At 35.9% G+C, this 144179-nt stretch overlaps 1 protein-coding gene across 1 annotated transcript; it reads right to left on the bottom strand.

Moving 5' to 3' along the window:
• Positions 1–11699: 11699 nt before the first annotated feature.
• Positions 11700–121020, bottom strand: DKK2 (dickkopf WNT signaling pathway inhibitor 2). The gene is made up of 4 exons (XM_004040244.5): positions 118972–121020; positions 15727–15877; positions 14441–14596; positions 11700–14101 (listed from the first exon to the last, which is right to left on the bottom strand). The coding sequence occupies exons 1-4, from the start codon at positions 119191–119193 to the stop codon at positions 13851–13853; spliced, it is 780 nt and encodes a 259-aa protein (XP_004040292.3). The 5' UTR covers positions 119194–121020; the 3' UTR covers positions 11700–13850.
• Positions 121021–144179: the final 23159 nt, after the last annotated feature.

Raw genomic sequence — 144179 nt, forward strand, 5'->3', positions numbered from 1 at the left:
GGCACAGAGGGAAATCTACCATATGCACATAAAAGATATGGTATTTTATTGTCAGTTATGAACAGTGCATAGAAACAGATACTAGCTGCTTCTGTTGTGCTGACTCCCATTCAAGATCACCAACTCAAGGATAAATTCAACAGCAGTTAAATTTTATTTTTATTTTTATTTTATTTATATATTAACAATATATAGCCATTATATATTGAAGTCACATAAGGTAAATGGCATCATGGCTCATTCATGTAAAAAAAATATCAAAATGCTCACCACCATTAACAACAAAATTATGAGAAAATATGTGGTATTTCTACCAATGTAACTTCTATATCAAGAATTTTAAAAAACTTATTGTACAGCCCATATTTAGTAGTTGAGGAAACTGGAGAAAAACATTGTTACTTTATTTTCTTTCTCTGTAGAAAGACATGATTTGACTAAAGCACCAGAATTTCTTCTAGCTTTAAATTTATCATATTATATAAGTTTTTCACTTGCTAAAAGTTACAAATTTTCTAATAGTTTCTTGACATTGCACTTAGTAATTTCAGAATAAATTACTTTAAGAAATTGTTTCCATCTCAGCATTTTGTGATGTAGTGCTTTTCTTTCTCTTCAAATACTAAATACTGTCTTATCCCAAAAAGGATTTAAGGAGATTTATAAATATGCACACAATATAGTAATTTAAATAAATATCTAACAAAAGTAAGGCAAAGGAAAAATAATGAAATCAGAGAGTAATGTGGTTGATTAACACTTTCATAACACTAACTCCGTTTTCTAGAGATAGTCTCACATTTAGATTTTATCATTCCAAAAACAAACAAGAAATGGGAAAATAGTATCAATGAAAAGACTAGTTTCTCTAAGACAGTGGTTTCTCAAAATGTGGTCTGAGAATGCCTGGGGATCTCTTACACTCTTTGGGGGGTTATAAAGTGGAAACTATTTTTAATAGGACAAAACCATTATTGCCGTTTCTTTCTCATTCTCGCAGGACGGCAACATGGAGTCTTCCAGGGGCTACATGGTACGTGATGCTGCTGTCACTTTGAGGACTAATGGAATGTGGGCTTATGTATGCTGATATTTTAAAATTTTCTGTTCCAATCCCTAATACAAATATTAATAGATCCAGCTCACAAATATCAAAGCACTTTAGGGGTCCTGAATCATTTTTGAGAGTATAAAATGATCCTCAGAAGTGCTTTTCTAAAGTACAAACAATTTTGTTTGTTTTCACTTTCCTGACATTAAAACCTGAAAAATTTCATGTAAGTTTAATATTAGTTATTCTACTTGATCATGCAAAGTAAATAATTTTTCAGTTATTTATGATGAATTATAATCATAAGTATACTGATGGATCTTTTTGGTCTCTAACTTTGAGACTATTGATCAAAGCCCTTTGAGGAAATGATGGAAGCTATGAAAACTCTCACTTCAATATAACAACGGACAAAAAATCTTACAAAGAATTTCATAATGTTTTTGAACACCCCGGAGTCTGTTTGTTGACACCATTAAGTTCTAAGAACTCCTACACAAGGACAAAGAAAGGAACACAGATATCTTAGTTTCTTGTGATTGATTTGTTTAAATTGCTGTAAGACACAGCTTTAATAGTTTAAAACACCAGTTAAATCTGTGCAATAAGATAGAGAGAAGCTTAATAAATGGTGCCTCTTTTTTTTCTTCTCTCTCTGTTTATCCACACATCATAAATTAAGGTGAAGTATTTCTAGTTGCATGGTAACTCACTCTACACCAGAAAGGAATTACTTTTTCTAATCATGTTGTTGTGTGGAAGGTTTTGCTGGCTCAGTTTTTCTTTCTTAGATCCTGAAAATGACAATCTCAATTGCATAACATAACTCATTTTTTGGAGCACTCTAATGGATTTCAAAATGGAAATACAAAAGTCTCACAGATTTTAAAAACTTGGCCTCATTCAGCTAGGTGAGCTAGTGTGGGACTGCAGAGATGCTGATGAGAACCGTTGAGTTCCAACTATAGCTTCTGAATTCACTAAGGTATAATTATTGAGTGCCTCCCATAGAATAGACCTGAGCACTGTAGGTGATATTTGAGTAAAGTGCATTTGGCTGAAACTGAAGATAGACATTATTTATATGGGAGATTGTGTAACATGATCAAGTAGAATGGTGAAAAAGAAAGTCTCTAAGTTCAGAAGCCTGGGTAGGTGCTAGCATTTACTGGCTGTATGGCTTGAGCGAGTATTTTAATCTGGTTTATTGAACTGGCATAACGATAGTACCTGATGCATAGAGTTATTGTGAGAGTTGAATTAAGTAATGTATATAAAGTACAGAAAAAAGTGTGTATCATATAACAAGTGCTCAGTAAAGGTTATTACAGCACAGTGCTGCAGAGTGTGATGCAGTGAAAAAATGCAGTATGAATTTGGAGAAGAAAAGGATCACCAGGGGTCAGAAGGATCTATAGGAGAGTTCGTGGAGAAGGTAAGGCTTCAGCTGTGGGGCTAGTAAGTAGTGTGGGGAGTTACAAAGTTCTGGGTGCACCATAAATTTAAAACCTAATGGAAGAGAGAGGATCAGCCCCAATACGTATAAGCACAAGTGTCAGAAACATGGAAAGAATGTTGAGGTCTCTGGAGATATACATAGAAGTGCTAAAACACAGGCAAGTGAAAAGGATAAAGAGTGGGTGTGAGTTATTAAAATGATTGGAGTGGAGCAAAGTATATTGCACTACTTATGGGACCAGATTGTTCCATTCATCCCTCCCAAATTAAATTTCACTTTTCTCATAGGGATCTTTTGTGGGTAAAGGTTCCAAAGGGAGGATTTGTGTTTTATTTTATTTATTTCTGAGGAAAACACACCTTACACACATAGAAAATACACATTCCCCCTTCAAAAAATGAAGCACCAAAATTCAAAGTTTATGTGCTTTTAAGACATTTATGTTTTTGTCTTTTCATTGAAAGAACTCAAAAAATAAAAGATTATGGAAGAAATTTTGAAAAAACGATTACAAGTACACAGGTTAATGGAAATGGCTATTTCTAGAAAATTTCAAGGATATTTTAATGTAATGGCTTTGCAATTCTTTGCTGATTTTTTTTGGGGTCATGATGAGATGATATATCCTGGCTTTGTTAATGTACCTTTCCTGATTAAGAGCCCCCATTACTCTAATTAAAACAACACCATCTGGTTTTAATACTGCATAATAACTCTTTTACCCATTAATCCCAGGGCTGAAGCAACATTCACAACCTGGACCTTATAGAGGTCATGCAGTATTTGTTCACTTGTTGCCACAATTTATGGACTCACTGGTGGATGAGGCTGAAAGGTGGTGGGGCTGGAATTAAAGTAAATAAATAAATAAAAGGTAGAGAAGCCAGAAGAAAAAAAAAGAACACCACTGGAGTTGTGTGCATACATGCTAGATTCTCTTCTCTAAAAGGAGCCCTTCAGATTCTAGAGGGAAGAGCTTTTGAAAAGGTAGCACTTGACAGACCTCAAGAAAGTAAGGAAGGAAGCCCAGCAAAGTTCAAGTGAAGGTGTATTTGTGGAAGCTATACTAGGCAAAAGGACTCAAGGACGGATGAGTTCAGTGGAAACAAGCTTGATCTGTTCATGGGACAGAAAGAAAATCAGTTTGGCTGGAATGCCACAAGAGAAAGGGAGAGAGATAGGAGATGAGGCCTAGAAGATAGGCCGTATCACAAGGGATTTAGAGGCTATCATGAGGGAATGGGAGACTTCAGAGTATTTGTAGCCAAGGAATGGTGTGAGAATTATTTTTTCCTTAATGTTTAATAAGGGGGGGAAAAGCCCACACTGATTTTTTTTTAAAAGGCAACTGATATTCAGAAAAATCAGGAAGTGGTGGGAACTGAAGAGACCCAGAAAACTCCAGCTGTCTCTTAGCACTAGTTAATGACTGATAGGCAGAGGTTCAGGCCCAGAATTTCCCTATAGGGAGAGTGTTTCTTTTTCAGGAGAATCTAGAAATCCATATTTGTATGTGATAAACTTTCCTTTTTCAAAATATTGGTAAATAATACAAATTTTTCTAGAATCAGTAGACCGTTGACCCTTGAATAACACGGGTTTGACTGCACTGTTCCATGTATATGCAGATTTTTTCCAATAAATACAGTTGGCTTTCCTTATCAGTGAGTTCCACATCCAGAACCAAATGTGGATGGAAAATGCAGTTTTCACAGGATGCGAAACCCGACCATACTGAGGGCTGACTCTTATTGGCTGATTTCCCAGGGCCATTGTGGGGCTCAAGTGTTTTGAGATTTTGGTATCCGCTAGCAGTCCTGGAACAGTTCCCACACAGATGCCAAAGGGCAACTGTACAAGCCAGCTGTCTGTGTACAAAACTAAACATGCTTGGAAGCCAGATTAAGGCCTGGTCTTGATAATTTACCATCATTATGACATTACATCTTGACTCTTGTAGACTGTGAAAGAGGACAATGAGAAAGGAAAGGAATCCTGAGGTGGGAGAGTTGCTTAAGCCCAGGAAGTCAAGGCTGCAGTGAGCCATGATAGCACCATTGCACTCCAGCCCAGGCAAAAGAGTAAGACCACCCCTCTAAAAAAATAAATAAATAAACCTCAGGGTTTCAAGAAAAACATGTATGAACTGAGAATCAATTTTATCTTTAAGGAGTCAAGCATAATGAATGGATGAATGGATGATATCAGCAAAGCACTGTTTAGTATAAGAAATCACAGTCCCTCCAGAAGCTGATACATTCTCTAGGCCACACTATGGAAAGAAACAAGAAATAGTAATATTTTTAAAGAACATATAAGAGAACTTGGCCCACAAATAAAGCACAGGTGTGAAATCAAAGCATATTGATCATAGTTCAGACAAATCTCCACCTCTACTTCGTCTGGCCTCCAACCCAGTGATCTTGGCAAGTCATTTGGTTCTGTCTGCATTTCAGTTTCCCTGACAGGATGATTAACGTTTAAAAAGTGTATGCAGTCAAAGAATGGTGTATATATTTTCATTATGTTTAGTAACTAGGTGTATTATCACATAGAGATAGTGCTCTAGTAAGAGACAAAACAGAGCATAAGTTCAGTGGAAACTTAAATTGACTTCTAAAATATAACAATATTTTCAAAGAAATGGTGATTTTCTACTCTGAACCATGTTCTCACAGCAGAATGCAAGGTGGGGATAGGATGGAGAGCCAATTGTCATGTTAGTGTGTTAGTCATACTAAGTCTAATAATTCCAGCCACATTCTCCTTAAATTCTGTTTATAAAAATCACATTCCTATTCTTCACTCTGTTTGTGAAATTTTGCACTTTCAAAATTACCTTTCAATTCTCTACATATCAAATGATATAGGTTTTAGTTATATGCCTTATAGCCTGAAGAATGTGATAAACCCTTAAGTTGTTCTCGTTAATGTCCAAATACTGACTGATGGTTGAGTTTGTCCTCTGAAAAGAAATGAACAGGGAGCAATATTGGCTGGAGGAGAGAGTGACATGTTGATTGTTAGCCCTAATACCAGCACTAACTTCTACGGTTTTGGAGGAAGTTAGGAAACTGTTTTAGGATGTAATCAAAAAAGCTTACAGTAAAGAGATGATTGCCAAAGATAGCCTTTAACCTCAGCTCTGATACTCATGAACTCTTTGACAGCAGGCAAGCCACAGAATCTTCCCAAATCGTAAACAGGCTGATTTCTAATGAAAGCAGTATAAATTCATGATTAAAAGTGAAAGTTCTGGCTTCAGACAGTCAAGGTCTCAAATCCTGGCTCAACCCCTCTTAACTGTGCAGAGGTTACTGTGACGGATGACATGAGGTGATGTAGAGACAGCACTAAGCCAGCGCCTAGTCTATAGCAAACATTCAATAGAAAGAATTACAGCTTATTGTAAAGAATAAAGTGTAGTAACACCCTTGATGGTATTCTAAGACAAAGTAAAAAGTGCTGAAAAGATGTAAGATTATTATCACTACTATTATTTTTTAATCCTATGGGAGAGACCTTATGAACTATGCTTTTTGCCAAGTGATAATGAGATAAGATGACCTAATGAGTAAGAGGAGAATGTTGGACTAACACAATACTGTTTGGATAGTCCTTAAGTCACTGGTTTTTCTGTAAAGCCCCCATTCCTAACAGCAAATTTTCACCCAGTCTTTCTAAATGTTCCCTTTATTTGTTCTATTTCAAGGTTACCAAAACGTGTTTTTCTAAAAGGGAAGTCCACCTAGTTCCTGCTCCCTGAACATTTTCTTGAATCACCTCTTCCTACCCCTTTCTCCCAGATGATCAAACTCTTCTGCCTATCTTACTCTTAACACTGAGTAGATCTCTCTTAGGGTTGTCTTTTCTATTAAACAACAGATACCCATTTTCTTCTGTAACCTTAAAACAGTGTTTTGAGCAACTTTATATTCATTGAAGAAGTGAATCCTTAATGCTTTCAAGTTGCCTTGACCTCTCTTATATTAGGAAAAGTTTTGTACAGCATCCCCACGTTTCTCCAGAGCTAATACTGATTTTTAACAGTCTCAAACTGAAGCCCATAGTGTCTTGGGGTGTTTACTCCCTGTACAGAATGCAAGGTCCCTTGAAACATGTAAAACAGTCATGTCGTGTATTCCTTTCAGGCATTATAAAAGGAAGCATCACTATATTTGAATCTTGAAAAGTTCTAAGACATGGACCTGTGTTAAACAGCTTGAAAGTTACTCTGAAATTCCCACAGACATTGCTGCATCTAACGGTCATCTAAATCAGCTTTATGTATGGCATACACTTGGGCACAGAATTGTTGACTGTTAGGAAGAACAAGATCCCATTGGAAGGAAAGATAGGAAGGGAGGAAAATAAATGGAGGCTAAAACAGTCTTAATTTCAATGTCTGCCTGAAAAGCTTAAGTAGGACTTAGAATATTTTACAGGTGCTAGCTGATCTGACATTCTCCATCTGTTACTAGGCCCTGGAGACTGACTGGCCATTAAACACAAAATGATGACTGGTGCAGCAGGTGCAGTGAAGTGGGAAGGTGTGGAGCAAATAAAAAAGTCCATGGCATCCATAAGAAATGCTGACCCCCAGGAAATTTTAAAAGGTTATGTGCACTGTGGTATTCATGACGTATGTGTGAGAGGTATGATGGCAAGTGTATTTCTCATGAAAGTACTTCAATTACTTGCATACTGTTATTTCTTTAGAATTCCCAGGTCCTGAACTATACAATTACTTAATACTCAAAGAGAACTATTACTTACTTTGAGAAATTTCCCTTTAATGCAATTCATTGGCCCAATGTCAATGGGAGGGTTGCCTGAGCTGCACCCTTTGCTAAAATCATTTTCTAAGCCTACTGCTGTGAGTTAACTATTCTGTTCCCGTAGGTTTTTCTTGACACTTTTTGGTATCTATGTCAAATTGAAGCTTCTTATTAGCACGTTTTGGGATTCCCAGCATTCCACTTGATGATGCATCTCTTTTTTTATACTCTCACTGGAAATTCTGCTCAGTCTTTGTTCTCTGATCCCCGTTTGTTCTCTTTTCTATATTGTCCTGCCACTCCCTCAGCCTTTCATTTGTTTGCAACCACTTCCCTCAGCACATCCAATAAGCTCTATTTTGTGGATGTAATTCTTCTTTCATAGAATTTTTCTTAAGATCTCAAGATGGCTGATGAGAGATTTACAAAGATCCACTTCCTAAGGAATTTCTGATATTCTACTGAGAGGCAATTCTTTACATATTAAATACAAGGGCAGTGGACAGGAAATTTTTTTTAACTTTTCTTATCAACAGTTTATTTTTCTGTGTTCCTCAGGCTAGTCTAGAGAGACTCCCTTCTTTCCTTCACCACCTTCATTCTTTCACTACAGCTGGAAGGAAAGATAAGCAATCCAACAGCAAATCCACCTCCAGCATACCCTAAATCCAACAACTCTCATGGCTTTCACTTTACCTCACTTATCCGAGCCAGCATTTCTTGCCTGGTTGCCCTACTGCCCTATGGTCTATTCTCCACACAGCAGACTGGGTGATCCTGGGGAAACATGTCAGCTCAAGCTACTCGCTTGCTCAAAAGCTTCTACCAGTTCCATATCTCTTTCATAATAAAACTAATGATGGTTAATAAGGTTCTACATGACCTGACCAAGCTACTTGTCTAGTCTCATCTCTTATCTCGTCCCTTTTTTCATCCTAGTCTCCATTTTCAACCTCTCCCCATTGTCAAATGTTTACCTTGCTCTTCCACTGCCCATGTCAGTTTCTCCAGACATTTTCATTGTCACTCTGTCACTTCAATCAGGTTTCTGCTCATAATCTGCCTTCTTTAAGAGATCTTCCCTCACTGGAAAATCTAAAATAACACTAATCATCTCCCTCTGTTCCTTTTCTCTCCTTCAATTTTCTTCACAGTGCTCATCTTTGTCTCCTATAGTATTGATATTTTTGTTATTTAGTTTTCTGCCTCCTAGCCATTGCCCTAAAAATTAACTGGAATGTAAAAATGGACTTTATTAGTTTGGTACTCTGCTTCTACTCATTGTGCTTACAAAGTGGCCTAGCACATAATAGACGCTTGGTGAATATGTTGAATGATGGAATGTAAATTAGGAGTGTCTTCTTAGCTCCTAGGAGTGTATCCTTTGCTAAAATAACTTTCAGATGTATCAATAGCAATTTTAATTCAGGAATCTATTGATGTTATAAGTAGAACAAATGCAGAGATGAGGAAGTAAATAATTCTACAGCATGAAGCAGTGGAACCTGCCACTGTGCACAGCCCTGAAAAAGTTCTGCTTGTAAGACAATTGGAGCACACATCACCAGACAGAGCCTATTCTCAATTAAGCACTGGTGAGGCTTTGAATAGGCTAACTACAAAAGAAAGAAGCCCTAATGAGGCTAATGTCGTGGCAAAATTTTTAAAGTTGACCACGTTTACTGAAGGCAGCAATACCTCAATTACCACTCACTCCCTATAAGGAGATAGAATACAAGTGGATTCTCCTCCCACCCTACTATAAGGAAAAATACAGTGCCATATCTAACTTCTTGATGGGACATTTTTCCCGTATAAGTTTAAGTTTCACAGACCATGGGGTACAGACACCTGGTTTGGATTTACTGACATTTTTAGCAAACCAAAACCAGATTTTTCTCCATCTTTCTACATTCAGAGTCCATGCATCTCTGCTATGATTTTTGGCATTGTAAGCCCTGCATATGTTAACAGCACTTTGCCTAAGGTGTCTGCTCTAAGAACTAGATTAGCTTGTTTTCTAAATGTGGTGGCACCTTTGGCTTAATTGAGTGTGATATAATAATTCACTGGACTTTAGTAAAAGTGAGCTGCATCAGAGATTGTTGTCAAACTAATAAATCTTCTGAGGTTCTATCGAACCAGCAGTCATTCTAGTGGGAAACTGCTCAGGCCATAGCTGCTGAAGAAGTTCTAGCTCACCCAGGCATCTGGAAACCCTATGGCTGAGACAGAGCAAGATATGGAATAAGGAAGAAAAATTTTAGCTATTAACCTGAAGATTTTAAACTTTGATGTCTTTGGGCTCTTTATCATAAACAGGAAGATAATGATTGCAGACTTTAATTCTTTTGAACTTCAAGTTATTTTGACTTTAACATGCAAGAGGATTTAATTTTTGTCCTTTACTTTCTCCCTAAGAAATTTTCAATGGAAGAAGATTTATATTCAAAGGTGGGGCATCTCTGCATTGTTAGAATTTTATTAATGAAATGCTTTTACATATTTTATTATCATATACTCAATGCATCATTTAGTCTCACTGCAAAATCTCTAATAGACTGTGTTAGATGACATGATGGATATAATTTGGGACAGTTAAAAGAATAGAGAATTATTTTCTAGTCCTGGATATAGAGTGGTCTTGAAGTTTATTTAATTAATATATTATTTTCATACATTTTGCTAGCTCCTGGGGACAACAGCTAAATTTCCCACCACACTACATCCTGAGAGGATCCATAAAGAAATGGTTGTCATTAGGAAAAAGACTTCAGGGACTTCCCCTACAAGGTAGCAGGTCAGATTTTGGCTAAAACTCATATCTTCACCATAGACAAATGGTATGCACAATGGGTTAAAAATATCTGGGGAAGGATATGAGGAGGGCTTCTTCTTTCTCAATCTTTAAAGTGAGTTCGATGTGGCATGGAACGATCATCTTTGTCTCACTCTACCCCTCACTCACTCCTTTCATGTAGTACAAATTGTCCAGTTTTGGAAAATTTTGGATGAGATTTTTGAATGAGAAATGCATAGTTCAGCCCACTTTCCACCCACTTCATCTTCGGTGTTAACTGCCAGAAGGAGGCATGTCATTCTGTTCTGCCCATCCGTACTATAAATTTTACAGGGCAGCTCCCATAAGATGGAACTGATATAGTCTGGTATTGAATGTGAATGGGCACAGAATCTATTTCTGGTGTTTAGTGTTAGAATGTCTTCTTGCTCACAGGTATATGCTACATTTTTCAATATCAACTTCACCAGCAATAGAGTAATCTTTCATCTGCCTGTTTTTAAAAAAAATCTGTTTTTCAACTGGCCTGATTTTGAGTGAAGACAATTATAATTGAACGTTTTTCCCTAAAATCCTAAGGCTACAATTACATTTACAAAAGTGTAGCTGAATGTTTTCCCCTAAAATACTAAGGCTACTTAAGGGTATTTTATTTCTTAACTAAAAAAAAAAAAAAATGTCAGGACAATTTGTCACTTCTCAGAGCATCTCACTGAGCACAATAGAAAAGAAAAAGATCACCTATATGATTGTTATAGTCAAAAGCACACTTTAACTAGAAAATATAAATATTCTCAATTTGAGGAAATGGCCAATGATTTAAGAATATCCTTAAATGACTAATTAACATATTGTGGAAAGTATTTCAGCAATGCTTAAGGTATTTTTAACTCTAACTTCTAGCTGTGGGACTGTTTTAGCTTCATGAAGCAGCCATAGCTACATTTAATTCATTCACTATGTCACAGAATGTTTATTATCCACATATGCAGCCCATTCTGATGTCTAATACAACATGGGCTCTTGTAGCATCCCTGCTCATACTTGGTGAACACTATTCCTCAAAACACTCCTGACATCTCTGGTTCAGGAAGCAGAGGAAAGACTTGCTTCCCAGGAAGTGGATTTGATTTCACTCAGTTTCTCTCCAAACACAGAAAAAGGTATCGTGTAGCTCACGTTCATTGGTTCATGTAGAAATGAACCAATACTCTAAGCTTAATAGTATTTCCATTTTGGAAAACTTTAGCCTAGAGAGAAGATTATGGGGTATATGTTACCTGTCTTAAAGTATTTTGAAGAATTTGTGAAGAGCATATTCTCGTTCCAAGTTGTTCTGGAAGGCAAAATATGACTAAATGGGTGTAAATCACAAGCTGGAATATTTTGGTTTGGAAAAAAAAAAACAGAAACAACTTTCTAACAATTACAGCTAAACTGCCAAGAAATAAACTACCTTTTGTAATAGTAAACTGCTCTGAGTTATCTCATGCTGATGTCCTCCAAATGATTCACACCCAGTCCTCAAAATCAGACCAAGTCCAGTTGAACTCTCAGAAAGTATGATTGTATGAAAATTCTTCCCATAGACAAAAGACAAGGAGCTTTGAATTCAGTTTTTAGAGGAGAAAAATTTAATAGATTTTATCTTATTATACATTTTTCCTAAATTACAAAGTCAATAGCTGCAAATATATTCTGCTACAAAGCTTTCTGTAAGAAATATCTCTATAAGAAAATACATCTCATTAACATTTCCTGTAAATAAATTACTTCAAATAATAATTTTTTAAAGGGTGGACATAAGAAAAATATTGCAGAAACCAAATTGTAAATATAATAATTGTTATATAGGAAATGTTTGATTGAAATGTTCCATTTTCATTTCACCAAGCTTATAGCAACCTGTTTATACAAACTTTGGTTCTTGGATGGACTAGTTTATAATTTTTGTTTTTGCAGACCTGTGCAGAAAATGTAAGTCTTAATCATCTTAGTAAATGTATGTGGGAAGTTGAAATTTTTAATAGATATACAGGCTCAAACTCAATCTCTACTGGGAGAACTTAAATTTGAGACTGCAGATGGGATTTAAGTAAAAGAAAACTAAAAAGTGAATTGTGGTCTACAAAAGTTTAAAGTCACGACTATAAGATAACCTTTTATTGTTTTGTGCTCCAGACAAAGTATTTAGAACTGAGTTAAGTTTTAAAAAAGTAGTAAAGTGGTTTCAAAGAATTTAGAAACTGTGGTGTCTATAGATTAGCAATATGCAGGTTTTACAAGTTATCCTACTTATATTTTTTAACCGCAATGGCTGCAGAAAACAGAAACTAGCCCTTTGGCAATAAAGCAGATGCTGCAGAGGTTTGGGAAGAAAATTGGATGATGCCATTGGCTAGTCAGAAGCTTATAGAGGGCAATGAAACCTCACTACTCTGTCTACTTCAGGAGTCCATTTTGTGAAACCTCCTGAAATTGAGATTATTTGAGGATCTCAGCACTACAAAATAAATAATTTGAGGATAGTACAGACACAGGACCTCACACTGAATTCATTTGCATAGTAAATATTATGATAGCAAATCCCATGCAGATCTTCATTTAGACTGTGCATCCCCTGGTTTCAAACACGAACAGCCAACTTGTGCCTCAGACATATGATCTATGTGTTGCCAAAACCTGAACAAACGAAAAAGTTTTCCCAATTTTCTTGCTTACTCCAGTGCAGTACAGATCCAGCTCAAGTCTCTATTACCACAGAGTATGTATGAATACATGTATTTACCAATCTAATTCTATCAAAACATAGGTTATGGCCAATCTTTAAGAAATAATGATCTCTCTGTTAGCTCTTTTCCCACATATATTGGACATCTTTAAATTTTTTTGCCATCTGTGAAAATTCTGCTCTGTGCAAGTATTTTACTAGTCACAACTTATGGGTATGGTTTGGAAAATATAATGCATTCAGAGCAGGAATCACATAGGATAAAGAGAGATACACTGTCATTCCGTAGAATCTGAAGGAACTGTTTTTGTCTTGTATCAGTTCTTATTAATTACAGGTAAAACTAAAATTTTGAAAAAAAGTTTTTGTGGCTGTTTGTTTGTTATTTATTTGTCTTCCTAAAGGCCTTGCTAAACAACTGGCCATTATTTTGCAATTATTTGGAAATATTGACTGATTTTTTTCTTATCTACCAAGACTCTTGATTGAACAGCAGAAGTAGTGTTACAAATTAAAAGGTAATTTTCTGTTGTAAATTAACTATGCTCCATGTTTTCATTTCTTGTTTAGCAATTTTATTTTTAGAACCTATTGTATAACAAGTTATTCTAGGAGTATTTTGTTAAACTCTAACGTTGAATAGAAATCTGGCATGTAGGTTATTTGTATAAGCAATCAGCAATCTGAAGGAAACCTCTCCTCCAGCACAACCTAAACTCTTGGAAAGTCACATGCTACTCATCAGTAATTTCCACTGTGTGCTTTTTCTCTTAATAATAGCATTTTCCACAAATGTGTACATTATTTACATAGACAAGTTGCATAATGGAAACACTGGCTGCACTGCATTTGTCACCCATTCTAATCTATTCAGTTCATGTTTTCTTTCTCCCTTTTTGTGATCATCTATATTCTTATCACGTTTCTTATTTTAGCCATTCTTCTGCATCTGAACCTTATTTTCCACCATGCTATAATGCATTAAATACACAAATTCACAGTCTGCAATTGATGATGTTCCTCAATGGTGATCAAATTTTCTGACACACATGGAGTCTGGCTTTGGAGGAGTAGGTGGCATCTTTCCATACTTTGCAAGACAGGCCCTTCGCACAGTCGCAACGCTGGAAAATTTCCAGCCCATGAGAACCCTTCTTGCGTTGTTTGGTACAGACTTCCCCCTGATGGAGCACTGGTTTGCAGATTTTGGTCCAGAAATGACGAGCACAGCAAAACCCTTCAATGCAGTCTGATGATCGTAGGCAGGGGTCTCCTTCATGCCCTGCAGAGATGATGACCAATAGATGTTACCCTGACACTTCAGAAAAAAAAATTCTATTTTGCAATCAGAAGCACATAAAATATTTTTACTTATACTATCTTCTATGTTGTTACCATTTATAATGAAAAGTCTTGGTTGATACCAATTGGCTCTGCCTCTTATCACATAAATCTATTATGGTCTGTTTCCATTATTTGCCACCTAAATAACAAGTTTAATGACTAGCTAGGATTAAAGAAACTTCCTTGTAATTTTTTCTAAAACCAATGGAATTAATTATCTATATTTTTCTTCTATTTCTTTATTTAAAAAAAAACCCAGAACTACAGATATCCCTACCTTTTATATGTGACATCTTAGTGTGTGGTCTTCCTAGATTCTGCCATCCCAAGTCATGGTTTGAGTAATGACCGTGGTTTCGATCTCTGTGCCGAGTACCATCCAGAGCCGGGATGTGAGGGGTTAAGATGCTTTCAGTAACTGGGATACAGATGCCTGGAGATGATCATATAATCAGTTAGACTAATTCAATTCTATGAAATGTGATACTTATCCACATACTCTCTTGATGTGAAACATGAAGCCATTTATCTGTCTATCTATCTATCTATCTATCTATCTATCTATCTATCTATCTATCTATCTATCTACCCATCCATTCATTTACTTATTTATTGAGACTGAGCATACTTTGGCCCTAAAGTGAAACTTCTTTGATATGAATTTTGTCTCTCTCAAGACCAAGTGACCTTGGACAAAACTGGGAACAAAAGCATAATTTTATATAGTCACAAAGTTATGGTGAATATATGTGAAGAATCAATGTTAGCTATTACTATTTTTAAAGAATCTGATCAGACATACATCCTCTGGATCCAGATTCCTTTATTAATTAACAACATAATCTTAGTTTACACTGTAAACTTCTCTAATGGTGTGAGGTCTTCTTCCCTTCACCTCCTGTGCAAGAGACTCACAGTAGGTCTACACCCAGAGGTCAGGAATAGGCATGAGAAAATGAGCCTGATTATGTTGTTTTATATGATTAAGTATATATTTCTAATTACCTTCTGCAAATATTTAATGTTTTTGCCACATCTTGTCTGTGATTCATTTCATCATTATTACTGAATTGTCTGCCTATAAATTCATTGATATTGGATGAAGCCAGGTTGGGGAATAAAATGCTGCATCTCCCTTTGGAGGAACCAATCACTCTACTACCATAAGACTGAGCCACAGAACATCTTGACTAAACCCAAAGCACAAAACTGGAATAGATATTTGCAACTGCATTACTAAATCATATCAAGTTTCTTTCTTTGGTTCTTTTACATGCATTCACTTATGTGTTTACTGGAATAGAACATCTTGCTATTTATGCACAACACTTCAACATGGCAATATTCTAGATCAGCATAGGTCATAAAATATAGAAAGTAGCCAGAGTCTAGGAAAACTAAGATTTGGGGAGGTAATCCAGGTAATCTTACACTACCTAAACCAGTTCTACCAGGCTTCTTATATTTCAGGAGTCTGAGTAAGGAGACGATAGCCTGACTTGAGAGACAGGCTTACGATGATGAAAAGAAAGAGGCCCATTAACACTTAGTGAGATCTTTTACCATTATTGCACCGGGTACCGGGGCAGCACATGCCATCTCGGTGGCAGCGCTTCTTTTTTCTCCGACACACCATGCAGGCCGATGATCCTTGGTGGGGACTGTGGCAATACCTCCCAACTTCACACTCCTTATCACTGCTACAAGGGTAGGCCTGTCATCAAGTGGAACAACACCAGAAGTAAAGGATTAGATCGTGTTTCACTTATGAAACATTACTATAGCAAATCATGATAGAAAATGAATCACAATATATCTCACCTGGAAGGAACTATACCATCATCATAATGTTCTGAACCTAGAGCCTAAGTAGTGACACTTAATTGAGGACCTTATAAATATCTATTGCTTGAGGACAAAGATAAAGCTGACGCTGTTTGTATATTTTCATTGACACAACGCTAGAGTTAGAATTTAGACTTTTATTGATTCATAGAACCCTTATGTGTGACTTTGGGGGTCTCAAGAGCGGTTGTAATTATTGCATTGATGCTATTGTAAGGTAAAAATGACACAGCCATCTTAGCCACTCGATTTTTTCACCTGTTAAAGAACGATGAGAGAAATGTTAAATAAAACAACAAAGGGCTATGCTAGAAGCCAAAATGTATCTCCTGCCCAATTATGAAACAAACATTTTAAAAGTGAACCCTTTCAGTTCCTGCCCATAAAAGCAAGGAGGAGAAACATTTCCAGAACAGTTTGAGGCAGTGAATTATTTGGCACAAAGACACTAAGGAACAGGATCCTCATTCCAAACACGGTGATAACCAGCAGTTGAGCTCCCAGCAGCCAGAGAGATGCTAAGCTCCAATTATATCGTTATATTCCCAGGAAGCACAAAAGCAGACTCCTTACAGACCTGAAATAGCCCCACAGGCTACTACGCCTTCTATTGTAAAGAAAGAACCTCTGGTTCATACATTTCTCTACCTAGTGGTATGTCCAGAAGGCTACTTCAGCAGTGTCATATATTATCTTAAAAAAAAAATACATGTGAAATAATACAGAAGGTGGTCAGAGTTTAGGAAAATGAAGATTTCGGGGGTTATACATACATATATACCCATTTGTGCACCCCTTGCCTCTTGGAAGTATTTGGAACATTAAAAATGTCCCTGTGTTCAAAGACTGGAAGTTGAGAAACTAAAATGTCATAACCCACATCAAACTTACTCAGATTTTGAGGCAGGGAGACTCATTTGTAAACCTTTTTTCTTTTTTGAAGTTGATATTTTTCTCATTTTCAGAGTAATAGATGATTTTTTAATTGAAAATACAAAATATAAAATAAGCTATGTATTTGTTTTTAAGCAACCATAAATAATTTGAACATAAACTATGGGATAAAATGGTTATGGCTCTCAAATACTTAGTGAGATTTCAGTGCTTTACTTATGAATTAGGTTTGATGGTGTAGCTCGGCCTGCATTGCTCATGTCTTTTTTTCCTTTTATTTCTTTTACTCTTTCCCTTTCTTCCAGTGTCTTCTCCTCCTGCCCATCTCCTGCATATATGTCTACACATTGAGCCCTCACATGTTTTCCGTTTAGATGATCAAATCATCTTCAGTTAGAAAAAGGAAATGTGAAGTTTATGTACGAGTCTGAGAGATAAAAAATGTATTTTAGCATCATTACAATTTCTTGTTTACCCTGAAAAGAATTATATAGAAAAACCACCAACTTCGAATTGAAAGTTATTTTGAAGGACTGCGTAGTGGCAATGTTTGATGCATACTTTATAACTGGAGCCACATAAAGCTATAAAATAAATTTGCATTTTATTGTTCCACTCTGTAACTCCACCATTAGGCTTAAGAGAATCTTAATGAGATGAAATTCAGACTATTAAGCCATTTTTCAAGAATCCAAGACTGATGAAAACAAAACAAATATCCCTTCCCGCCTTACCACACTCTTTCCCCCAAGCATTTTACCCCTTTCACATTTAAACCCATTAATTTTAATGAAATACAATTCACATGTTTCTGATTCATTTACATTTATTTCATCAAATTGTTTTGCAACAAACATTTGATGTTACAAGTTTCTTTCCTTCCTCAAAAATAGGACATGCTCTTTCAACGGAAATAAACATGTGCCACATAAAACATCATGTGCTATTTACAACTCAAATAACAAATCCTCAAGCCATTCTGAGTATAGGATAATCCTGGATTCCATCCCCCCAAAATAGTCCACAGGATACACTATTTTATTTATTAGCTGTTATTGATAGTTGTTTATTTTCTGGTTGTTTGGTAAAAGTAGCAGTGTCTGCCAAAAAACTGTGAATGGCGCATCACCATCTTTCCATTCTCAGTTGACAGGAACTGGAAAATATTAAAATGACAAATATCTGATGCAGATGACATTAAAAAAATGGGATGCACAGTAGCCTTATATTTGAATGGGATTACAATAAAATTATAATAATTTAATTTTGAAAGAGGGAACCTCATTTGATCAAAAATAGAAAGTATATTAGAAAATACATAGTTTTATTATGCTCCAATATATCTTTTAATTAGCTTGAAGTAAAAATGACACAGGCAGAGAAAGTATGCCAAAAAATGCCTAACTATACAAGGTTATGTATATTGGGAACTTGTACTTGGAATGGAATTTCAGAACATAAATACTAGGAGACATTCTTTGGAAATTTTAAAAATAAATTTTTTAATAATTAAAAAGTAAAGTTGTATTACACAGCCTCTAATATGCTTATGTAACTCCTGGATCCAATAAACAGTCTTTATATATGAATACAATCAAGAAGGGATGAAATAAATTGATTAAAGAAGAGTATAGGGAAAGCAAGTGATATTTGGGGGCATGCCTTGCCCTCTGAAATCCATGTCCCTTAGCCCAGATTTTTTCAACTGTAAAGCTTCCCTTGTAATAACTTCTAGCAAGAAAACATAAAACATGAAATAATATGGTTCTAACCCATTAATAACAATTCTCATGTCTTACTAAGCATAATGCATTTTATTTTAGTAAAGAGTTTTAAAGAAGGCATTTTCTACTGAACTATGAGGGTTCTGCAGTTGCCAGTTGCCATTGGCTTTTTTCCTACATTAGCCCCTCTAAGGTTTCTGGAAATGATATCATTGGTGAAAGGGAGAGAGAGAGGGATAGAGGGTTAACAGTAGTTGTGGATGACCCTGAAGAAGCGATGACTGTGGCAATGAAAGGACTGCTGGAGGGAATTATATACATTAATTAAAGTGCCATTCAGAAACTCTCACATGGATAATCTTTATTTTCCATTTACTTTGACCTCCCAAGGCCATTGTCTAGTCTCATTTGATGATGGCTTTGTGACAAGCAACAAATAAGCTTGAATACCTTAGTCTAAGTTTCCATTTAACGAAATCAATAATATGCTTACCTGGTACTTATTTTAAAGGTGAATTAAAGGTCTGATTTTTATTTTACTTGCTATGGCAATTGTTAGTAGTGCATTCTCATGGCTCTTCATTTACCTGGAACAGACTAGATAACTTTTCCTTTTTGTCTGAGGAACAATGATTGTGTGGAAGACTGGAAATCAAGTGAAAGAATTAGGGAAGGACTCTAGTACACCTATCACATGCTAAACTGCCCCACAATTGAATCATACATTCAGCTTATGAGCATCCAGGAATACTTAGCTTCATGCAGAATCATTCATTATTGCATCAGTTATAATTAGGAGATGAGTTAATTCAGGACACCTAATAATAGCAAACGATTGGCCATAAATTCAGAATACATGAGAACTGTCAGTGATCAGGCCAAAAAAACAAAGACATTTTCTGCAACCCCCTTTCTAGGCTAAAAATAGAGTGCATTTCCACAAATAGCAGTGTTACTTATTATTACAACTATGACATGAACTAAAAGAAGAATAAACACATTGGACACATTTTGAAAATAAAATCTGTCAGAAATTGGTATTTCGTTTTAGCATAAAATATTTTTTAAAGTCTGTTTCCTCTGTGCTAATTTAGAATCGTTACCTAAAATTTTAGCAGTAAAGTAAAGACAGTTTAAGTAACTGCTAGAAATAAGTAATGTGTGCTCAGTGGCAGGGAACTTACGGACCTTGAGTTCTTCCTGGCGTTCAGGCCTCAGATATCATTACTAAGAGCAATTAATAGTGAGAGTTTAAAGGACACATCGACAAGGTGACTGGTGACCTATGTGCTGAAGTTAGAGATTAGAAAAATATACTTGGCCACATCTCTTTCTAGAAGCCTCCGAATACCAACAGCATGTCCTACTGCAGCTGTTGGAAAAAGAGAATACTGGCAGAAAACACTGACAAAGCTGTAAACAGTATTTTCTCATTCTATTTCTTGAGCACAGTTTTCTGTTCATTTAAACTCAATGTAAATCAGAGTTATAATCAAAAGTCCATCATGAAAATAATGATAATTAAATAATATTCTAATGAACAAAAGTAAAATAAAATGTAGTCACTCAATCTTATTTGAAATAATTGAGTCTGTCTTCCCCCAAAGTCTTCTCAAAACTGCAGGAAGAAAAGGCCCATTAACTTGAGACTTACATTTAGGGTTGAATTAATTTTCACTTGCCTATCCCTTTGAACATGAAAATACAACAATGAAGTAATCAGATCCCTAAGAACAATGAAAGGAGAAAAAGTGTTTTGGGTATCTCAGTAGCAAAATCATTGAATAAACCTTTGACTACAACTAAAACCTTAGTTTAACTCCTAAGTTTTCAAAATAATAATATTGTCCTTATTTAATGATGAGAGGAAGAAAAGAAGAGAGAAACATCACAGTGTTCATGTGGGATGGCCACCCATCTGGATTCTTGCAAGACCGTCCTAGTTTTTTTGTTGTTTTAATCGGGACAATCCTTTGTCCCCACAAGCACTGTTTGTAACAATCTCGGAAGTTTTCTGGAGCCAGAAAAACATCATCAGCTAGGCAGGCAGAAGAAAGCCTGCAGGGGACGATCCAGCTGTGGGAATGAAAAACATTTGAGGCTAGTGGATAGATGGAGGTAGCAGCAAAGAACTGGGGATGAGAATATATCTGGGGTCTCTGAGAGCACAGCAGAAGATTGGCAAATACATTTGGGAAACCTGATCGGACTGGCTTGCCCTGAGTCCTTAGAGAAAAGATTAATTTTCCTCATCATGATATTCCACATGATAGATCTAAATTTCCACAAACAGTCAAGGTACACTACCCTTCAGGTGGTTATTTCAAAATCAAACACTAAAATGCAACTGCAGGAGGTGCAGGGACTTATAAGTCAATCTGCCTGTGTGCTGTTGTATACTATCTGCCAAAGGCTGCGCAATCTCATCTTTCACTTTGTCTCCTATTACCTCTAGGGGATAAGGGTGTACTGGATGCATCTTTGAGGATTCATGAACATCAGGCCAGGGGGATTGAGCTATATTAAATTTAAGGGGAAAAGTTCAGATATTACATGATGTCCTGCATGTGTAGTTACAGCTTCGTTAAGGCAGCTGCTTGGGTATTTATTCAGTATTCAATCAATATTTATTTAGTATTTATTTATTGAACACCAACTATGATCCAGAAACTACTAGGTCAGTGATGTGCAAATGTATTGTCTGTTACCCCCAAAATAATTTTGAAAAAAACATATATCCTTCAATACATTTGACACTTAAAATTTTTTGGTGTGTGTGTTTTTGTATTAGTATGAAATATAATGTTAAACATTTTCTAAGATAAAATTTGCAGTAATTTGATATGAATAAAATAACTTTTGACTATTAGTTATTAAACATTTTCTAAGATAAAATTTGCAGTAATTTGACATGATTAATAAAATGACTTCTGACTATTATATTAATCAAAGCATACTGATCCTGAAATTAATCACAACATATTTACTCATGGGCATTTTCTCTTGAAAAATTACATAATCTGAAAAACCTTCAGTTAGATTATAAAATATACAAGTCATCGCAACTATTTTGAATGTTCTGCCTACAGAATTTCCAACTGGGGCCAAGTTTCACTTTTAAAAAATTAAGTATAAGACAAAGAAAGAAAGTACCTTTGTGAGTTTAAGATGCCCTGATCAATCATTAAACATATCTTTGTTCCAATCAAAATTCCAAATTTTACTTATTTGTCACCTAAAAAAGTTTTTGTACCTTTGGCTAATGCAGTCTATTGAGATTTGGAATGCATGAAGGTTTTGCCTTTTTTTGCCACATAAAATGGCAAAAAATTAATGTAAACCCAGGCATATTCCTTGAGAATTTTAAGAAAAAAATTGGAAGTTGAGGATCTGGACATTGATTTTATTAGAACAACTCATGCTCTGCACCCCATGGAAAATATTTCAGTACCTTTTACACATGTTCATTTTAAGGCTAGGGTAGTTAGAAAATTGGTTTTTGATACGAAAGATCAGAGTTGAAAGAGTATCTCCTAAAACTATCTGAATTACAAATTAGGAATGATGGATTTTCTCTAGTGGTCCATTAGCCTCTCCAATGTATTCAGAAAGCATCATTTAAATCCAAAGAAACAGTAACTCTATCAAATGAAGGCAAGGTCCTCTTTGACTTTGGTTGCTCCTCCCTGTTCTCTGTATGTCATTAATCCAAAAGGAAATTCTAGGGAATGCTCTACTTTGAACATAGACCACGTTCTCAACTGTAGCATGTACAATGCTGATATTGATCATGGGATGAATGGAGAGAGCTAAACTTTTCCATATGGTCTCAGTGCCTAGAGATATCTAGACTATGAGGTTTACCTGGCTCTTGATTGTTTTTGTTTGTTTTTGACCCATCCCCACTCATTTAAAATGTATAGGACAGAACACTTCCACTCCATGCTCAAAAAGCAGCGTCTCAGGTTTTACAGCAGTGGTTGGGAGTAATATATAATTATAAAGTACTCTATAATTTGTAATTGGATAAGTATAATTGTCCTAACCAAAAGAGAGGAAGAAACTGCACAATCTTAAGGTCTCTTCCAAATCTGGGATTTATAGTAAAACATTTTCATTGTTGCCTTATAAATTTTCCTGATATCATGACCTAATTTTACTTCAGAGAAGTAACATGGTAGGGCAAAATGTAGAGTTATACTGCAATTCAATTTATGCTTCCTTAAATCAAACAAAATTGATTGGTTGAGTGACCGTTAGCTAAATTACTGAATCTTAGTTTCTTCTATGATAAAATGGATAAAATTTCTGAATTCAGCAGTGTTTCCCTACTTACTTAATCATAAAAATTCCATGGGGTTTCTTTACAAATTACTGCTTCACAGACTCTTCTACTAGAGATTCTATTCTGGAAGACTGGATGGGGTCCAGGAATCTGTACTTTTAACAAATACTGTCCTGGTGATGATACAATAAGGTAAGGTAGGGAAACACGGCTATATAGAACTGTTGCAAGATTACTGATGCCTCCTGCATATATATCATACTGACAATGCCTGGTCTGTATAAAATGCAACTCAGTATTACCTCCAGATAGACATGGGTCTAAGTGAAGGATTAGTTCCCTGAAAACAACGTGAGTCTAAATGAGAGGCTCACTGACAATAACAACAATTTCCAGGAAGGTTCATCTTCACTCCTAAGCCACTGTGCTTGGTGGTGGGCTTGAGAATTTCTACAACTGTATGAAAAAGTAAAATAACACATAACAAACACACCAGTGCACTTTGGGAGGAACGCTGTGTGGACTCAGAGCTGTCAACACACCCGTTATGGCTGGATTGTTTCATATCCTCACGTGGTATACACCTATGTCTTGCTGGCAATGTGCAAACTTTGCATTTTCTTTATATTTTGTATCCAGTGGGCCTTTACAAAATACTCTTCTTCCCCATATCAAGCTTGATAAATAGATGATGTCTGCTTTTATTATCTGCTCTTCTTTGTATAGCATCACCTTTCTCTTTTCCAATGAAAATGACATTTAAAATTCAAAAGTTTATATTCAGGTAGATATGAAAACATACTTTCAAATTGTTGTTTAGAAAATACTTTTTTATGATTATAGAACAGGTTATGGTTGGTGAATATTTCTGCACCCAAAATGTAAACACTTGTGAATTTTAAATGTTATACAAGTTTAAGTAATTTTTAACTTATGGGTTCAGAAATGAGGACATAAGTTTCCTGTAAATATGTGTGTGTGTGTGTGTGTGTGTGTATGTGTATATACGTATGTATATATACATATATACACACACACATATATATATACATATGCATACACACAGATACACACACACACACAAACACACACACATACATATGTATGTATAAAGTTAGCTCAAGTTATCTCAGGAAATATGCCCAGAAATTGTGTAACAGGGTTTACCCACGGGAAGGTAGACAGGATTATTGAGACCAGACAGGATCGAGAACAGAGGAAAGGAGAAAACTTAGTTTACATTTAAACTCTTTTAAACATTTTGTAGTCTGCACTAGATGCAAGTATTACCTATTAAAATTAATGGAACTTAAAGAGGAGCTAATACTACAATATTAAAGTGAAATGTCTTCTTGCTAGTTTATGCTTTATGGTTTCATACTAAGAGAGCTGGAAAAATTTTATTTTCCTAGAGGCAGAGCTTTTTAGAAGAGGTATCAAGCACCCCGACTGAAGTTTCTTTATTAAAAATTGTGTTTTGTTTCAGAAATATCACCTTAATAGCAGAATTAGACTACCAATGTAACATTCAAATACATACACAAACACACACACATATAATATACATACACACACACAATGCATTGTTTCAACAATTATTTAATTGAGCTAATGTTTATTGCCTTGGTTAATTTCATTTAATATAGAAATTTCCAAATGTAACACTTCTCTAATCTTGTTGAATTCTCTTTCATTTCCTCTAGGAATTAGGCCAGATCAATAGTCAAATTCTACTCTTCTTTTGAAGAAACAGCTGAAGGAAGCAGATAAAATTTGAAAGACTGTTCTTTCATGGTTGGGAAGATAGAAAAAAGCAAAGCAAAATATAATCCTCGATATTCATTCTACGGTGAAATGACTTCTAATTTCCGTTCAAAAAGAGATACTTTAAGGGCTACAAAATTTTTGCTTCAAAATTATAAAATGTTCCCATTTTAATGTAGAACCTATACACAAGAAGGCAGGAAGCATTTTATCCCTCAGGTGTGCTGGTGCAGAGAGACAATGACTTGAGAAAAAGCTGGCCCCAAATGATTACCTACAGAGTTTGAGCAAGAGGATTGCTCAACAGTGATCACCACAAAGTTTAAATAGACTAAAAAACCTTTTGGTTAAAAAAGCATGACAAGGAGGTGATCCACAGCTCCACCACAGAACTCTACCTAACTGATCCTTTTCTCCCTTTGCCATTTGAAGAAAATAAACAGTAAGTCTGTTTATTTTTCTGGAATAAGTTCTGGATTAAGATCATCATGTCTCCCCGAGATATAGAAGGACTTAGATGCAAGTTATATTTGCAACAGGATAAGGGACTTTAACTCCTGAGCTTTGAACAAGATAGCTTGTCCGTTAGTAAGAGAAAGAAATGGAAGTTATCTCATATAATCAGTTCCTTTACTATCTGTATGCCTTCCCATTTTCCAGCCTGATTCCTTCTCTAGGTATCTCAGGCCTATATTTACATAACCTGTAAAATAGGTAAGGATATGTGTTCCATGCCTGAGCTACATTCTCATTTCTTTGGACTGTTCAGTTGTCAAGGCAGATCTCACACAGCAGTTTATGCAGTGAAGCACCCCAAGTACACTATATTGTCCATCTAATCGTTACTGGGTTCCAAAACTCAGGACAAACTATGTTTGAGAGAGTTTGGGCAGTGTCAGAGTTTCAGCATAATGATAGGGTTAAGCATCGTGCTAGAAGTGTTGCTTATTTTTCTGACAGATAGAATTTTACAACAGCCAAAGCTACTCATTTATTTCAGACATTTTCCAGATGATTTAGTTAAAAAGCCCCAGCATGGAGGGAATTTTTCTTTTAAGTTTCTGATAATAGCAATAATATGACCACATGTTATTTATTAAAATACTTTTCTAAAAAATAATCAATATCTCAATACATACATGGACTTGCCTCTCAGCCTCCTACCAGCATAAATTAAATTTTTATTATCTGGAAGAAGGAAAGGTCAGCTCACAAGGGCAAAAGAGATTTATGTCTAGTGAACAACATGGTACAGAGAAAGACTCTATCAAAATGTTCTGTTTGAATGCTTTGCTAGAGGATTTGAAAGGGAGGAAATTATAAGCCAGATGATAGATGCTTTGGTTTGTGTGACCCTAGTGTTCAAATCTCAGCCTCAGAAATGTGGTACATCTTGTGATGACATATACAACATGTTAGTAATCCCCAAAAGAACATACTGAAGATGTTGGTCCCCCACACCACCCACATCCCAGTACATCTGCTTTGGTGTGGTGACCAGTACATTCTCAATAGTGCAAGAAAGGAAAGATTTGTTACCAGATAAAAAAATGAAATCCTGTCTCCAGGTTTAAGTCACTTTCCCTCCATCCCACTGGTTCTTCTAGTCTATTTAAAGAGTATACTCCTCTGTATTGCTGCTACTTCTTTTGTTGGCCCTTGTTCATTACTCAGGATCCCCAGATATACTAGACTCTTTTTAAGAGTCTCTATGTCTGGCCTCCCATTCCAGTAGCCTTTGCAGCAGATATGGGGCTTCAAAAAGTGAGCTGGGGAGGGAGAGTGAAAAAGAAAGGAAAACTCACTCAGATAAGAAATTCCCCTCAGGGATTGAGATACATAACACATAATTTGAGTGCTGTTTTGGGTAATAAGAAGTCTAGGCAAACAAAACAAATAAAATTTATTAACCAACTGGCTAATAGAGCTTTTATACAACTTTGCTAGGGTCAATCTGTAATCTTATTCTTGTTTCAAATTTTTTTTCCCTCACATTGAACAGTGAAGTGTATCTGGAACTATGTTTAGTACGCTATATAAAATCTTGCCTGGTGTTTGTTTTAACCAAAGAAGGAATCTACATTACAAATAAGACTACCCAGAAACATGTCTGTTCTTAATATGCTATATAAACCCTGTGTTCCCTGCCTACTTCTCCAGGTCTTGTATTATACACTCCAGCTGTATGGTACTACTTGCACATCCCCTAGTCAGCCACACTCCTTCAGGACTCATTGCATTTGCAAAGTTTCCCTCTGCCAAGAACACCCTTCCTCCATTTACTTCATCATGAGAACAACTCCAACTCATCATTTGGAGATTATATCAACTGACTTCACTTTTAAGCAACCTTCCAAGCTGGCTGACCACCCGAGATAAGCTTGATGTTCCATTTAACCTGCATGTTGCTGACACCACATGCTTATTTGCACCATGATGTAGATTATGCTCTGTTGAATTCTTCGTCTGCTCTACCTATACTCTTTGAGTAAGGAAATCGTCTTTCATTTCTGTATCTTCAGTGGCCACATTATACCTGGAATAATTTACCATTCCACAATTTATCCACTAATGAATTAATGCATGAAATTTGTTGCAACAGTGGTTGGAAGTTTGTAGCATTAAATTGACAAAAATACTCACATAAGAACCCATCAGGAAATGGTAAAAAGGAAAATATTGAAAATTAAAGAGTTGACTTTGTGGATATTTTTAAATTGATTTTTAAAATTGAAGTCCTACAAAAGCTATTTATAACCTATACAGTATAGAGGGAAGAGTATTATATGTATTTGAGAAGAAAGAACATTGGCTAGTGAGTACTTTTGCAGTCAGCAACTTGGCTGCAAGTATTTTATGTTGAACCATCAGTCCACATTTTCAAGTACTATCATCAGTTCTGCATTACATTTCTGCAGATGATCATGTTTTTCATCTGTAAATTGTATGTGATGAAAATTAGGCTCTTTCATTTCTAAGTGGCATACATTGTTTCTGCCCCAGCAATAATGATTCCCCAATAGCCATTCAGAGCAGTAACTATTTTACCCCTTTTCTAATCATCTGGAAATTCTTCAAGCTTATTGGCATGTGGGAGCTATGACAATGGGTATTTCTGAGGATCAGATGGCACTGGTGACACTTCCATCCTAAACAATTATTTCTAAGTTGTCTTTGCCCTTGTCGCTAAATATATTTCTTGTTGGTGGATCATATCTGATAGTATTCCTAGTTAAGCACCATCACTATGAGGTGTTATTGCAAAGGATCAAGAATATATTTCATGACAGCTTCCTTTAAACATCTTGGGGGTGCATAGACTTCAACATCTTGTTGGTACTAAGGAGATCAATTTCTTGATACACTTTAGTCACAGCAATATAGCAACCAGTACCTAACAAGTAAAGTACATTTTTCCAAATGCTTGCCTCATAGAATGTCACCACCCAAACATTTATATGATGTCTAACTTGTTTATGATCCTAAACAAATTGAGTTAAACAAGGTTCTCACCAGCTATGTTAAATTAGTGAAACCTCATGGCATGTTCGTTTTCATCAGAAAGGTAGACAATGCTTCTAGGTATTGAACCAAATTCATTTCAAATAATGTCTGCAATCTTTGTACACATCTATGCAACTCCTCTCATTATGCCCATGCTTATTAAAGTTTTAGAAACACCCATATATTTTTTCATACCCTGATCCCAGGTTTAAAACCCTACAGAAATTTACATAATTTAAAGAAATTTACATACTTTCTTTAGCATAAGCTTGGTTCACATGTGATATTTGTAGAAAGATGATATAATCCTGTAACCTGGACAAAGAGGCAAGAAATAAGAACTCTACTTTCTAGGTTAAATTTCGTAAGTTACATGTTTGCTACATGTTTTGAGTCCAGACAGGGATGTCACTGTGCATTTGAAAATGTTAAGTCTTATAAATCTAGCTGTACACTGTACATTTATAAGTCTATAAGACTTATAGATCTAGCTGTACACTCTAGAGACCAGAGTAATTGGATTCCCTTGTTCTATAAGAGGAAAGACACTGAAACACCTGGGCACAGCAGGTATCAAACAGGATGGATTACCGTCTGGCTATAACATTTCCTAGGTTTAAATTAGATCACCAGAACTTTATTCACACAAACAACTCAGGTTGTTTCCACATTAAAATTGGATGAAGTGATGTTTATTATAAAACCTAGCACTAGCCAGGCTCCTGTCTGAGGACAGACAGATCAAAAGCATAAGGTTATGGTCATGCACCACTCTTCATCTTCCCTTCTAGAGCACAGCACTGTCTGATACACACTGATCAAATTTTGCCCAGGATTTTAAGTAGGATGTTTTGAAAAAGCAAAGAATGGGCCCTTGAAATAAAACAGTTCATCCTACTGTAAAGAGAATTGGAACTGTACTTTTATTAATGGCACATTGAAAGCCATTTACAACTTGCAAGTGATGCTTCCAAGAAACATTAGAATGATTTTCTTATATAGAAATGTTAATAAGTGTCATAAAATTTGCTAAAAAGTTCAGTCCTACTTTCTGGGAACTTCCCAATAAGAAATTACAGATTTTCAAACACAGTGTAACAAAATGAACCAGTTAGAGGAGTAATCAGCCAGTTACTGGTTATATAATAATAATTAATAGTAATATTAAACAGCATCTGTACATAGAGCTTTTTGTCTTCAAAGTAATGAATTTCCTAAGTATTAACAAACCACTTCTCTTTTGCAAACTTCCAACACATGTTTGGAGAGCTCTAGGAAGAACTTTATTTAACATTCATGTGTTTTGTTCACGTCTGCAGTGGAATCCTTCCATGGTTAGAAAAACATGTTTGGATGTACAGAGATGGAGTAGTAATATATACCCATATCCTGATGTCTGGCTTGTTCACTGCTGAGTCCTCAACCATATCCAATCAAAGTCAAAAATGTGTTTCCAGTGATAGAGCAATATGTTTTCTATTGAGGACAAGATTTGCCGAAAATAACACAAAAATTGTCTGGGAATTTGGGTGCATAACCTGGGTGTGGTGAAGATGAGCATTTCACATTTCTTACTAGAGTTCAGTAACTCTACACATAACCACAGCCAGCCATGGATCCTTAAATTCACTATCTCACCAGCCAAAAGTCTCCTCCTGCTAACAGATGCCATGATTGCTAGAGCTTCTTTACAAACTGCACATATCTTCAGGAGACCCTGAAAATAACAGGCTCCTGGAAACCAGATATTTTGCAGATGTACTTTTTACAAAATGATTTCACAATTTGCTTAGGCACTTTATCTATGTGTCATTTTACAAATGAATAAAGACCAACTGCTGGTCTTTATTACAAATTTTAATTGTAGTCACTTGTCTTTGGTAATTTCTAGATTTGTAAGAATTCAAGAATTCCATCTATTGGATATTTAATAATATTAATATTAAGGAATTATGATTAATTTTTAGTTTTGATAATAGTATTGCAGCTATTTTTTAAAATCTCCTTTCTCTTAAAGAAACAACAAGCATTTATGGGTGAAATAATATGATGTCCAGAATTCCTTAAAAATGATCCCTGGGAAGTAAGATGAGTTGAAAGTGTAGATGAAACAAGATTAGCCATGAGTTAAAAATTGTTGAAGTTATAGAACTGGGACATAGGGATTCACTCATACTATTCTCTATATTTTTGTGTATCTCTGACATTTCCACTTAAAAAACAAACAAACAAACAAAACTAAAGAATCTCTGCAACATAGACAGAACTCCCAAACTAATCTTCAAGAAGCAGCCAGCTGAAGACGTAATCTCAAATCTCTTGGTTCCTACACATAGAGCATAGGCAGCACCCTGACATTGTGAATCAAAATGCTCTCCTCATTCCATCCTCTCCCTGGAGAGGTTGAAAAATCAACCTCTGATGCGGTTGTTACAAGGCTGAACAGACCTCTGGTAGCGTAAATAAACCTCTGAGCTTCCACAAGCTGGATGGTTCAAAATCCACCGTGCAAAGGTAGTCATGAGTTAACTGGGCTTATAAATAGGTGCTCTACCTTCTGCTCCTCAAATTCCTAGAGCACAGATTATCCCAAGAGCCAACAGGAAAACACATGCATTCCAAACCATTGTGATCCATTGATGATTTACCAAAGGCCTACTAATGTAGGCATTTTAGCAAAGGTAAAGATGTTTAAAACATCGTCACTGCCCTCAAGAAACCCATATTATAGAAGGCAGAACCAAACCATTGCTTTTCTGGGTAGTCACAACTCATTCAAGTGCTGACAAAGTGTCTACTTTCAATCCATCTTTTCAGGGACCACACAGGAACTCCATTACATTGGAGTGGGCATGGGCAAACGGGGAAATGAATCGATATGATCAGAGTAAAAATTTTCCAGGTATATGGAGTGCCTTGACTTATTTATTTATTGGTCTTGGAATGAATGGGATCTACATACATCCTGGAGGTGTGGCATCTGAAGGTAGTATCTGTCTGTGCTACTAACCACACCAGCAGCCTATGCTCCTCTCTGCTCAGCCCAATATTGGTACCCTGTGACAGCTGCTTGAAAGGTACCATACCCTGTGACAACAGCTTGAAAGATACTATAATGATAGCACTTTCATTAAAATGTCACATTGTTTGGCAACACTTCCTAAATTTCTGTGTAATAGGAATGACAGAGCTGTCAGTTTTTCAGGAAAAATGAAAAGAGGTAAGAATAGTTACTCTTGGAGCAGCCTTCCCATAAACTCATATCTGTACAGTACCTTCTCTTTGGCAAAGAACCTTTGTACATATTTTCCCATCTGATAAGGAAAGTGAGTTGGGTAGACTTTAAAAAAATTGATTAATTATCTTTTTTCTTTCTTTTTTTTTTTTTTTCAGAGATGGGTTCATGCTCTGTCACCCAGGCTGGAGTGCAGTGGCATGATCATAGCTCACTGTGACCTCGAACTACTAGGCTCAAGCAATCCTCCCCTGTCAGTCTCACAAGTAGCTGGGGCTGCAGGTGTGTACCACCATGCCTATCTGTGGTCTTGAAATGTTGCCCAGGCTGGCCTCAAACTCCTGGCTTCAAGCTATCCTTCTGTCTCAGCGTCTCGAGTTGCTAGGATTACAGGCCTGAGCCAACATACTCAGCAAATTAACCATTTTAAAGTAAACTGCTCGGTGGCATTTTGTACATTCACAATGTCATGCAACCACTAGCTCTAGTTCCAAAACATTTCCATCACTCCTAAATAAAACTCTGTATCCATTCAGCAGTTTGAGTGGGCATTATTAGCTTCAGTTTTACAGGTGAGGGAGCCTACTCCGAGACTGTCAAATGTTATGCAGGTAGTAAATGTTAGAGCTAGAAACAGAACCCAGTTTTTCTAATTGTAAATTCTCTACCAGACCAGAGGTTCTGAAAATTTAGTGTGCATCAGAATCACCTGGAGGGCATGTTAAAACACAGGTTGCAGGGTTCCAACTTCAAAGCCTCTGATTCAGTAGGTCTGTGTGGGGCCTGAAAATCTGTTTCCAAGTGATGCCAATGTTTCTGATCCAGAGACCACACTCTGGGAACCACGGCACCACACTGAATTTCCCATTCCCCTATTCTTTAATTATAGGTTTTATTAACTCATTCAGGGATGGTTATATATTGAAACAAAGTCAGCTTGTAGTGGGTACTTGCTTTCTATACCTCACCAGTTATTTGGTTAACTCACCATCGGAATGAAAACATGTAGGTGAAAAGAGTTTGCCAGCTTAAAAGTTGCCATGTAGATTAGAATTAAATGTCTTTCTAAAGACCCTTTTACTTAGCTAGCTGAATTTAGTATCTCTTATAGTACATCTAAGGAAACTGATTAACTGTGTAAGTTTGTAGGCCAGAACCAGAAGTATCTCCTATCGTGGGTCTGGCACGGTGCCTGGCATATAGTAGTCATTAAATATTTATCTAATACATTAGTTTACTGAACATCAAAGGTAAGAGGGCTTCTTTTGGTATTATTTGAAGCACTTCCAAATGTTCAGAACTTATATGATCTACTTCATGGATAGGGCTTTATACATGTTAATCACTAGCCAAGTCAGGTTTCATGCCAGTGTCCTAGTCTAAATGCATTAAAAAGCCACCTTAATGTATTGAAGTACCTGGGACTTTTGCTTCTCTTTCAGATCTCTGTTTAAGTTGAGGCCAATGTTTTAGCATCAACCAAAAACCATTTTCTTTGCCCTTTCCCTTTGTGTATATGGGTATATAAATGATGATCTGTAAAATAGCCAGCACATATTTCAACATCTGCCTACCAGATCTGTGTGCACCCTCCTGGTCATTTAGTTTGAGGTTGGGTAAGGTGGAGCATTGCAGGAGAGTCAACAGTAGAGCTGACAATGTCTTGTTTCTAAAGTGCTGGGATACTTTAATCTTCTTTCTTCCTTTGATGTCTGAGATTTCCTTCTTTATGCAATGACACTGGGACTAAATGCAACACCAGGAAACTATTTTCCAGTGAAGGGTGTGTGTTACAAACACCTGCAGAGCCCATAGTACCAGGTGACTTGAATTACTCACACATTTCTAGATCTCTTCTCTGTGGGTGGGTGACTATTTTGATTCTGTTTTACCTTGGGTAAAAATATAACAGTTCTGGTCACACTGGTATGATTTTTATTTATCTTCTGCCCATACATCAAATAAAAGCATAAAGAATGATGTCTGGCTTTAAGCAAGAGAGAATATTTTGTAGTCAAAGTCACTGACTGAGAGGCAGAATTTTAAGTTCAAGTCCTGACTCTACCATCAATTCAGATGTAGCTTTACACATATCACTTAACATTTGTGGGCTTATGTTTTCTTATATATGGAATGAAGGAAATCAGCTTTAAATAGTCAGTTTTGGGTTTTTATTTAACAAGTTATCTCTTGCAATTAGTGAAAAACTTACCATAGCCCTGGAGCTATTCTATTTTTCATTAATCTATTTTTCTTTTGCATCACAGAAATAGTATGGCATGACCTCTTTTTGTTGTATCTGTCTATTAGGACCAAACCAAACACCTAGACAGAACATTTGTTAAATATGAAATAGCATCAACACTGTTAACACAGCCCAGCATTATTAAAAAAATTATAATAATAATGAATATTGACTGTTTCCTCTGTGCCCTGCTCTATGTTAAGAGCTTTACAGGCAATGACTGCTGTGTGAAGCCTTCTGGAGAGTGTAAAACATGTCTTGCATTGTACAACTTTCACAATTCAGTTACAAACTGGAATGTCAAGAAGGTCTCAGTAGATACATATGTTTTGCAAAAATGTTTTAGGTAAGGAAGGATTTCTTTAGAGGTCTTCAAGAAATATTCTAAATGCTACTTTATTTCTTTTTAACAACAGTCTTTCCCATCCCAGTAAATGGAAAGTCTACAAAAGCACTTGCTCAGACCAAAAACCTTGGAGCAATTCTAATTTCTCACTCCCAACTTTAAGTCCATTAGCAAATTTGGTCAGCTCTATCTTCAAAGTGTTTTTAGAATCCAGCCTCTTCTGAATGTGTGCATTGCTGCCACTCTATTCCAAGATATCCACCCTGCCCCTCTATCCCAGCATTCTCCACACCATATTCTCAACACAGCAGCCCTACTGCACCTGTGGAAAAGGAAATCTCATCATGTCAGTTCACTTGCTGAAAACCATCTACTGGTTTTGCATCTCACTCAGCGTGAACACCCAAGCCCCTTCCGTCTGCTAGTGCTTCTAGGTTCTTTCTTACTACTTGTCCTTGGCTTACCCTGCTCCAGCCATGTTCATCTTCCCGCCGCCATTATTCCCACATGCCAGCATCCTTGGGCTGAGGGCTGAACACAAGTTCTCTGTCTTTTAGTCCCCAAAGATTCTTACTCCAATTATTATTTCTTGTAAAAGTTTACCTCACTACCTGAATTATTACTTTAAATTATTTAGCACTTTATTTAAATTATAATATGCATATAAAAGTACATAATCCATAAGTGTACACATTGCTAAATTTTCCATGAAGTTAACACATCCATGAAACCATAACTTGAGTACAGAAATAAAACACTGATAGTCCCTCCAGAAACCTCCTTTGTGCTTCCTCCCATATATTACCAGCCCCGCAAGTCTACCATATTCTGACTTTTATTATCATTCTATTAGTTGGGTTGTTTTGAAATGTATATGGATTTTTTTTTACCCAGTATCATGTTTTTGATTCACCCATGTTGTTGCCTGTAAATATAATTATTTTTGACACACTTTTTTCAGTGTACAAACATATCAAATTTACCTGTCTCTTGTGACACCAAAAATAAATGCACACCCATGTTTAATCAAAAGATATAGATATAGATATACATATAAAATATATGTATATCTCTATATATATGTAAAAGAGAGAAAGAGAGAGTGGGAAGGCAAATTCATACAACCTCTATGGAAAATAGTATGAAGATTTCTCAAAAAAAACAACAAAAAAAGAACTACCATGCAATCCAGCAATCCCACTATTGGGTATTTATTTAAAGGAAAAGAAATCAATATATCAAAAGGATACCTACATTCACATGTTTACTGCAGTCCTAGTCACAATTGCAAAGATATACAATCAACCTAAGCATCCATCAGCGGGTGAATGGATAAAGAATATGTGGCATATAGACACAATGCAATACTATTCAGCCATAAAAAAGAACAAAACCGTGTCATTTGCAGTGGAACTGGAAGCCTTTATGTTAAGTGAAATAAGCAAGACACAGAAAGACAAAATTCGCATATTTCCACTCATACATGAGAGCTAAAAAAGTTGACCTCATGAGGTAGAGAGAAGAATGACAGACACCACAGGCTTGGAACTATATGTGGGTGGCAGAGCACTCTTGACAATAAAGGTAAACATGTTAAACTCTAACATTTTATTTTTTTAAAGCAAGTATGCAAAAATGTTAATAGCTCTTAGTTCTAACTGGTGGGAATCAGGGGCTTAATTATTCTTTTTAAATATTTAGTGTTTTAAAATTTTCTGCAAAATATGGCTCCTAAGAAAGAAAATAATAGATATGTCTACCATTTGGGAAAACATTTGTATTAAATGGAAAGTAATGTAGTCAATTTGCTTATTTTGTTAAATGCCATAAAACAGAAACACATATTTGGAAACAACTGCCTGTTTGGTGTGGTATTGACTAAACAACAACAAAACTAAAGAATCTTAGATTTGGATGTGAGCTTAGCAGTTATTTAACTCAATAAGAATTTTTACTCTGCATTTTGACATGTGGCCATCAAACTTGGCTCCAGTGAGTGGGGAAATCATTACCTCAAGGGGCTGTCCATTCCATTTTGAAAATGAATTGCTAAGCTGTTCTTTCCTATAAAAAGTAAAAATCTATTTACCTTTGTATCCTATTCAGTTTTTATAGTTCTTCCTAGTAGATCAACTCAGAGTATGTCGTAGGCTGTTTTAAGTCCAGAAGTTTTATTTAATGCTGTGATTATATCTTAAACTCCAAAAAAGTACCCTCTTGGCTTTAGTTAATTTCCTTATAGAAAAGAACCTATTTTTATTTCAGCTATACTGATATCACCTAGCATGATAGTAGGTATAGCAGAACTTTCTTAAACCATAGAAACTGGCATCTTGAATTTTCCAACTTAAACGAGATGAAGGTTAAGAACCTTCACTGTGCCTTTCTATTTACAACATTTCATAATTAATCAAATCCTATCTCCTTCAAAATGATAAGTTATATTGATGCCAAAATTCTTTATTTATATTAAGGTCATGATTTAAAATGAGGGCTACTTCAATGTCAATACATATTCAGTGAGTCCATAAAGTAAGCAGCCTTCTCAAAAATAAAAATAGCCTCCAAGTCTTAAAATATAATGATAATATGTTTAATTTACTGTATAGAAATAAAAAACTAGAAGTCATTGGTCAACTACTTCTAGGGAAAGATCTGGGCATTTTCTGATCATCAAACACCTTATCATGAATGGTCAAGAGGCTGAACTGGGAATCATGTTTGGTTCACATGGTTAGCTGGTTAGCATGTCAACAGTCTGTTTTTGTTAGTATAAATTCTTCAAAATTTAATCTTTCATCTTCCCCTCGTATGTTGGTCAATTTGCTTATCAAAAATAATGCAAAACTTAAACAAAGTACTTTCAATGTACTTTTTAGGGACAACATTCTCTTTTATCCATATTTTTGAATATCTGATATAGTTGTCTCTGTCTTTTGCAAGTTGCATCTAATTTCCTTCCTTATCTTAGGTTATTTCTTGGTGTTCCTCCTAGGTAACCACGTTTATTTTGTGGTATTCCCATTTGTGTTTCAACTCCTTGTTCAAATTTTTCTGTAGACACCAGCTGTTAAACTTAAGAACACCAGATGTTAGTTTAAGATTTGAGATGTTGTTACCGGGGCAACCAGCATTGAGTGCTGGCCCTCCCCATCACTATGTGTTCACTACTCCAGAGTGGGTAATTGGATTTCGCCTTTCTCTATAGAAATAAAACAGACAAAAATTCACTTAGAGCACCAACTTAAAAAGGCGGCTTGCACACCCTTCTGATGTAAACTCTGTTCATACCTTCCCAGCAGTTCTGCTCTACATAAAAAGAACAAAGTGTTTTTAAAAAATCACAAAGATATGGGGTGGGGAGGGGAGCAAAGAAGGCTTTAACCATTACCACTTGCAGGATCAATTCCATTTTGACAATTTTCAAGGTTACAGATCAGACGTTTCACTCTGTAGATGAAAAGGGAAAGCTTTGAGATTTCCTACTCTTTCCACCCATCACTCAGAAGCTCAGAGGCTACTGAGAGAATACTTTTTTTCTGTGTCAATTTGAGACAATCTGTGGGATTCAGGATGTTCTCCTTCAGAAGTGGAGCACTTTAAACTCCTTCTGACATTTCAGAATCACAGAATCATAGGACATAGAGCTTATAGATCTTGCAGCACAATCCAATAACTTTCTGGAAACAAACCGTAATACTTAAGCATTCAAATTTCTATTCATTTGCTTTATAATTCTCGTTAACTTATCTTAAGCTCTTGACTTCTAGTTTTCTTATGGTAAAAAATCCTGCTGTGCAATGTGGTGAGGAAAATCCAGGTCTTAGACCAAGTATGAGGACTATCTCTTGCAAATTACTGGACAACCCTCAGTTTCCCACAAATACACGGTGAGTATAATAATAACTACTATTTACTATGTCATTGAGTAGTCAAATGAGATAATATGTTATTTAAAGTATGAAATATTTTTAAAAGTTATTATTCTCATTGATTTATATATAAGCTCTAGAGTAGAAAATAACCTGCAGGATGGAAAGTTGTCTCCTCTCCCAGATGTAGCCAGTGTCACCACTGTGCCCATTACACTTTTGGAAAATGTATTTAAAAGGCAAGCTATTATCTAAAAGTTCTAGTACTGTGCATATGAACTTCAAAGTTTTGAGTTCTTTTTTTGTTTTGTTTCTTGCTTCAGGTTCATTTTACCTGATACAATAGTATTATCACTTCTTTATTTTTTTCATTTATACCATCAAAAATTTTATTTTAGCCTAGGAAATAAGAGAGGAAAAAGAGATGACTATTATGTTGCACTTTAATCAAGATAACAATATATTCTTTAATGTACAATTCCATTATTTTAAATGACATCCTAAAGCAGATTTTAGAAATGTTCTTTTCTTTTTTTTTGTTTTGAGACGGAGTCTCACTCTGTCACCCAGGCTGGAGTGCAATGGCATGATCTCGGCTCACTGCAACTTCTGCCACCCAGGTTCAAGAGATTCTCTTGCCTCAGCCTCCAGAGTAGCTGGGACTACAGGTGTGTGCCACCACGCCCGGCTATTTTTTTGTATTTTTAGTAGAGAAGGGGTTTCACCATGTTAGCCAGGATGATCTCGAACTCCTGACCTCGTGATCTGCCCGCCTTGCCCTCGCAAAGTGCTGGGATTACAGGCATGAGCCACTGCACCCGGCTAGAAATGTTCATTTTTATGTGACAGAGAAAAGCAGGTCTTTGGCAGTTCGTGCTGTACAGAAAATACCATCAATGTTAAACAGAAGGCTTTATCTGTAGGGACTGGAATGGAAACATTTCTGAATAATGTACAGGGGTTGCCCCATTGTGGACAATGACCTCACACATTCATAATTAATAATATTGCTTTGCTTCAATTCAAGAGACTTGAGAATTGTGTAACAGGGAAACTTCACGTCTTCTCAATGGAAATTTGATTTATTCATAAATCAAGTAATAATGAACAAGACATAATGTACTATATTTTAATGTTAATTATCTTAAAAATAATAAGTTACTGGAAACTGAATGGGCTTTTATTTTTTCTTTTAATGTTATAATGTTATTTCTTATAATGTTTAATGCCCTCCCAAAAGCTAAAGGCTAAATGGCCCTTTTGCCTCTCTTCCTTATCCATATTTTTCTACCTCTTCTTTAGAAGTTGGAAAGGTAAAGCATCTTTACACCTAACAATTTCTGAAAATAATGTAATGTAAAGACATTTTGTAAACAGACTCCTTTGCTGGCTCCAATTGCTAGGCCAGGCATTTGGGGCATTGTAGGATTGGCAGAGGAACAGCCACACCATAGTGTGTCTGTTGGCTAATTGCTTTCCCCCTATGGAATTACACCCAACACACATCAACATTTCACCCATGAATTCACCACAGTCTCCCTTTTCACACCTAACAATACAAAAGAAGAATCAAATTGTTTTCTAGTAAGGATCAACAAATACATGATAGGTCATGGAAACCTTTGGCAAAATTGCAGCTAAATCTAGGTATACCAACTGGTTTTATTTAACACAATCAGAAACATAAAGAGAACAAATAAAAAACCATATCTTGGTACTAAGCTATTTTACCAGAATACTGATAAAAAAAAGAAATCCAACATTTAAGTTATGACATAGTCCAGTAAAGATTTTAAGTATATATTACCCTTCTGTCAAGTCCTCTCATGCCCTCCTCCTGCACTCCAGCTTAGAAACAAATCCCTCAGCCCTGCTCCCTGAACTCTTTTACTGTTACTGATACATTGATCTCATTTTACCATAGCTACATTGATCTCATTTTACTATGGCTGTTTAGAATTTCCCTAAGGGTAACTAGGTGTTAATTCATCCCTATTTGTAAATCCACCCAAAACAGTTTCTGGTACACAGAAGATCAGTGGATAATTATTGAATACATACAGTAATTCCAATTGCTAATAATAATACAATCTAAGAACTAATATAGTCCATATTTGTTAAGATGATTCTCTAAAATACTTAGGAATCCAACTTACAAGGGACATGAAGGACCTCTTCAAGGAGAACTACAAACCACTGCTCAATGAAATAAAAGGATACAAACAAATGGAAGAACATTCCATGCTCATGGGTAGGAAGAATCAATATCGTGAAAATGGCCATACTGCCCAAGGTAATTTATAGATTCAATGCCATCCCCATCAAGCTAACAATGACTTTCTTCACAGAATTGGAAAAAACTACTTTCAAGTTAATATGGAACTAAAAAAGAGCCTGCATCGCCAAGTCAATCCTAAGCCAAAAGAACAAAGCTGGAGGCATCACGCTACCTGACTTCAAACTATACTACAAGGCTACAGTAACCAAAACAGCATGGTATTGGTACCAAAATAGAGATATAGATCAATGGAACAGAACAGAGCCCTCAGAAATAACATCACATATCTATAACTATCTGATCTTTGACAAACCTGAGAAAAACAAGCAATGAGGACAGGATTGCCTATTTAATAAATGGTGCTGGGAAAACTGGCTAGCCATATGTAGAAAGCTGAAACTGGATCCCTTCCTTACACCTTATACAGAAATCAATTCAAGATGGATTAAAGACTTAAACGTTAGACCTAAAACCATAAAAACCCTAGAAGAAAACCTAGGCATTACCATTCAGGACATAGACATGGGCAAGGACTTCATGTCTAAAACACCAAAAGCAATGGCAACAAAAGACAAAATTGACAAATGGGATCTAATTAAACTAAAGAGCTTCTGCACAGGAAAAGAAACTACCATCAGAGTGAACAGGCAACCTACAAAATGGGAGAAAATTTTCGCAACCTACTCATCTGACAAAGGGCTAATATCCAGAATCTACAATGAACTCAAACAAATTTACAAGAAAAAAACAAAAACCCCATCAAAAAGTGGGCAAAGGACGTGAACAGACACTTCTCAAAAGAAGACATTCATGCAGCCAAAAGACACATGAGAAAATGCTCATCATCACTGGCCATCAGAGAAATGCGAATCAAAACTGCAATGAGATACCATCTCACACGAGTTAGAATGGCAATCATTAAAAAGTCAGGAAATAACAGGTGCTGGACAGGATGTGGAGAAATAGGAACACTTTTACACTGTTGGTGGGACTGTAAACTAGTTCAACCCTTGTGGAAGTCAGTGTGGCAATTCCTCAGGGATCTAGAACTAGAAATACCATTTGACCCAGCCATCCCATTACGGGGTATATACCCAAGCGATTATAAATCATGCTGCTGTAAAGACACAGACACATGTATGTTTATTGTAGCACTATTCACAATAGCAAAGACTTGGAACCAACCCAAATGTCCAACAATGATAGACTGGATTAAGAAAATGTGGCACATATACACCATGGAATACTATGCAGCCATAAAAAATGATGAGTTCATGTCCTTTGTAGGGACATGGATGAAATTGGAAATCATCATTCTCAGTAAACTATCGCAAGGACAAAAAACCAAACACCACATGTTCTCATTCATAGGTGGGAATTGAACAATGAGAACACATGGACACAGGAAGGGGAACATCACACTCTGGGGACTGTTGTGGGGTGGGGGGAGGCGGGAGGGAAAGCATTAGGAGACATACCTAATGCTAAATGACGAGCTAATGGGTGCAGCACACCAGCATGGCACATGTATACATATGTAACTAACCTGCACATTGTGCACATGTACCCTAAAACTTAAAGTATAATAATAATAAAAATTAATTAATTAATTAATTTTAAAAAAGATGATTCTCTACTAGCATTTTTTTCCAAGAGTAATAATTCTTTAGAAAATTTAGCTGACCCTGTCTATTAAAGTAAAATAATTGAGAATTTATTTAGAATTGTCTGCATTTCAAAACTTTTTTTGCAGTTTCTATGACCTACAAAAGAAATGATTGATGGAATGATAATATATTTTAAAAGTATATTATATATATAGATTATATTACAGGGTCTTGGAATGGACTGCTTTACTCTCTTTATCTTTGTTGGGAGCATTATTAATAATAAAAAAAAGCTATCCCAAATTCAAGTATAAATATTAGTCAATCTTTTCTAAAAGGATTAGTCAAAACTAGATGCAAACCCGAGATCTATGAGAATATGCCTGGATTATACATTACCCATAATTTACAAGATTCGCACCTGTATTCAAGAAACAAGCATGATATTGTCATAATTACTATCCGTTCATGTTATATCTCCTCCACCCCTTTATATATAAATTAAGTTATAGTCCTACTGTACTGAATATATGGTAGGCACTGTGAAGTAAGTCTAAATTTATGGGGGCATGCCAAGCAATATTTTTGAAGGACATAGTTAGTAAAATCTATATCCAAAGTGCTGGGATTACGATGGTTCATGCCTGTAATCCCAGCAGTTTGAGAGGCCGCGATGGGTGGATCACCTAAGGTCAGGAGTTCAAGATCAGTCTGGCCAACATGGTGAAACCCCATCTCTACTAAAAATGCAAAAAATTAGCCGGATGTGGTGGCAGGCGCCTGTAATCTTAGCTACTCAGGAGGCTGAGGCAGGAGAATCGCCTGAACCCCGAAGACAGAGGTTGCAGTGAGCCAAGATCGCGCCACTGCACTCTAGCCTGGGCAACAAGAGTGAAACTCAATCTCAAAAAAAAAAAAAAAAAAGAAAAAAAAAGAAAGAAAACATAAAAGAAAAAGAAAATCTTAACTAAGCACAGCTGCTTCTAATTTTTGATGTCCAGTTCAACCAATTGCCCTCATTCCTAATAGATTCAGTTTTCCTAGTGTTACCTCCATTCCTTAAATAAAACAAAATGATAAGAAAGGTTAATATATGAATATAAAAGATGAAAGATATTAAATACTCACATATGTGTAAATTTATTTTCTTAAAAATTGATTATATCAAGCAGACAATATTTTGGAAAACCAAAAATACATGCTCAATTACTATATTTTACTTTCTGAAATCATAAGATGTCTAAAAAAAGATTTTATTTGCCTGTATGAGAAAATATTCCAAACATATAAAAGGGTTTTTTCTGGTAGATTAGGAATGAAATATCCCAAATATCCACATCACCAAAAGATCATTTTATTAAGCTGTTTTTATGAGCGCCTGATTGCCTTATATAAGTTTATGTTTTTGATTGATCTCATTCTTAAGAAATTGGTCTTCCATGCCATTAAGAAATAGTTGGCTTGCTGTACTCAACCCAAGGAAATTACTATTTTCCCTTTCATGTAAATATTTTCATTTATCTGGGAAGTGCATTTGAGGCATGCCAAAAATAGGCATGATTCTTCATGAATATTCTTCAAATATTGCCTAAGAGGATATACAGATTAAGTGTGATCTAGACTCAAAATTTGTAAACTTCCCATAAGTAACTTCATTTCTGGAACAGAATGGTGTGATTTTAATGGAAATTTCAAAGCTTTAACTTTTTAAAATATGGAATATAAACAAATCCATAACAATATGTTTGGAAAAATAAAAGATATTGAAAAAAATTATAATTAGCAAAAGTTCTTTCCTCGTTCATTTACTCATTCATTCATGCATTCATTCACCAAATACTTTTTGCCCCTTGTGAAACCTAGTTGCCTTTCCTCCCTCGGGGTGTATAAATACTCAATTAAGCTTATACACAATGAAGTTCAAGTAATTTTTAAATGCCCTTTCACAGTTTGTTCAAGATATCGATTTTTAAAACAATTTGCTTAGTGTCATAAAAGCTGAAATGAGAGTTGCTAACTGTATAAAACTAGTTATGCAAAGAAAGAAAAACTTTGATGTTTAATATCCATTTTATACTAGATATCTAGATATCCTTTTTATTATATTTTTTATTGAAGTGTGATTCACAATTGCAAAGATAAGGAATCAACCTAAGTATCCATCAGCTGATGAGCAGAGAAAAAATGTTATATATATACATATATATACACACACACACACATATATACATATATACACACATATATATAGTAATACTACTATAATAGAATATATATGAGATATGTGATATATATATAAAATATGGAATACTACTCAGCCATAAAAAAGAACCAAATAATGTCTTTTGCAGCAACTTAATGGAACTGGAGGCTACAATTCCAAGTGAGGTAACTCAGGAATCTAAAACCAAATACCACACGTTCTCACTTCTAAGTGGAAGCTAAGCCATGAGTAGACAAAGGCATACAGAGTGGTAGAATGGATACTGGAGACTCAGAAGAGGGGAGCTGGAAAGTGACTAAAAGATGAAAAACTACCTTTTGGGAACAATGTACACTACCCAGGTGACAGGTGCACTAAAATCCCAGACTTTACCACTGTACAATTTATCCATATAACCAAAAACCACTGTACTCCAAAAGCTATTGAAATTAAAAGTTAAAATAAAAAAGATATCCATTTTGTCAACAATAATTTATGTCTCACTAAATATATGGTCAACTAGCTCTAAGACACACTGCCTGAAATTTCAGGATATTTAATATTGTATTTATATTGTTATAAAATATATAAATTTTCCCTTGCATTCATTATAATTTAAAACTAGAGAGAATGTTTATAATTGATTAACTAAATTCTCTTTTTCTACCAAGCCAGTCTTAACAACAATGAGAAATTAAACTATAAAATCAATGAAGTGGACTGGTTTATATTTTTCCAAATTTCTTCCTTTCTACTGATTATTTTATTCTAATATCATAGGCCTGCTCTACTTGAGGGAAATAGTAAAATTATATTGTCACTGTATATTTATTATTCATTACAATTATACATATTTAGAAGGGTCCAAGCATTCGATCTTTCTCTTCTCTCTTTTTATCTGAAGTTTTCTCTTTCTGCAAGTTAATACATGAAGAGGCTAATTGCTTTTAAATAGGCATCTATTTGTTAGAAGTTTAATATTTTGATAGAAGAGAATGCTTATATTAATATTAAATACTAATTTTGGCTTGACAATATTTGTGAAGACTCTTGCCATCTCACCTCCCGTTTCTTTGGAAAATCAAAAGTTAACAAAATGTCCATGTGTTCTAAAATTGTAATCCGAAATTCACTAAATCTTTTAGAAAAAAGGATTTTGACCCTGCTAAAAAGTTGGTACATGTTGTGAGTTGTCTCTTTTACAAAATTATTAAAGTTGGAAAACTTTAATATTTAATTATAGTAGCCATGTTTTAACACCATATTAATTTTCCTAAATTTTTAATCTTGTTACAACTTTTAAAACCTTGACATTTTCATAAGTGGTTACAGAATTTCAACAAACAACCATATAGCAATAAATTTTAAAATGTTTGACCTTAGAAAACATTTCAAACTCTTAAATTTGCAGCCGCCAACAGCCTGCACACACACACACACACACACACACACACAGTCTGGTAAAAGTTAAACGTCACAGACTTTCTTCATAAACATGGTTTTATGGTCTTTCTCTTTCTTGTGCTGCTGACATTAACAATTTAGTTACAATCATTTGTAATTCAGACAGGCCAGCAGTCAATTATACAGTTAAAAGATCTTGTACTATTTGATTCCTTCCTCCACCACTTCAAAACTGTTGACTTTGGGCAAGTTACCGCACCTCTCTGTGCGTCTGTAAAATCTTACCACTCTGAGTTTTTCTGAGAATGATGTATTATGACATACGCAAAGCACTTAAAACAATGTCTGACATTAATAAGTGCTGTAAGTGTTAGCCACTACTATTATTATGCTTGTCATCAGGGCAAAGCTTGAGAACATAAATTCACCGATAATCCTCAAGTCTTAGCTTGTCAAACTATCATTAGTTTTCTCACCAAGCAGTGGACTGGTTTTAACCAGAGGGTTCTGAACTGGACTGGGAAAACAGGACATCTTTATTTTCACTAACTTCTAAGTGTATGTCCTTCAATTGTGAATGTACAAAATCCATTACAGTGCTATTAGCAGTATCTGTAATGTTGTCAACAGTAGAAATTACAGATGCATCCATATTTCATTATAGTTATTTACGGATTTCAAAATATTGTTTTCACTCATCACCATTTAAAAAGTTTGGTAGTTATTAATGACATTCTTCCAGAAATAGAAAAAATAAATCCAAAATTTATATGGACCACAAAAGACTCAGCCAAAGCAATCCTGAGCACACAGAAAAATGCAACAGAATAGAGAATACAGAAATAAATCCAGGCATTGACAGCCAACTGATTTTTCAATAAAGGTGCCAAGAACATACATTAAGGAAAGAACAGTCTCTTCAAGAAATGGAGCCAGAAAAACTATGTGTGTGTGTGTGTGTGTGTGTATGCAGAAGAATGAAACTAGATGCCCATCTCTCACCATATACAAAAATCAAATTAAAATGGATTAAAGATTTCAGTCTAAGACCTGAAACTATAAACTACTGGAAGAAAACATTGGGGAAATACTCCAAGACATTTGTCTGGGCACAGATTTCTTGAGTAAGACCTCAAAAGTACAGGTAACCAAAGCAAAACAGATAAATGGGATCACATCAAACTAAAAAGCTTCTGCACAGCAAAGGAAACAATCAACAAAGTGAAGAGACAACACGTAGAATAGGATAAAATATTAGCAAACTGCACCTCAGATAAAGGATTAAAACCAGAATATATAAGGAACTCAAACAACTCAATAGAAAAAAATAAAATAAAATAATTGGATTTAAAAAGAGGCTACTCAGGAGGCTGAGGTAGGGGAATCGCTTGAAACCGGGAGGCAGAGGGTGCAGTGAGCCAAGATCAAGCCACTTCACTCCAGCCTGGGCAATAGGAACGAAACTGCGTCTCAAAACAAAACAAAACAAAACAAAACAAAACCGGGCGCGGTGTTTCACGCTTGTAATCCCAGCACTTTGGGAGGCTGAGGCGGGCGGATCACTAGGTCAGGAGTTCGAGACCAGCCTGGCCAACACAGTGAAAACCCGTCTCTACTAAAAATACAAAAATTAGCTGGGTGTGGTGGCAGGCACCTGTAATCCCAGCTACTCGGGATTCTGAGGCAGGAGAATCGCTTGAACCCTGGAGACGGAAGTTGCAGTGAGCCAAGATCGCGCCATTTCACTCCAGCCTGGGCGACACAGTTAGACTCTGTCTAAAAAAAAAAAAAAAAAGAGGCCAAAAATCTTAATACACATTTCTCAAAAGAAGACAGACAAATGGCCAACAGGTATATGAAAAAAGCTCAACATTACTAATCATCAGAGAAATGCAAATCAAAACTGCAATCAGATATCATCTCACCCCAATTAAAGTGGATTTTATCCAAAAGACAGGCAATAATGTATGCTGGTGAGGATGTGAAGAGAGAGGAACCCTCATACACTGTTAGTGGGAATGTGAATTATTGTAGCCACTATGGAGAACAATTGGGAGGTGCCTCAAAACCTAAAAATAAAACTATATGGTCCAGTAATCCCACTGCTGGGTATACATCCCAGCAGAAAGGAAATCAGTGTATACAAGAGATATTTGAACTCCCATGTTTATTACAGCACTATTCATAATAGCCAAGATAGGGATTCAACATGTTCAACAATGGATGAATTGATAAAGAAAATGGGGTACATTTCTATAGCCACCTTATTGTGCTACCAAACACTAGATTTTATTTCTTCTAACTGTATTTTTCATTCTTCTGAATATGTATATCTGGTTTTCCCAGTACCATTTGTTGAAGAGACTCTCCTTTCCCCAAAGTATGTTCTTGACAACTTTATTGTAAATGCCTGGATTTATTCCTGTATTCTCTATTATGTTGCATTTTTCTATGTGTCTGTTTTTATGCCAGCACCATGCATTTTGGTTACTATAGCTTTGTAGTATAATTTGAAGTCAGGTAATGTGATGCCTCCAGTTTTGTTCTTTTTGTTCACTGGAATATTATTAATGAAATTAATACAATAGAAGATTATTCAGCCATAAAAATAATTAAATCCTGCTATTGAAAACAACATGGATGGACCTGGAGGGCACTCTGTTAAGTGAAATAAGCCAGGCACAGAAAGAAAATATTACATCTTCTTACTCGTATGTGGGAGATTAAAAAATATTGAACTCCTGGAGGTCGAAAGTAGCATGGTGTTTAACAGAGGCTGAGAAAGGCGGTGGGGAGAGCAGGATAAAGAAGACATGGTTAATGGGTACAAAAATGATGTTTAGATAGAAGAAATAAGATCTAATATTTGATAGAGCAATAAAGTGGGTATAGTTAACAATAATTTATTGTATTTTTCAAAATAACTAAGAGTGGAATTAGAATGTTCCTATCATAAAGAAATGTTGATTTCTTGAGGCAGTGGATATCCCAGTAATTCTGAATTGAGCATTATATATTATATGCTTGTATCAAAATATCACATGTGCCCTATAATCAAATACTAATATACATTTTGCTGTGAAAGTAACTTTTTAGATGTGGTTAACATCTATAATCAGTTTTCTTTAAGTGAAGGAGATTACCCTGGATAATGTTGGTGGGCCTCAACTAATTAGTTGAAAGGTCATAAGGACATACAATGGGATTTCCCAGAGAAGTAGAAATTCTGCCTCAAGCCTGGAACACCAATTGTTTCTGAATTTCCAGCCTAAGGATTTTTGGACTTGTCAGTCCCACAATCATGTCAGCCAATTTCTTAAACAACATGATAGATGATAGATAGGAGAGAGAGAGAGAGAGAGAGAGAGAAAGAGAGATGATAGATTAGATATAGATAGATAGATAGATAGATAGATAGATAGATAGATAGATAGATAGATAGATAGATTCTGATTCTCTGGAAACTTTGCCTGATATAGTTCAGTGTCCACTATCACTCAGCCTACATGATTTCAAATAGGATAAAGGTAAAATAAGAAATATATTTATCTTTGTCTTTCCATACTTTTCTTGTACTCCTACATTCTTCTTACTTTAGCTATGTCTTATAAATTTTGTTTCTTGATATTTAAACACCACATAGGATAGAAGTTTCAAAGATACAAAATTGAAATATGTCTTTGCCCTATTTTGTTAATATCCAGATAATTAATATTTTATATTTTGAGGGACAACTAATATTAGCCATCGCGTTTAAACTATGACAACATAACCTTTTGTGAGTTTAGTGAATTATTTCTAAAGGTTTGGCAGGAATAAGTTTCTCAAGAATGTCAAAGCCAAGAGTTATACAGGTCTTCTCACTTAAAAAGCAATAAAAACTGGAACATATCACCAAAAATAAAATTTTATATAACCTCCCTTGTTTTTTATATTTATATAATTATTTCTGTTTAATTCCAAAGAATACTAATTCTTGGTTATACTTGAAACTCAGTGAAAATCCAGTGGTACTTTTAGTAATTTAAGACTTAAAAATAATTTGGGAAAATGTAAAGGATTTTAGGAAAGTGGTTGCAAATTAACTTAGGCTTGGATGCTTGTAATAAGTCAGGGATAATTAATTTGTGCTCATGAGGTGTTTGAAATCATAGAATAACCACCTCGTAATTTGATGCAATAATTGTGACTCTGCTAAAAAGTTGGCTTTTGTGATGTGCCACTCTTTCACTGAAGAATAATAAATGTTTTTTGCTTTGGAATCAGACTTCAAGTTTACAGACAAGTGTGTAATTCATTGATTCTTATATACATTTTACACAATGAAATATATATAAGAATATGCAACCACTCTCCATCTCTTCTAAATTTTCAACCATCCCAATTTTCCTAAGAATGTATTTGTATTTTTTATTTAAATCTCATGTGTTAGGAACCAAACTAAATATCTTGATCATTGCTCACAAATAGTCATATTTGAAACAGCATGTTATAAGCCCCTGGGTTCTCTTTTCTTTAAACAATAGGCATCTTAATGAAGAGCCTAGAGGTCCTAATTCTCTGGAGGCTGCCTCTGAACTAACAGCCATTTCAGCCATAGGTTTCTGGTTAATAATAAAGTAAAAGAAAGGTCACAATGAGGAACTCTCTCCAAAGAATTACATGGATGGCAGCAGGCAAAGAGAGAGAGCTTGTGCAGGGAAACTCCCATATTTGAAACCAACAGATCTCATGAGACTCATTCACTATCATGAGAACAGTGCAGGAAAGACCTACCCCCGTAATTCAATCACCTCCCCCCTGGTTCTTCCCACAACAAGTGGGAATTTTGGGAGTTACAGTTCAAGATGAGACTTGGGTGGGGACACAGCCAAACCATATCAATTTCCTTCATTACTATAGTTCATTTGTATATCACAGGAGTCATGAATTTTATTTTTTAAGTTTAAAGGAGGAACAACTGTATTTAAAGCTTTACAGTTACTAATAGGATATCAACAAAGTTCTTCAATAGATCAATTCATTCATTTAACTAATGAATATTGAGCACTTATCATAGGCCAGGCACCATGTCAGGCACTGGCTACACAAAGTGGTGGAAGAAGACAAACACAACATTTGCTTTTAGGGAGCTTACTATTTTGTGGAGTAGATAGCAATTAATAAAATAAAGCTACCAAACTTAGATAAGTAGTCTGAATAAATGTGGCACACTGCATAGTGGAAGAACCTGGTCTAGACTAAAAGTCAGAAGTACGACAAAAATGTGGTACTCCAGCTAAACCTGAAGGATACCTAGGAGTTACCTAGTTGAAATGAGAGCCAAGCTGAGGAAAAGTACCAGAAAGTGAAAAGGCCTATGTCAAGTCCCTGTGGCTGGAGAAAGCCTGGGGAAAAAGAAGGTGAAGCCCCAGCGGGAAGAGAGCAAGGTAGGGATGGTGTGAGATGAGGCTGCTCATCCATGTTCCAGAGATTGGCCTTTGCCCTGGAAGAAACAGGAAGTTACAGGATTTTTAGGAGGGTGATGACATGCTATGCCACAGATCTGTCTTCACTGCCAGGGCTTTTGTGAAATCTGGTACCAGCAGACAATGCCTGACACTTAATATAGCTGATAAATATTTGTTAGGAAAAAGAAGGAAGAAAGGAGGAAAGAACAGAGGGAGGGAGGGAGGAAAGAAAGGGAATTAGGAAAGGAAGCAAGTAAAAGAGAAAGGGGAGAAGAAGAGAGGAAGAAAGAAAAAAGGAAGGAAGGCAAAGAAAGAAGAGGGCAAGGGAAGAAGGAGGGAAGCAAAAGGAGAAGAAGGAAGGGAGGGAGAGGCAGGTTAAGGGATGGAGAGAGGGGTGGAAGGAAGGAAGAAAGAGAGAAAACAAAGAAAGAAAGGAATGAAGAAAAAAGTAGAAAGGTAGTAAGAGAGGAGATGGAGAGATGAAGGCAGGAAGGAAGGAAAAAAGGAAGGAAGGGGAAAACAGGGAGGAAGGAAGAAAGGGGGAGAGAAAGGAAGGGAAAAGGAGGAAGGAAGAAAGGTGGAGAAAAGAGAGGGAAGGAGGGAGGAAGGAAGGAAGAGACAAAAAAGGATGGAAGGAATGAATGCAGGAAGGAATGTAGGTAGAAAGGGAAAAAGGGGAGAAGGAAGGAAACATCAGAGAGTGAGACACAGCAGAGGCATAGGATTTAGAGACAAGTCAAATCAATTCCCCATCTACTACCGTGGCTCCTTGAAGTTTCTCCAAAACATCCCAGGTAATCTCATTTTGGTCGTTATTGCCATTTTTATAGATGGGGATGATAAGCCCAGGATAATCAACTTGCTTAAGGTGATGTAACCAGTTCTCACACAAGCCTTCTCTCCAGAATATTAACACATTCATGTGAACGTGTGTGTGTAGGCATATATCATGTATGTGCACGCATGTCCTTTTTCTCTGTCTCCACTGGGAATGTCTTAATTTTTATTAGATTCCAAGTAAGAATCAAAATAATGAGAACATGCTTTATATATTCTTAAAATTATTCCAAACATTATATTTACTTTTAAGTAAAGTTGCTGTGAAACAGTGCGCCTAACAGATAGTGGGAATTTTATTTATGCATGAAATGCACTGCATAATGAAGTAATTGAGTCTTCATTTTCCATATGGCTTTCTGGACAGTTTGGCTTTGAATGAGTTGGTAAGATTCCCAAGTGGTTGTCACACATGTGGCTGATAGAAAATTAAAGGGCTGGCTCTCCTCATAGTTCCTTCAGGTCAAGAGGAAAGCAGCTAATATTATTGACTCCTCAACCCAAAAGAAGACAAAAAGACATTCCCTCAAGATATACACAGTCATATTCTTCCTCCCTTTCCTGTGTTGTTAGTTTGGATTTTACAGAAGCATAACTAAGGCATACCTGGTCAATTTATAGGCATGCGGAAAGTAAAACAAAAGTACTGAAAAAGAAATTTTAGCATTTGAGCAAAAGTACATCCCAGTTCTTTCTGGAATTAAGTGCTAAGTTCCTGAAGAATTAAGTTGATTTATGCTTTTTTTTTTTTTTTTCTAATTTAGGAATCAATGGCCTCAAAGAAGCCATTTCTTAATCTTTGCTCAGAATTGATGCTGGGCTTCCTTTGCTCTGCTTTTGCTCAAACTTCTCGCCTCCAGTTTGGGACCCCTCTTTCCTCTGCTTGTCTCCCATCTCCCCCTCCCCTCTCCGCTTTCCTCTCTCATCTCTCATCTCACATACTCAGGGCTCATCTCAGATGCTCCCACCTCTCTGTATTCATGACTATTTTTCTGGGATTCTCTGTGTATACTAATGGTTCTCTCTGTTGATCTATCACTTCCTATGCTTCCCAGCCCCCTATTCAGAAAAGCCTCATGCCGACTCCACAATTAAACAGAAAAAAAAAATTTACTCTGAAAATTAATAAGTAACTTGCACCAAGTGTAGTATTTAAAAGGAGAAGAAGAGGACAGTGTTTAAAAAAAGACAGGAGTGATATTATTTTCCCCTGACATATTTTCACTCCTCTCTAATTTTTTTTTTTTGGTCCCTGGCCTGTAAACTTTGAAAGCTTTTGATATTTGTTTTGAGTGATTTCTTCACGTATGAGAAATATTCTACTGCTTTCTAAACTGAAGAGAGCAGGGACCAAAAAACTCTTTGGAATTAACTGGTGGCAGCAAAAGGAAAAGGCTGATGAAAGGAAGAAATGGAGCTGTGAAGAAAACAGGAATATCTCCAAGAGTTTAAATAGGTCAGATATCTACCTATCACCCTCATAATTCTAACCTTCCTCTCAGGTCAAATCTGTGGGGCCTTCCTACTCCAGGGGCATAAGACCTGGAGAACTACAGACCTGGCTGGGAAGTAAAAGAGGGACTCTTAATATACAGTTTCAGGGATATTATGAGTTAGATAAAACTTTATGAAAACTCAACCAGTGTCATTATTTTTAACAGAACATGTATTTCAAGCTTGGAGCAAACTTCAGTGCACGTAAGCCAGGTAGCTTTTATTCGAATTCTAGTTCTACCACTTATGAGATGCATTACCTTTGACAATTGTTTAGCCTGAGTTTTTACATTTATAAAATAGGGACAATATTGTTATCTACTTCACAAGGGTATTGTAAAGATTAACTAAATTAATTAAGGTAAAGAACTGAGAACATTTTCTGACACTGTGTGGGATTGTTTAATTAAGGAGATAGATAAACACTGCAGAAACTTTTTGAATGCACACATAACATCAAACCTGCAATAGTGGATCTGGAAGAGAGTAATGGTTACCTACTTTTGCCAATATCACTCTAGAGGTATGGTGAGATGAAATGTCACTGCATGTTTAGAGTGATAATGGCACATACAGTATGTGAAATCCCCAGAAATGTGCTTAGCATAGAGTAAGTACTCAACAATAGCTATTATTATTACCATTATCAATGTTATCATGATTATATAACCCTTCCCATGGCACGCTCATCATCAAGAATCTCTTGATTGACAATCCCTGTTGCTATTACAGAACCTCTCAAATGATTGACTCAATAGGTGTTCCCAGTTTTGGTCAAAATTCCATCTCATTACCACTGTGGTCTTGTTTGTGTACTGCTATATTGTACAAGGCCTACTCAGCCCACAGAATGTTAGCGTTGTAGCAAAAGTGGCACTGCTGATCATTGGAAAATCTTTAATCCAGATGGTGCAGGTCAACACTTAAAACCCATATGGTTACCTTGAACCTAAAGAGGAGAAAACTGGTGGTCAGTTTCAATTCACATTTGAAAGTGTTTCTTAAGAAATCTTGCTATTAAATGCAATCAAGCACTTTGAGAAGGACTAGAGAGGTGAAGTTTCCAAAACGTCAACATTTGGAAACAGAAAAAAGGAATACAATAACTGCTATTGTTAAGTTTTAAACTTTTAAAATACCAAATTAGGTTTTGCTTTGCTTTGCTTTACTGAAGTAAACATTTGTTTGGGTGGCCATCTTTGAATCTATTCTAGCACTGAATTTTGTCACAGTGTGCAAATGTTTTCTAGCTTTGTGTTTCCTCTGGGTAAACATATAGACAATGTAATTATCCATATGTACTCTGTCATTTGGGTTACTTTGGAGATATACAGGATCCATGAGTCAAGATAAACCCAGAAATTAACTTTCTAAGTGATATTGAGCCATTCCCTCTTGACATGCAATTTCTTTGTGTTACGGATTTTTCTATCTTAAAAGGAAATCACGTTATATTCCTTTCTATATTGTTAACAATAGTAGCCCCATAATTCACTTCGATGTATTTCAAAACTAATTATTAAACAGCTTATATCTACACTCTGCTTAGTGCTGGAAGAGGAAATAACTGTAAGGTTAATGACACTCTAATGGTACAGAACAGAAAATTCTCTGCCTCTAAGATCATCTAAACCAAAGACATGTACACAACTACCTATAATGTAGGCCAGACCACAGAAATGCTAAGTGATGCTTCAAAGTCTTCTGAAAAATAATGCCTTAACTAAACAAAGTCCCCCTACATCCAGAGTATGAATGATGCTGCTATTACTTATTTCTACTGTCTTCCATCTATTTTATAGTGTTCTTTGATCCATTCTTTGAATTCTTCTTGTTTGAAAGTAATATTCTTGATAGTTTAATAATGAGACCCCTCCTTTGTTCCTAGATGCCTTGGCGGCTAATCAACAAAAGCCATTGAAAGACTTAATCCTCTAAGCTTGGCACCACATCAGTCTGGAAGTAGTTTACATGCAGAGTCCTTTGGAGTAAATACTCATTAGAGGTTCTGTTGGCTCATTTGGTCACCCACATTTTGCAGTGGGTGGCCTAGTTGGCATCCTCATTATTTTCTTTTTCCACTCCTGAAAATAATCCAGATGTAGCAACCTGACACTACTTTCTTTGGTACTCCAAATCCATTGTTATGAAGGGTCCATTAATTTGTGATGCTAGCTAATATGTCCAAATAAATAAAGGCCTCAGGCCAGTAATGCTGTAATAAATCTTCTACTAATATACTTTTTTCAGTGCAACCTATTGAATGCAATTCAATGGCTTCAAGGATAATTTACTGTAATTTCTTGTGCCTGAAACCTAGAGAATTATGTGCCATCTACCCCCGCCTCACCACTTCTCCTCCCCACCCACATTTTTACACTGATGAACAAGTCGATTTACAGAAGCAAATTTATCCAGGTTATTCACTAATTACAATTCTTCATTTATTACCTAGATAGACTTTTACTACATAGCTTCTTGATTATTACTTGAATCAAAGAAGCAGAGAGTCTCTGGAATGTTATTATCTTTCCAGGTTTAACAATGAAAATCTAAAAAAAAAAACTTTGTTTCTTGACTTCCTAAGTACAAAGTACTGTTAAAAGACAAGGAGGGTAAGATATATCTTATTCTTTCAGAGCCTGTTTTATTGTTATAAAGCCAATAAAAGTAAGTTGTCACTTTTGCCCTCATGATTATGACAATAATCTGCAAAATGGGCTTGCAATAAAATTTACCGGATAGGATATTTATTAATGCAAGGATTAAAATCACAACATATATAAAGTTCTTAGAACAGTGTCTAGCTTTAGGCCATGAGTACCAATGTATGAGAAGCTATTATATTCTTGTCATATGACTTTATATTAATCTTTTTGTTTTATACTTTAAGTTCTCAGATACATTTGCAGAATGTGCAGGTTTGTTACATAGGTATGCATGTGCCATGATGGTTTCCTGCACCCACCAATCTGTCATCCACATTAGGTATTTCTCCTAATGCTATTCCTCTCTGACCCTCCCACCCCACTACAGGCCCCAGTGAGTGATGTTCCCTTCTCTGGGTCCATGTGTTCTCATTGTTCCAGTCCTACTTATGAGTGAGAACATATGGTGTTGTGTTTTCTGTTCCTGTGTTACTTTGCTGAGAATGATGGTTTCCAGCTTCATCCATGTCCCTGCAAAGGACATGAACTCATCCTTTTTTATGGCTGCATAGTATTCCATGGTATATATGTGCCACATTGTCTTTATCCACTCTATCATTGATGGGCATTTGGGTTGGTTCCAAGTCTTTGCCATTGTGAATAGTGCTGCAATAAATGTACAAGTACATGTGTCTTTATAGTAGAATGATTTATAATCCTTTGGGTATATACCCAGTAATGGGACTGCTGGGTCAAATGGTATTTCTGGTTCTAGATCCTTGAGGAATCACCACACTGTCTTCCACAATGGTTGAACTAATTAACACTCCCACCAACAGTGTAAAAGTGTTCCTATTTCTCCACATTCTCTCCAGCATCTATTGTTTCCTGACTTTTTAATGATTGCCATTCTAACTGGAGTGAGACAGTATCTAATTTTGGCTTTGATTTGCATTTCTCTAATGACCAGTGATGATGAGCTTTTTTTCCTGTTTGTTGGCCACATAAATGTCTTCTTTTGAGAAGTGTCTCTTCATAACCTTCACCCACTTTTTGATGGGGTTTTTGTTTTTTTCTTGTAAATTTGTTTAAGTTCCCTGTAGCTTCTGGAGATTAGCCCTTTGTCAGACAGAGAGATTGCAAAAATTTTCTCCCATTCTGTAGGTTGCCTGTTCACTCTGATGATAGTTTCTTTTGCTGTGCAGAAGCTCTTTAGCTTAATTAGATCCCATTTGTCTATTTTGGCTTTTGTTGCCTTTGCTTTTGGTATTTTAGTCACGAAGTCTTTGCCCTTGCCTATATCCTGAATGGTACTGCCTAGGTTTTCTTCTAAGGTTTTTATTGTTTTAGCTCTTACATTTAACTCTTTAATCCATCTTGAGTTAATTTTTGTATAAGGTGTAAGGAAGGGTCCAGTTTCAGTTTTCTGCATATGGCTAGCCAGTTTCCCAACACCATTTATTAAATAGGGAATCCTTTTCCCATTGCTTGTTTTTGTCAGGTTTGTCAAAGATCAGATGGTCATAGTCGTAGATGTGTGGTGTTATTTCTGAGGCCTCTGTTCTGTTCCATTGGTCTATATACCTAATTTGGTACCAGTACCATGCTGTTTTGGTTACTGTAGCCTTGAGGTATAGTCTGAAGTCAGGTAGCATGATGCCTCCAGCTTTGTTCTTTTTGCTTAGGATTGTCTTGGCTATATGGGATCTTTTTTGGGTCCATATGAAATTAAGGTAGTTTTTTTCTAATTCTGTGAAGAAAGTCAATGGTAGCTTGATGGGGACAGCATTGAATCTATAAATTACTTTGGGCAGTATGGCCATTTTCACGATATTGATTCTTCCTATCCATGAGCATGGAATGTTTTTCCATTTGTTTATGTCCTCTCTTATTTCCTTCAGCAGTGGTTTGTAGTTCTCCTTGAAGAGTTCCTTCACATCCCTTGTAAGTTGTATTCCTAGGTATTTTATTCTCTTCATGGCAATTGTGAATGGGAGTTCACTCATGATTTGGCTCTCTATTTGTTTGTTATTGGTGTATAGGAATGCTTGTGATTTTCGCACATTGATTTTGTATCCTGAGACTTTGCTGCAGTTGCTTATCAGTTTAAGGAGATTTTGGGCTGAGACAATGGGGTGTTCTAAATATACAATCATGTCATCTGCAAACAGAGACAATTTGACTTCCTCTCTTCCTATTTGAATACGTTTTATTTCTTTCTCTTGCCTGATTGCCCTGGCCTGAACTTTCAATACTATGTTGACTAGGAGTGGTGAGAGAAGGCATCCTTTTCTTGTGCCGGTTTTCAAAGGGAATGCTTCCAGCTCTTGCCCATTCAATATGTTGTTGGCTGTGGATCTGTCATAAATAGCTCTTATTATTTTGAGATATGTTCCATCAATAACTAGTTTATTGAGAGCTTTTAGTATAAAGGGGTGTTGAATTTTATTGAAGGGCTTTCCTGCATTTATTGAGATAATCATGTTGTTTTTGTCATTGGTTCTGTTTATGCGATGGGTTACATTTGTTGATTTGAGTATGTTGAACCAGACTTGCATCCCAGGGATGAAGCCACCTTGATTGTGGTGGATAAGCTTTTTGATGTGCTGCTGGATTTGGTTTGCCAGTATTTTATTTAAGATTTTCGCACTGATGTTCATCAGGGACATTGGTCTGAAATTATCTTTTTTGGTTGTGTCTCTACCAGGTTTTGGTATCAGGATGATGCTGGCCTCATAAAATGAGTTAGTGAGGATTTCCTGTTTTTCTATTATTTGGAGTAGTTTCAGAAGGAATTGTACCAACTCCTCTTTGTACCTCTGGTAGAATTCGGCTGTGAATTCATATGGTCCTGGGATTTTTTAGGTTGGTGGGCTATTAAATACTGCCTCAATTTCAGAACTTGTTATTCATCTATTCAGGGATTCAACTTCTTCCTGGTTTAGTTTGGGAGGGTGTATGTGTCTAGGAATTTATCCATTTCTTTTAAATTTTCTAGTTTATTTGCCTAGAGGTGTTAAAGTATTCTCCGATGGTAGTTTGTATTTGTGTGGGATCAGCGGTGATCTCCCCTTTATCATTTTTTATTATGTCTATTTGATTCTTCTCTCTTTTCTTCTTTATTAGTCTGGCTAGCAGTCTGTCTATTTTGTTAATCTTAAAAAAAAGCAGCTCCTAGATTCATTAATTTTTGGAAGGATTTTTCATGTCTCTATCTCCTTCAGTTCCACTCGAATCTTAGTTATTTCTTGTCTTCTGCTAGCTTTTGACTTTGTTTGCTCTTGCTTCTCTAATTCTTTTAATTGTAATATTAGGGTGCCGATTTTAGATCTTTTCTGCTTTTTCCTGTGGGTATTTAGTGCTATAAATTTCCTTCTAAACACTGCTTTAGCTGTGTCCCAGAGATTCTGGTATGTTGCATCTTTGTTCTCATTGGTTTCAAAGAACTTATTTATTTCTGCCTTAATTTTGTTATTTACCCAGTAGTCACTCAGGAGCAGGTTGTTCAGTTTCCACGTAGTTGTGCGGTTTTGAGTGAGTTTCTTAATCCTGAGTTCTAATTTGATTGCACTGTGGTCTGAGAGCCTGTTCGTTATGATTTCCATTCTTTTCCATTTGCTGAGCAGTGTTTTACTTCCAATTATGTGGTTAAATTTGGAATAAGTGTGATGTGGTGCTGAGAAGAATGTATATTCTGTTGATTTGGGGTGGAGAGTTCTGTAGATGTCTATTACGTCTGCTTGGTCTAAAGCTGAGTTCAAGTCCTGAATATCTTTGTTAATTTTCTGACTCATCCATCTGTCTAATATTGACAGCGGGGTGTTAAATCTCCCACTATTATTGTGTCAGAGCCTAAGTCTCTTTGTAGATCTCTAAGAACTTGCTCTACGAATCTGGGTGCTCCTGTATTTGGTGCATATATATTTAGGATAGTTAGCTCTTCTTGTTGAATTGATCCCTTTACCATTATGTAATGGCCTTCTTTGTCTTTTTTGATCTTTGTTGGTTTGAAGTCTGTTTTATCAGAGACTAGGATTGCAACCCCTGCTTTTTTTTCTTTCCACTTGCTTGGTAGATCTTCCTCCATCCCTTTATTTTAAGCATATATGTGTCTTTGCACATGAGATGGGTCCCCTGAATACAGCACACCAATGGGTTTTGACTCTTTATCCAATTTGCCAGTCTGTGTCTTTTAATTGGGGCATTTAGCCCATTTACATTTAAGGTTAATATTGTTATGTGTAAATTTGATTCTGTCATGATGACGCTAACTGGTTATTTTGCCCATTAGTTGATGCAGTTTCTTCAAAGGGTCGATGGTCTTTACAATTTGGTATGTTTTTGTAGTGGTTTGTACTGGTTTTTCTATTCCATATTGAGTGCTTTTTTCAGGATCTCTTGTAAGGCAGGCCTGATGGTGACAAAAATCTCTCAGCATTTGCTTGTCTGTAAGGATTTTATTTCTCCTTCACTTATGAAGCTTAGTTTGGCTGGATATGAAATTGTGGGTTAAAAATTCTTTTATTTAAGAATGTTGAATATTGGCCCCCACTCTCTTTTGGCTTGTAGGGTTTCTGCAGAGAGATCTGCTGTTAGTCTTTTGGGCTTCCCTTTGTGGGTAACCGAACCTTTCTCTCTAGCTGCCCTTAACATTTTTTCCTTCATTTCAATCCTGGTGAATCTGACAATTATGTGTCTTGGGGTTGCTCTTCTCGAGTAGTATCTTTGTGGTGTTCTCTGTATTTCCTGAATTTGGATGTTGGCCTGTCTTGCTAGGTTGGGATAGTTCTCCTGGATAACAACCTGAAGAGTGTTTTCCAACTTGGTTCCATTCTCCCCGTTACTTTCAGGTACACCAGTCAAATGTAGGTTTGGTCTTTTCACATAGTCTCATATTTCTTAGAGGTTTTGTTCTTTCCTTTTCATTCTTTTTTCTCTTGTCTTCATGCTTTATTTCATCACTTTGATGATCAATCTCTGATATCCTTTCTTCCACTTGATTGATTCAGCTATTGATACTTGTGTATGCTTCACAAAGTTCTCTTGCTGTGTTTTTCAGCTCTATCAGGTCATTTATGTTCTTCTCTAAACTGGTTACTCTAGTTAGCAATTTCTCTAACCTTTTTTTCAAGTTCTTAGCTTCCTTGCATTGGGTTAGAACATGCTCCTTTAGCTCAGAGGAGTTTGTTATTACCCACCTTCCGAAGCCTACTTCTGTCAATTCGTCAAACTCATTCTCCGTCCGGTTTTGTTCTCTTGTTGGAGAGGAATTGTGATCCTTTGGAGGAGAAGAGGCGCTCTGGTTTTTGGAATTTTCTGCCTTTTTGCGCTGGGTTTTCCTCATCATCATGGATTTATCTACCTTTGGTCTTTGATGTTGGTGACCTTCAGATGGGGTTTTTGTGTGGCTGTCCTTTTTGTTGATGTTGATGCCATTCCTTTCTTTTTGTTAGTTTTCCTTCTAACAGTTAGGCCTCTCTGCTGCAGGTCTGCTGGAGTTTGTTGGAGGTCCACTCCAGACCCTGTTTGCCTGGATATCACCAGCAGAGGCTGCAGAACCGCAAAGATTGCTGCCTGTTCCTTCCTTTGGAAGCTTCATTCTAGAGGGGCAATCTCCAAATGCCAGTCAGAGCTCTCCTGTATGAGGTGCCTGTCGACCCCTGCTGGGAGGTATCTCCCCATCAGGAGGCACGGGGGTCAGGGACCCACTTGAGAAGCCAGTCTGTCCCTTAGCAGAGCTTGAGCGCTGTGTTCAGAGATCTGCTGCTCTCTTCAGAGCCAGAAGGCAGGAATGTTTAGGTCTGCTGAAGCTGCGCCCACAGCCACCCCTTCCCCCAGGTGCTCTATCCCAGGGAGATGAGAGTTTGATCTATAAGCCCCTGACAGTGGCTGCTGCCTTTCTTTCATAGATGCCCTGCCCAGAGAGAAGGATTCTAGAGAGGCAGTCTGACTACAGCAGCTTTATGGAGCTGCGGTGGGCTCTGCCGAGTTCAAACTTCCTGGCGGCTTTGTTTACACTGGAAGGGGAAAACCACCTACTCAAGCCTCAGTACTGGTGGATGCCCCTCCCCCCACCAAGCTCAAGCATCCCAGGTCAACTTCAGACTGCTGTCCTAGCAGCGAAAATTTCAAACAATGGATCTTAGCTTGCTGGGCTCTGTGGGGGTGGGATCCGCTGAGCTAGACCATTTGGCTCCCTGGCTTCAGCCCCCTTTGCAGGGGAGAGAATGGTTTTGTCTTGCTGGCATTCCAGGTGCCACTGGGGTATGATAAAAAAGAAAAAAAAAAAAAAAAACTCCTGCAGTTAGCTCAGTGTCTGCCCAAACAGCCTCCCAGTTTTGTGCTTGAAACCCAGGGCCCTGGTGTTGTAGGCACGCGAGGGAATCTCCTAGTCTACGGGTTGCGAAGACTGTGGGAAAAGCATAGTATCTGGGCCGGAATGCACCGCTCCTCACAGCACAGTCCCTCACAGCTTCCCTTGGGTAGGGGAAGGAGTTCCCCGACCTGTATTAATCTTAAATAAGGAAACATTCAAAGGTTTTTTGTTTTTGTTTTCAGAGTTTATAAAACTGTGAAGTTCTATTGCTAACTTCTTCATGGATGACAGGAAATTCAGAGGAGATGTGGTGTTGAAGAATAAAGGAATGTGGCCATCCTTTACAAAGGAATTGTGGCCTCCAGTTGTAGGATATTATATTCATATATTTTCACCCATTACCTCATTAAATACTCACAATGACCACACAAGGTACATACTGCTTTGTCTGTTGGGCAAAAAACTGACTGTAGGCTAACAAAGGTTAAATAAAACTCCAGGATTTGAAGGCAAGCTCATCTAACTCAAAAAATCAGATTCTTTCTTCACATTGTTTCCATTCCCTGAATTCTAGTCAGACTACTTAGTATCCTTCTTTTTTTTTTTTTTCAAATACAGGAAGAGTGTAGGAAGCATCCTGTCATCTTGTGCAAAATCGTACTGTATCTTGGATTTTAACTGCCGCTAAGATTTAATAACTTTGGAGGGAAAAACAGCAAGGTATCCTCCTGTGTACCATAAATAGGCTACTCCATGGTAAATTACATACTCATGAGTTATCCTAGAAGGAGCCTTACATCACTCTGGGACAGTGTTGCTGACCATGGCCAAAACCATGAGGGCTTGCACGTGTTCAGGATCAGCTCTGCTGAGTGTGTAACACACATGCAGATGCTGTGCTATTCCCAGCCTTACTACCGACTTACTCAAACTCACTGCACTCAGGCACAGATGCAGTTTCTGTCTTTTCTCATACATCGCAGTATCCAGGTGTTTGTTTGTTTGCTCGGCCATGACATTGAACCACACAAGACTTTTATAAGTGGTCAAATAGATTCATAAGGGGGCAATTCATAATACTGGTCACTTTAAATAGTTTACTACAATAAGTCTAAATTACTCATTCACAAACATACACATAAAACTTCTAAAACATCATTTTGGTGTCCATATCATGGTTACTGCTATACCAACTTATATTACCGAAAACTTCTCTCAAATGGTATGCTAGAAGAGCTCTGAAATAAAGTTTTAATTTAAACAAGGCAATTGCTGTATAGCTAGACATGTTTATTTTGTTTTATTATGTTTTGTTTCACTATCAATATGCTTTGAAACTCAGTACATCTGAAGCACTAGTATTATTGATTTCAACTTAGACTATATGGTTATATATCTTTACTATCTACACGTCTATATATTTACATATATTAATATATATCTATAGATATCTATGTGTATGTACATATATACACAGGTATATGCATATGTCTATCAATATGTTATCAAAAGTCACATGTAAATGTTTAGGCTCAAATCTTCTAAACTTAATTATGCTTCATAACATTTCTGCATATTATATATTAACTATTATATAATGTGTATTATGTTTGCTTAGACAAAGTAAAGCCAATGGAAGATATGTAATTTAACTCTTATTCCGCATTATGTTAGATAACTCATCCCAAAAGTATAACAAGTAATAGTTCTGTGAGAATTTTCTTTGTTTGTTTTGGACGTAAGTAATACAATTTTTCTATACTGGATGATTTATTATGGTTAAATAAGATAATACATGCTGAATTCGCTGCAAGCTAAAGTTCATAGAGCATTATCTGTTTATTTGCCAACATGCTTATTAAGCAGGTTTCATGTGTAAAGGAAACTAAATGCACTGTCATGTTGTTGCTATTTTCAATAATGTTACCAATAATAACTAAGTGCTACATGCCAGCTATGGAGGCACTTGGAGAATGAACAATCTATAAAGGGTAGTCCAATCCACCAAAAGTGTATTTTATAATAATATTAGATTTGAGTGCTACCAAATTTTTTAAAAACTCACAAACATGGTCTCACTTTGTCCTTACAACAACAATATGAAATAAGCATTATTATTATCCCTCCACCCAAAGAAGGCAAGTGTCATGAGCAAGAATTCGCTACTGCTGCCCAAATGAAAAAGTAACTGGAATTTGCTGATAATTTTGCCCACGTGTCATATAATAAAGTCATTTAAAGCCTGTTTAAAGTGTTGATTGACTTTGCTATTAAATCATTAGAGGTCAACCTATATGGGGGAGAAAAAGGGACTCAGAGTAAAGCAAAATTGTGCCCTAAAGATACTTGAAGGGGTGGTCTAAATTGAAGGAAAAAAAGGAAATTAATGATAAAAATATTATAATTTCATAACTGACACAATATGCAAATAAATATTTCTAGCCTTTAATTGGGAAAATAAAGATTTTTCTTAGAAAGCAATACATTTTCTCCATTCTTCAGTCTAACATATTGAAAATAAACTGCCCAGATGAAAACATTTTCTCCTCTTATTTAAAGCCTGTATCTTTGAATGGCTTTGGAAACTACGGTTGAGTATAGCATCTAAGTACAAATAGGTAGCTTTCCACCAGCATTCAAAATGCATTACCATATGCTTGTTCCCTTCGTATTTGAATTTCCCCCTTTTTAACTATAATGCCAAATTAGTCCTTTTGTCATTCTCTGAACCAGAAGAGCCTCCTTCTGTCTCCATGCTGAGCCTTTCATAGGGCAATCATCTTCTCATTTACTTCCCATTGTCTCCTCTGTGGACTTTGCCTATTTGAAATCCTACGTATCTTTTCAGGTTTACTGCAAAGCCCATCTTTTTTGATGCTACTCAAGGATGCTTTTCATGATCCTTCCAGAGAAAAGGAATTTTTCTTTTTTTACCAACCATTTTTGCTTTACTTTTATCATTCACCCTATTTATATCATACTTATATATTTATGTGTTTATGTATAATCTCACTCCAGCTAAATTATAAATTTTTAGAAATCAGAAAATATGCAATATTTTTTCCTTGAGGTCATAGTAGCAACTAGGATGATGCCTCAAATATTTATGTGCTCAATAAATATTGGGTGAATCAATAAAATATTGTCAGCAAATTCAACACTAACAGCACTTTAATAACGTATTTTATGATTCTAATATTATAGTTCACAGAATAAATATTTTAAGATTTGGAGTATTTCAATGTATGACAAGGATAAAAATTTATGAAGTGATATTTAATTCCACTCTGTGATTATTTCGTTTATTTCGTTGGTTATTTTATTTGTCTATCACTAGACTGGAATCTCCAAAAAAAGCAAATACATACTTTGTTCAACATTTTATTCTCAAGTATGTATTGAGTATGTGTAAGAAGGAAGGAAAGAGATAAGGAGAGAAAAGAGAGAGGGGGAAGAAAGAAGTGCACAGAGTTTGCGTAAGTTAGTGTACTCATCACCCCTTCCACTAACTAGAAAGTCACCTCTGCCTCATTCCCTAGTTTCCATTGCTCCTAACACACCCAAACAGAAAGAAACTCTGGTGAATCCGGGCTGCTAGTGCCGGGTACCTGGTATAACAGAGAGGGCTGATATTATTTTACATATTTCAATCTTTCTTTTGCTCATTAACTGATGTGACAATCATGAAAGTGCATAACTAGACCAGTGAAATTCCAATTTAGGTGTTTGGTAAATATATAAGAAAATATAAATTCATGTCTTCATATACATATTAAGCATCAAATCTCATAGCACAAATGTGCCAAACCTATGTTTATAGAAACAAAAAGCCACAGTGAAAATACTGTAGGTTATGTAAAGCAGAGGAGAGAGAGAGAGAGAAATGTACAAAATTTCAAGACAGGCATAGTGAAATGCACCTGTAATCTCAGCTACTGAGAGGCTAAGGTGGGAGGATTGTTTGAGTCCAGAGTTCACAACTAGCCTGGGCAACATAGCAAGACTCCATCTCTAAAAAAAAAAATCAATGGAGAAAGCATAGTCGCCTTCTATACATTGGGGAGGGAAAGAAAGAAGGAAAGAAAGAGAGAGAAGAAAAAGAAGAAAGAAAGAAAAGAAAGAAAGAAAAGAAAAAGAGAGAGAGGAAGGAAGGAAGGAAGAAGAAAGATGAAAGAAAGAAAGAAAAGAAAGAAAGAAAAAGAAGGAAAGAAACAAAGAAAATTTCTAAATTTTTAGAAATCAGAAATTATGCAATATTTTTCCCTTGAGGTCATAGTAGCAACTAGGATGATGTCTTAAATATTTATGTGCTCAGTAAATACTGGGTGAATCAATAAAATATTGTCAGCAAATTCAACACTAACACCACTCTAATAACATATTTTATGATTCTAATATTACAGAGAGAAAGAGAGAAGAAAGAAAAGAAAGGAAGAAGAAAGAAGAAAGGAAGAAAGAAAAAGAAAGAAAGAAAGAAAGAAAGGAAAGAAAAAGAAAAAACTTCGCCTAAGCCAAGCCTCATATCTTACACAAGAATTAACTCAAAAGTATTGAATAAATCACAGCCTGAAATGTAACATGAAACAATAAAAGTTTTAAGAAAAAAGTATGAAAAGACTTTGGAAATTAAGACTAGGCAGAAATTCTTAGAGATTTGATACCGAAAGCATGGTTACCCCCCAACCCTGCCAAAAAACATCATAAATCATACTTTATCAAAAGTAAAAACTTTTACTATGTGAAAGACTGCATTAAAAAGATTAAAGGACAAGTGGCAGACTAGGAGAAAATGTTTCCAAACCACATATCTGACAAAGGTCTTATATTTCATATATATAAAGAACTCTCAAAATTCAACAGTAAAAAGGCAAATAATCCTATTAGAAAGTAGGCAAAAGACGTGAAGAGACATTTCATCTAAGAAGATATACAGATGACAAAATGCACCTGAAAAGATGATCGACCTTATTAGTTATTAGGGAAATGCAAATTAAAACCACAATAGGCTATCAGTACACACCTATCAGAATGCTATATTAAAAAATAAATGAGAGAGCCCTAGGGCTGGTGAGGATGCAGAACAGCTGGATCCCTCACACACCGCTGAGGGGAATGGAAAATGGCACAGCCACTCTGGCAGTTTGTCAGTGTCTTAAAGAACTAAAGATGCAACTATCCTACAACCCAGTATTTATACTCCTGGGCTTTTATCCCAGAGAAATGAAGACTTTGTTCACACAAAAAACCTATGTACAAATGTTTGTAGCAGGTTTATTAACTTTTTAAATTATTGTGGTATTAATAAATGTACCATCTTAACCATTTTTAAGTGTACAGTTTTGTTACACTAAGTACATTCACACTGTTGTGCAACCATCACCAGTCTCCATTTCTAGAACTTTTTCATCATCTCAAATGGAAACTCTATACCCATTAAATACTAACTTCCCGTTTCCTCTCCCTCAGCCCCTGGTGACTTCTATTTTCTGTCTCTATAAATGTGCCTATTCTAGTTACTGCTTATGAGTGGAATCATGCAACATGTGACCTGTGTCTGGTTTATTTCGCTCAGCATAATGTTGTCAAGGTTAGTCCATGCTGTAGCATGTATCAGAATTTCATTTTTTAAGGCTGAATAATCTTATATTGTATGTATACACCACATTTTATCAGAATTTCATTTTTAAGGCCAAATAATCTCATATTGTATGTATATACCACATTTGGTTTATCCATTCATCTGTCATGGGACACTTTGGTTGTTTCCACCTTGTGGCTAATGTGACTAATGCCACTAAGAACATTGGTGTTCAAGGGTCTGTAGCCGCTTCATTCTTACTAGCCAAAAACTGAAAACAAATACAGATATCCTTCAACGGGTGAATGGTTAAGCAGTCTGGAATAAGCATACTATGGAATCCTACTTAGCAATAAAAAAGAATAAACTATTGATACACACAACAGCCTGTAATCCCCAGAGAAATTATGAGTGATAAAAGCTAAACACAAAAGATTATGGGCTGGGCCGGGCGCGGTGGCTCACGCCTGTAATCCCAGGACTCTGGGAGACCAAAGCAGGCAGATCACGAGGTCAGGAGAGAGAGACCATCCTGGCTAACACGGTGAAACCCCGTCTCTACTAAAAATACAAAAATTTAGCTGGGTGTGGTGGCTGGCGCCTATAGTCCCAGCTACTAGGCAGGCTGAGGCAGGAGAATGGTGTAAACCCGGGAGGCAGAGCCTGCAGTGAGCCAGGATTGTGCCACTGCACTCCAGCCTAGGCGACAGAGCGATACTCCATCTCAAAAAAAAAAAAAAAAAAAGATTATAGGCGGTAGTGTTCCATTTCCATAACATTCTTAAAATGACAGGTGGGAGAGAAGAGAATGTGACTATAAAAAGCAGCATGAGAAATCCTTGTGGTGATGGTGTGATGATGTTTTGTCTCTTGACTGTGTTAGTGTCAGTATCCTGGTTTTGATGTTGTCCTACAGTTTGGCAAGGTGTTACCACTGAAGGAAAATGAGTGAAGGGTACACCGGATGTCTTTACATTATTTATTACGACTGCATGTGAATCTATAATTATCTGAAAAAAAAGTTTAACTAAAATTAAGACGGGGGCCAGGCATGGTGGCTCAGGCCTGTAATCCCAGAACTTTGGGAGGTCAAAGCAGGCAGATCACCTGAGGTCAGGAGTTTGAAACCATCCTGGCCAACATGGTGAGACCTCGTTTCTACTAAAAATATAAAAATTAGCCCGGCATGGTGGCAGGCGCCTGTAATCCCAACTATACAGGAGACTGAGGCAGGAGAATCACTTGAACCTAGGAGGCAGAGGTTGCAGTGAGCTGAGATCACAGATTGCACCATTGTTCTCCAGCTTGGATGACAGAGCGAGACTCCGTCTCAAAAAAAAAAAAGAAAAAAAGAAAAAAGAAAAGAAAAGAAAAAGAAAAAAAGTAAGACAGGAAAGAGGGAGAGAAGAAAGGAGGGAGGAAAGAAGGAGGGACAAAAAGGGAGGGAAGGCAAGAAGAAAGAAGAAAGGAAGGGAGGAAGGCAAGAAATCTCACCAGGAAACCTTTTAGATCTCAGCCAGCCTAATCTCCTTGGCATCACCCCTTAATGGTGACTCAGAAGTGCTACCTCTTGGGAAGGGTGGTTATTCAGATTCAATTTAATGCCCACAGTGTGCTGCACACAGTGTAATAATAAAATGGCACAATTTTAAATTTCCTTCAACTTCTATTTATTTCCAGAATTCCCTGAAGTTTTGACAGCCACTGTATTTTGACGCTAAATGGCCACTGTCAGCGCACTAGGAGTTTCTCTTCCTGGAGACATGTTAAGAAGCAAAGGGCATACTCTAGTTCCCTCCTTCTTCATGTTTTATAAATATTTTGCTTTTTATTAAAGATTTCTGAGAGAATAACTTTGAGTCTTAATTGCTTGAGGACTTGCTTTGACGGGGCTAATTGTTTAGTTGAATGGAAGTCATTGTCTGTTTTGAAGTGAAAGCAGAAGTTAAAAAGATATACAGAGTTCCTCCCTTTTAAGTTTTGGTGTTGTCATGCAGTCTATAAGCAATTTCAGACAAAGTGCTAAATATATAATCTCTTAATGTTCTTAAAAAAGCTACAAATTGTAATGCAGATTGGCAATCATAGTGTGGAATAACAGTTTATTCCTCATAAACTAATAGTTCAGGGAAGTGTTCTAGATTTTCTGTTACATGTAACTAGAGTGACTCATTCACATCACACACACACACCATCATCAATGAACTCATGTCAGAAGAGCCTACAGTCTTCCTAATTCGAAGCAGCTGGTACATTCTAAATATGGAGAGCCTGGGCTTCTAAAACCATCATTAACAATCAGAATCCTTGATTTATTATTCTTTCTTTACTATTCTCTCTGTAGGGGGATTTATATCACAGAGCTGCTAGCTCTCCCCCTATTGTTCCCAGACTGTCATGCATAAGATGTCAACAAGAGTGTATTTCATTCATACTCTAAAATTAAATACTTTATCCCACAATTAGCCATAATCATGACCACATACGACTATGATTTACCATAACTAAAATAGATGGCGTGGGATTTATTGTTGGCTTATGTTTGAAATAGCAAAGGCAGATTTTTTAATTAAATAATTGCACGCTAACTATTTGAGGCATAATTATACTTACTTTGTTTTTCATATATCTCCACCTAGTTAGCACAATATTAAAATGTTCTGTTATAAAATGTTGTGTTTTAAATAATCCATATTCATATACATATATGTGTGTATGCAAGTGGCTGTGTATAAAATATGATCTTTGAGAACATGATTATTCTTAGTAGAGAAGAATAAACCAGATTGTGAGCTCTTTCTAATTATAATTTTCAAGAATTATCTTTATTAATAACATATATACTGTCACTGTGTGTGCCTTGGTCAATTATCCCATTTGAAAAACATAATAATTATATAAGTCAGGAGTCTATTAAACACTTCAATTTCTCTTGCTTGTCTAACACCCACGTCCCTTTCTTGTGTAACACCACCCTGATGTTTTGTTTGAAAACTTGGCCTCAGGCATGGTCTGCAGTTTGATGGGGCTGTCAATCAGGACATCCTGCTTTCTCCTCTCCCCTGCCTGAGGAAAGGGACGCAGGATCCCAACTAGCCACTCAGACTCTTTCTGGGGTATTTGCAACTTCAGTAGACAGGCATAAGAATGCAATTCAATTCATTCTTTGATTCTAGTTTTGGCACCCTAATAATGAGCATAAGTTCTTGTTCTCTCAAACCCTGGGGCTGGATGGCTTCATACCCTTCTGAGGCCCAGTTCAGTTCTTCATTTGTTTCCTTTAGCTACCTCATATCTTCACAATAAATTTCTTTAAAAAAAATAGTTAAAAGTTGATTTCCGTTTCTTGCACCTGAAAAACCCTAACTGACATGATGTTACTCTCTTCTTTTTTTTTTTTTGAGATGGAGTCTCAATCTGTTGCCAGGCTGGAGTGCAAATGGCACAATCTCGGCTCACTGCAACTTCCGCCTCCCGGGTTCAAGCAATTCTCCTGCCTCAGCCTCCTGCGTAGCTGGGACTACAGGCACCCACCATCACGCCTGGCTAATTTTTTGTATTTTTAATAGAGACAGGGTTTCACCATGTTAGCCAGGATGATCTCAATCTCCTGACCTCGTGATCTGTCCACCTTGGCCTCCCAAAGTGCTGGGATTACATGCATGAGCCACCGCACCCGGCCCAATGTTACCCTCTTCTTGCAGATGAGGAAACTGAGGTGTAAAGAGGTGAAGGGGCAGTGGTCCACAGTCACGTGGTTTTTAGTTAAAACAGCTGAACTCAGGCAGCCTGATTCCAAGCTCTGTTTTTAAACTCAAAGTAACATTGACTCATTGTTTTCCGTTTCAAAGTCATTCAGATGTGAGAACATCTAGGTGGTCACACAATAATATTAGATTAGACTAAAAATATAAAATGGATACAAAAGGAATGATTTATTGCTTTGTTACATTTAATCAGACAGTATTTATTATGTACCCAAAAGATTCCTTGCATTAAATAAGGAGTACAAAACCATGACCAATTTTGCAGTGATCCTGGAAGTTCCTGTTACTCTCCTTTTAGTGTTTAATGTCATGCAGCTGTGCACAATTCCAAATTAACGTGAGTTCAAGTACAGGGCCCACCTGTATTTAAAAAAATATTTTTATTTCACACCCATTTAGCAAGAAGGGAGAAGTGAAGTCCAGTGCAATGAGTGCTAACATGTGTGTAAACATCGTTTAAAAACTCCCATGAAGAACTACACTTTAAGTCACAGTCAGATGCAGGAGGATCAAATTATTTCTAGACTGAAAGTAAGAACAGGAGAAAGCACTGTTAAGTCTCCAATCCAAGGGTCAACGGCTTTTGTTCCTTTTGTGACTTGTGTACAGTTTACATGTTTGAGCCTCTGTTTTCATCCTTTTTCAGCATCCTAAAGGCAAAACAACACTGTCTAATGGGCCAAGTAGCACTGGGATTAAGGATCAAAGTCAGGGTGGGATAGACAAGGTTGGGGTTGAAGCTAGGCTCACCTGAATGCAGAATGCTCAAACTGGCCTAATGCCACCAAACCTCTGACTCGCCTCTTCCTGTAAGTGACCTGACAAGCACTTGGAAGCAACTTTTCATAGGAGTATGGTGATTTCTATGTCTATTTCAAAGTGGTTACTCCTGGGGTCAAGAAAGAAATGGAATGTGGTCTGAGGAAGAAGTCATGCTAAAGACCACCTACATTTTGAGGAAAGTTTTAAAATCAGTATCTAGTAAAACCAACAACTTTCTCCCATAAATTGTGTTTAAAATGCCTTGGAGTAAGGAATATTTATTGTATAGTGTGCCAGAAGGATTCTGGACTATAAAGCCAAGCAAACCTGATTATTATTTTAGCCTTTATGTTTTCCAGCTGTGTGACTTGAACAAGTAATTTCTTCATGCCTCAGTTTCCTGCTCTGTAAAATTAGGGTATCTCAAAACATTTCTATCATTTGAGGTTATTGAGAGGGTTGAATTGGGTAATCTATCCAAAAATTCCCTGGAATATGATAGCTACTTCACTATATTAATATTTCCTTCCATTCAGGGAACATTTTTCAGAATTATTCTGGTAGAGCACATTATAAAAATTATATCAATTGCTTAGCAAACATCATTAGAAACCAAGTATCACCTAATTAATATTGCCTACTGACTATATTCCAAAAGAAGCTTGTTTCTTTTCTCTTTAAAAATAGTGTTGTAATTTAGCTCACAAGGAATAAAATGAATTAATCATAGTAGATTGTTCTGTTTTGGTTGTTGGTGATGTTAGTTAGGGTCACAGAAGGAAACTGATGGCATATTCAAGCTATGTGTTTGAGGAGAGTATAATAATGGTGAAGGCTTAGAGTGGGACTATCCAATAGTCAAAGCCACATAGTATTTTAAAATTTTCTAGTAAATACATTTAAAAGTTAAATGAAACAGGTGAAATTAATCTTAAAAATATCTTTAGTTTAACCCAACATAGCAAAAATATTATTTTAACGAAATGAATATAAAATTATTAGTAAGATGTTTTCTTTTTTATATTGTCTTTGAAATTTGTGTGCACTTCACATTTACAGCCCATTTCTGTTCAAATAATAAATCCTCAAGTAAAACGTATTCTGATAAAAGTAATAAAGTTGTGTTTAATAAAAACATATTTTGCACTATATATTTTGTTTTTAAATTTTAACACTAATTGATAAATTAATTTTTCCTAAATAAAATACAAAATTTATTTCCTCAGACACACCACTATGACAGTCCCACTATCAAGAGGTCAATAGCCACATGTAGCTAGTGGCTTCAAATTGGATGATGCAGATTTAGAGAAACAAAAGATGTAGTGTAGTAGTCTGAGGTGACCTGAGCAGGGAAGCTTTAAGCTTGAAAGAGTAAGGGGATACAGTGGTTTCAGAAACCTCAAGTGTTAGCTGTATGGAGAGAGCCCCCTTCGAATTCCTTGGATTGAGATACACAACCAACCTAGAAGACCAAGTACAGAGGGAAACAAAGGAATTAATATCTACAACCGCACTCCTCTAGCTCCATGCTGGTAACTTAACTTATCAAAAATGAAAACCCTGATTTGCAGCATTTGCTCATTTCCATAGTCTAAATTCTTTCACCGTGGCTGATTATAAGCTGACAATATGATGTCATTGAACACAGACTTGTGGAAAGGTGTGCAGAATGTGCTCTCTCCACGCACCTCTTACAGTCCAGTCTCCAGCTAGTGTCTTTTATTGGCCAAACTCAACTGGCAACCAGAGGCAAGAAAGCAGCTGATACATTTCCTCCTATGGCACTGAATGCGTGTCAGCCTCCTATGGCACTGAATAGAATGGAGAAGGGTCAGAAAGGGCAAGTGGAAAGTATACTAGATGCTCAAAATTAAAAGACCTGTCTATCTTTTTATCTTTGACTTCTGTACATGTAGAAGAAAATGACAGTCATAAAGCAGCTGAAATCAATAGCTTGAATATTTTGAAGACAGAATGTTAAGTAGAGCAGGCATCAGATTGTTTATCGTTAGATGAAAAATTTTTGTTCTGTGAGTATAGAGCTTGTGCAAAGGAAAAATGTCCTTCCTCTATAAAACTTTTGAAAAAAGAGTTTTAGCAGATAATTATTGAAATGTTACATTTTATATGAAACAATAAGTTTTTATATCAATAATGTAATTATTCAGTATATTGACAAAATTGAAGTGCTGCATAGATAAAATGTTGCTCCAGTTAATTTTTTTCATCCTCCATTTTTGGAATTGCCCAGGTTTGTACACCTACAATCTACTACAGCTGCCTTTTCTCATAACCAGTAATCCTTCAGATTCTTTCTTTTAGTTCCACCCCACTGCAGTAGAAATCGAGGTTTTCATCATGCTTCACTTCATGCTCTTGCCTGCCATGGCCCTCTGCCTTCTCTCTTTCTTCCCAGATTACCCAACATAGCACCATGAGGTGATTCTTCCTAAGATACTACATTTTTTGTCATCCCATTAGTCAAGAACCTTCAGAGACTCTTTTGACTACCAAAACAAGTCCAAGTTCTTCACCTGGGCTTCTGAGAACTTCATAACTTGAATTTAACCTGCATTTCTAAAGTCCTATATGAGCACATCCATGCAGCCAGATCAAGTTGTTGCTACCTCCAGAACACAGGCCCAATTTGCCACAGTGTTTTTGTTTTATGCTAACTCATTTTTGCCCAGCCCCAACACATACGCATACACACATACATGCACACACACAAAAAAACAGGCATGCATGTATACACACCAAAATACCACTTTTAATTATCTCTATTTTTCCAAACCTCAACCATCATTGAGGTTCAAGTACAAGCTTTTCGAAGGCTTCATATTTGGCCTACACCATCAGCTCCATACTCCGAACTCCAGTGACAGTTGATTCCCTGATCATTTTGCACCTGGATCTTCACTGCAGTTGTTCCTATTCTGTCTTTTGCATCACTCCTTTTTGCTTCCATTTTAACATTAAACTCTAAAAATAATCCCACGAATCCAGAAAGGTGATTAGATTTTAAATGACAGTCACTTGCTGAAACTTTCCTCAGAGTTCTGAGATAAGCAGTAGGCTAGGAAACACCAACAACTTTTACAAGTAAATGTAATAAGTTTATATCTGGTGAACAGATTTATCCTATCATTAGCAGTAACATACGTGATGCTAGACTGCCCTAAGCCCTGGAGTCACCATATTATTAGATGAAAGATGTTCATTAGGATGGAGTAGAAATGCTAAAGGTTTGGGTTTACTAAGTGCTGGACTGTGATTAAGTACCAAATTTTTCTACAACTGATTCTGCACTGGCCAACAACTTTCTGATTAACGTGTGGAATCCAGCTTTTCTCACCCAAGTCCATCTTCTCCAGTGTGGTCTCTGGAATAGGAACACTTCTTCGTGCCTGGCTGCCCCTCTTCCCACCTCTTGGCCATTGAAAGTTTGCTTTTGGATTCAGGCTGTTATTGAAGGTCTGGAGCAGCCATCCTCAATTTGTGCTCTGTGAGATGTTGACAGTTGTGAATGAAGATAGGGATTGTATATGAAAATAAATACGGGTTGTGCTGGCTATAACAAAGACAAATTTCTTTGCTGCAAAACTTCTCAGAGCTTTTACTAAGCCAATATGAAATGTGAATTGTTAAAGCAATAATGCAGTAGGTAGCATTTCAAGCATATATTTAAATAGAGAAATCTCATTCAGTCTTCACAGCAACCGTCTAGGGTAAATTCTAATGTTCTAGGGGCAGAGTATAGCAGAGGGAGATTTCTCTATTTAAATATGTGCTTGAAATCCTACCTACTATTACATGGAAAGCACTTAAAACAGGGCCTGGCTGAAGACAAAAGCACTTTGGGCTTGTTGCTATTGTTATTGTTGCATAGATGTCTAACTGGGACCTCAACAGGTGTCTTTGTGTCTTCTGTGGAAGAAACAGAGTTGCATGTGGATTGAACAGGGATCTTTTTCAAGTGATATGAGAATTCCATACGGATACTGCAAAGAACCAGCATGGACCTCTCTATGAGTTCATTTGAATCAGAAACCAATTCAAGTGTAGACAAGTTTATTCATTTCTACTCTTCTCAAAGCCTGGCTAACCTGGCTTTAGCCAGGGTTCAATTAAACAGCATAAAATAACTGTTCAGAGCATAACCTCTGGAGTCTTGCTTAATTCCCAATTTCCGCTGGTGACTATATTGCCTTGGACAAATATTGAAAGAAGCTATGCCTGTAAATCTGTAAAATTTGAATAATATTTATCTTTCTGCATTGTTGTCAGGAATTCAAGAGATAATATGTGTAAAGCACATAGCCTCATGGCTGGTACATACTAAAATGTTCAATAAATGGAGGTTTCCCAATTAACCCACTACTAAACTTATTTCCCTAGTTTATTTAAACCATAAAATATCAGCTAACTTTATCCATGAAATCATTGCCATAATATCCACGAAGACCAATTTCCATTACAACTAACAGGTATTTAGTAAATACGTTGGCTACTTGGATTGCTGACAGATTGAATTGCTGGATTCCTCCATGCTATTAGGGATTAAAGGGGGAATATATATAAGCTCTTAGTGATCACTGCTCTGAGCTGCCAAAATAGGCAAACTAGATTTCACAAGATCAAAAAGTAATCTCTCAAGCAACTTTGGCACTCCTTTATTGTTTTAAACCTTTATATAATGTCCAATATAATGTATACAGTTTTAATTCTTAGTTAAAAGTCTTCCCAAATTCATTGCTTTGATTATGAATGTTGTGAATAATACTGAAGTTGTTCACCATCCAGTGGTCGGAAGCTGCGGGGAAAATAATTTTAATTTTAAATGTTTCATGCAACATTGCTAATGTTATCTATCCTGTCTGGGCAGGGAGAAAATTGGCAGGAGTCATGAGATGGAGAATTTATATGAGTTAATGGAAATGTTGTGGCTGACCAACAAAGGAACTTCCCCAGCCAAAATCAAAACAAAGATATTAACTTGGAAGAGGGAAAAAGCCTGCGGCATGATAATATCATGCATTGTAACCTTATCTAGTGGTTGAAGTAATTTGGTTTGAAGAACCTAAAGAGCATTTTGTGGTTTTTATAAACTGCCAGCAGACACTGTATTTAGCAGCCTCTCCACTATTAAGTTCACATACCATCCTTTACTTTCACCAAGTAAGGCGATTTAGCTTTATCTCTGGGTTGTTACCAACCTGTCCAAGACCTCTTGAAGACAAAAGCCGAGCCTTCGGAGCTTGCCTGCAATGCTTGTTTATTGCTGGCTATTTCTGAAGGCAAACACATCTAAAGGTTTGCTTACATTCACTTGACATAATTTTCAGAGTCCACTTATACAATTTTGGTCTGGGATCTAGACATAGTCATCCCCCTTTCTTCTAGAAAGAAATCTTTCAGAACAATCTCACTGTCTCTCTCTCTCTCTTTTCCTATCTCTCTCTTTCTCACACACACACATATACACCACACACACACACACACACACACACACACAGGACAAGTTCACAATTAAAGTTTATAACAATTTTTAAATTAAATAATCCAAAAGATGTGTTATGCTGAGTGAATCTGCTATAGAAGAAAAAATAACTGGGGGAGTAGAGACCAATTCTCTTTTTCTGTTTTACAATTCAATAACATAACTGTGTAAGTAACAGAAAAGAAGCCAGGGAAGAATTAGAGCTTGCAAGGAACTCCCAGTTAATGCTTTAATGGCTACCACTGGCCCATCTGGCCCCCTGCTGCTCTCCTTTGAAGTCCTGGTGCTACTCCATGGAATGCCCTCAGCACCTGACACTGGAGGAAGCCCTGCAAGGGCTCCTGTTTGGCCAACACATGGGGCACATGCAGTTAACTCAGCTCAAACAGTTCTAGGGAGATGGGGGTTCTCATTTGATCATTCGTTTTTCTATTAAAATAAGCTGTTATTCTACAACAAAAATTTCTCAAGCCTGGCATATTATTTTATTAAAACCATGGTTTCATGAGTTACAGAAAATATTAACAGAAAAATTTAACTACATATAAAACTTGAACTATTACCTAAAATATTAATTTACTATAATCTGTTTCCTTTTTATGTTTCTGAAATTTAATAATATTAAATATTACATTAAGATTAGTAATATTTCTAACATCATTTTCTAAGGCAACTTCTTTGAGAATTAATGCCTGCAGAATTTGAATCTATAGAATTTTTGTTATTCTTTTTATTTTATTTCTTAGCTATAGACATTATTGGAAATATGTTGATTAGGGCACTGAAATTCTTTGTCCTACACTACTTTCTGTAAAATTTATAAGTTAAAATTAAAACCGTATCTCAGAAATGTCACCAATTTCTCATTTGTTGTCTTAGTTTTGTTTTAATTTTACATGTGATAAAAGTCTCAATGTTCTGTTGTTTCTCATGAAATAAGATACACAGAACAAATTCATTTTGCTCTTGCTTATCAGTTTTTGCTAAAGGAAATTTTAAAAACTAAACTCACTAATATGAATTACATAATCTTACATAATGTAGGAGGAAAAGCAAATAATTTTCATATGCAGAATGAGGTCACTGAAGAACAGGACATTATGTGTATTTATTTATTTATTTATTTAGAGACGGACTCTCGCTCTGTCATCCAGGCTGGAGTGCAGTGGCGCGATCTCAGCTCACTGCAACCTGCGCCTCCTGGGTTCAAGCAATTCTCCTGCCTCAGCCTCCCAAGTAGCTGGGACTACAAGCGTGTCCCACCATGCCAGGCTAATTTTTGTATTTTTAGTAGAGACGGGGTTTCACCGTGTTAGCCAGGATGGTTTCAATCTCCTGACCTCGTGATCCACCCGCCTCTGCCTCCCAAAGTGCTGGGATTACAGGCGTGAGCCACTGCACCCGGCCAGGACTCTATGTATCTTTAACAAACTCTTTCTCCATGGGAAATTTCTTTCTCCAAAAGAAATTTTACTTCCATGTTTTTACTCAACCAGCTATTTGAATATTTGTCTCAGACTCTTAATTCTGTGATACTGAGAGATCATAAAGGAGGAAAAATAGTTCTGAAGAATTAAAAGCAACAACAAAAAGTCTACATTGCAAGTCTTTCATTTGTAATGAAAGTCAAAAAGAATGTGTATTGACAAAGTATATTTGTCATTCTGGATCTTCAGTTACAGAATTGTTTAAAGAATAACATTGTTCAGATACAAAGCTGTCCACACCACCAACGATTTGTAGATTAGATTTTTAAAATAGTATACAATTCAACTTAAGAAAGACACAGAATATGCAACTCAAAGGGAAAATGTACAAACTGAGACATTTCTTGTTTCAAGTGTTTGGACAAGGATTCCATTCTCTTTCTAGGAAAGGTAACTGAACACCTTTCCTAGGCAGCAGATTATAAGGTTAGTATGCTACCAAGAAAGGTTTTTGAATGAAGTTCTTTTTGAGCCTCAAGTTCTGACATAAACTATACGAAATCACATGTGTTTTGAAATTGACAAGTCTTGAAGACCACAACTACCTTCTTTCCCCAAGACATCAAAGAAAGGGTGCTGTCTGGTGATTAACCTCACACACAAAATTACAGGGTCATGGGATGGAGACAGATTTCCATAGTTCCCTCGGTGATCTGTTTTGCTAGTCTACAAACTAGCAGGATGAGGAAAAACAGCTGCACAAAATTGGCTTCCTCTTTCCTAAGGCAGTTGTGACAGGAATACAACCAGTAGATTTATTTCCTGCTTCTCTGAAAAACGTCTGCCTGACACCTACTTTAGCCTTTCTTGATAGGCCAAGGATAACTCTGAAAACCTAATTTTAGTTTGACTGAAAACATTACTTACTATGCTAAAAATAAATCATTGAGATGAGCAGAAACTTAGAAAATTTCATCAACAAGCCTCAGTGACATGTGATTTACCCATGTAACAAACCTGCTCATGTAACCCCCGAACCTAAAAGTAGAAAGGAAAAAAAGCAACTCTCAAATGTTAAGGATTACCTCCAAATTGGCACAGAATTGCCTTTAGAACACTCCTGGAGAGTTCTATAACTTAAAATAGCCATTTTTTAAAAGAAATCTATGATGTTTAGAAATTTTTGCCTCATGCAAAACTCAAGTTTGAATCTCTGTAGTGCCCATCGTTTAGTTCCAGTTATAATACAGAGAATAACTATTCCCACTATACTAGTGAAGCAACATAACAGCTCTTTCTTTCTATACTTTTAACATCTAACACAGAACCTGACACGTAGAAGGCTTTCAAAAAATATTTATGAAATGAGTATTTGAATGAATAAAATATTACTCCATGTCAATATGTTACTAGACATCCTTTCCTGGTTAAAACGCTTCCATTATTTTCTCTGTTTATCCTGTGAAATGGCTTTCAGACTTATCAGCCAAGTTTTATGTGTGTTTGTGCATGCATGTAATGCAATATGCAAATAGATTCAACTCCTCTCAAAATATAGGAGAACACCAAGAGCATCAACAAAACTCTATCCAGTCACTGAAGAGATTTATTTCTCAATTCCCTTACAGTTCAACTCTTATTTTCCCATGTCAACTGAAAAACTTCCTTGCAATTTCATCCAAAAAGTTAATGGGGAGACAGGAACATATTCATTCTACAGACCAAAACATCCATGACAAAGGTCGTGGTGACTTAAATGCTGAATTTTCTTTTCAATAATATCCAGGACTGGCAGGTATGTTGAAATGCATATTCAGGTTTGCAATTATGCATGCATGTGTAATCAGTTACTCAGAAAGTTCTTTAATAGGTTTACACTTGACCTTCTCATTTTAAATAGCTTCTTCTTTTTCCCTTTTATCGCCCACCAAATTACAACTGACTAAATGTACCTATTTTGTGAAAATGGATTCCATTAGAGTGCAGTGTTACCTAACGATTGTTCTCTTCTAGAGGACATAATGGAGAACATGTGCAGATGCTTAACATCAAGCTCTTGTTTCTAGAATTACAGTCTTAAAGCTGTCAGAACTGTTGAAGAACAAGGATGACCTGGAGCTCATTGGGTATATGAAACACCCTTTTTGTGAACATGTAAGTAGGTGAGGTAGGAGAATGCTAAACAACTAGGATGGAGAGCTTGAAATATCCAAGCAAAGGGACTTTTTCTTCTCAGTTGCCAAGATATCTTGTTTTTCCACAAAATTAATGAATCACATTTTTCTAATGCATTTTGAATGTGTTGGGTTTTTCTAGTCCATTCTGTTTCAATCTCAAAATGTGGTAGCTCTCAATCTGGCCCCAAAACAAGTGATTTTGTTTAATTTTCTTCTAGAAGAAGTATACATAAAATGTTTCCACATTTCTCTATCAAATTATTGCAATCACTTTGGTTACTCAAAGTTATAAAGGTATATTTATCTATCTTCCTTTACTCCCATAAGGACAAGCAGTCAATGTTCCTTCCAGAACAATCTCTGAAATGAATGCCAACAAGTAGTTACAATAATCTCATTTAATTCAATAGCTCTAGTCAATAAAGAATAGTGATTTTTAGAAATTACAACAATTGTAAATGAAACTCTTCACTGCTTTCTTATGTAAACGGAATAATTTTGCAAAGTATGAATAATACTTTCCAAAAATATACACCTAATAAATTTGTTGTCAGATTTTCTCACAATAAGTCTTATATGAATAGCTATAGTTATTCAGAAAAATTGCCCTATGTTCTTTTCAGAAAAATAAATCAGTTTATTTGTGTTGATTATAGAAAAAATAAAAGAGTACCTCCTACTGGGGAATATATTAGGAAGATTACATCTAAAGCAGTAAAATTTCAGGTCATTTTTTATCTCGCAAATTGATTATGTTGTAAGTATGTGATTTTACATCTGATAAAAATAGCTCACTGAATACTATGCAATAATTTGTCAGAGGAACAACAGAGGTATTAAAAATGGGGGAGTCACTGGGTTCACCAACATGGACATAATATAACTCTTTAGAATTATCCCTGTTAGGACTTTCTTTAGAAAAATAAAAGGGGGATTGGCTTCAGAGAAAGCATATAAACCTTGCGGGATTAAAAAATCTGAATTAGTATCCTGACCCCACAGCTAAGTTTGTGTGTTCTTAGGCAAGTAACTTTCCTGATGCTAATTCTATGCCTAACTTTTAGGGTTGCTATGAGCCTCACAGCTGAAGTATGGAAATCATCCAGCAGACAGCCTGGGTAATTGTAGGTTGCAGGATTTTAAGAATGCATTACTAGTAACCCTACTTCATAAATAAAATCTGTATAACATGTACATATATGTACATTATGTGCATATACATACACACATGTAAATATCTTTTTTCTTGTTTTGAGACGGAGTCTCTCTCTGTCCCAGGCTGGAGTGCAGTGGCACAATCTTGGCTCACTGAAACCTCCGCCTCCCAGGTTCAAGTGATTCTCCTGCCTCAGCCTCCTACGGAGCTGGGACTACAGGTGCCCACCACCATGCCCGGCTAATTTTTGTATTTTTAGTAGAGACAGGGTTTCACCACATTAGCCAGGATGATCTCAATCTCTTGACTGCATGATCCACCTGCCTCGGCCTCCCAAAATGCTGGGATTACAGGCATGAGCCACCATGCCCGGCCCTGTATCTTTTTGTAAGTAAACTTTTTTCAAATTCAGCCACCATGCCTCCAGCATCAATTTTTATTTTTATTTTTTGGTTAGAAAGGATATGACTACATAACAAAAAAATAGATTTAATTTAAAAATATACGTCAAATTTTTGTATTTTTTCTCTTATTAAATTTTGATATTCTATAGACATATCATGGAAATTTTAAGTATAAATGGAGCATTTTAAATTTGTCAAGGTTTCAATTCTTCAAATAACTATGGTAGAAATAAATGCTTGTGAAAGGAAGGAGATTGTTTTGAAATCTCACTATAAAAATGCATAAATGTGATAATGAAATATGTAATACAAAAAGAAGTATAGAAAGATGTGATAAGAGCAAATTTAATCAGAGAAGAGGAAAGTGTGTAATGGGGTGATAAAATAGAATATAAACATTAAGAGGCCAGAATGTTTAAAAGAATGTATCATTTTATGAATAGTCAAGGATAAAAGCCCACTGAAACTATTCAATGGATTGGCTCTATGTCCAATAAATTCTTAATTTTTAAAAAAGTCTTAGTCCTTGGTCAATGGTAATTTTATTTTTTTTGCTATGGATTTTTCTTTCTTAGTCTTTTACACTAAAATCACAGATCAGTGGTTTTGGAATGATGTTAATGACTAGAGATTAATTCATCAACAATATGGCACTTATTTCCATTAGAATGAAGAATGTTGTTTACAACATTTGGACAAAATGATTATGGGTTTTTTGATCTAAGCAAAATTTATATCATCAGTTTTGTAACTCTAGACACTAAACTACTTTTAGCACATGCAACATTACTCATAGTGGAGGTTTCTACTCAAAAGGCAAAAGGGAATTTAAACCTGCATATCTCAATGTTTATAAGCATTTAGTAACTATTAAGTGTTTTTCTGGTCTGTTATATACTAATCATTTTCCATTTTACTGTTTTCCTATTCTGTATGCTAATTGAAGGGACCCTGTTCCAGATTTCCAAAGTTGTGGCACTTTTGTAATATAGCATGCCCATATAAGCCATAAGACAAAAAAGAACAAATACCTATGGTCCTTTACATGCCAGGCATGATGCCAGAATCTTTATACATCATCTCATAAAGTATTCATACATTGTTTATTATTTCCATTTTATAGAAGGCAAAAACAGAATTTGAATCAAGTATGATGTCCATGGCCATACAACTAGGAAGTTTAGGTCCCTACCCTCAGAACTCATAAGAGTTTAGACAAATATCATCAACTTCAAAATTACTCAAACTGTACTAACCGTAACAGGTTCTAAGTTCATAGACTTGAGGCTTCCTGGGAGGGAAAAACTAAGGATGACTGTTCTATGGATTGATTTCTTTTTATTTCTCACCATAACATGTGGATAGGGCTCTTCTGCCTTCTGACAAAAAAAAAAAAAAAACCAAAAAGGGGAAAAAAACTCTACCCTACTCCCAGCTTAGAAACTTAATTTCCCAATGAGACCAGGTGTTATAACTTTACACTTTCCAGCATCACAAATCTGTACAACATACAAAGCCAAGTAATCTCAAGAATTGCTCACAACCATCAGAAGCTAGGAAGAGGCAAGGAAGGACCCTTCCCCAGAGCCTTCAGAGAGAACATGGTTCTGCCAACATCTTGATTTTAGACTTCTCCCATCCAGAGCTGCGAGAAAATAAATTTCTGTTATTTTAAGCCACCTAATTTGTGTTACTTTGTTACAGCAACTCCAGGAAATTATAATAGAGATTTGGGCAATCCTAAAGGCTTTTCTCTTCTAAGAATTTTCTAAATAAGCTGTTTAACTCTCATATGATGATATTCCTACCTTCAGGATTGCATTAAGGAAATAGCTTTTAGAGGCAACAGAACTAGAATTTAAAAAAAAACGAGTACTCTTTAAGTACATTTAAAGTTCTTAGCCCCAAACCTGGAAGATGCTTGGTGCTCAGTAAAGAACAGTGCATTCTCTTTCTTTTTCTATTCTCTTCTCTCAGGTTATTCACAGGTTTTAAAGTCTAGAGGGCAGAGACCATGGATTACCATGTTTCATACCATTCAGTGTGTTCTCACTCAGAAGACAATATGTTGTATGTATAAAATAATGAACAATTATATTTTAACCTAAAAGAATGAAAGACTACTTATTTTCCATAAGGAAAGGTGTGCATCTATGCGTTAAAGATGATTTCTGGAATAATTAAGAACAGTAAACATGTTGAATTCACAATATGAATAAATTAGTGTCCTTTGGATCATGTAAGTCTTATCATTACATTACTTTGATTACACCACTACAGACCTCAACCCAGATAGACCCGGAAAACTCACTGGTCTTTGCTGACAACAAATACATCCACCCAATCAAAGTTAAGCAGGAAGTCAAATGTTCCATTTTATGAAAGTCTTACTCAAACTTAATTTTTTGCACTTTGGTATATAATGACTTTTCCATCTTCCTTCAAAGAAAAGAAATCTTCAATTTCAAAACCATCTGTTAGGGAAAAAAAATCTGTCCTAAATTACATCGTTCTGAACTAACTGCAAGACTGTTTCTTTACAATGTCTAATTTCATAGTGCATGATAGGCAAACAAATTATTAAAATCATTTAAGTCTACATTTTTGTATTATTGAACTCTAAGTATTGATGATGTGTGGCTATATAGTTAGCAGACCTATTGGTTCTTTCTGCGTTTTACTTGCTTTTTCCATAAGCAGAAGCTGGATCTAATTTCCAAATGAAAGACTTCTTCACCGAAAATTTATTTTTACAAAGATATGGCTTTACAGTGTTTGTCATTTGGGTTCTTTTGTTTAGCTTTTTTGTTTTCTTCAAAACGTGAATGGAAAATGTTTATCTGCTAGAGGGCTTCACATGCTTCTGCTTTGCTGTCTCAATGACTTTTACTGCCAAAAAGACAGTAAAAAAAAGAAAAGGGAAGAGAAAACCACTAGTCACTGAACAAATGTTGAGTCAAAAGTAAATTTGGTATGGCCTAAGAATGAGAAACTGAAAATAAATGTTATTATAATATTCTATCTACTAGACCTGGATTTCTGGGTCTACTCCTTGTTGAAATAGTTAGCATTACAGTAATTAAAAGTTCACATCCTGGAATAATGTGGATGCTTTTGAATTCAACTGTGACACTTACAAACTGTGTGACCTTGGACAAACCACTTGACTTTTCTCATCTCTCTTTCTTTCCTATAAAATGGGGAGAATACCCATATCTTAGCATTGTTGTGGTGATTAAATTAGATAACATAAAAAATCCTTAATATAGCATTAGGTAAGTCAACACTCTTACAGATGAGGAATAATACATAATTCATGACACCTACTAAAGGATTATGAGTAGATTGAAAGTGAGACTCTTCTTAGCTCAAGTCTACTGGAAACTTGTTCCTCAAAAGTGGTGGCAGGAAGGGGTTCTTCTGAACGAGCTCAGGGAGAATCTGTTCCTTGCCTCTCTCTTAGTTTTTCGTGGTTTACTGGCAATTTTCAGTGGCTTTGGCTCAGAGATCTCTGCCTTAATTTCACATAGCATTCTCCCTGTGTGTGCCAACTATACTGAGGAACACTTGCAGGAAACCAACTACTAGAAGATTCCGTCTTTCACTCTTTTACCCAGGTCAGATGACCGATCTGCACATCAGGACCACTACAAACCTCCACCAAGTTTCCTGTGGCTTTCCTCTGCTCAGGCATAGTTCACCATCTTTTAGGCCCTAGGATTGTGCTCACGCTCTACTTCCTGGATTCTCTGGACAAGACTGGTCTCTAATTTGCACCCCAGAAGATTGAAGAGGTCTGGAGAGCCCACCTTGGTGGGCAACCTCACCAGCATATACCTTCATTGCACAGAGCGCTAACCAAAGATCAGTAGCACTGCCCTAACATTTTCCTTTGGAGAGATTCTGACTTAGAGATTTTTGGTCATAATTCCACAGGTGGTAGTTGTGCCCCATTGGCTCCTCAGCCAAGCATATACAGCAGATGTCTGAACTTGCAGATTCTTTTCCTACTGAGCAAGATTACCACGGCAGCAACATATCATCAGTAGTATAAAACTAACCTGTCTCAGGACCGGGTCCAGCGTCATCACATCACATGGGACCTTATTAAAATTTAAAATGTCAGACCTCAGACCTACAAAATCAGAATTTGCATTGTAATAAGATCCCCAGGTAATTTATATGCACTTTTGAGAAGCAGAGCTCTAGAAATTAAGTAAATCTTGCATTTCACACTGGTGGGCAAAAATTCATCCAGATGGAATTTATATTCCGTGTTTGTTTCATTTACTCTTGTTTATGAGAGACGGCCAAAATTAGAAGTGATGAAACAGTGTGGTCTAACATCACTCATATTCATAATACTATGTGGATTGAAAGAGAGAGAGATACAGAACAAGAATCAATAAAATAGAATGCAATAAAGGGAACAATTTAAATTAAGCCCACCATTCCAGACCACATTAGCAGAGTCAGTGAGGAACTGGCTATATGAATATGCTAGCATCACTCAGTCTCATTTTCAAAGTGCTTCTCATGCTGTGGGCATCTCACTTCACCTGTGATTCAAGTGTTTAGAGATATGGATATTTTTCATCTACTAACTACTGTGTCTGGTGCTCAGTCCAGATCACAATTCTAGTGATCTATTCCAGTACAGAAGAAAAACTAATTGTGTTGGTTATTATTGACAGACCTATGTTAGGATTCACAATAATGTCTTCCTAAGAAATGTTCGAGGATGACTTAGACCAAAGCTCCAATTAAGAATCTGTAACATCTATCCTGCCATTATCCATAAGTTACCTGAATTAACTGCAGATGTAATTGCTACAAAATACCACTAATAAAATTTCAAAATTTGCCTCACTATGCAATTCTATAATTCTACATATTATAGAAGACATGGCAAACAAAATAATTGCCTGAAGGTCACACATGTTATGGTAGGCAGAATAATAGTCCCCCGAAGATATCTATCCTTGGAACCTGTGAATATATTACCTTACGTGGCAAAAAGAACTTTCAGATGTAATTAAGACTTTTGTATGGGAAGGTTATTCTGGGATATCTGGGAATTAATATAAAATTACAGAATTTAATCACAAGGGTCTTTAAAACTGGAGAAGCTTTCCAGGCTATAGTGAAAGAGATGTTGCTAAGGGAGAAAGGTTTGAGATATGTAACATGAAATGGACTCAACCTGCTATCATGGACTTTAAACATGAAAGAAGGGAAACCCAGGAGCTGAGGGATGTGGGAAGCTTCTAGAAACTGGAAAACATAAGGAAATGAATTCTTTCTGAGAGCCTGGAGCAAGGAACTCAGCCCTACTGACACCTTGATTTTAGCCCAGTGAGATCAGTTTTGGACTTCTGACATATATAAGAGCACGGTGGCTCTCGTCTGTAATCCCAGCACTTTGGAAGCCCCAGGCGGGCGTATCACGAGTTGAGGAGATCGAGACCATCCTGGCTAACACGGTGAAACCCGTCTCTACTAAAAATACAAAAAATTAGCTGGGCATGGTGGTGGACGCCTGTAGTCCCAGCTACTCCGGAGGCTGAGGGAGGAGCAAGGCGTGAACCCGGGAGGCGGAGCTTGCAGTGAGCCAAGATCGTGGCACTGCACTCCAGCCTGGGTGACAGAGCGAGACTTGGTCTCAAAAAAAAAAAAAAAAAAAGATGATTATTTGTTTTGATTTAAGCCATTAATTTTCTGGTAATTAATTACAGCAGCCATAGAAAACAAAAAAATATAATTTTTTTAAAAAATTGAATCAACAAAAAGTCCTAGAAGATCTGCTTCTGCCTTCTTGATGCCTTTAACACAGTCCTCCCCAAATAAATGAGGATATTCTGATGGTGCTCCGACATCATTATATTCTTTCTTCCTTGGGTGGTATTTGGTGTATGCTATGAATGCAGTCAAGCTCCCCACGAGTCCCATTTACATTATTTTTCTGAACTTGCAATTAAAGAGGTAGGGATAGTCTCAAAGATGTTTTTCAGTAGGGAGTTAAAATGAGGAGATTTTTATTTTATTAGCATTTCATTTTTAGTTTCTGATAGATTCGTATACTCACCATTAGATAAACTATATTATGACCGTACAGTTATCAGTAGAAGTATCTTCTTCCACTGAATAAGCTACCCTACTTACAAGAAGTTGTTCAGCCTCATCTAATAAACTTTTATTTCTAGAGCAGTGGGTTTCTAGATCTGACAGTACATCAGAATCATTGTGGAAGCTTCTCAGGGACTACTATAGTCCCTTGTTTTAAAACAGCTTATCTCTACAAAAATGAGTATTATTAAAGGCAAAGAGACTTAAAATAAATAGCACCATTCTGGATAAAAACTAATCATTACTTCAGAGACCAATTCCAACGTTTAAGATTATACTGAAACTAAAAACCAAAGGTCTAGAAAGCAATCAAAATGCTAGATTGTAGCAAATGAGCTAGAAGGTAAATGTTGGAAACAAAAATTAAAGAGCTAGAAGGTAATGGTTTGGGGGTTCACATTAAAATAACTTTTAAAACAGCAAACCATTTTCCTGTGTTATTAATGACAATCATCTTTTAATATATAATTTTGGTAATGTGGGCAGGGTATTATAGAATGATTCAGAAGGAAGAATTTCAGCATCTCAATGATAATTTCAAAGCAGTTCATTTTTCTATAAACCTAACTAAACCCCAGGGAGGAAGTCCTCCCTGGTCTCAGATCCTCTTTCTGCACTTAGCAGCACCTGGTTGTGGGAAAAAAGAATACCTTCAGAAAACAATCTTTTAGTAACCAAGAAGGTTTGTTTGTCTGGGTTGAATTTCTAGGATCTGCTTGAAATCTTTAATGACTCCAAGATCATGTTAACTGCACATATCTGTCAAGTGTTAAATTCTATATGATTAATTTGATGGCTGAATTGAGTGCAGGTGGTTTCCACTTTTTACTCTGCTCACCCCTTCCCCACACCCACACTGCATACCTCTCAATCTAACTCAAGTGAAAGACAAGTGAAAAGGCAGCTGAGAATCTCTGGTTTGCGTCCTGCATTTATAGAAAGCAAATCAAATGAAAATTAAGGACATGTATAACTGTTAAATAAAAACCTTTTGGCTAAAATATTGTTCTCAATTTTTGAATGGGAAGTACATCACTTTGAGAGCTAAGTAAAAGGAAATCTTAACCTACCTTATTAAACGTATCGGTTTTGGAGGAGGATGGTGAAAGAAAATAAGTATTGTTAACACAACAAACATGTCGAACATCGATAGACTCAGAACACTTTTCAAAAGAACAGTGCTTTTTTTTTTTAGATGTCATAAATAGAAGACATTCTTTCAAATAGGACTGAAAGTCTTCAGAGATAATGAATAAAATAAATGGGTGCATATATCTTGGAAAAGCAACAATTATAGAAAGTTTACTTTTTTAGTTTAGTGATTTTTTTCCTCCAGTGGGAGATCTTGAATTTATAAAGCATAGGTGATTTGTTTGTGATGATTTTTAAACTTGTAAATTGATGCTTCTACATGGAATTTTAATATCCCCCTGAGTCAATAGACCCAGGAAAAATGAAGGCTCTCTTCTCTCTTCATATGGTCCTAAACATTTTAAGTTCTTTATCATTATGGTTTAAGCAAAGTAGCACTAAGGAAACAGATTATTTCTTCATATGTATTGTATTTCCTTGCCAAAATAGAGCATTTATTTTAGCACTCTTGAAAATAATCAGAGTGACTCCGTTTATCCATAGATTTGAAATGTCATGCATATTTTAAAATAAATATATTTTGAATAAAAACACTACAAAATAAGAAATGATTTGAAAAGAAAGCAAATATTTTGGGTGTGATGGTGCTACAGTTCACAACTGAAGGTGATTATTTAACCCGAAAATGCCTGTGCTTGAACATGCTCGTAAATCTGAATGTGATTCCAAATCAGCAGTTCTGTTGTCATCCTGAAGTGCAGTGGATATCAGTGTGGCTTCACACTGAAATCATCTGAAGACCTTTATAAACTAATGATGCCTAGATTTTACATCATGAGATTTAATTGGTCTGAAGTGTGGTCTGGGCATTAGGTGATTCTAGTGTGTAGCTAAGCTTAGGAGCTGGTGTGGATAAAGTCATAAGTGTATATACATAAAAACATACTTGATATTGCTAGAACTTCCAGTGAATAGTAGGAGGTGATTCCAATTGATTGTTATTGTACAGGCTTGGTGATTTCTTTGGAAACATCAATTTCCCAGAGTGAGAAAGCTTCCCAAACTAGTCCCCGATATCACCTCCTGACCGTTTCTTCCTGGCAAAAACTTGTTTGATTCAATGCCATTGCTCTTTACTAGTTATGTCCCAGCTTATGTTTCAGCTGCTGGTAAAACAGAGACAAAAGCAAATAGAGAATTTCTGATCACCATCATTAAAACCCATGAAGGCCACGTAGGTAAAAATCAGCATAGAATCATATTTCATGGTTGAGAGGGACCTTAAAATGTATAATTCAATATTCATTTATTCATTCATTCAAGTAATATTTACTACACATCTATTCTGTGTTTGTTATCATGCTAGACATTGGGTGTATGATGGTGAAAAAGATAAGATCTTTCAGTTTGAGTGGAAATGGGAAATGAGCAGTAATACTGACCAAAAATATTTAGAATAACAATAATTATAATGAGGATAAATATGATGCGCTATTGGAACACATAGAAGGATATCTGGTTTTGAAAAATTAAGAAAGGCTTTTTGGAGAAAGTGATATAGGATTTTAGACTATAAGATGAGTAAGAGATATCCAAGTAGAATTTTTAATAGGAGAAAGAAAAAGCACCCCGTGTTAGGCAAAAATAAGCAATCTTGTAAATCATAGACTTGTAACTTATATTAAGGCAGTTAGGCTTTATCTTAAAGGGCAGAGACAATCAGATTTGCCTTGGAGCCACAATGTAGAAGATCAAAGAGAGAGGGCCAAGGCTCTTTCAATGTTTCCTATACACCGGGATACATAAACAGACATGCACACATGAACTTCAAATTATTTCCTTAGTGTCTAATTAGGCTTACACTTGTTTCCAAGTTTTTACTGTTCAATAGTCTAAAAATTTATAAGTCAAATAAAATTACTTTAGTGCTACTAATAATATAGAAGAGTTTCCTAGACATGTTAAGCAGAAATTTTCAAGGTCAGGCAGAAATATGACATATAAACATAATCAAAACTAGATTATCCAACAGAAATATCAGTTCCTTACTCTATGATCAGGAATATTTGATTATATTTGATATCTTTTCATAAGCTGCCAAATAAAGATTTTCTGTTTGCAAATCTGATAAATGGAAACAAACGTGAACATCAAGGGTTACTGTGATAGAACCAGGTATATCTTCTTTTTTTTTTTTTTTGACATTCAAATTTCAGTGTTTATACTGAAATTAAAGTTTTTTATTTTTTCATATTTATAAGTAAATACAATACAAAGAAAGTCAATTGTAAAAACATTTTTCTCATATAAACATAAAGTTTTATTGGAATACAGAAAAGCCTATTAAGTATTGGCGATAGCTGCTTTCGATTTACAATGGAAGAGTTGAGTGGTTGTGAGAGGAACTATACCGTGTGCAAAGCCTAATGCATTTACTGTCTGATTGTTCACAGATAAAGGTTACCAATCTTTGCTTTTGACTGTTGAGAATAAAGTACTTAAGGAGAAAGGCTTTGTATTTTTTTTTCTTTTTTTTTTATTATACTTTAAGTTTTAGGGTACATGTGCACATTGTGCAGGTTAGTTAACCACCAAAATGATTTTACAGACTTACATCTTTAACATACAGGCATTATAGATTACCTACTAAAGGATCAGTTCAAAGGTAGGTGTCTACTGTCTTCAACCACAGAAAAAAAAATCCCTATTAATTTTAACACCAAACATTTATAACATGATCTTTCTTTCTGAATGCTCATTTTGTAACATTTTGAGATCTGAAGAATTCAAAAATAAAATAAAAATAGTGAAATGTAAAGGTAATGTTGCAACAGAAGAAGGGCCTTAGCTAATCTGGACTGGCAGTAATCAGAACCATTGAAAGTTGGCACAGCCGAATGAGCTTGGAAAGAGGTATGAGAGAATCTGTACTTTTTCTGTATTTATAAAATATTACTACAAACAAAAATCTGAATAAAACCACAAAAGAGCTAGATACCTGCAGCTGGGAGGGTGAGGAGAGAAGATGAGTTTTTAATTTAACACATGTAATAATTATAACACAAAGCCGGGTAGGAGTTTGCAGCTGGGAAGGGTAGAGCAAAGGAAAAATGAAATTTTATTTCAGAATAAATTTATGAAATCATACTTCAACATGGGAACTTGCAGCTGGGGGAGGGCAAAGGGACAGCAATATTTTTCAACTAAGTCACTTTAATAAAATACACAAGCCCTCATTTTGACACAGCATTGGAAGGGACATTCTTGAATAAATATCAAAGTGGAATCAGGCATTTTATTACGCAAAAAGCAATTTTAGGCTCTTTGGCTAACAGAGACTTTTCTTTAAATGAGTACTTGCTAACCAGTTTCTAAGTCTCTGTAATTCTGTGGTAATTCTCCTCGAATTACAGAGAATAAGAATTTGGCCCCAGGTGACTGTGCCTCAATTCCTCAAATTTATACTTCAAAATAACTTATTTTCCTCTAGGGATCCCAAAGCATTTTTCCATCTGTGAAGTTTACCATCACTTCATAGCCTTATATTAGCTGTTTTTTACACTTAAAAAAATTGTGGGTTTTTTCCTTTCACGTAAATGAGTGATTTGATTTACCTACCAGTAGGCTGCCCTCCCCCAAAGTAGGAAACAAGTAATAATACGATATTTATACTCATAGTATGTGATTTTATTTAAATTACAAGCATGATTCTTGGTTGAAGCCTCATCAACTTAAAACTATAAAGTGTCCAGTGATTCCCCTTTAAAGTATGGCTTTAACCCCTTATTAGGACAGCTAAGTATGAAGTCATTATGTAATAAAATAGATAATAATTCTATTCCTATTTTCTAAGTTGAAATAATCTACTAAGTGTACATTGCTGTTTTCATGTAATGTTTCACTGTTATCAGTTTAAGCCAAATCCAATATTTAAATAATCCTTCTAAGAGAGGACAGGGACATATATTCTGTTTTCTGTATTCCTACTTCTAGACAATCCTTGTTGCATAAAAGATTCACAATAAAGATTAGGAGAATAAGTATGTGGTCCAACTTTAGCAAGAAGTGTCAAGTCTCAGAAACTGGAACACCAAACTAAAAAAAAGGGATCGAGTTGCCTTCGTTTTACTTCTGTGATGTCCTGAAACTCCTGAAAATTTTTATTTACTTTGCTACTAACTATTGGAAAAGAAAGAATAATAATTTGCCTAAGGAAATTGTTCTCAAGCTATTGATCTAAGGACACTGCCAGTCTTAAAAATTACTGAGGTCCCCAAAGTGCTTTTGTTTATATTTGTTGTATCTATCAATAGTTACCATATTAGAAAATAAAAATAAAAAATTATTAATTCATTAAAAACCCATAGATATTAATATAAATAATATATTTTAATTAAAAACAATTTTCAAGAATGAAAGTAGAGTGAAGCATGACGGCATTGTTTTACATTTTAAGAAATCTCTTTAATGTCTCACTTAATAGAAGACAGCTGGATACTCTTATCTGCTTCTGCATCCAGTCTCTTGCAATCTGAATTTTTTTGGTGGATGTTTTGATCTGGCTTCACACAGATATGTAGTTTGAAAGGGGAGGTGTATTTTAATAGCTTTTTCATATAATTATGAATAGTCTTCTTTGATAACTACAACAAAACTTGACAGATGGTAGTTTCTTAAAATTTAGTTGCAATATGGAATCTGAAACCATATTGATGAACATCATATAATCTGTGACAATCAAACTCTTTGGGTCTACTTTGCACTGTGATTTTGTAATATCATTCATTGTTCATTTAGAAAATGTGGGTTCATAGAATTCTGCGGACCTAGAAAGCTCAAAGCTTATCATGGCAACAAATATTATGAGTTGATTTTCCTAAAGTGAAAGATTCACTTTGTTCATTTCTGAAAATATACTTGCTAAATAATTCAGTATAATTAACCATACTTTGTCAGTCATTCTTTTTAGGTAAAAAATAGTGAAAAATTGCTGTCAGTCCAGCTTGCAGCTCAAGTATTGCACAATTATATTTTGGTATGCAGCAAAAGCAAAAGTGTTTTACACATACTCTGCATTCATCATACAAAATATCTAAAATACGTGTATTCGAGAGTCAACATGTAATAAAATAACATTTGCTGCTTCATCATGGACATTCCTAAGGGAAATTGGCATATATCTTTGTCTGAGTGTGTGTGTGTGTGTGTGTGTATAATTTTATTTTGAGTGTGTTGATAAAAAACACAACATACAGTTTGTTGTCACTAGTTTGATTTCTGCTAAGGCATCAACAATTTTACCCAACGTGTTTTGCACCATCAATACAAATGTCAATACAGTGAGAAAAAGCAAATAGCACTTTAGTATTATTAATGAAAAGAGTTTTGAACTTTTAGACTTCTCAAAAGAGTCCTGGCCAAATTTGAAGAATCACTGGCATAGGACAATTTTTTATCTTAATATATTAGTAAAAGTAAATTTCTATTTTGCTCCTAAAGAGTAGCAGCACCTCCTCCATTACCTTTATAACAGGAAGTCACTAACTAGATATAGCTTGCCATTTAAATAACAAAAATCATTTTAATCACACCCTCCATGTGTTACAAGCAAATTTATCCAAAGCTTAAGTGCTGAGAGATCTCATATCCCATGTACATAATATTGCTGAAGGAAAAGTTTAAACACAGATTTTAAAGAAATTAAACCTGTTTTATGACAGCTTAAGACCCATCACTTACTTTATAAGTAAGAAGGCTAAGAAGCAAATAGATTAAAGAACATTCACAGTAGAACAATTCAGCAACAGTTTTTTGTAAGTATGATTAAAATAAATTTCATCAGTATTTATTTGTGTTGAGACTTTATGATTCTTTATTCTCCTCATTCATTACAAGCAATTTCATCTCTCTCCAATTTCCTAGGAAGTCACAGCAATAGGATGGAGATGTGTTTTGCAGAAGGGATGGTTTCTGGGAGCCATGAATGCTTTTCTAAAAGAAAAGTGTGTCTAAGTTAGGTAAGAAGTACTCAAAATAGGATATTTTCAAAGACGGTGAGTAACAGAAGAATATACTAGTTCATATATCAAGTTAATATTCCAGAAGGTGGGGAAGTGTGAGAATGGGAAAGGGTTTTGTCTTTGTTCTTGGAGGAAACTTGCAAAAGCTTTAACTGCATTCTCTAAAGTCCAAGTTCTACTTTTATAAAACTTTCTCTAATGCTGTTTATCATGATATTGCAACATATGCTCTGTATAAATTACTTTTAAAATAACACTTTTCAGAGGATGTACTCAGAGGTATCTGCCTCTCCCTTGACTCCCATCTGCAGGTATCTTACCTGAATGGAAGATCCCCAAGTTAGACAAAGATTCTCAGATCTTTCTTTTATATTATCTCTTAATATATTTTATATATTTTTCAATATTTTAAGTATATTTTATAAATGCAAAATATATTTAAACATCTTTAGATTATCATCCACTAGAGTGAACCCACCATCCAACCCAAGAACTATAACAATACCAATAATTTGCCTCTATTTAGTGTAGATCCCCTATCCCAACTCCTTGACTCCCTCCAAAATTACCACTATCCTTCATATTATTTATCTTTTCTTTGCTTGTTTGGGTAATCTATTTAAAAAATAGATGATATACAGAAATAAAGGAAACGATCCTAAAACTTGTATAGAACCACTAAGGATCCTGAATAGACAAAGCACTCTTGAGCAAAAAGAACAAAGTTGTAGGCATCATACTATTAATGCCTGACTTCAAAATACATTACAAAGTCATAGTAAACAAAATAGCATAGTATTGGCATAAAAACAGACACATAAACCAATGGAACAAAATAGAGAACCCAAAAATAAATCTACACATTTACAACCACTTAATTTTCAGTAAATGTACCAAGAACATACATTAGGGAAAGGACAGTCTCTTTAATAAATGGTGCTGGGAAAACTGGATATACACGTGTGAAAGAATGAAATTAGACTATCTCTCACATATATAAAATCAACTTAGAATGGATTAACTACTTAATTCAGTTACACCTGAAATTATAAAACCACCAGGAAAAAATGCGGAAGAAATGCTTTATGACATTGGCCTGGGCAATAAATTTTTAGATAGGGCCTCAAAAGCACAGGCAACAAAAGCAAAAATAGACACATGGGATTGCATCAAACTAAAAAGCTTCAACACAGAAAAGGAAACAATGGGGAGAGCAGAGAGGAAATCTACAAAATGGGATAAAATATGTGCAAACTATGCATCTGACAAGGGGTTGATATTTAGACTATATAAGGAACTCAAACCACTCCCTAGCAAAAAACAAATAATCTCATTTAAAAATGGGCAAAAGACTTTAATAGACATTTTTCAAAAGAAGAGATATTATATGACAAAATGCTAAACATCAGTAATCATCAGAGAAATGCAGAGAATGGCTACTATCAAAAAGACAAAATAACAAATACCGGCAAGGATGTGGAGAAAGTGGAACTCATACACTGTTTGTGGGAATGAAAATTAATGCAGCCATTATAACAAACAGTATGGAGTTCCCTCAGAAAATTAGCAATAGAACTATGACATGATACAGCAATTCCATTTCTGAGTACATATCCAAAAGAATTGAAATCCACATGTCAAAGAGATACCTGCACTCTCATGTTTATTGTAGCATGATTTACAATAGTCAAGAGATGGAATCAACCTAAAAGTCCATCAACAGATGAATGAATAAAGAAAATGTGGCATATATACACAATAGAATACTATTGAGCTATATAAAGGAATGAAATCCTGTCATTTGCAGCAACATAGATAAACCTGAAGGACATTATGTTAAGTATAATAAGCCATGCAAAGAAAGACAAATGCTGTATTATTTCACTCCTGTAGAATCTAAAAAAGTTGATCTCATAGAATTATAGACTACAACAGTGTTTACTAGAGACTAAGAAGGGAGGGGAGCAGGGAGAGGGATGGGGAGGGGCTGGTCATGGGGTACAAAGTTACAGTTAGATAGGAAGAATATGTTATGGTGTTCTATTACAAAGAAAATCAACTATAGCTAATAACAATGCATAGTATATTTCAGGATAGCTAGAAAAGAAGATTTTAAAGTTATCCCCACAAATAAATGATAAAAGTTTGAGGTGATGGGTATGCTAAATGCCCTGATTTGATCATTTTACAATGTTCACATGTATTGAAACATCACACTGTACCTCATAAACATGTACAATTATGTCTCAATTAGTCAATTATAAACAAAATTAAACATAGGTTCTACACACACACACACAAACACACACACACACAGTCTTCTATCAGTAGCCATTGTATTTCAAATCTTCATTCATGTTTATTTCTAACTGTAGATTATTTATTTACTTATTCACCAATGTTAACTCCCTGGTGTTAATCTATCCTAATTTATATATACATTATCTTGATGATGAACTTTTGGGTTGTTTCTTGTCTTTTGACATGACAAGCAGTGGTTCTATGGTCCATTTTACACATATCTTCTTGTGCACGTGCTGAAACATTTCTGTGGGTTATATTCTTAGAAGTAGAATTTCAAGATCATAATGTATATGGATATCCAGAATTATAAGATATTGCCAAGTGATTGCCGTAATTACACCCCCATGAACCATAATGTTAAAGTTTCACATAGGTACCTATACACTTGGTATTGTTAATATTCTAAAGTTTTGATAATCTAATGTCATGAAAGGGAAGATCAGTATCTTAAATTGCATTATCTTTGCTACTAATAAGATCGAGGACCTATACAAATACTTATTAGCCATTATTTTGCTTTTCTGTCAAATGCCTCTTCATGTATTTTACCCATTTTTACTGGATTGTTTATCTCTATTGTAACTCCTTATTGATTTATAGGATTTTGTGTTTATTCTAAACAGGAATCTTTAGACATGCAGGATTTGGGTTGACTACAGGCACTACATACATCTCCCAATTAGTGGCCTGTTTTCTATTTTCTTCATAGTACATTGGATAAACTAGTATTCTTACCTTTGAAACACTAATTCATTGGAAATTAATTTTTGTATGTAGCAACATAGTGTTCAAATACCACTTTTTCCCACATTGTTACCCAATGTTTTCCAGCATGACTTTTTAAATAGTTCCTTTTTCCCTCAATGATCTGTGTCTCAATCTATATCTAGGCTCTCTAATCTGTTTTGTTGGTTAATTTGTGAATACCACAGTGTCAGTTAAATAACTGTCCTTTTCATCTCTCTTAATACATGAATACTAATGGGGTCACAGAATGACCTGAAATTTACGCAAAAGCAGATGCCTTTGTTTGCTAAAACAAAATACAATTTCCCTCAAATGTCTATGTACCACTCTGATAGATAAAGAATATTGGTAACAAGAGTGAAAATTCAAAGAGAAAATTTCAATACTTATGATAAAAATTGGAACATATGGTAAATGGTGTGGTAACATTGTCATAACGCCTCTTGTGTGATATAATTTTTCTTAACCTTAAGCAACAAATAAGGCCTGCTCTTCCAAAGAGTCAAATTAGAGCAAAGTTATTTGAAAGTCTGAGTCTGGGGGGCTAAGTCGCCATCTTACCTGAACAGCATTAGAGAACATCGTGGAAAATCTAAAAAGTCATTCTCCTTGTTTGCTTAGCATGCACTGTTTGCTGTATGTGTACCATAACATAGAAGAAAACTTTTAAAAAATTAGAGACATGAAGAAAACACAGTTAACGTGTGGAAAATAAAAGTTTTCTATTGTTATAGAGCAAGTTTAACAAATGCTACTTGGTAATTTTCCCTGCCCTGGCCGTGACAGACTTGATTATTTAATTTGTTTCTAGAATACCAATTCTTTTTAATGTTCTAAATGTAGACAGAGAAAAGCAAACCCTAGACTACAAAATAAAGATATTTCTCATGTTTGCATAAATCTATTTTCTTATAAAGGTCTGTTCTGTCCTGTATATATCCTATTCAGCCTAATTTAAATTCCTAAATTATTTTTTGGTGAGCAACTTTTATTCTAGTTTTTAATTTGTTTTTACTGTTTTTAGCTATTTTTCTGTAAGGTACTATCATACTTTTACAAAGATGCTTTTTGGATCTAAGGATGTGTTTTGAAGATAGAGCTAAGGGGCTTTCTTAATGGTCTGAATATGAGTATAAGGGAAAGAGAAAAGTTATGGATGAATCCAAGGCTTTTGGTTGAGCAATTGGAAAACTAGATTTACCATCAATTGAGATGGAGAAAACCATGGGTGCAGCAGGCTTGGGAAAGGGAAAAGATGGGATTTGGACATACTGAATATGAAATATTTAGTAGTGGAAATGTTAAGTAGGCACTTGAATATATTAATGTGTAGTTCAAGAGAGGCATTTTGCCTACAGATATAAATATGAGAGTCATTGGCATGTAGTGGTATTTAAAGCTGGAAGACCATTAAGTCACAAAAGGAGTGACTAGAGATAGTGAGGATGAAATGTCATACTCATACCAGTCCCCATGTTAAATAAATGCAATTAGTTTGTCATAATTCATTCTGAGTAAACCTATGTTGTTTCTTAGGTGTCTCTATTTCCCTAAGTATTTGACTTTATCATCCATTTTATAATGTAGTCCAGAATCAATATCAAGCTCACCATTCTGTAGAACAAAGCTTCCTCTTTGAAAATCAGAATATCTCTTCAATATATGATTCATTTTAGATTAATGGCAAAGGTTGAAGTTATCTTAATGCAATGGGATAAAATCCCTTCTGGATAATAATTTTTTAGTTTCCTCTTGAGCTTAGCAATTATAGCTGTTTAAAGGCAGAGCCCATTGATTTTTCAAGGCACACTTGAGTGAAGATGAGTGGGTTTTACTAATTGAGACAATGTTAAAAATTGTGTTTTCGTTAGAGAGAGAGAATCAGAGACCAAGTAACGACACAATATAAAGCTCTAAACTGTGATACAATCTACTTTCCTCATTCATTTCCACTATTATTTTTCCTATTTAGCCATGCTTATTATAAGCGGTTGTTAGAAGCAGCTGTTACTAAGATGGAAAGGAATGGAAAAGTTCTTAAATATTGCTTTCTTGAAAAAAAAAAAACTTCAAAACATCTGGGCTCTGCACTGAGAAATATTTTTGGTGAGACTGAAAGGATTATATAAAAGATTATGCAGAAGGAACAGCAATGACATTTCTTCATTGCCTATATTTTTGAAATCTCCTTTTACTTTTACAGTAGTTTTGTCAAATGCTATGAAAAGTTTTATACACTTGCCAGTTTTTCTCATTTTTAAATGCTTGCAGACTACTTACCTTTGGAATGTGGTTGCTCAATATTTACCAATGATTGAAAAAAACACCCATTTCAGTACAAATTTTTAGCTTTGTTTGTTCGATTACTCTAGCATTTTTCCCACCAAGGGATGTTTCCGCCCTTCTTAGAAGTACCCAAAATTCTGAGAGGTGAAGGGAGGAAACATGAATGACAATACACAATATAAAAGAGGAAATCAAAATCAAAAAGTTGGCCCAGACTCTTAGAACACACCACACACCCTCGATCTGAGCTCAGTCTGAGCCAGAGGATTATGTTATCACCTTAGCTGGAGCTGTTTTTGTTAAGTCAGTATATCTGTTGTCACTAGAAAATAGCATAGCCAAGTCATACTTCCCAATGGAGGAGAGTATGGTGTTAGAATTTCAAGAAGGTCCAAATTAGAACACCTGTGTGCCAGACCGGCCCAGCTGTACATGTGGGCTGGCCAGAGCTGCAGAACATCATCTGCTCAGCACATGAAATGCCAGTTTCTTTGCTGAAGATGGGTTTGAAGGATTAGATTCTTAAAAGAGAAAGCTCAGAACTCGGTTGTAACATCCCTAGCCTTTCTCTTATTTTAAAATAAACAATTTTAGGAAGAGGGGATTAAAGGCTCATATCTGAGAGATGACAAGTAGGGTATATTGCTAGCTCCAGAAGAACTGCCTCAGAAATTCTCCTTTAGTAGGCCGTTGGCTTTTCATTCTGCTGACGGATGAAGTATGACTATAATTCCAGGTGTTAAACATGTGCACATTCCAAAAATGCTCTGTGGGTTGCTGGGTTTGTGACAATCAGACCAACAAGGGAATATCTCTCTTTCCTAGCCCTTCTAAAACATGGTGCAATATTTGACCCATACCTTGTCCTAATCATTGAAAATCTGGTCAAAGGAAACACAGTGGACAATACGAAGTCTATTGATTAATTCGTAGTAACTGCCTATCTTTTTTCCTACTAAAACTGACATCTAAAAAAGTATAAACTAACACTCTTGCAATTTGGGGAACTGAATTTCCTGCCAACTATCTTTAAGTCCTGGTTTTGCAATCTGCTACCTTTCAGTAACTACTAGTAGCTACCAGGTATTTAAAATGTTATTTTTTGTTGGTGGTGGTTTTTAGTTGTTTTTATTGTTTGTTTGTTTTTTGCTTTGAAGAGAGATTTACAACCTGCTCCTCTTGAATATTATGGTCATTTTGGATTTTCTCCTCAGAGACGAGAAGATAAGAACTTCAACAACGTTTCCAGAGTTTACGGGCACAGCTGTATAGAGATGTTAACCTCCTAAAACGAAACAAAATAGAACTCCAACTTGGGAAAAAACCAATCTCATTCACTTTTAGAAAAACAAAAACAAAAACAAAATTCAAGTGGTCTTCTCACTTAACGAGGCAACACTGTCCTATATTAAAATTTTAATCAAATAATTCTGAGTTTGAAACTGAGTCACATGGGATCACAGATACCAAAGACTGAGCTTGCCCAAAACCTATATGGTCACTTTCCTGACATCATCCTTCCTGCTTGATTACCTTCTTCAAAGAGTTACTGAGTACTCTGCACATAACAGAAGCTTACAGGGTTTAGGGAAGGTTAAGTGAGGCAACATAAAATTCCTGGTATAAAGTAAGTGCTCCGCAAATGTTAGCTGTCACTATCTTCCAGAAACAAGAATATATTTCTCAAATATCTAGTCACATTAATGCTGTATGTAGGATATTGCTAGGAATATACTAGAGTAGTATACTGATACCACATTTAATGTCAGACTGCATTATCCACAGATAATGACTATGATTCGGAAGTTGGTCTATTCATCCTAATGATTTTGTTCATCATTGTGTTAAAAGCAGCAGTCAGTTTTGTTCTTCCTTTCCTTTCCGTGCATCTTAACTACAGAATATCACTCCCTCAATACCTTACATTAAATATCACTATAATGTTTGCTATTGAAACTTCACTGAGTATACAATTCTTAATTCCAATAGCATGGATTTGTCATGAATTATGTGTTCAGTGCTTTGGCTTTGTTTTCCTAAGATATTTGAAATAGTCCTTGAATATCCAGAACATCTTGGTCTCACCATTAGAGCATATTCTTTGTCAGTGTCTGACTCTCCCAGAAGTGGACATTTAAAAAAAAATTAGTGGTGAGGTTGAGCTACACTATTCTTTATTGATTTCTACTAAAAAACAGGGTTATATTTTTAGGTCTTAATTTTGTAAGGTTCAGGCCATCAAATATAATTTCTTTTTTTGTGTTGAAAGCTTTTATTTTCTAACAAGAAAATTCACAGTACACACTTCAATTCAATTTGTAGTCAATCACTGTGATGGCTGTGGCAGAAGACCTGAGTATCGGCCACTTATGCTTTTAACAATGAGAATTTTTAAAAAGACCAAAAATGTTACAATGCATTGCAGATGCTGTGTCCAGGACCCATTTGGAAATGTAATTTCAAGAGGATTTTTCTTGTTAAAAAGCCATTTCCTCCTGGAAAGTGTTGGGAAGATAGCAGCAGAGCAGCAGGGCAAATAGGCAAGCAAGAAATTTACAAGGATTTCCAAAGAGTACTGTGGAAGCATTATATTAATTTGAACAACTGCAAGAACATTTTTATGGGGTTAAGAAGTTTAGTCTTTCCTCTTAATTTTAATGACAGGTTTGCGTTTTTTTAAAAATAACTTTTTAAAATTAAGAACAAATTTATCGTAAATTGACAATTTAGAATTGTATAAATCTATGGGTACAAGTAATATTATGATTATTAAATACGTTGTAGAATAATTAAATCAAGCCATGCACAGAAAGACAAATAATGCATGTTTTCACTTACATGTGGAATCTAAAACAATTGAACTCATTTAAAAAATAATTTTTGACAGGCTTTGTGTGTGTGTGTGTCTCTGTGCGCACATTTTAACTAAGTTGCACATGAAGTAACATGTGCCACCAGACTGGACTCTGGAGAATTGCACTGAGTATGATTTGTTCCTGCCTCCTCTTTCAGAAACAGCATGGGTTTGGGGTGGAGAACATACCACTGACCTAGGTTCATTAACTGCTTCTGGAACACCATGATTCTTTTGGAAATAATAAGCATATTACATGAATTTTGACCACGTTCTTCTAATGGAAAAGACCAGATTATAAAATAATATTCCATTATATTTTAAATTTTAAGACTTTCTAAACCCAACTGAGGGTTTTCCACCTTAAAGCAATTGACATGGAAAGGTTTACAATTATAATCACAATGCTGAATCCTTGACTCAGAATGTTTATTAGAGTTTCAAAAACTTATTTGGAGAAACAATACATTAATTTGACATTCTCACCTTCTATGGGGTACTTTGTTCATGGAAACAACAAAAAGCCACTCAGAGCCAAATATTCTGAATGTGGTGTGTTAATCAATATGTATGATGTTTTTATGGCCCTAAAGTCATGGCCTAAAATAAACAAACATGTAAACTACTTCTAAAGTCAATTTCTAAAGAACGTTCTACATAAAAATATCAAAGGAATGAGTTCTCTGTGGTGACTAATATGGAAAATAATGTTTAAGCATGCTTGATTACAAAATCTATGACAATATTTTAAATGTGCGTCTTTATCAAATGTCTTAGTTTGATATATTTCAGCACATTTTCTGTTGCTCTGCCCTACCTGTAGTAAGTTCTTGTCCACTTTATTGACACCTCTCCACCAATCCATGTTGAGGTCACCGCCAATTCCTACACTCCAACTTAGTTATTTCTCCCCATACTTCTACTTCCCTGTGAGCCTGCCTCTTCTCACTAATATTTCTTAAGTGATTTGAAAATTACAAAGTTAGAATCAGACCTTCTCAGGGAACAGTGAGTCATTTACGAAGGCAAAAAAATCAAACTTCAATTTCTCCTACAATATTTGGGGGGGGGGGGGAAACAGACATCAATTCTTTACAATGTCAGCATAATGCCCAGCACAATCAGATCTTTTCCTGACTGTTTGTGGAGGTAGCTTGCTTGTACCTACAAGTCAGCCTGACTGTCTGCCAAAAGAGCCAGTCTGTGAAGAATTACTAAAATCCCTTGATTACATTTTCTGTTAATGAGGAAAGGTTTTTGAGGGGACATTGATATCCAGTTTATTTTATTCATTTGCTTCACTTCTAGCAAAAAGCAGAATGTTTCCATCCTTAACTGAAGTTAACTAGATAACTAAGAGATACAATAAAAATGTTCACCCTTGGAAATCTTTATGAAAAAGAAAAACTCATCAAGTTGTCCAATTCTAAAACCATATTAGAAATAGAATCAAGAACTAGACAATTTCTGGGAACCTCTTTCAACCTTAAAATTTCAACTAGATGCTTCAAGTGCACTACATTTGTTTTTATTGCTACATATACCTTGTCCTCAATGTTTGTTGACTGTGATCATAGCATCTAATACACTTAAGAAGTAAGCAATTAGCAAGTTGACTGACTTATTTGAAGAATTTGAATCACATCTGAATTTTGAAATATACCAATAGAAGAAGGTCTGTAGCTGGTTTCTCTGGCCTCCAGCTTAACATGAGACAGCCTGGCACAGTGATTAAGTAGGTTAAGTATACAGACTTAAGTAAGACTGCTTGGCCTTAAATCCCAGCTCTGCTACTCATGAGCTGTGTCGCTTGAGGGACACAGTAGCGAGAAATAAGATAATTGATGACATTGTGTGCCATGATGAGGAGTTTAGACTTCATGTTCTAGAAATGGACATAGATGGAGAATATACAGATCAGATTTTCACATTAGAAAGCTCACTTTAGAAGTAGTGTAGATAATGTTTCAGAGAGTAGGAAACATTTACAATATTGTAGTAATCTATTGAGAAATGACAATGGACTGGATCAAGGCAATGAAAAATTGGGAGAGCAATAAATCAGTAAAAAAGGATTAATATTAGGGAAGAAGTAGAATCCTATTAATTACAGTATAATTGCTTTGGAGGAGGGATAGAAAGCAGGAAGCCTAGATTGTTTCTAACTTGGTCAAATGGTTGGGTGGCGATGCTAATGGCCTTTATATGGAATACAAGAGGGGAAGCAAGTTTAAGAGAAATAAATACTGTTTTTAGTTTTGGAACATGTTCAATTTGAGTTGCCTGTCAGATGTCCAAGTAGATGTAACCCCTGTGAAGGTGGATATATAGAACTTTTACTGATAATCTAATCATATAATTGATAGCTTATAATCCTTGGCCTTATTTTTGCCACAATAGTCTCCCTCTTTGCAATTTTTCCATAGAGTATAATCTTCAACTTTTCTTCATGTTATTAGAGAGTAATAATCATGTTTATATAATGAATTACTTTTGCTCACATATTGAGTAAACCGGAAGTCAAAGATTACACTCAGAGCTGGATAAAATTAAGAGTTTTCATTTATTTTGGAAAACGATTTTAGCTTATAAAAATAAAAACAATCACCGTGAAAAGACATGGAAGAATCTTAAATATATACTACTAAGTGAAAGAAGCCAATCTGAAATGGCTACATATGGTATGATTACAACTGCATGAGATCCTGGATGAGACAAAACTAGATACAGTACAAAGATAATGAATATCAGGCATTAGAGAGGAGGAATGGGTAAATAGGTGGAACACAGAGGATTTTTAGGACAGTGAAACTATTCTGCGTGATACTATAATTATGGATAAATGTCATTATACATTTATCAAAACCTATAGAATGCACAACACAAAGAGTGAGCCCTTGTGTATGGGTTTTATTAATAATAATGTATGAACATTGACTCATCAGTTGTAACGAATTTACCACACTGATGCAAACTACAAATCATAGTGGAAGCTAAGGAAAGAAGGAGGTAAGGGAGTTTATGGAAACTTACTATACTTTTGGTTCAACTATTTTTTGAAACTAAAACTACTCTAAAAAACCAATAAAACCTATTAACAATAATTTAAAAAGAATCACACTAGTTCTCTGAACACAAATTTTGCCCTTATATTATCATATGTATATGTATTATGTTACCACTCTGAGATTACTGCACATATAATATGAATAAATGGACCTCTTACATTGTTTGATGCTTGTGTAACAATATAATAATGTGTTTTCAACAACTTTGAAAAACACTCACTTTCTTCTTTAAAAAGTTTTTGACAAAATATATGTCCTTTGTCCTAATCTATGTGGTTTTGCACCAATACAACCTGGCTTTACAATTGGTTATTTCTCTGAACTTTGTCTATTCTGAAGCCTGTAACCTATAATGTGTCCAAAATATGACCCTAAAGCTTAGTTTCAGAACCTTAAAAATATACTGATATCTATTATTGAGACTCTTATCAAGCCTTTCAAGGTATTTTGAAAATATGTAAATAGTAGCACATCCCAGGCATGACAGAAAAAAATAAAGACATAGGGCTCTTCTTGAATAGACAGGATATTCTAACAGCAGGCAAGAAAGCTGTTTGTAGCCTGCCTGCAAGAACAAGAAACTAAGTTCTTATCAGAAATATGAAAGTATGACTACGGATACTAATTTTTAAAACAAATCCAAGAAAATCAAAACAAAGACAAAAGGAAAAAAGCAAACAAAAAAACTTCTACTTTCAATCTCTCCACCCATATTTTTAAAAAGTAATCCATCAAAACAGAAACTAAATTCATGATTCCAAAATTATAAATTATTCTCTGGTTGATTCTAACTGCTTAATTCAGATTTGCACTTTATAAATTCAGGGTGGCATGGTCTTAAATTTCTTTTTCGTAAAATAACCTCTAATGATGTTGAGGCAAATAAGTAGTGTTTTATGCTTTGCAAAGAGATGGAGAAAGGATTTACTATTATGACAACCACTTTACTGATGAAAAAACTAAGGCTTAAAGGTGTTATACAATTTATTTGAGGTCGTGCATATTTTTAAAAAATAGGCTAACAAGGTTTTCTTCCAAATTGATATCCAATGCTCTTTCAGGCTCACCCGCTGTCCCATGCAGAAATCGTAACCACCTTCAACAGTATGTTCTTAGAAATGAAAGTGTGATAGTGCACAAGGCATATACCCAGATTGAACATGGGTAACAGACACAGATTAATCATGTATGAAACATCAGAGTATCAAATGTTTCATAGTTATGGCTCACTTACTCCTGAAGTGGAGAGAGGAAGAGGTTAAGCATATCCCCAGGCAAAGAGATCCATCCCTCTAAGTCAGAGGTCCACGTGAGGTTGAAGAAGGGAAACTGAGAGAGGACTGGGAAGATGGATATTTCTCTACATGAAGCTCAGGCTGCTTCCAGCACCCCTCACTGGAGCTGATTCTGAGACAGTGTCTTCCTAAAACACTGCTGATCTCCAAGCACAGTGCCTCAAGTTCTCTGCCAGGGAAGGGCCGTAGTCTAATGGGTCGGTGGTATTCAAATCAATTCAATGAATAATGATTTACATTTAAAAAATTTTTTAAAGATAGAACAGACTGATAGAATAGCACACAGCAGAAGAGAAGAAAAGGACTAAAATTGAGAAGTCATACTGCATTACCTACTCTAAGAGAGTTTATTTTTGAAACTTTTTTAGGAGTGTGAGTGGAGAAGGGAGGAGACAGAATCACAATGTAAAATATATTTCTTTCTCTGTCAGAAAAGTTTAAAAGCCATTGGCCTCTATCCTAGTTGGCACTTGGACAAAGGACAAGCAGCCTGCATTCTTAGCAGCCCCACCACCACTTTTGTCCCTTCTTTTGTGTGCTCCTGCCATTGCTGTGCAGACTTTCCAGCCAGGCTTCTTGTTAACCATGTCTTTAAAGTATCAGGACTGAAAAAGTGAGCAACGACAATACAATCGAAGCCACTTCCTTTCATTAATTTTGTTTAAAACTGATTGACACAGCTGTCATCGCGACATTGTAAACTTTGATAATACATTTTGACCTACACAAATTTAGGGCTGAAAAACTGTCTACGTATAATTTATCTCCCACCAGGTAGTTAATAAACTTAAGGCAACTGAATGTAATTCTTCCACAGAGCTTTCTTATTCAAGATTTAACAGAAAGCATTGCTTCTGATTATTTGAAATGTTTATATTAGAAGTCAGAGGATGCAAGTTCCAGTGAGAATTTATTTGTCACAGGCATTGATTATAGTACATTGGGCAGATCATGAAACACCTCTTAAGCAGATTTCCTCGTGTGTAAAATGAGCAAGTTAAATTAGGCAGTTCCCAATGTGTCATCCAGTTCTGTGTCCTGCTTTAGTCTGTTGCATAAGTTCTTGAAACTTTTAGATAATAAAGTTTCTTTTGGTCCTTTCTATAAAACTCTCTATCTTTAATGATAATATTTAAGCACATTTGAAGAATCCTCTTACTTGGTTATTAAAATATTCAAACATTTTAAGAGTCTTATCAGGTTGAAAGTAAATGTTAAGAAGGTTTTTCACACTGAAAATTAATAAAATATTATTTATGAAAAGTAAATAGCAAAAAACTCTTTAGTACATAATTCAAGGTATAAAGATAAATATATACTGTTTAAAATATTTGTGCATATTATATTAACATTTTATGAGCTTAAGTCATAGTTACTTGCACATTTTAATCAGACATGAGTTTCTTTAACAAGTCCATCACAGAGAAAAAAAATGGAAGTCTATTTAAACTCCAAATATTAAATTAAGTAGGGTTAAAGAAACAAAAAGCACCTGTTTTGGTAAGAACCTACATAGCATTCTTTTGGCACCCGTGAGTGATGAAACAGACCAGAGCACAGAACGAATTTTCAGCAATCAGACTGAATTGTTATAGCTTTAATTAATGTACAGGCTTTTTTGATAACTATGAGAAATCACGAAGATTTTGTTGCCTGACTCCAGCAAATATGAGGTTAACAGTAAAGGTGTAATTTTTGTTATCAAGGATTTTTCTGTTGTGGTTGCTGTTATTTCTGGCAGGATTTCCAAAACAGTTGAGCAAGAAATGGGGCTTAAAATTTTATAAAGCTAAAAGTAGATAGCTGCATATTCCAAAAAGGAAAATACTGTCACTAAAGAAGAGAAAGTGGAACCGAAAGAAAAGAGAACTGTTGAGCGAGCTGGAGGAAATGCTCACATTTATAGGTAGGTAATTGTAGAGAAATAAGTGAAGAAAATAAAGAGGAATGAACCAGAGAAGAAAACAGAAACACCATAATAGTAAACATGCAAAAAATAAATTAGGCATAAGGACTAGACAATAGGCTGCTGAGAGTACAGAGCATGGTTAATGGGGAAAAAAGACTCTGGATTTCAGAAGACTAACACAATACCTGTTGCTCCAAATTTCAAAGGGTTGAGAGGAAATAGAACGTGAAAACCATTATTTGAATGTGATTGTAATTTCAGGTGATATTGAATGATAATTCTTCCCTCTGCCTCTCATTTGGATGAAGATTTTTTAGTCCATTACCAGATAGAAACATTTACTGGCAGTTTGTTTCCAATATGTTAAATGAAATTTATCACATGCTTCCACGAAATGTGTTTCACTCTTGATTTAACATTACTAAAATATTTCAATTTACCTAAATCGCCAAAAATCTCAAAATGAAAAAAAAAAAAAAGAAAGAAAATGATATGGAAACAATGAATTCCCAGTTTCTGAGTCCTCCTGGAAGAGACAGCTGACACTCAACAAAGGTTGTCAGCCTTCCAAAATCCTAGCAAGCTGTCTTGGCCAATACACTATGTAGAAAGTGTCAAGAATCTTGTCTGTGCAGGGGCTATCTCACTTTGGAAAATATCAAATTAATACTTTTAGAAGTATTAATTGACTAATATGCTGTTCAATTATTTTGGTTCTTGTGGTTAAACAACTAATATTGTCTTGCTTATGACCTCCACCTATTATGATTTTTTTTTTTTTTGAGACAGAGTCTCGCTCTGTCGCCCAGGCTAGAGTACAGTGGCGCGATCTCGGCTCACTGCAAGCTTCGCCTCCCGGGTTCACGCCATTCTCCCGCCTCAGCCTCCTGAGTAACAGGGACTACAGGCGCCCGCCAGCATGCCCAGCTAATTTTTTGTATTTTTTAGTAGAGACGGGGTTTCACCGTGTTAGCCAGGATGGTCTCGATCTCCTGACCTCGTGATCTGCCCGCCTCGGCCTCCCAAAGTGTTGGGATTACAGGCGTGAGCCACCGCGCCCTGCCATGATTGTATTGTTAACATCTGAGGTACCATTGTTTCCATGCTCTTTCCACAATTCCACTAATTACTTAATTATTTGCCAGCTTGCTTATTTTCTACAAGACAACATTGACTTATCCTCTCTCTTAATGTAAACATTAAATAGTAGAAATGTGACATCATGTGTATGTGTATGTTTATTTTGTCTTGTTTTGCTTTATAATTCTTAGTCTCAGAGTAATTGAGTTCATTTGTTTCCTTCTTGTACATCATATGCATTTGTTTAGTCACCCCTGCCCAACGTGGAGGGGAGATTAAGAGGCCACTTCCTATTTGGTGCATGAGCATTTGACTTTACTTATTTCCATAATGGCAGTGGTAATGATGACATCAGCAAAATAACTAAGTGCACTTTCTTATTCTTCAGAGTTTTTTTCATATATATTATCTCATGTGATCCTCACCATTGCCCAGTAAGTTAAGCATTATTACTCTTATGGTTGTTGTTGTTATTGTTATCCCTATTTTATGGGTATACTAAAAAAAAGGAAACACTAGAGAGATTAAGTGACTTTTCCAAACCCATTAAACTAATCAGTGGTGAGTGGAATTTAAAACCTGTTTGAAATTGTAGTGCTGTGATATGGATATAGATCATCTAATTATCTGAACGGCAGCTAGAAGGGGTCAAAGGTAAGAAAAAAGCAAAAGCAATACAAGACTCTAAATTTAGAGAATTTCCCCAGTCTGATCAGGATGCAAGACATGTCAGCCAAACAAACAAAGCCATTGCAGAGAAACCACTGGGAAAGCCTGTGCTTCTCTGTCACATAGTGACATTCAGATTCAGAAAGATGAGGACAGGGGAGTTTCTTGCTGTTTGTGAAGAAAGAAGAGAGAATAAGCTTTATGCAACAGAATCTACTTTCTACTTGGGGTGACACTATAATTTATACTTTAATGGGAAAGAGTAGAAGAAAGGTAGGGGTATGTGGGAGGGCAGGGGGGCAAGTAGAGGCAGGGATGAAAATAATGTATTGCTATGGTGCCTGCCTTAGTATCCATGAAGTACTAACATACTTTAGACTTCTCAGAATAGCATCTGGGAGCAACAGGGAGTTTGGATTTTGTTGTGACTTTTAATGAAATTGGAGTTATACCCATGTCACTCAAGTATAGAGAGAGAAGAGTAAGGGTTCATGTTCTTCCTGAATTCAGAATAAACAGCATATTGCAGCAGCATAAGCAGGTGGTTTAATATATGGGTTCTAATATTAGATTGCTTAGGTTTGAACTTTAGCTTTCTCCATTTACAGCGGTGTGACTTGTACACATTGTATAACCTCTTTATGTCTCAGGAATGTCTTTTTTATTAAATGTTTCATCATTTATAAAAATAAGGATGATACTAGGATTTGCTTCAAAAGGCTGCCTAGAGGATCAAAAGAGTTAAGGCAACTGAGGATTTAGTTTCATGCCTGGCACAGAGTGAATAATCAATTAATGGTACCCCTTATTATAAGTTATTGTGTGCCGTAAGTTCTTGCAAGCTAGTTTAAGGAAATAATATACCTGAAGATCGCTCACTTCTTCTATTTCCCTGAAGAAAGAACAATCTTATTCCAGATAATAAAGTATAACATGAAGATCTAATGTCTCTTGGGAAAGGTTTGGACAGAACTACCACTTTGAGAAGTCATTTTCCCTAATTGTGATATTTTTGTTTTGTCATTTAATGTACTTATTTGCTCATTGATTTTTTAAAATTGTAGATTTGTTCTTTTTTTGCTCTAGATTGTTTTGTTTTAAATTAGATACTGCAAAGTATTTAAAAGGATATCTGATGTCCATTTGTCCCTTTTGACTCTGTGGAAAAAGATAAGTAACATTTTTTAAAAATTGACTACTTTTGTATTTTTTGCTGATTTTATTTCTGAATTTATATTTAAAGCACATAGAAAAATCTAAACTATTATTAAGGTTCCCAAAATATAATCTGTTGTGCAGATTCAGGGGTCGTGGAATACATGTTAGAGTAGCAATTCTGTTGTTAGTGATACATAAACTAATTACTTCTGTTAAAAAAAATTAAACAGGATATTGAAATCTTTCTGCTTTAAAGTTTTCTTTGATTCAATTTGCCATTACAAAGAAAAGAACCTACCAAATGCTATATCGACCGACTTCTTTGAAAGAATGCTTTATGTTTGTCCTAACACAACAATTAGAGAAAAATATGTTATTCTGCTCTAGTTCCTGTCAAGAGTGGACAGAGGAGGAACAGAAAATTGACCTTTGCTTACCTTAAATAGTAATACTAAATTTTTCTTATGCATTCTGTATTAAATCTTTCTGTGTAATCTTAAAGAGATGCTACATAATGCAATATGTCTATCAATTATGATTAGCCTTACTTCCTTTTGGTTTATGCTTTTGGATTGTTAAAAAAAAAGGATGTAGTAAGGGGCTCAGGCAGACACAAATATCACATAAACCTTTTGAACAATCAGATAAATAACTAAAAACGGGTTTATCTCCTTGTTATAAGTGAGCACAAGTGACTAGAGGCATAAGGAAGTAAAACAACTCCAACAGGCCGTCAGAAAGTCACAGGTAGAAATAAGATTGTAATTGATTTTGCTGTTAATTCAATACTAAAGAATAAACAGCCATTAGAGACTGAGTCTAAAATGGTAAATATGTTAACTATTATAAATTTCTTCTAAAATGTAACCGATTATTTTAATGTATATTTAAGGCAATTTTGTAAGGAAATGAAGAAGAGCCAATATTTTCCTAGATCAGAATATACTAGCTATAGTTCTATGACATTGCCTTACCTAATCTTAAAATTATAAGTTTCAAAATATCTTGGAAAGGAGAAGAGGGTGCAAAAGTTTGTATTGGAGAAGAATATTTGAGAAGATTATGACAGGGTCAGAGTCACAGCTGGAGTAAGTTTGAGCAACTTTGTCCTCTTGCGCTCTCTAGTCTAACACAAAAATAAAATGATGGATGTTCATATTAGATTATCATTAAAATACTTTTCTTGCTATTCAAGAACTAACTTTCCACTTGTATCAACTATCAATTTTCTATAATTCATGGTGAGAGGAAAGGAACGTTAATGTAGGTTATTTCAAATTCCTTTATATTTTAAAATTTAATCGTAAAAATGATTTGCTTTCCTGATTGTGTTTAGTGTTAGTGAACGTCCAGAGAGGCTATCAGATTATTTACTCCTAAGCAGGAGAAAGTTGGGCTGAGGTTAGAAAAAAAAAGTCATGGATAATTTCAGAAAGTAAAGAGATCACTTACCAAAAATAGAGTATATAGTTTATTTCAGTGAGCACTTTCATGAATGTTTGCGCATACAGATACAGCATACTTTCATTAAAGAAAATGCAATCTACAAATATTAGTGCTCTTTAGTCAACTCGTTCAAGCTTCTCTTTCAATGAATTTCAAGAATTCTTTTCTCACAACATAACTTCATCCAAACCACTATCCTTGAAGTGTCCAAGTCATATTAGAAAATCATAGAATCTGAATTTGTGTTAAACCATAGCTTCTTTTTAGAAACACATGCCAGAATGTTTATCCACATATAAAATATAACTATAAATATCACTATTCTAGTCACTTTTAAAAGAATTGCAAAATGCTACTGCATTGCATTCAAATTAAATTCATCTGCCCGTCTCAAAAAGACAAAACGAGAAGAATAAAATAAGCAATTATAAACACTAATCCAAAGGTTTTTCATTCACACAGAAAAATATGTGAATTGCAAAGCTTGATTTTTTTAGTAGTTTGGGCTTTTAAAATTTGTTTTGAAGGTGGTCCATAAAAGTCAACACCTCAAACTTTAGAGATAGTATCGAGAAATGGCATACTTCATCAAAATATATTTATTCACATGATATTGAAGATTTTGTTTGAAATTATTTTTAATTTAGAACATCTGAAACAGTATCCTTAGAAATTGACATATATATTAAAATGCATAAATATTTCTATATTATGTAAATATATTAGTAACAGTCTGAAACTTAATTTAGCCTGTATACATATACAGTACATACATGCAGTACTTATTAGCAATAGCTGCAAATGAAAAGGCAAATTAAAACATTGATGTGAATAATTCAGCAGTTCATTTTTTGCTAATTCTGTATCAATCATCTGAATACTATCACTCTCAATTTCCTATGTCAGTTTCCATTATAACTCATACTGTGTTTTTGAAAGCAAACCTTAAATTGAGAAATGTAACACCTCTGGAGAACAGTGGATTTTCTCTCTCTAAATCTTTTCTAAAATTCAAAGCCACATTTTCTAGAAGTGATATTACAAATAATCCACCTTGCCTATGGAACAAGTAGAATTCCTATAAATAAGAATGTTTATCTTTATATGAAATCAGGCAACTTTCAATAAAACTATAGAGCTCGTATAGTCTCATTTTCACTTTTGTAGATTAATGAATTACTAAATTTATTCAAGAATTTCTTCTGCAGTGGCAATATTTAATTCTCTATCCTGAAAAATTAAAATAGGCTATTTTCAACATCCATTTAAGAGAAAGAACACCAAGGACTGAGTTTCCAATCTGCCTACTTGAAGCTGCATCCTAGAGCTTCTTCCTCCTGTATCCCTGAAAGGAATATATTTCAACATCATCTGTCAAGTATAAAGGGAATTGGGGGAAATCAAACTTATTAGGTCTTAGGATGATACTATATGATTAGCTAATTTGATTAGTTGACACATTAATTCCAATATTTTCAATCATATTTACTATTGTGATGCATAAAAATTCAGCTCAGCTACATTTCTATTCTAGTGTTTTTCTCTACAAAAGGAAATAACATCTTCCCTGTAATAGCCTTTCTAATTTCCATTTCATTTCTGAAAATAATAACACTAAGAATGTTGGTGACCACATAACTATAGAATAAAAAAGATAAAGAGACTCATAAGTATCCAAAGAATTATTCTTTTCACTTCAAAGAGAAAATATTTTACTATTTGTTTCTTCATAACAGTACATACTTTAGATCATTCATTAAAGAAGAATACACAAAATAAAATTTTCACATTTGCCAGCTAGCCTCCTGCTATTCAACCCAGTATTTTATTTTGTTTTACCTATATCTTGAATATGTTAACAATTTTTTTCACAAGCCTAATGTCAAATTTTAACAATCTAGGATTCCAGTTAAGTAAATATAATAAAATATATTCCATAGAACTGCTATGTTATGAAAGGCATATAAGAAATTCAACTCATTTGTGAAATAAATAAATAAATTCTCAATTTAAGGCGATGTAAGTAGACTTCCAGACTCTTTAAGAAGCATAATTAAGTAGCTATTTGGAGAGGTAGCACCACAAAAACATATTTTATACCGATTTATATACAGATACACTATTAAAACACAAAGAAGAAGCTAGGTTCTGGGATGCATCCCTCAGTCTCCCCTGTGTAACGCTAAGGCTAATGAAACGACGCATGTAACTGATTTTCTGACAGAGGAACATCAGGTGTGTTGGCCCAATAGTGGAACAGAAACAAAAAGCGCTTTACAAAAATTCCCAGAAAATACATAGATTAGAATGGAAAGGAACCTCAGGACTATTGAGGTTTCCTTCCCTGTGTCCTTGGGGGAACTACACATTAAGCTTTCTTCAACTGGGAACATGAAATTTGAAGTCAGTAGCATTAGAGGAGTCATGATTTGGATTGAGAGCACCCATTCTTTCTAATCCCTGTTCCATTTCATGACAGACTTCTAAGAAACTGTTAGGACCATTGCTATTGAAAATCCTGGGGTGACTCCCAGGAGAGAAAAAGCGAAGGAAAGTGGTCACATAAGCGCGTAGGCATGTGCACGTGTGTGAGGATGTGCAACGGTTATGTTTGCCTGAACGTATATGTACTTTCTTATTTTTCCTGAGACCTTAAAAAAAATCTGATTGCTGATTTTGTAATCCCTTGAAAGGATAGCTGAAATGGTTCACACTTCAAAGCTCTGGGAAGAGTTCTGGAACTGCAAAACTAGCAAAACTGCAAAATTGTCCCCGTGAGAGGGCAGTAGGGGGCCAAGCCCGGGTCTTGTCTCTCTGTCCATCCCAGAATGGCTTGGCCCTCTCAACCAACCTTCACCCGGCTGGCTGCGCTGTGGACAGGGGCGGCGGAGGACACCGAGAGCGCGCAAAACAGCAGCGTCAGTCGGTTCCAAGGAAACTCGGATCTTTGGGGCGTGGGCCGCTGCCAGGGGTTGACACTTGTACGAGGTGCGTGTGCCATTGGCAAAATGGCTTTCTCAGTTTTGGCTTCCCACAAAAGGAGCGGAAGGGGGAGCTGTTATGATTTCCAGTGCCCACAGAGCCCCCTCTCCTGGCCACAGCACGCCAGCCACAACTGGTACCGAGTGTGCGCGCTCGTCTCTGTGCGTGTCTATTTGTATAACTGTTTGCAAGTGGCTTTCAATCTATCTGTCTGTATGACAGAGACAGAGGCGCCTGCGGAAAGTTCCCTCTCTCAAAAACGCCTTCAGCGTCCTGCTGTATCGCTGGCGCCTACGACGCTGTCATTGTCATCTCATCATTTTGCTTCCTTCCGGGTGATTTATGCACAATTCTGCGTGAGTGAGAAATGCGCGTCTACTGGAGTTGTTTTGTCTGTGACCTTACTTCTTTGAAGAGAGTAAGTGGTTGGGAGGGAAGGAGACGCTGAAAAGGAGTAATGTCCCCTCCAGATTGTAAAATATAATGGTTAAACGCCCAGTATCTCAATGTCTAGACTGAAATCCCTCTCTGCCACTTATACTAGCTGTGTGCCTTGGGCAAATCGTTAATCAATCCGTGCCTCAATTACTTCGTTAGCAGAATGGGAAAGCAACAGCATCTAGCTCACAGAGTTGTGAAGATTAAATGAGTGAATATGTAAAACGCTTAGAACTGTGCCTGGCACGTTAGTAGGTGCTAGAGGTTAAATGCTATTAACATCTTCATCAGTTGCATCACAGTGTTAAATGGAAGGACCATCCTGACCACTTTCTCCACAGGAAAGCACTAGATCTTGATACGTGCCCACGCCCCAGAGCAAAGGCGAGACAGATTCCTAACCCTTTGACTCCGTGCAGTGCAGGACCAGCAGCCACCCAGACACCCCCCGCCCACGCAGACCCTGTTCGGTGAATCCCTCCCCAGCCGCCTGTTCTCTATATCTGGGGCCACGCTCCGAATGTTGCAGGATGCAATGGCAAACCGCTAGCCCAAGAGAGCTGGCCCCTGCCTCTTCTGTCTGAAGAATGTGTTTGGGGGTTTTCCTACCTGCCCCAGGTTTTTGCCCTTCTTACTGCCGCCGAATGCCAGTCCTTGGTATATGCCCGCAGATCGATTGGCGGCCTGAGCAGGCGTCTCCCCGCCCAGAGAGGACTTGATGGAGTTGAGTTTGGCCCGCGAACTGCCGATCTGTGAGCTCTCCACCATCAGCACCGTGGCCAGTAGGAGCAGGCAGCAGGACGAATCCTTGCACCGCATCAACGCGGCCATCTCCCGGCGAGGGGGTCCCCAGGAAGATGGAAAGCCCGGAGGGGTGGGAATGCAAAGGGAGGGAGGACCCCAACAGGGGCCCCTCACTTGGGGTGCGGGGGCTTGCAGATTGTGTGCCCTCAACCCTTCCTGGTTCGCGGACCCAGGACCCTATGAACTCAGTCTCACGCCTCAGGACAGAAATTAGCGGAACCCAAGCGAGACCCGCTTCTCCACCAGGACAGGAAGTTCTGCAATAACTGGAAGCAATCAAAGGCGAGGCGCTTTCTCGCCAAGGAGGCGTGACCCAAGGTGCAAGAAAACCCAGCCCTGTGGCTCGCACCGCTTCCGTTGCTTCTTGCCCCGCACCTCCTTGGTCCCGCCGGGATCTCGGCGGTTTAACTCTCCTCTTAATTGATCAGGAGGCCCGCACCAGCTCCTTCTCCTTCAACTCAGTTGCTTTTCTCTCCTCTCTTTTCCTATCCTTTATGTGTCAAACTTTGCAGGACACAGTGCTCCTTTTCAAAGTTAGCAGGCGCTTTAGTAGGGGATCAGGAGACGTCCCCGGACCGAATCCTCGAGATCTGAAGAGAACCGAGGTCCCCCACACGCGCACTCACAGTTGCCCCGAAGCGTTGTCCCCTGACTCACAAGAGACAGCACACCGCTGCCAGCGCAGCGATGCCTAGGGAGCGGACTTGCGCTACGCTCGCCGCGGGCTCCCGCTTTCTCTCTCTCTGCTCTCTCCCCTGTCCTCTTTGCTTTTTATAGCTTCCCACAGTGAGGCCTTTTTTTTTTTTTTTTTTTTTTTTTACCTCCGCCCCCAATTCAAGAGTGACAAAGAGTGAAAACTTTTCTCTCACTCTCCACCGCTTCCGCCCCCCTCCTCTCTGCGTGCTGCTTCTCCTTCTGCGGCTTTCACTCCAGCTTTTCCTCCTCCTCATCCTCCCGCTCTGTCTCCACCCACAACTACTGGAAAAGGGGGATCTAGCTTTTCCATGAGGTGAATGGAACATAGGGGATCCTAATTCCTGACAACAACTCCAGCGGTTGGAGGGGTCTTTGGAAACAGGCAGAGGGCAAAGGTGGAAACAGAGTGGGGCAAGCTGCCACCACTTGATCGCTGCCACCCTTTCTTAGATCTTCCCACCCATCTTCAGCCCCTGACTCCGCGAGGAGAGCTGGAAAAGCCCTATGGAAGCTTTAGAGAAGTGAGCATCTGCGCATCTGCTCATTAGTATTGTGTTCTTTGTGCGCTCACGTTTGGTTTTAGACTGTGCCTCCCAGGGAGTCTGTGAAGCTGGAGCCACATAGGTGCGCCAGGGGGTGGCCAATGATCCGGAGAGAGGGTCTGGAAGGAAAAGGGCAGACCAAAGAGGGGAAAAGATGAGCCTGTTCGATTTGGGTCTTTTTAGTCTCCTCCTTCGGAACCCCGGGCCCCGCCGCACTCGTAGAATATGTCTATGTCTCTGAGGGACTGGGAAGAAGGGGATGCTCTGGGTACGCTCCAAGGGTTTGGACCTCACAGCTCGATTGAGCATCTTCACCATGCCAGGCAACTGCTCTTTTTGCGAAAAGAAAATCCCAGATAGGAATGAACCGGGGCAGGGAGCCTTTGAGATCCTGTCTTCCTTGGCTTCCTGCCTTCTAGCCCCTGGGAATTACAAGAGAAGCCATTCCTGTCAGCCCCCGGGTCTCTCCAGGTCCAATTCCCTTCCGCCGAAGGTCGAAGGCTGCTCCGGGAACGACTGGGACGCGCTGGCGCTTGGGGGCGCCAGTGGCAGCCGTTCAGCGAGCCACGGAAGTGCTGCAGGAGACAAGCGCTGAGTTCGGTGATGTCTGGTGGCCAAGTGCGAGACTTTCCAAGCAAAGCAAGGGATTGTTCGAAAGTTATTGCATTTCTGCTTCACAGACACTAATGTCCAGGAGCAGAGAAATCCAAGCATTGAGCCACAACTTGAAGTTAGAAGGCAGCTAGCAGCCAGGGGAGGATACAAGCAGCATCCTCTTCAGAATTTTTGGACCTAGATTTCACAGCTTTCACAACTGATCCTGGCGCATGTCCCTGAGTACGAATTAAACTTGTCGCTAAGTGAGAACGTTGGTGACTCTTATTTTCCCCCAAAACAACGCAGAGTTCTAAAGTGTGGATTTAGAGCTATTTTCTCCCAGACAGCTCCAGTTTTGCAAATTTCTCAGTCCTGACCTATGAGTCTGTCTGCCCTGAAATTCTTCATTTTCAGATTTTTTTTTTAATACACAAGCAAACGGGGATTAAAATTTGCACCCTCTGGCATGTGTTCTTATCTTTTGAATTTCCTTTCTTTAAGGTAGAGATTTTTCACATTTTAGTGTGTGGGTTTTTTTTCCCACTTTTTAAAAATATGCCAGGAATAACAATATGGGTGACCCCTGAAGGACATCATAGTAAGTGAACTCGACCAATCACAGAAAGACAAATCCACTTATAGGAGGTACCTAAAATAGTTAAATGCATAGAATCAAAGGTTGGAATGGTGGTTACCAGGAATTGGAAGGAGACGAGAATGGGGAGTTACTATATCAATGATCATAAAGTTTCAGTTAACCAAGACGAATAAACTCTAGAGATTTGTCATATGGTATTGTACCTATAGCCAACAATAATGCATTGTATTTTTAAAAACTGATTGGGAAGGTAGATCTCATGCTATATAGATATAAACTTTACATGTGTGTGACTTTATATACATGTATAATATATATATTTATACATATAACATTATTGTAGTAAGAACATTTAACATCTATATATGCCCAGTAATAAATTTGTAAGTTTATAAAGTTAAGTGAGGCATTCTAGGCACTAATAAAAGGCAAGGAGATGGGTCCTTACTCTATAAATAAGTACTTAACGATTCCGAGCTTAGACTTTACAGAAGGGTATATCTTTTGCCTTCATTCGGATTTGCCAATCAGAAAGCATGACAGAAATTGAGAAGCTTAAGTTAGGAGTATACTGGTTTAAATATTTTTGAAAAGTAGCTTAGAGCAAAAGGAAAAGATAGAAGCTAAACATGTAGGCAACAGATCACTCTACATTCACTCGGAAGGGTGTAGACTTTGACCATATGTTGAAGAAAAAGCCCAAATGAACCATGAGAAAATGTGAAGATGCTTTGCCTATTTCTGTCACTTCCTTCTTTCTTCACCTCTAAATAAAATAATATCCCACATACACAGGCCTAACTTTACTCACATGTACTGCTAAACAGAAAAGATATATCAAGCACAACACATTTACTCTCAGCTCTGAGTACCATTCTAAACACATTTTCTCAGAGGCTTATTCAAACCCCGCAAGTTCCAAAAGCAATTTTTTACAAATACAGTTAAATTAAAAGTCGACAAAAAATCTACTTACACAAACATTCTTCCATATAGAACAAAATCAGACATATAGACTCAAAAGCTAAAACATACACAATTACGCCTTAGGCTAAAAAGCAGTCAAAAACTAATTTCATTCACGACCCAAATGCTTTCTGTAAATTTTTTTGACAGACAGAAACAGACATACATGACCCATATGTTGACAAGTAGATATGCACACACAAAATCAACTAACTGTAAATAAACATAATCCTGTGGATTACTGTCATGGCCCCATATGTGTTTTTCCCGTGTGTGTTTTCCTAAGTGTAAAGACAAAAGCTTCATATTTTACTTGGGAAAGTAGATTTTTATGCCATTTGCAATAATATAATTAGAGAGTAGATATTTAAAAACAAGACTGTACAAAAGGAGGACGTACAACCTTCCTGTCCAGAAGAAAGTGCCTTAATGGACATTTTTTCCTTTGGCCATACATTCCCTCTTATCTTTGCTCCTCTAGCTGTGGGGCCATTTTGGTTCCATAGAAAAGCCACTACTTTCTCAGCAGTTGTTTCTGGATCCTGGATTCCTTCTGAATCCTTAATCCCAAAGGTAAGTTAAGTATATAACTTGTCACCTTAGTCTTGTTTACTGAAGCTTACTAATTTTCATCCCATTACCTCTCTCCCTGCATTAGTGAATACTTCCTACAATAGCCTTTTTAGCAGTTGTTCATGCATTCCCCATACATGAAGCAAGTATGGGGCCCTGAGGACACAGTGGTGAATGAGTGGGGGTCTTGCCTCTAAAGGGGCTTGGAGCTCTGTAGACACCTTAATACACTAAAATCTGCTCCTAGCCCCTCTCAGAAGTTGCTGCTGTGAGCCTTTCTCTATTCTCATCCGCTGCTGAATTATGCCAGTCTCAGAGTTCAATCTGTCACAGGATAGCTGCAACTTGAATTCAAGCCAAGCTGGTTTGAATTCATGTGACTATGGGAATATAAGTGATCAGATATGTCCCCCAGAGTTCTTTTTTCCCTTCAGAATTAAATGCACATTTTAATGGTGTACATAGAGACAATACTTCTACGTTTGTCATTGAACCCAAAGAAATAACCCTAGTGATGGTCATGTTAGGTCAATAAGAACAGAATAGCAAACCTGGGAAGTAAGATTGTCTTTGGTAGGTCCCATAGTACCGCAAAGCATCTTGCGCACACAGAATAGACATGAAAATCTTTAATGTATGGTTGAACCTTGTTGGATGTTAAGGATCTGAAAAATAAGGTTATGTGGGTTTTCCCTCTCCATAATAAACCAAGCTACCTGGCTCTGTAGCCTAGTAATACTCATACTTTGAGAGTTTTATGTTTCTCCTCTGCCTAAGAACAACAGTCTCATGTGTTGCTGAAAATTAATTTTAAATACCTGGTAACAAATGTAAGTTTGCATTGATATTGTGAAAATTTTTTGTGTTTCTTGATGGGAATAATTTTCATACCAGATATGAAAAAATTGCATCTCCTATTTGATCCCTGCATTTGTTTCAGTTGTTGATGCTATCTTGATAAGGTCTCATCGACACCAGGACCAGCTAATAAAAAAGATCTCATCACCTACATTTGATTCACTAGCTATGCTTACAAAAACATGCACAAGTGAAATGGGTCAGAAGATTTCACAGTAAATCAATCTGAAACAATTGCTCAGCCAACAGCTTCTTTTTTGAACCTTAACGAGTTAGTCATCTTATCCATACTTCACCTGCCACTTACATGAAAGAGGATTACTGAACAGATATTACCCCTTGAGCCTGAACCCAAACAATAAAAAAAATGCAAATAACATAATCTGAAACTCAGGCAGATAAAAACTTCTGCTGAGCCTTGTGCATATATGTGACCATAGACGGAGGTGGAATTAGAAAAAGTCATCAAATGTTTAATAAGAAACATTTTCCTTTATGATATAAAATTTTTGTTAGTTCTATACAATGCATATCCTTTTTAGTAAGTTCTCACTGCTGAGTTCTGGCAGGTTTTTTCAAGATTCATCTTTTGAAACAGTACTAAAGTACCAAGTAATACTTGGCAGTGAAAGAATCATATGTTTAATTCTTGAGTGAGGTTCAATTCCAGGGAATCTCATCTTGATGAGCAACAAAACAAACAACATTTAGATAATCTGGACCGGTGATTTTCAGACTCTGTTCCTTTCGGGTCTCTAGGGTTCTGCAGTGGTCTCAAAGTAAGTTGAGAACTGTGCTATTTTTTATAAGATTTCAGAGAAGAGGTGTCCAGCTCTTGGATCAAAGATAAATTTTAAGTGCCTGTTTTTGTTATTGTTTTATTGGACAAAATACTCTGTGAGCCGTCAACCCACCAAATACATGATGGATTGATTTCTACCCTGTTAGTATTGCAGACAATTTCCAAAATGAACACTACTCAAATGGGGAAACTATTAAAAATATGGCAATTTATTTAGTCAGAAATGATTTGGTCATTTAAAGAAGGGAACATTAAAAATGAAAAGGCAGGGTAGCTAATCCATTCATTGTACAATGTGTTTATTCCTGATCAATTATCTGAACCTATGATTAATGAATATGGCAAAACTTTAACTATACTCTTACCACACATAAAATAAACTGTGGTGCAGACTAAAAATAATGGAAAAACTATTTGCAAATAATAAAGACATAGATTCTCAAGAGGCAACTCAAAAATCTGTCTTTGAAACATAACTGGGCTTGGTAACACAAAATGAAAAATGTGCTTAGTTTATCTTCGGAAGATTCATTTGTAATAGATCCTACTTTTTGATACGTTAGGTATAAATCATAATACCTAGGCTCAAAAATAGTTTGGGATATAAGAAAGTCAAGATACTATGCTGCAGTCAGCTTAAGGAATTTTATAGGTAACTGGCTTAGAATATACAGCAATAATAAAAGTAATAATAATAGTCAGATTTATTGAATGCCTTACATGTGCCAGGTTTGTTGAACACTCTACATATAGTGTCTCTTATTTGTATCCCACAATTCATCCCTTTAAGATAATGAATGTACAGTCCAATATTAAAATAATACTGAGCAAAGAGTAGCTTGCAGCACAGTGTGTCTCCATTTGTAGTAATGGATGCCCAGTTATGGCAATAATGTGGAAGGCACACAGGAAAAGGGGAACCCATCAGAAGAAATTGGAGGTGCCATTTCACCCTTGTAGCAGGCCCCAACACAGATTCCTCTGAAGGAGCTAAAATAAGTCATTTGGTAAACGGTTGCAAAGAACACCAAAAATATAAGTACATGACTACATGTATTGAAGCTTTGCCTAATATAGTAAAACTCTTGGGCCTTAAAAATCATATAGCAGAGAACTTAAAACGGCCCTCTGCTACAGATGGCATATTAGATTTCTAGGGCTTCCATAACAAAATGATACAGATTTAGTGGCTGAAACAACAGAAATGCATTTCCTTACCATTTAGGAGGCTACAAGTCTAAGATCGAGGTGTTGGTAGGTTTGGGCTCCTCTGAGGCTGCTCTCCTTGTCTTACAAATCACCACTTTCTCACCGTGTCCTCCTGTGGTCATCCCTACGTCTGTGTTCAAATTTCCTCTTCTTATAAAGAAACCAGTCATATTGGATTAGGACCTACCCTAATTTCATTTTAATTTAATTGCCTCTTTAAAGAACTCATCTCCAAATGTGGTTACATTTTGAAGTAGTAGGACTTAGGGCTTCAACATACGAACTTGGCAGCAGGGCGTGGGGCAAAATTCAGCTCATAACAGATAGATTTATAGATGTAGTTGCATATTAAAACACTTGGGAAAAGAATAACATTTCTGTACACAAGACATACAGCAGTTTCTCAAAGTTCCTAAACTCAGAGGAGAACTGTGTTATATGTTTATTTTGAAAACATTATTTAAATATTTTTATTACCATTTTATTTCTGGATCTTTGTTAACGATATTCATTTTTTCACCTTCTCTTTTTGTGTGACTTATGGCTAAATTAGAAATCAGCCAACTGAGTCTGACTGTGATTGTCAATATTCCACTGGGGCCCTGAAAAGGAAAAGAGAGAATGCAAGCAATTTGCCAAGAAGATAAAGTCATTTCTACATTTTTTAAAAGTGCCTGGTTAATGAAAGATGGGAACAATAAAACATATCAGTACATGACAGAAAAGTGAAATCATCGTAGATCAAAGGAAAAGGAAGCAGCAAACAAAACTACAGTGATCTAGCAATCAGCAAGTTGTTCTGTTACTAACCTAATTTGTCCATTTATTTAATTTGATTTGTTTAATTTACTCAGAAAGTTAATAGTTCCTTGGAATCACAGTACCTTTAATTAATTCAAGGCAGTGCTAAATATGTGAAAACAGAGGGGATATCTAATTTCACTGAAACTGGTAATGAAATCACTTTTAATATAAGTGCACTTGACCACTTAGTCTTTAAGTTATTAAGAAATCTGATTTGGAATAACCTCAAATTTACTTTAGCTTTTTTGTTGTTTTTTCCTGAAATTTATAAAATGTATTTTGGTTGTTATTGTCAAGAATGTATGTGAACATTTGTATATATCAAAGAACAATCAATATCTCCAAGAACATAACAGCTGTTTATGTGTTACAGTTGAAATTGTTCGGTTAGCCTTGTCCTCCAATGCCAATCAATGTTGTATTTTTAAATTAATAATAAAATGAAACTCTCAAATATTTGATCAATTTGCCTTTTATATATCAAAATGTATTGTACAAATATGCTCAGTATTAATAGAAGTACTGAAAGTTTAAAACCATCTTTTTGTTTTATAATATTCAATGTACTTCACCCCACCACTTAACACTGGAGGTAGCTACCACTGAGGCCAGGAATATATGGACTATAGCTATAAACTGGGACTCTTTTTAACATGAAAAGGTAAGCTAATTTCCAGCCTTCTAAATACAACTTCCAAATTCACTAAATTACTTCGTGTTCCTCCTATATGTTAGCATAATTTTAGAAGGTAATTCATTAAAAAAGCCCCCAGCTGCAAGTTCTAACCAAAAGTTATACATGTTATAGTCCAAACTCTTCATTCTCTTTAGCCAAGTGTAGATACTGCCTAAGATGGCTAATTTTAAATTAATTTGTATGATGATATCTGTCACTCACTTGTGAAACACTTCCTGAATATAGCTGACACAATCATACCCAATTTTCTGTTTCAGGGACTATTTAATGTTAAAAATGTCTCTAAGGAAATCATTCTAAGGAATGCCTCTAAGTAAATCTATATATGTGGGGGATGGAAAAGACAACCCATCATGGTATTATTCTCTGACAACAAAAGAATTCCTGTTAAAGGTTAGTAATGTTATTATTGTTTTTTTTAAGTAGTGATCTTGTAGTGATTATTAGTCGGAAATACTGAGAGGTCCAAGTTCATGCAGCAGAGGGCAGTAATGGACACTTATCATGGTAAGAGAGATGAGCCAGAGATTATTACAAAGTAATTTTTCTGGAGAAAAGTGTTTAATGGCCTTTCCTATACCAGTGTTATTAAATAGAGGAGAACTGATAAATAAATGCATCTATTCCTCTCATGAAAAGTTTGCAACACTCTTCAAATATTAGATTGACTGAACTAAAAAAACATTCAGAAGGTTTTCTCTTATCTAACTTCATAGAAAAGGAACCATTTTCCTATGCCAAGGCATATGCAGATGTTGCCCATGTAGCATTGTAAAAGCTCTTCCAAACTACTCAGAAACAGAGGCAGGTAGGCAATTTTGTAAATGGTCTCATGAGTGTGCAGAATGCATTGGAAATTAACAATGCCTTTTTCATCTTACTGACTACCACTTTATTATCTGTCTTTCTCTCACTACCTGAAAAAAATGCAACAAAATCCAAGGACTTCCATCTTTACCTTCCTTTAGTTGCTGTACTGCCTACTACGCTAATGATGTTAACAACGTTTTGTCTTTGTTCTTTCAAAAATTACTTCAGCAAGCTGTTTCTTTCTTCAATCACCATCATCCCGAATTTACACCTTGTTCCACTGCTTGAAATAAACCATCAAATAAAGCAGACCCAAAACCATGGTAGGAGGTGAGGATGTTATTCAAAATTTTCATAGGTAAAAATTTGAAGGTAGAATCTGGGAATACATGATGGCATAGTTTTTCTAACTCGTGCAGTGCTATGTAAAACCAGAAAAAGAGATGAGGATAACAATTCCCCAAAATGCACATGCGAGCACACACCACACACACACACAACATCTACAGTAAAATTAGGTGACAAGGTGAGTAAGCCTAATCCCCAATAATTACAAGGCCCACATAATATCAGTTACTATAAAAAAGGAAGTTTGGGCTGGGTGCGGTAGCTTAGGCATGTAATCCTAGCACTTTGGGAGGCCAAGGCAGGCAGATCACTTTAGGTCATGAGTTCAAAACCAGCCTGGCCAACAAGGTGAAATCCCGTCTCTACTAAAAATACAAAAAAAAAAAAAAAAAAAAAAATTAGCAGAGTGTGGTGGCGGGTGCCTGTAATCCCAGCTGCTTGGGAGGCTGAGGCAGGAGAATCACTCAAACCCAGGAAGTGGAGGGTTGCAGTGAGCCAAGATCATGCCACTGCACTCTCCAGCCTGGGTGACACAGTGAGACTCCATTTCAAAAAAAAAAGGAAGTTTGAGGGAAAGCAATGGAGCTCTGAGAACAAGAGAATCCTCAAATTTCCAACAGATCCTCATTGGAAAGAGCACAGCCAGTCTGAGAATAGTAGACAAAATCAGAAGAAAATTGATTCTGCAGGCCCTAATTCCAGGATCAAAGCCCCTGGTGAGGAGAAACTGTTTGGAGTAGAATCCAAATTGAGCAGGCTAAGAAATTAGGGACAAAAGAAAAAATTCTAAATGAAAGTCAGGATGGAGAGGAAGCAGATCTCAAAAATGTGACACCATTTTAAACATCACCTCATAAAAACAATAGAAGAGGGGCTGCCAAGAACAGTGAAACTAGAAAAGTTATTCTGGCCCAACCATCTCTCTGATAGCAAAGGAAAACTTATTTGCCTTAAACCTGGGTAACCAAACGAGACTGTGGTCCAATCGTGTGTATATCTAATATGACAAAAAAGAAAATAAGGACAAAATAGCATCAATAGAAGCAAGCTATAAAGCAATGTCAGAGAATACATATAAACAGTAACTTAATATTCAAAATATGCAACAATTTTTAAGAAATATATTTAAACAATGAAAGAACATTATAAATCAGAACTAGAAAATTTCCAATCATATGTTTCAAGAAAAAAGGATTTGAAGAAGTGTTGTAAGAAAAAAATCATTTTGGAATGAAGATTAAACTGGAAAGAACAAAAAAGCAACATATAATGCTTTAGGATAAATATAAGATGGGAAAGAGAAAAATTAGGAGAAATAAGTAAAGAGATAAAAAATTCAACAAAATAATATAGATGCGATAGATAAAGAAGATCCAACATACTTATAATAGTTTTCACCAAATAAGAAACACAAGCAATGAAACAAGTCAAATACTAAAAACAATAATCAATTTTTTTTCTAAAATAATGAGAACAAAACCAAAAAGATTTCAAACTACCTATATACTTTCTTAGGGGAAAATAAATCCAGGATGGACAACACCATGACATATTCTAGTAAAACTACTGACCTTGAAAAAAACAACCTTTGGCCAGTGGGCAAAAACATCATGTCACTTACAAAGAACATTTCAACAGACATGTTTTATATCAGAAGACAATTAAGTAACATATTTAGGATACCCAAGAGATGAAAATATGAACTAATAATTTTAAATCCAGCTAAACTGATCTTCACGTAACAGTTTTCAGACAAAGTGGTTTACAAATGCAAGAAGTCAGAAAACATTATTACATAAGCCCAACCTTGGAAATTTACCAGAAAACTGTATTAAAACAACTACAATGATTGGCAAGATTGAAATATGGACTGATATGAAAGATACTGAGCAACTAAAGACCTAGAGGGGGGAAAAAACTGACTTTAAGATGATTAGTAAAAGAAGATCTAAAATTGTATCAATTAAAAAATTCTGTCAATGCTCAATTTACCACTAAAAGACCCATTTTTGGAATGTCATATTTTATTTCCTTTTATAGACCTGCTGTCTTGTATTTTACTTAGTCTAACATTAAATGAATTACAATTTCCTAAGTAGTCACATTTTTTGAAAGAAAGAAGCCATAAATCATGACACTTATTGGCAGAGATAGGGCTAGGGATAAATTCAGGACAGAAAATCCAAAATATATTATAGTTAAGAAAAGGGACTATGATAAATATGAAATCACCTGTAGAACTAAGACTATATGATGTTCTTCAGAGAAAAACACAGTATTATCTAATGGCTAAATGCAGCAAGAAGTTATATGAGAGAGACTAACAGACTAATCTGCTTGTGAATATTGATGTCAGGTAATTTTAAGTAAAATAGTAGTAAAGAAGATCCAAAAGCCTTTTTAAATAATAAACCATGACTAAATGGGGCTTATTTAGAAATATAAGTTTAGACAATACACTAATATGCTCCATCAGTATAATAGAGCTAAGGAGAAAAATTATATATGATCATTTTCATAGATGCAAAAAAAGCATTTGGCAACACTCAACCAATGCTATTCATGTTAAAAAATTAATCAATAAAATGGGAATCTATGAATGCATGTATACATGCACCTCATTACAAAAGTTAGCATCTTCACTTAATAGCAAATCACTTGATGTTTAAATGGGAAACTCAGACAAGAATGTCCACAATCTCCACTTCTGTGAGCACTGTGTTAGAGGTAATAGTCATTCAATTAAACAAGAGAAAAGTAACAACCATAAGAATTAGAAAGTATAAAGTAAACGATTACTATTTGCATAGGTATATATCTGACATAAGTATAAATGTGGAAAATACATTTGACATAATTATATATCTGAAAAATTCAAAGAACAGCACTTACTAAAGAAGTAGTTTTAAAGCTTAACATCCAATAATTATTAGCCTTTAGGTATTTTTAAAAATTTAGAAATTAGGCCAGGCGCAGTGGCTCATGCCTGTAATCCCAGCACTTTGGGAGGCTGAGGCGGGCAGATCACGAAGTCAGGAGATTGAGACCATTCTGGCCAACGTGGTGAAACCCCGTCTCTCCTAAAAACACAAAAATTAGCTGGGTGTGGTGGCACACACCTGTAGTCCCAGCTACTCGGGAGGCTGAGGCAGGAGAATCTCTTGAACCCCCAAGGTGGAGGTTGCAGTGAGCCGAGATCGTGCCACTGCACTCCAGCCTGGTGACTGAGCAAGACACCATCTCAAAAAAAAAAAAAAAAAAAGAAAGAAAGAAAGAAAGAAAGAAAGAAAGAAAGAAAGAAAGAAAACCCCAAATTAGAAATTATAATGGAAGAGAAGACCCCATGTCAATTGCCAAAAGCTAATAATGCAACATAACCCAAAGTATATAAAATCTATGTGAATGTAACTGTAATACTAGACTTCCGAAAAAAAAATTTTAAGAAGCCTGAGGCGAACATAAAGTTATACAATGTTCTTTAAGTGGAAGTCTCAAGATCATAAAGATATCCATTATTCCTGAGTTAATTTATAAATTTAATATAATCTCAATAAAAATACATCATATTTCTTTTTTCTCTAAACTGGGAAAGTTTATTTAAAATTAATGTATTGAATAAATGTCTTTTGGGAGAGTAAACAAGAAGGATCAGGAAAACTCTGAAAAAGAAGAGTGTTGGTCAGAGGACTGGAGATACACTTACCAGAAATTAAAGCCTCTGGAAAAGAGGTTACTTTGTTACTGTCACATAAACAGAGACACAGACCAATATGATACAATAGAAAATTCAGAAGTAGAGTCGATTGCATATGAACATTTAGTATACGACAGAAGCAGCATCTCAAATATGTAGAGGAAAAAGATGGATTTTTAAAAAACAAATCTTACTGTGTACATATGAGGTTTACAACATGTTGTTATGGGATACATATAGATAGTAAAATGGTTAAAATAATGAAACAAATTGACATACCTGTCATGTCACATAGTTACTTATTTTTTTGAAGTATTGGTTTAACTAGCTAGACATATGAAGAAAGTTAAAACTGGATCTATTCCTCACACTGCAACATGACACATTCCAAATGAATAAAGAACTTAAATGTAAAAGAAATAAAACAATGCAAGAGATAAAAAGAAAACACAGATGAATTCCTTTATAAATTCAATTCCTCCATAACCAGAACACTTTTACTTTTGGCTTAAATACAATAGTAATAAAGAAAAAGACTGGAAAATTTGATGTTATAAAGATGGCTTTTTCATGGCAAAAATCACTACAAGCAAAGCTAAAAGATTAATGACAAAAGGAAAAATATGTGCATTTTATACCAAGAAAAAATAGCGAATATCTTTAATATATGAAGAGCTTCTAAAAATGAAAAAGGAAAAGTTAAACAACTTTACAGAGAAAATAGCCTGGAAAGGTGAACAGCAAGTTTTGAGAAAAAAACTAAGTATCTCTTTAAAAAAGAAAAAAAAAAGTTGGTACATAATAAGAGAAATGCAAATTAAAATTATACCAATATACCATTTCTTACCTATCAGATTGCAAAAATCCATTATTTTTTTTTTTATTTTTGACCATATCTCTGCAGCAAGGCTGTGAGAAAACAAGCACCCTTGTACATTCTGGTGAGAATACAAAATGGTATCACTTTGTATGGAGAGGAATTTAACTATCTAATGAAGTTATACATGCATTTGGTCTTTGACTCAGTAAGGAATCCCACTGTTAGGAATCTCTTCCAGAGAACAAAGGAGGAGGCAAAAATTGAGAAAAGGTGGATTGGTAAAAAGTAACTTAATTTTATACATTTCAGTGTTATTTAAATATTTTATAGTTCATTTCTATTTTTGTTTAAATGATGTAAATGTTAAGATATACCTATATTCAAGTGTTATATTACTTGAATAGGTAAAAAAACCCCACAAAATTTAAAAATGTTAATATCCAGGAAATACAGCAATAAAAGACCTAGAGTAAAAGGCAAAACCAACTTCAAGACAATTAGTAAAAGAAGATCTAAAAAGCAGCAAAAGAAGATCAATTAAAAAATTCTATCAATTCTCAATTTACCATTAAAAGACCCATTTTTGGAATGCCATATTTTATTTCCTTTTACAAACCAGATGTCTTCTATTTTACTTAGTCTAACATTAAATGAATTGCAATTCCCTAAGTAATCACATTTTGTGAAAGAAAGAAGCCATAAATTGTGTCACTTAGTGGCAGAGATGGGGATAGGGATACATATTTGGGACAGAAAATCCAAAATATATTATAGTTAAGAATAGGGATTCTGATTTTCTGTTTTTGTGTAATTTTTCTTTCAAAATACTTTAGCTCCACTCACAGAGTTTGATACTTAAAAATGTTTATGAAACAAATGATTATACATATAATTTAATTACAAATTGACAAATACATATAGTAAAAACTGATCTCAGATCAATTTAACCTCTGGTTCAGTTACCTTACAATGATGCAATCAAACCTCTTTGTTTACTGAAGATTCTGATGAATAACTGGCCCATAGTCACTCAAAGTATAGGTAGCAAAGCCCAAAGTGAACTCCACCTGTGACTTTTCATTTCAGCACAAATTCCACTTTAGTGGGATTTACACATGTTTCCCTGTTGGACACTAGAGGGAGATTGTTTGCAGTTATCCATTCTTGGGCCTATTTTGCAGCAAGGTGATGTCCTTTTATCATTGTCATGTCTATGGCTGCATACAGTCCCATAAAGCCACTTTGCATCCTTAGGTTCTATCAGGAAAACACATTTTTATGAGCACTCTTTTATTGATAATATACATGGGAGAAACATCTATCTAGGAAATACAGTGATGTATCACTTAAGGATGGGGATACATTGTGAGGAATACATCCTAGGGAGATTTCATCATTGTGTGAACATCATAGAGTGTATTTACACAAACCTAGATGGTATAGCTTACTACACACCTAGGGTATATTATTCCTGGGCTACAAATCCATACAGCATGTAACTTTCTGAATACTGTAGGCAACTGTAATACAATGATACATATCTGTGTATCTAAACATATTAATAGAAAAGGGATAGTAAAAATATAGTATTATAATCTTATAGGACCACTGTGGTATATGTGGTTCATTGTTGACCAAAATGTTGTGGTGGACACATGACTGTAATTCACATCTATTTATAAAATGAGATTTTATACATCTATTTATAAAATGAGATCCCAAATTGAGGAATGAGCTCAGCTTGGTAGCGTGGGGTCCAGACCTGGGAGTCCAGAATAAGACCACTCCCTCTGCTTTTCATGAGACTGCTGGTCTCCTGATACTGCCTAGTTGTGTGGTTCTGTCTCATTCTACTGCTACTCTCTTGGTTTGCTGACTTGTGGCTCTCTTCTCTATGGAACTTTGACTTCAAAACAGGTAAAACCACATCTAACCAAAATAGACCATAGCACAGATCTTGTTAACCTAGTCATATTCACAAAGCAGAACACATTTTTAAAAATGTAATAGCTACACTTCTAAAACCTCAGAGGATGCAACCTTTGTAATAAGATATTTTGTTATAGAATATATGACATTCTCTCTGTTCTCATCTGTTTCCTCCTTGTTCATTAAATCCCAACACACCAGCCTTCTTGCTGCTTCTGAACCTTCAAGATCCATTCTCATTTGGGATCTTTGCCCTAGCTGGCACCTCTGCCAACAGCTGTGTGGCCCGCTCCCTCACCAGTTTTAAATCTTGGCCCAAATGTCATCTTCTCAATCAAGTCTACCCTACTTAAAATTGCACCATTACCACTCCATAGTGCTTATCTCTGTTAACTTGCTGTATATATTTCCCTACGGCATTTATAAGTTGTATAATTCTACATATTTTACTTATTTATTATGTTGATTATTATATACATCCTCCACTGTAAGCTCAGTGAGAGTGAGGATTTTAGTCTACTTTACATATGGATGAATGCCAAACACTTAGGTCAGTGCCTGGCACGCAGAAGGCACTTAATAATGGGTGCAGCACACCAGCATGGCACATGTATACATATGTAACAAACCTGCACATTGTGCACATGTACCCTAGAACTTAAAGTATAATAAAAAATAAAAATAAAAAAAGAAGTCACTTAATAATAAAAGACTTAATTAAATCCTCTTCAGTTCAACTCAATAAAACATTACTGCTCTGTACTTGTATTTCATAATATTTTCATGCTCTCAATATTTGTTATTTTGAAATAAGTTTTTCTTACCAGAAAAACATTCAAAGATGACATTATCTTTTTGTTACTTAGTCTGAAGAGCCTGCAAACACTGATGCATTGCTATCATTATCTTGTCTTTTTTTTTTTTTTTTTTTGAGATGTATTCTCACCACACTGTCACCCAGGCTGGAGTGCAGTGGTGTGATCTCGGCTCACTGCAACCTCTGTCTCCTGGGTTCAAGTGATTCTCCCAACTCAGCTTCCCAAGTAGCTGGGACTATAGGTGAATGCCACCATGCCCAGCTAATGTTTGTACTTTTAGTAGAGACAGGGTTTCGCTATGTTAGCCAGGCTGGTCTCAAATTCCTGGCCTCAGGCGACCCCCTCACCTTGGCCTCCCAAAATGTTGGGATTTCAGGTGTGAGCCACTGTGTCTGGCCCATATCTTGTGTTTCTTGTGGTTAGGCACTTGAAATTTCTTCATTTTTATGAACATCTGTGAATAATACGCCTTTTTGTCATTTCTCTTAGTTTTTTTCTCGATCCTATATCCGTTGTAATTAATCTGTATTTTTCCATTGGAATTTAAGACATAAAATATATCTTAAGGCAGGAATAACTCTAAGCAAAACTGTGAAGTTAGATCAAATAAATCTTTGATGCTGTGCCAATGAAAATCATCTACTATTTGGTCTCCCTTACACACTGCTCCTAAGAAAACTACTGTATTAGTGGCCATCATGAAATTCCTGCCTTTGCACCAACTCTGAGTAGCTTAGGGCACTACTGCTCCAGGGGGACATTTGTGTTTAAATAAAGCTATAAAACTCCAAGACCCATAAGACCTCAAAAAGTGTGATAGTGTCACACAGTGGGAGGAAATATTTGGAAACAAAAGAAATCTCCAGGCACTCTTTGAATTGTATCACATAAGAGATCTCAGATCCTAAGATTCTTATTGGATAAATAATTTTTGAATTAGTGAATGCCATTTGAAAGATAATGCACTACCAGTGCATGAGAAGGAGTAGGTCAACAACCCACAGCTGACAACGACAACAACAACAAAACCATAAGAGTTGAGGTGGGCATGTGAAGTCAGAATGAATACAGAAATAGGTGAAGTGTTGGGTGGATATAAGGGATATCTTTGCTTATGCCTCCCACCGCCATCTATCTTCCTTCTTATAGTAAGAGCATCCTGGTTTTCCTTTGTAGAACTACCCCACTCCCCTTGCCCTATTCTTACTTCACGTGGCTGTAACAGTGAACCGAGAATCCAGACCTAGCAACTTGGAGTATTTTATCCCTGGCCACAAAAGTTGATTCTTAGCAGCAAGGTCAGACACTTGCTGGAAGCATCGGAAATAAGAAGTTCTCCTTTTGTCAAGGTTTATTAACTAGCAGGATGTAAGGTAGAAGATAATTCACCTGAGAGAGTATGTCGTACAAGGGAAAGCAAAATGGAGAGAGAAAAATTACTGATGATGATTTGAGCCATACCTGAAGTCCAGTGTTAGACATTCCTATTAAAACCAATAAATTTCCCTTTTTACTTAAGCTACTTCAAGCCTGGGTTTTCATCATTTATAATTAAAAGAATTCTAATAGATTAAAAGTACACTGAATTTGGAATGAATCAAAGCTCTACTTTGGAAAATTCCAACCTAGAAACAAATAGAGGAAATTCATTACTGAAGCTCTTGAGCACATAAGTATTATTTTCCTTTAAGTTCAAGCTTAACACATGCTAGAGTTTGGGTTTGATTGGAAGCAAAAAGATGTTTCAGAATTTATTAGAGAACATCTGACACAACTGTTTCTGGTGATAGATATTATATGAAAACAAGTGCTTATGATTTTCCAATATGGGTATACACATTACGATTGAAAATTTATTTTAAGATTGAAATGTATTTTATTATTCATATACTTTGGATCTGCTAATTTTATGAAATGGAACTGTAAGACGAATCTCTTACACTTTTGATTTATAAATACCTCTCTTGGGATTATTAGTTTGAAACTAACAAGAATTTGCTCAAATGTGCATGGAAATTTTGAAGTAAGCAGTAGAAGAAACTTGATAGTAAGAGCACAACGGGCTCCCAATTAAGAGCACCCAAGCATCTGAGGATAAAACAAAAGCTCAGCTTGGTAGCATGGGATCCAGACCTGGGAGCCCAGAATAAGACCACTCCCTCTGCTTTTCATGAGACAGCTGGTCTCCTGATACTGCCTAGCTGTGCGCTTCTGCTTGATTCTACTACTACTCTTTTGGTTTGCTGACTTGTGGCTCTCTTCGTTATGGAACTTTGGCTTTCAACTGCATTTGGCTTTCTTTAGAGCCAACTCTAGTCACAACTCTTTATGATCTTGGAACTCAGTTGTCTCTGCTAGATGATCCACTCAGTTTGATGGTTTTAAATTCCAAATACCTGGCTAAGAGAATCATTTTAGGTCATTTCAGGGGTAGGATCACCTGGTACAAAGAGCCTACATTGGTTCACCATCCCCCCATGGCTTCAAGTAGAGAAAGGGCCTTTTCAAAAAGGACGTGAGCAGGAAGGCAATGATTACATTTTCTACCACAGAAAGTAATGTAAAAACTATTCTGATTACCACAGGGGTACTTATGCATTTCTTCTCACTGGGGATGCAGGATAAAATCATAACAGATGGTATTAAAAACAAATTATAATGTTTCAGAAAATTAATTTATACTTTAAAAGTACTATTGAATGATTTCTGCTCCATACAAAAGAGTCTGGCTTGTTTGTATTAAAGAACAAATTAAAATATAAGTATCTCAAAAAATTCATTAGACATGTTCAAATTTATTCTATCCATTATGTCTTAAGACATTTCAAATTAATGGCATTATCTCTATAGATTTTTTTTGTATATATATATATATATATATGTATACACTTCAGGACTCAAAACAGATTTTAGAAACAAATCAACATTACATTCACTCTGATAATTGTTTAGCAATGTTGATTTTACTGGACAGTTCAGGGGAAAAAAGGGAAATAGAAAAACATCAATGACTAATTCATAAGATCAACTGAAAAATTCAAAATTGTTTCTGATGTTACAGTGACCATAATTTTTCAAGACATCATAAAATAATTTAAAACATATTTCTATTGTAATAGATAATATTTATCTAAAACAAAGAAAGTATAACCATACAAATTGAATCTGTCTGATTTAGTTTTAGGAAATCTTTATGACCTAATATACGAAGCAATTTAGGAGGAAACTAAAGCAAAAAATTCAAGCTTTCCAAGATCTGATATTTTTTCTAAAGTGACATATTGAAATAATCTCTACTAAAAAGAGTACTGGGCCGGACACAGTGGCTCACGCCTGTAATCCCAGCACTTTGGGAGGCCGAGGCAGGCGAATCATTTTAGCTCAGGGGTCGAGAGCAGCCTGACCAACATGGTGAAACCCCGTCTTTACTAAAAAATTCAAAAAAAAAAAAAAAAGCCGGACATGGTGGCAGGTGCCTGTAATCCCAGCTACCGGGAGGATGAGGCAGGAGAATCGTTTGAACCCGGGAGGCAGAGGATGCAGTGAGCAGAGATCGCGCCACTGCACTCCAGCCTGGGTGACAGAGCAAGACTCCATCTCAAAAACAAAACAAAACAAAACAAAACAAAACAAAACAGTACTGATGAAGGAATTGAGTAAATGATATTAGTTTAGAAGATGAAAGAGGCCAATGACATTAAAGAGTCATTAATATAAACAATGTAAAATAGTGTATGATACTCGTTATAACTGTTTATGTTCTTATATTGCTTGGTATTTCAAACTCATAAAGGTGTGATTATTACAATATTTTATTAATAAACCAATTGGGCAGTTTTTGAACATGAAAGCATTTTTCTTATGTTTAAAGACAGAAAAAAATGTTGGATAACACATTAAAGAAGCTTCAAATTTTTTATTATTTGAGGCACACACTCTGTTCTCTACCTGCAGTTTTTAGTTTGTTTAATTTCTTCAGTGGTACAAAATCAAGGTTTTCAAAGCTCACCCAGAAACATCTGACTTGCTCTTACAATTATAAGTCAGAAAGTTAAGGAACCTCAGAAGAAAACTCCTGTCAACCTATCTCTATACTATGAGGTGAATATTAAAACAATCATTGTTGTAAATGATGGAGGTTGTCTTTAAATTATATCAATACAGTTTTGAGGAAGGAGACATATTTCTTCTAATGAGAGCCGCATATGCCTATTAAGACTAGGAAGATACTAGGAGTCACTCATTTAAATTAATTAATAAAGTGTGAAGTCACAATAAAATAAAGTAGGTGTAGCAGAATTTTATAATAGCAGTCACTTCAAAAATGTATTGCATTTGGAATGACTCAATAATGAATTCAGCTTTTAGAGGCCAAGAAATGCTTCCAATAAGAAACGATGTTTGAACAGAGGTTTAAGGAATGAATGGGTAATAGTGACCTGGAGGAAGGTAACAGATCCCAAGAAAAGTGCAAAGACATTGAGTTGCAAAGGTGCATGGCAGGAGTTTAAGAAATAACAAGCAGTCCTGAAAAAGTGGAGCATAGAAACTCCTGAGGACAAACAAGAGGAGACTGTAAAAGTAACAATGCCAGGAAAACAGTTTTTCAGTTAGGTACAAGAGAGCCCCATTGACTTATTTCACAGTTTCAATATGTGTAATTATATTCTTCTAAAAGTTTTAGCTTCTTAAACCTGGACAACTCCAAGAATGAAATCTGCCCTTACTCAAATGCACTCTTCATCGAACATTCAAAGAGACTTTGCTGTTCAGAATATAAGTTTACATGGCCAGCTCTCCTACTAAAGCCATGCCTTCCCAGGCAGTGGGAATGCCTCATCCACTTTGGCATGCCTAGCACCATGCAGCATATTGTAGGTACTAAATACACGTTTATTGAATAAATAAAGAGACAAATATTAAGCAATAGCTTTCTACACATTTATAGCAGGCCTTGCATTGATAGATAATGAAAATTTGTCACCAAACATATAGCCCATTATAAAAAGTCTTATAGTTGATAAAGAGAGAACTGAATACATGTATAATTCATGGTTTAATGTGTATTCTTGATTTATTTGCCTAAAAGTAAGAGGACTTTAGCCTTCACGTCAAGAGAACTCTGCCAATAGCTGGATGTGTGACCTTGGGCAAGTAACTTAACCTCATCTTCAAAATGACAACTCACATTAAGGTCTCTTTAAACATATTAATGTTATGATTTTATAAAATAATGTAAAATATCATAGCAGTTAAACAGTAAAAAGCTAATGTGAGATCATTTTACTTCAAATATAATTTAAAATATTTTTAAAAACATTTGATTTGCTATTATTCATAAAATAATTTAATTCTATATAACAAAATTAATTTTTGCCCTTTCGGCCCAGACTGCATGTAGAAAATAATTTTACTGTTATTAATATGTGGTAATATCAGTAATCATTTTGATGTAAAATATATGTATATCTGTATTAGTTTGTTTTCACACTGCTGATAAAGACATACCCAAGGCTGGGAGGAAAAAGAGTTTTAATTGGACTTACAGTTCCACATGGCTGGGGAGGCCTCAGAATCATGGTGGGAGGCAAAAGGCACTTCTTATATGGTGGTAGCAAGAGAAAATGAGGAAGAAGCAAAGCGGAAACCCCAATAAACCCATCAGATCTGGTGAGACTTATTCATTATTTTGAGAATAGCACAGGAAAGACTGGCCCCCATGATTCAATTACCTCTCCCTGGGTCCCTCCCACAACACATGGGAATTCTGGGAGATACAATTCAAGTTGAGATTTGGGTGGGGACACAGCCAAACCATATCAATATCTATTTCTATCTATGTACATATATCTTGCTTTATTCTCCCTCTTATGAGGAGAGAAAAATTTTAGTATTAACATTACAATGCTGTTGTATTTAGAAGTTTATCCAGTGAAAAATTAAAGTATAAAAGTTGAAAATACAGAAGAGAGATAAACAGAATTCACTTATTAATTTATATAGTCTCATGTTTATCTCCCCCACAGCAATAAAATTAAACCAGTTAAAGATATATTACATAATATCCCATTGAACATCCTTTCTGTATTTGCTGAACTTATTTATCAGAGGAGCAACAGGGAGAATACAAATCTTTTAAATATCAGATTATTTCCTTAGGGACAATTAAATCTGAGATATTTATATAACAACATAGGTAAAAGGCACTATATAGTTGGACAGAATGTGCCATTATAGGAAAAGTAAGTAACTTATATACACCCAACAGGAAAACATTAATCAGAAAAGGCAGAACAGGCATGAAACTTTTCACCACGAGCTTGAAGCTGCATGTGAAGCAGAAGTAATTCATTGCCAAGAGTCTGGAGATTACAAAACATCGCAACGACTTTTAAAAGTAGACAATTTTTCAAAATTATGGCTTAGCCAAATAGTTATCACTGATCACTTGTGAAAGCAAACTGTAGACATGTTTTTAAAATGTGTTAACTAAAAGTAACAGTAATGACCTAAGAACACAACAATTAATTTCAATAGATAATTGCCAAACATATATTGAAACAGGAGTTCAGGATAGTTACTACAGCACAATCTTTACCTTCAAGCAACCCTCAGTCTCAGAAGGGAGTCAGGTATACAAAGAAATAAGTTATAGTACAATGTGGTAAAGTGAAAGAGTACCAATGTGTACAGGGTGCAAAGCTAGTGAGAAAAGTGAATAATTATGAGTCATAGCATCTATAGAGATTCAGGGGAGGGAAGATGTAGAAAAAAAGTTTCCCAGAGGAGGAGAATTCAGAGATGAACAGTTCAAACAGAACTTTATTTCCCCTGCTTTACTCTCTATATTCCTGAAAAGAAAACGGCTTGGTTGAAAAAACTAAAAAAGCTAATCACAGCAGGGTTTGATTTTATTCCTTGGCAAGAAATAAAGGAGAAATACAAGGGGCCCGAAGTCATGGTAATTACAGGAGGAGGTCCAGAACCTAAACAATTGTAATAACCAAAAAGAAGGACTTTTGAATCAATTTTAAATTAAATTTAGAATCATTATGAAGTATTATTTTCCTCTATATCTTCCAAAATGATCCAAATCTGCCAAATACCATCCACAAACTTATCTTGCACATTTGTTTCTAGTAGAGAGTAAAAATTGTTTACTTAAGCTGTCCCACTTTTGATATGTGGTCAGGGGCCTTTACATATTTAAAATTCATTTTCCGAATCATTTATCAAAACCTTCTATGTGCTCCCTACTGTGTGCCTAAAATAGCCTCTAAGGATAAAATCTAAGGAAGTTGGTTAATTATTTCTCAACCTGAGTAAGCTTACAACCACAATAGAAAAAAAATGTTCTATGATTATAGAAAAAATACAAGGTAATATCATTTTATAGGTTGTCTATGATCATACAAAGAAGAGCACAGGTAGTACTCACTGAAGAAACTGAAAATAAGAGAAAGAGCACATTGGGATAGTATTGATATGGACAATATTTAAAGCAAATAGATTCAGATCTCAGTATCTTTGACTTTAGGTTGTCATTTTTGAAGTGTCCCTTATGTCTCAGTCATTTGATTAAGTGCTGCATGTATATTTTCTCACCTTGTCTTTACCATATCCCTGCAAGTAATTGATATTACATCCAATTGACAGATGAGGATGAGCTTTGAACTCAGATATACCTGTTTTTAGAAGCTTCCCAAAAGTAAAGCATTAAATTTAAGGGGGATGGGGGAAAGAAGACATGAGGGGCTTTTCAGGTAGAATAAATAGTCTTGATGATGCATAGAAGCAGGGGGATCAAGGAATTTGCAGTGTAAATTCTGCCTTGTTTATGCACGGGAAGAAAACAAGCACTCAATTCCAACTATAGTCTTGTTACCCTATACAGTGCTCTCCTGCCCACTGTTTGACCTACATAAACTTCAGAATCTGTGTGTGGCTAAAGTCAGGTACTGGTTCCTAGACTGAGGAAGCCCGAGGAACACAACAGAGGTACAACAAGCCGTGGGCATGGATCATGCCTAAAGAGCTCAGTAATCAACATTTTGTGGAGTTTTTCAGTTTCACCTATATAAGCACAAATATTTGACATGTTTAGCCTGCAAGAATAAAACATTCCATGAATAATGGAAACAGTTGTCTTACTGCTATTTTTAAGGATTCCAAGGAACTCCATAAAGCAGCTTGCTTCCTCTCAAGCAAATAAGAAAGATACGTTTATTTTGACAGACTATCTCGTCTCCAAA

Source organism: Gorilla gorilla, chromosome 3 (genome assembly GCF_029281585.2).
Source record: "Gorilla gorilla gorilla isolate KB3781 chromosome 3, NHGRI_mGorGor1-v2.1_pri, whole genome shotgun sequence".
NCBI lineage: Eukaryota > Metazoa > Chordata > Mammalia > Primates > Hominidae > Gorilla > Gorilla gorilla.

Excerpts from the sequence above, each read along its gene's own strand:
- DKK2 (XM_004040244.5), bottom strand. The coding sequence starts at position 119,193 with ATGGCCGCGTTGATGCGGTGCAAGGATTCGTCCTGCTGCCTGCTCCTA. Across the intron at positions 14,597-15,726 it reads CGGTACCCGGTGCAATAATG|GCATCTGTATCCCAGTTACT; the intron begins GTAAAAGATCTC and ends GATCATCTCCAG. Across the intron at positions 14,102-14,440 it reads TAAGATGTCACATATAAAAG|GGCATGAAGGAGACCCCTGC; the intron begins GTAGGGATATCT and ends TCATCTCTGCAG.